At 35.2% G+C, this 121,896-nt stretch overlaps 7 protein-coding genes across 15 annotated transcripts in view; 4 read left to right on the top strand and 3 right to left on the bottom strand.

Annotated features, from left to right (window-relative positions):
* Window positions 1-1,020: 1,020 nt before the first annotated feature.
* Window positions 1,021-16,011, top strand: LOC128227202 (UDP-N-acetylglucosamine--peptide N-acetylglucosaminyltransferase 110 kDa subunit-like). Of its 2 annotated transcripts, XM_052937502.1 has the most exons (21): window positions 1,021-1,128; window positions 2,553-2,603; window positions 3,036-3,186; window positions 3,347-3,590; window positions 3,868-3,936; window positions 6,307-6,423; window positions 6,724-6,803; window positions 6,922-7,011; window positions 7,544-7,891; window positions 8,167-8,320; window positions 8,584-8,685; window positions 9,159-9,338; window positions 9,486-9,644; window positions 9,925-10,014; window positions 10,200-10,325; window positions 10,521-10,631; window positions 10,940-11,104; window positions 12,354-12,536; window positions 12,750-13,037; window positions 13,626-13,867; window positions 15,161-16,011. In XM_052937502.1, the coding sequence occupies exons 1-21, from the start codon at window positions 1,107-1,109 to the stop codon at window positions 15,315-15,317; spliced, it is 3,129 nt and encodes a 1,042-aa protein (XP_052793462.1). In that variant the 5' UTR covers window positions 1,021-1,106; the 3' UTR covers window positions 15,318-16,011. The 2 variants fall into 2 exon arrangements, with proteins under 2 accessions (XP_052793462.1, XP_052793463.1); XM_052937503.1 differs by lacking the exon at window positions 2,553-2,603 and having other exon boundaries at window positions 1,026-1,128.
* Window positions 16,012-18,668: 2,657 nt separating this feature from the next.
* Window positions 18,669-20,746, top strand: LOC128226208 (uncharacterized). Its single transcript, XM_052936101.1, has 3 exons — window positions 18,669-19,013; window positions 19,364-19,504; window positions 20,412-20,746. Exons 1-3 carry the CDS (start codon window positions 18,764-18,766, stop codon window positions 20,744-20,746), a joined length of 726 nt encoding a protein of 241 aa, XP_052792061.1. The 5' UTR covers window positions 18,669-18,763.
* A 1,058-nt stretch (window positions 20,747-21,804) lies between these two features.
* Window positions 21,805-41,086, bottom strand: LOC128227122 (UDP-N-acetylglucosamine--peptide N-acetylglucosaminyltransferase 110 kDa subunit-like). Of its 2 annotated transcripts, none has more exons than XM_052937345.1 (19): window positions 40,977-41,086; window positions 37,339-37,489; window positions 36,485-36,728; window positions 36,147-36,215; window positions 33,233-33,349; window positions 32,909-32,988; window positions 32,623-32,712; window positions 31,834-32,181; window positions 31,309-31,462; window positions 30,457-30,558; window positions 27,537-27,716; window positions 27,112-27,270; window positions 26,847-26,936; window positions 26,597-26,722; window positions 25,975-26,250; window positions 25,524-25,706; window positions 25,097-25,384; window positions 24,414-24,655; window positions 21,805-23,783 (listed from the first exon to the last, which is right to left on the bottom strand). In XM_052937345.1, the coding sequence occupies exons 1-19, from the start codon at window positions 41,029-41,031 to the stop codon at window positions 23,627-23,629; spliced, it is 3,111 nt and encodes a 1,036-aa protein (XP_052793305.1). In that variant the 5' UTR covers window positions 41,032-41,086; the 3' UTR covers window positions 21,805-23,626. The 2 variants fall into 2 exon arrangements, with proteins under 2 accessions (XP_052793305.1, XP_052793306.1); XM_052937346.1 differs by lacking the exon at window positions 40,977-41,086 and adding an exon at window positions 40,818-40,954.
* A 1,393-nt stretch (window positions 41,087-42,479) lies between these two features.
* On the top strand, window positions 42,480-59,520 carry LOC128228048 (putative polypeptide N-acetylgalactosaminyltransferase 10). Of its 2 annotated transcripts, none has more exons than XM_052939090.1 (12): window positions 42,480-42,537; window positions 46,444-46,617; window positions 47,728-47,945; window positions 48,739-48,905; window positions 49,210-49,401; window positions 49,702-49,879; window positions 50,129-50,246; window positions 50,876-50,986; window positions 51,218-51,439; window positions 53,019-53,126; window positions 54,099-54,242; window positions 55,144-59,520. In XM_052939090.1, the coding sequence occupies exons 2-12, from the start codon at window positions 46,450-46,452 to the stop codon at window positions 55,306-55,308; spliced, it is 1,791 nt and encodes a 596-aa protein (XP_052795050.1). In that variant the 5' UTR covers window positions 42,480-42,537; window positions 46,444-46,449; the 3' UTR covers window positions 55,309-59,520. The 2 variants fall into 2 exon arrangements, with proteins under 2 accessions (XP_052795050.1, XP_052795051.1); XM_052939091.1 differs by lacking the exon at window positions 53,019-53,126 and adding an exon at window positions 52,195-52,302.
* Window positions 59,521-60,681: 1,161 nt separating this feature from the next.
* Window positions 60,682-87,205, bottom strand: LOC128227767 (exocyst complex component 1-like). 6 transcript variants are annotated; one of them, XM_052938594.1, is made up of 27 exons: window positions 87,150-87,205; window positions 86,644-86,801; window positions 84,627-84,763; window positions 83,949-84,044; window positions 83,662-83,725; window positions 83,282-83,478; window positions 82,927-83,052; window positions 82,585-82,686; window positions 75,054-75,186; window positions 74,341-74,450; window positions 74,017-74,166; window positions 73,209-73,311; window positions 72,530-72,672; window positions 71,970-72,077; window positions 71,170-71,240; window positions 70,626-70,652; window positions 69,306-69,365; window positions 65,958-65,981; window positions 65,742-65,822; window positions 65,145-65,271; window positions 64,794-64,877; window positions 64,436-64,589; window positions 64,094-64,114; window positions 63,719-63,843; window positions 63,329-63,451; window positions 61,525-61,596; window positions 60,682-61,189 (listed from the first exon to the last, which is right to left on the bottom strand). In XM_052938594.1, the coding sequence occupies exons 2-27, from the start codon at window positions 86,774-86,776 to the stop codon at window positions 61,037-61,039; spliced, it is 2,724 nt and encodes a 907-aa protein (XP_052794554.1). In that variant the 5' UTR covers window positions 86,777-86,801; window positions 87,150-87,205; the 3' UTR covers window positions 60,682-61,036. The 6 variants fall into 6 exon arrangements, with proteins under 6 accessions (XP_052794554.1, XP_052794556.1, XP_052794555.1 ...); XM_052938596.1 differs by lacking the exon at window positions 87,150-87,205 and adding an exon at window positions 87,121-87,143; XM_052938595.1 differs by lacking the exon at window positions 87,150-87,205 and adding an exon at window positions 87,101-87,120.
* A 2,696-nt stretch (window positions 87,206-89,901) lies between these two features.
* On the top strand, window positions 89,902-98,357 carry LOC128226585 (uncharacterized). Its single transcript, XM_052936537.1, has 7 exons — window positions 89,902-90,310; window positions 92,141-92,220; window positions 92,432-92,538; window positions 92,965-93,040; window positions 93,346-93,410; window positions 95,883-95,982; window positions 96,227-98,357. The coding sequence occupies exons 1-7, from the start codon at window positions 90,018-90,020 to the stop codon at window positions 96,439-96,441; spliced, it is 936 nt and encodes a 311-aa protein (XP_052792497.1). The 5' UTR covers window positions 89,902-90,017; the 3' UTR covers window positions 96,442-98,357.
* A 5,000-nt stretch (window positions 98,358-103,357) lies between these two features.
* Window positions 103,358-121,896, bottom strand: part of LOC128226724 (sushi domain-containing protein 2-like) — a 20,407-nt gene continuing 1,868 nt past the window's right edge. The window contains exons 2-21 of the mRNA XM_052936721.1: window positions 121,192-121,319; window positions 120,651-121,019; window positions 120,243-120,341; window positions 119,563-119,731; window positions 119,200-119,309; window positions 118,662-118,803; window positions 118,154-118,335; window positions 116,982-117,145; window positions 116,097-116,214; window positions 114,163-114,332; window positions 113,600-113,868; window positions 113,251-113,391; window positions 112,682-112,870; window positions 112,323-112,459; window positions 111,477-111,591; window positions 110,997-111,150; window positions 110,731-110,813; window positions 110,392-110,577; window positions 107,722-107,836; window positions 103,358-105,859 (exon numbers count right to left, since the gene is read on the bottom strand). Coding sequence (XP_052792681.1) covers window positions 105,793-105,859; window positions 107,722-107,836; window positions 110,392-110,577; window positions 110,731-110,813; window positions 110,997-111,150; window positions 111,477-111,591; window positions 112,323-112,459; window positions 112,682-112,870; window positions 113,251-113,391; window positions 113,600-113,868; window positions 114,163-114,332; window positions 116,097-116,214; window positions 116,982-117,145; window positions 118,154-118,335; window positions 118,662-118,803; window positions 119,200-119,309; window positions 119,563-119,731; window positions 120,243-120,341; window positions 120,651-121,019; window positions 121,192-121,319 — 3,107 coding nt within the window. The 3' untranslated portion in view covers window positions 103,358-105,792. The remainder of the gene's footprint in view (window positions 105,860-107,721; window positions 107,837-110,391; window positions 110,578-110,730; window positions 110,814-110,996; window positions 111,151-111,476; window positions 111,592-112,322; window positions 112,460-112,681; window positions 112,871-113,250; window positions 113,392-113,599; window positions 113,869-114,162; window positions 114,333-116,096; window positions 116,215-116,981; window positions 117,146-118,153; window positions 118,336-118,661; window positions 118,804-119,199; window positions 119,310-119,562; window positions 119,732-120,242; window positions 120,342-120,650; window positions 121,020-121,191; window positions 121,320-121,896) is intronic.

Below are 121,896 nucleotides of genomic sequence, written 5' to 3'. Positions count from 1 at the left end.
TAATTCAATTACGATTGATTGCGCGGAAAATTAACGATACTAAGATTTCTCGTGGGACATGGAACCGGTCTCAAGAACATACTTGGCTCCCAAGTTCGGTGACAGTTTTGTAATTCGTATACATAACACTGTCACAGTATGAGCAATTAAACTTGCTACACAGCTTCGACCATATTTTGTAGCATTATTTAGAGTTTGAAAATATAGCGTCTCGCTGTTTGCATTTTAGGTTAAAACATCGTATGCAGGTTCTAGAAAGCACTATTTAAAATGAGACTTCTCGTGTTTCGGATTTTTATATATATATATATATATATATATATTGTGATATCGTTGTAAAATGAGCTAACGTAATTTAATTGAGCATTATTTTAACGAGGCATTGACAACCATTTTCTTCTACGTTGGCATAGACCGTGCCGTTGGTTGCGTATCGTCTTTGAATAGTCAGTCATTTTAGAAACAACCTTCAATTAAAAAGAGAACCGTTAACAAGTAGTTTTTGTTTCTCCGTATGACAGAAATAAAGGCGGATACTGTTTAACCATATTTTCCCTATATAACTCTATGGGCACTTTCGCCTCAGCGGATTTCTCCAAAGTTGGCAATGGGTAGTATATTTACTAGTACGTTCATCCACATGCCAAAACATAAACAGATCATAACTCACTTAAATTTAACGCATGTTAAAAAAAACGGCATCATGATTTATAAACTGACGTGATACGGCAGCTAATGAATGTCAGTTTTAAAATGTGAAAGCTATTTCATAGATAGCCTGCAATTTACCAAGAAATTAGTCAGGTTTAAATACACTAAATATAGTATACACGTGGCAATGCAAAATGCAGTAGCTAAAATGTTAACCATGTAGTATGGCTACTATGAACTTGATTTCAGACCTTAAAAATAAAATAATACATGAGTCATTATAGAAATAAACACGTTTGACAACTGTGCTTGCGTTCCTGCTCTGTGTTCAGAAGATCATTGCATTGACGTCATCAGTCACGTGGATTGTCGACAGTGTTTTTCTATGCTTGATCCGGGGCCGCAACAAACAAGGAATTGGGGCAATAATTTTGTCAAAAAGCAGACAATACAACATGAGCAACGGTTTCATGAGAGGTAAATACAAGACATCAAACCATACAGAAGCATAATTACGTAAATGGTGTTTGGTTTTTCGTCATCATTTGTCAGAATTTACTGTTCTCCTCTCGTGGCTTTATTTCGTACCCACAATGTTTCGTACGAAATTAACACTTCGCTCCCACTCCTAGATTGGCATGAGTGCAAAGAGAATAATAAGTTATTGTTGATACAGTTGATGCATGTTTATGTTATATTCCTCTTAAGATGTTTAATATGTTAAACTGATATAAATTTACAGGTGATCCAGCTTTCAAGAAGAACAGAATGCTTTCAACATGTATTTTCTTTATTGGCTTGTCTAATTTCCAGGAATTAATTATGATTATGATGATATTGAACTACTCATATTTAATTTCTCTTAAGATTGAAAAACAGTTAATGTTCCCACAGTTTTTCAGGATAATTAGATATTCATTAGTCCAAATTAACTAAAAAGTGAGTCCAAATAGGCTAAAAATCATTCCGGATCAATTATGCCCAGTTACCATTTCAGCCATCTTTTGTGTTATGGACAGTAGTATTAATGTTGATGATTGGTATGAACAAGTTTGATGTATAAAATATTGATTTTTTGTGTGGCAATATTTAAGACAAACGTGCTAAATAAAAGTAAGCTCTAGTTATTATTTTATCATACGATCAGATGCTGATACTGACTTAGTCAACACTAAGGATGCCTTTTATTATTGGAAGATCAACATATTTTCCCTGGAATATTAATTATGAATGTTTGTCTTAATATACTTGACACTGTTCATATTTCCTTAAAAAAATGCCATATTACCCAAACCTGAGTAACAGGCATCTAAAGACCAGAAGCTTGATATTGGTGCCTGATCTAGCTGTTGGAAAAACTTGACATGTTCATCCTTCCTGACTTTGATGTTTGTTTTCATTAGTGCTCAGTAGTTAATTATTTCCAAATTCTTTTAAAAACCTTGAAACAGTAGATTTATCCAGTCCAAGAACTGTAGAATCAGACATCCTGATTTTTAATCATTCTATTTTTATGATTTACAAAATAAAATTGCCTTTTGTCTTCTGTCATTTTCTATACACACCCATATTTCAAAGGCAAAATTTAAATGTAAACACACTATAGAAGTTGACATAATTTTGTTAAAAAATGATAACAGTAAGCTTCAAGTTCACTGTGTGATTTCACTTGAATATACAAGATACAGGAAGTCATTGAAAAAATTCACTCACTGTTGGCACAGCGCTGTAGTCATAACTTTTACTTCTCATTTGTTGAAGAGAACTAAGTTTATACCCTCACTTTGTAATTAAGCCATAAGTTCTTATATATAGTTAGCAGTAATATAAGTAATTTAACCTGGAAATTTGACAAGTTAAATTTGCTTAAACTTACACCTTCCAATCTTCTGACCATGCAGACAAAGATGTAGTTGCTGTTTCCACAGCAGAAGGGGTCGTAGTTATCACAGGTAATTGTCTCAAATCATGCTATTGGTGTTTAGAAATGTAGTAAGAAACATTTTCTGGCTGTTTTCTGTATTTCAAATTTAGTTTGACTCAAACTTAATAGAAACAACTGACATATGACTTTTTTCATGTGTTTTTATCACTTATACGTAAGAACTTAAAATTTATCATTTACAAGATGATGAAAACAGCCAGGGAACCAAGTTTCTTCTTGTACTGAACTAGACCCACCATAAAGAAATGGGTGACTTGATAACAGTTAACTCAAGTGTGCTATTGTAAAGGAAACATCAGGTAACAGAGTAATCGTGTACAAGTTGATATATATATATATATATATATTTATATCTTAACTGTATTACAACGCTTGTTGGACATTAACATATCCATTATTGACTATGGACAGATGTTTTATATATTTGTGACTGTTGCAGGCCTAGCAGAGCTTGCCCACGCTGAGTACCAGGCTGGAGACTATGAGTCCGCAGAGCAGCACTGCATGCAGCTATGGAGACAGGAGCCAGACAACACGGGTGTCCTGCTATTGCTCAGCTCCATACACTTCCAACAGAGGAAACTGGAAAGGTTGGCACAGTTTCAATAACATTTAATAGCACATGAAACTTTCAGTGATATTATTGTTGCTTTTGGTTTTACATTTCAAAATTATCTGTGGGGATACTTGGTGCTGATTAATTTCAGAATAGCAATTATTTTAGATGACATATTATCTTTATTCTTGCAGGTCAGCATACTTCAGTCAGCTAGCCATCAAACAGAGTCCAACTCTGGCGGAGGCCTATTCCAATCTAGGAAATGTGTATAAAGAGAGAGGTCAGCTTCAAGAAGCATTAGAGAACTACAGATATGCAGTGAGATTAAAACCTGACTTCATAGATGGTTACATCAACCTGGCAGCAGCTCTGGTCGCTGCTGGAGACATGGAACAGGCGGTGCAGGCATACGTTACAGCCCTGCAGTATAATCCTGTAAGTTTGTGAATGCTTCATTATTTTCATGACTTTATTCAGTGTAGGTGTACGTAACAGCCCTGCCTCATAAGCTTGAAAGTTGGTAGATTTTCGTCTTAATATTTTATCATGTTGTTATGTTATAATCATACAAACTCACTAATAAAATGAGGCATGAAAATTACATGGCAAGTAACCAAATCTGGAGATCATTAATGAATCAAATTCTATCAAAACATGCGGTTATGTTGTATGTGTTGGAAAGCTGATTGTTGACGTATGTTGATGGTTTCAGGACTTGTACTGTGTGCGGAGCGACTTGGGGAACCTTCTGAAGGCTCTTGGCAGGCTGGACGAGGCTAAGGTAGGGGAGGTTACTCAGGCACACACTAATGACATATTTGCTTTATCATGATAATCACAATAAGTGACAATATTGAAAGATTAAGTGTTCATGTTTTAAGATAAAAACTCGAGTTTAATGTTAATATGCTAACCTAAACAACCTGAAGCCAAGTTGTATAAAATATTTTTTTTATTTTATAAGTAAGTCTCCAGCATGTTTATTGATTGGTCATTATCCAATAATTACTATAAACCAATGAAATGATCTAAAACTGTAGACTGGCTGTAAGATAACCAGTGGACAACTTGTCGATGTTTTGTACAATTGGCTACAGACCACTAAACAGTAACTAGAATTTTTTGTTTTAATTTTTAGGATGCTGCTTTTGTTATATTGTGTTGTTGCATTTTAAATAGATAAAACAGACCTGTTATACTAAAACCAGTTCAAAGTTCCTTATGTGTGTCTGTTTTTGGGAGGTGGTGGGAATGATTGAGTACTGTTGAAAAAAAATAAAATGTGATCAATGTTGCCAATAATAAATCTATGATTCTATCATCCCCAAGTTCCTGTATATTATAAAAAAATATGCACTGAATAACATTTCTAATATTTAAGCTGGCATTTTACTAAAATGCTTAACATTCATTGTGTGTATTCAAGGTTTGTTCTGTCGTTCAGGAATTTACGGATTTATGCAGTTGGTAGTTCTTTCATACCACCTAATTTTAGGCATTATAATGGGTTTCTTTTATTTCAATTTTATTATTGATCAACAGAAACAATCAAAATAGATATTTCCAATGGTTGATATGGCTTTGACCGATTTCAATTCCTGGTCTGTTTTATTTATTATGTTTGATTTGTAAGCTGTTTTGGGATATGGTCAACATTTTAGTTACATGTAAATTGAAAAGAAGTCTTTGTTATAAAGAAATCATGACTCTTTGACCATATTTCAAAACACTTATAAGATAAAATATGTATAACAATCCTTTTGGTATGTAAATTATGTGTTAAAAAATTCAGAATGCAATCAACCCAGCCACATTGCAGGTCTATGTTTGTCACGAAAGGATTGTTGCTTGTTTGTTGAGTGACCTTTGTTTTTTATTGACTGCGAACAACAAAAAGCAAGGGTTTGATGTTATTCAGTGGAATATGTATTGAATTCAGATAGCATCATTAATGTGCCATTTTTTATTTCTTTTTAATCACAAGGTTCTTCCTCAGTGTTATTATGTGTGGGAAACTGAGAGCTGAACGCCCTTCTGGACCGGGGACTGGTAATATATAAGTACTCGACCAGAGTATGCTTCAAGGAATAAGACTTTCGTCAAAGTCACCTACACTACGGCAATATAAGAAAGCCCTGCCGTTGAAGTTTGTAGGTATTGAATCAAGTCAGTCAGAAAGTTTCCTTTCTGTTAAGTCTGTCTTTAAAACACAGTTTGGCCTATTCTTTGGAAGGGAAAATACACAAGGATCATTTCATAGACTGACACAATTTTTAAAATGAGTGGATACTTTGGTTACCAAATAAAGCATATTAAATTTTTGATAGACTTTTTCATTTCAAAAATTATTATGCTTTCTCTGCGGCTGCTCGGCATAGGATGCGGCTTGCCCAGCAAATAAGTGCAGACATTTTTAATGAGAGTCATTTAAAAAAGTACTGAAGAAAGGTACGCAAGTGTTCTTCAAGCAGCGCTTTTGTGAGAAGAACACGCATCTTTTAAGACTTTACGATTTTAATTTTTATATCATACCCGAGTTACCTTACCTGAACAGATGAATATTTTGAGGGGGGGGGGGGGGGGGGGAGAGGTCTTACAGGCATATTTTCATTCAAAATGTCTGGGCTTTTGGAATATGGCAGAAACAGATTTGTCAGAACATAACTGTGGTGTGTGTATTGTATAGACAATTAAGTTGCTCTGTGTTGAATGCAATAACTGAGTGGTTGTCACCTTTTGAAATACATTTTAAATGATTCTGAAAAATGGAAAATGGCTTATGTACAAGTTTGTAAACAAAACGAAATAATTTGGTCTATACAAAAACATTAAACTGTACCATGAATTGAAATTCTCATAGCTTGAATTTTGATTCTGTAATGCAATTTATATCGGGTGCCTCCATTTGATCAAAACATTTTGGACAGTTGCAGTATTCATAAAATGATATTTGATGTAAAACATTAAGGCAGAATTGCTTGGTTTTCATTCATGGCACAGTGGTTCTCAGTCATGTTGTCTCAAGTCTAGCCATACTCCAAATATCGCATGCTCTGCGTAGGTCATTAATACTGGAACTTTGCAAACAGCCTGCGCAAAAAAGTAAGCTTTCAGCCTTTTAAATATTCTCAATTGTATTTCTTTTTTCTAGGCCTGTTACCTAAAGGCAATAGAGACACAGCCCAACTTTGCTGTTGCGTGGAGCAACCTTGGGTGTGTGTTCAATGCTCAAGGAGAGATATGGTTGGCAATCCACCACTTTGAGAAGGTGAGCATCTTTAGAATGAAACTTGTTGGTATTTGCTGCACAACAATATGCAGCGCACACTAAATAAATGTCTAGATAATCACATCGATAAATAAAACAGAAATCCAACCTCCATATGATTTTTTTCATTCTATCATCATTTTGGCCTTCATCAGGTTGTATGCAATACAGGAAATCACATGTAATTTGACTATGTGTTGTCTCAGATTTCCAGTACACCTGATTACATATTTTAAAGTAACCCTAACTTTATACCTAATGGCCATTATGAAAATGTATACTATGAAGTGGTTCTTTCAGGCTGTTGCACTTGATGCCCATTTCCTGGATGCCTACATCAACCTGGGGAATGTTCTCAAAGAGGCTAGAATATTTGACAGGTACAAAATACTTTATTTGTAAGATAACAGGTTGATAATTGATGTTAATGTATACATAAAAGGCGCTTTAGTTAGTATGATAATCAAGCAAACATTATGAAAGGCATTTTTATTGCAGAGCTGTGGCCTCCTATCTTCGAGCGCTTAACCTCAGTCAAAACCATGCAGTGGTCCATGGGAACTTGGCCTGTGTCTACTATGAACAAGGGTAAGTAACTAGCTTTGTTCTGTAACAATTTAGGATTTATCACATTATTCACATGTTCATGATATATAAATGCAGGAGGGCAGGCAAGCAAGTTCCATGAAATGTGATAGAGCTTCTTGGGAGATCAGCAAGCGTGCCATCCTGTATTCATACAGCATGAATACACTCAAAAATGTCCTTAAATTTTAAATAATTATTCAATCCTCTACAATTAAATATTCATGTTAAAGAAGTGTTACTGACACTCTATATGTTTGTACTCTAATCCAATCAATATGAACATCAAGTTTCTCAATGCAAACAAAATAGGGGAATGTAAGTATGTGTTAGTGAAGCTGAGTAATTCATATCAATAGGATTAGATTCCTCTGTGTATCAAGTTTGTCTGTAAAATGTTACTTTCTAGTGCAGAGAATTAATAAGAAAACAAGTCTACATTAAATGTAGAAGACTTAAGTTACTGATTTATGAACTATTCTTGTATGGATATTATGTTAATCAGTAATGAGATATAATATTCCTTCATTCCCAGCTTGATTGATCTGGCTATTGATACATACAAGCGAGCCATAGAGCTCCAGCCAAACTTCCCCGATGCTTACTGCAACCTAGCGAACGCTCTTAAGGAGAAGGGTAAGGTCCAGGAGGCTGAGGAATGCTACAACACAGCCCTTACACTTGCTCCGAACCACTCGGACTCTCTGAATAACTTGGCCAACATCAAACGTGAGCAGGGTAACACTGAGGATGCCGTGAGTCTGTACCTGAAGGCCCTTGAGGTTTTCCCAGAGTTTGCTGTGGCCCACTCCAACCTTGCCTCCGTCTTACAGCAGCAGGGGAAATTACATGAGGCACTTCTTCACTATAAGGAAGCCATTAGGTAACTAATCCTAGTTGAGGTCACATCACTTTTACTTTAGTGCATTATTTTGCCTTGTCATCATAAGAAGTATTTCGTTGATTTTGTGATTCATTGATTTTGTGAAAATTGCTGTTTTCTTTTAATTCATAATGTTTAACTTAAATTTAAGCTAAATTAAAAAAAGCTTATGGTTGAAACAACTTTCTTTTTCAATTCAATGCATCATTTATCGCTACATACTTGAACAAAACTCAAAATAAAAGTTAATATGTAATTTATTATTTTCTTGTCAGAATCAACCCCACATTTGCTGACGCTTACTCCAACATGGGCAACACACTGAAGGAGATGCAGGATGTGCAGGGAGCTCTACAGTGTTACACCCGTGCCATTCAGATCAACCCCGCATTTGCCGATGCACACAGTAACCTCGCCTCTGTACACAAGGTACGCCATTTTATGACTGCTACATTTTCCTAGCTTAGTAGTTTACATCCTTAGAGATCAAGCTTTTTCTTTTTCTTTTTCATTGTCCAGGGACACAAATATCAGTAAACCTTTTTTGTCTTCATCACACATACTAGTTACTTACTGTTTACAACATTTAAAGTACTAGTACATCTATTAAAAATTTACTATTTTAGTCTTTTAATTGGAAACACTGCCACAAGATGCCTTCCCTTCATAAGCACTTGACTGTTTGATTGCAGGATTCAGGGAACATCCCTGAAGCCATTCAGTCCTATAGGACAGCCCTCAAGTTGAAGCCGGAGTTCCCAGATGCCTACTGTAATCTAGCTCACTGTCTACAGGTAGTCAAATTGAATCTTAAGTTATACTGGTATAAGCCTATTTTAATTTATATATAGCTATTAATCCCTTATATCTGCATAATCACAAATGCTAGTAAAGAATAACAATGCATTGCAAAAGCCAAATGACCCCAGTATTCATATATCAGGGATGTGAATTGTCTGCAGATTTCTGCGGATCTAGGGACCAGTTATAAATATTTTTAACTGAGTAAAACTTGGTCGCTTTTGGTTGATACTTCATTCGTTGTTAGTATAAACAATTCAGTTTTGCTTCTGCGATTGTGTGCTTTACACTCTTAGACCCACCATGGGGTGCTAAGTGCCCTCAGAACCCACCACAAATTGTTTCAGCCTTACGCTGCAAGGTCAATCACAATCCTCTATATTGATTATGTTCTAATTCTCAAGGGATGAACATGTGTGTGCTATATTGTCCTTCATAAGCTCAATTCCTTTCTCTTGTCCGCCAGATTGTGTGTGACTGGAGTGATTATGGTGAGCGTATGAAGAAACTTGTACAGATTGTGGACGACCAGTTAGAGAAGAACAGGCTGCCCTCCGTCCACCCTCACCACAGCATGCTGTACCCTCTACGACATGATATGAGAAGGGACATAGCAGCCAAGCACGCCAACCTTTGCCTTGAGAAGGTGCCATATTTTCTCAACTCCTTTTGCCATGCTAATGTGATGAGCATTTTTTATGTCTATGCATGTCTTGTGAAGTGTGATTTTCTGAAACAAGATTTTCTCTGTAAGAAAAATGGTTAAATGTATGGGTTTTTTATACATCTGCAGATCAACATTCTACACAAGCCCTCATATGAGCACCCTAAGGACCTTACAGCCAGTGGGGGTAGACTCAGGATTGGCTATGTGAGCTCAGACTTTGGCAACCACCCGACCTCTCATCTCATGCAGAGTGTACCTGGCCTGCATGACAAGGACTCCGTGGAGGTAATGATATAAGAATAAAGTTAATCAAATTTTAGTATGAGGGCCATTAAAAAAAAGTTATTTGGATTTTGGTGTTTTCTCATGATGTTTGGTAAGAGTATAAATATACTAGGGTATTATTTTGAAGAAACTGCAAAAATGAGTAAAATGCATCAACTTGTTTGTGTTTTGATTGTTGTTTTTTTAGCAATAAAACACATGGTATAAAATGGTTAGATGTAAATGTTAGTGATTAAACATAATATATACATGCAAATATGTCAATGGTGTCTGTTTACAGATATTCTGCTATTCATTGAGTCCCGATGATGGAACCTCATTCAGAGCGAAGGTGTCAAAAGAATCGGAACACTTCCTAGATTTATCACAGGTAACATTTGAGCTTTCATGGTGATGAATAGCATATACTGGTTAATCTCTGATTACACGTTATATTGACACATAATTGATTAAGAGTAAGAGTTCATGAAATGGCAAAGTATTTTTTTTATGACGCACATGTTGTATTTAATACTATCAAGGTTTCAAACTTATTAAAAATTCCTATTTCATTAGATTCCCTGTAACGGGAAGGCTGCGGACCGAATCAGCGCTGATGGAATCCATGTTTTGGTGAACATGAATGGCTACACGAAAGGAGCCCGCAATGAGCTGTTTGCCCTCAAACCTGCTCCTGTTCAGGTACAATATGACATCAGTAGAATGTTGTTTTAATGATAAACTTGTAAAGATAATGTGGGCAACAAGAAAACAAACGGGTGGTCTTGAATTAGTTATCATTAAAACTGACAATCTTTTACTTGTAAAACTTCCATATTGTTCCATGTGCAATGTTTAAAAAGGTTTATATTTTGACGAGACTTTTTTATCATCTAGGTGATGTGGCTGGGCTACCCAGGCACGAGTGGTGCTCCATTTATGGACTACATAGTTACAGATTCATTCACTTCACCTATAGAACTGGAAAACCAATACACTGAAAAATTGGTAAGCTCTCTTCATTCATGTTAGGGTTTAGTTGTAGTTGTTAACGATGAAAGTATAGGCTTCACTTTCAAAAAAAAAAATATCTCTGCATTCATAGAGAAAATTTTTGGACAAAAATAATAAGCCTGATATATTGGCTCAGGATAAAATGAGATACCTAAGGAGTAATTGAAGACATATTTATTCAAAGAAACCTGAACACAACTGAAACCTTGATTCTAAGATTAACCTTTTACATGTATTTCCATAGTAAGACATTCATGCTGGACACATTTTTTGCAAGATTAAAATCCTATTTCTTTATAAAGGCGTACATGCCGGACACATTTTTCATCGGTGATCACCGCCATATGTTCCCACACATGCTTGAGAAAATAATGGTACGCGGAGAAGAGGGTGATGAATTCTCTGACAACAACATCGTCCTCAATGGCATTGACCTAGTAGACATCAAGTCTCACACCTCTGTCAAGGTGAGTTTTGTGCAGTTGGAAAAAAGAGATGATTCTCTTTAAAATAGTAGGAGAGAGGTTCAATTAATTGAAACTGAATGAGAGTGCATATATATCATGCACAGTTAAAATAACGGGCTTTGCAATTTACTAGGGGCGGCAACGAGTAGTCAAATTGGTACTCAAGGACTCGGACATTTCCGATCGAGTACTCGGGTACTCGATTACTAGGATAACTTTAATTGGTTTTCGGGAAAGAAAAGTTTGTGTATACATGTATGGGTTATGTACATTGTGTGTTGGTCGTAATATTGGCCATTTCATCTTTAAATAAGACTGTCATTATGTACCTTGACAGAGAAATCAATAAAAGGAAAACAAATATTGTTTCATGCTTTTAAGTTGTCATTTTCATTTCATTTTACACGTATATATGTAGTACTAAAATATGAATGGAAAGTAAAACTGAGATCATGTTCGAGCGTCGAGATGATTGAGACTACACTCAATTATGAACAACATACAGAATTACAATAAACGAAAAAATTATTTATAAAGTGTCAAGTTGTTTACTCTACGAAAAACTATTTAAAATGACTGTTCTTCATACTAAAATATTGTTGCTTTCCTCATTAATATTCATTTTTCCATGATTATGATATCCACCAATCAATTGTGACAATCATTGCAAAAAATATGCCCATTCAGAAAACATTGCATGTATCGCTCGTCAGCGTCCATTGTTTGGTGAAAACACACTAATTGGTAAATAAAACAATTCTGTAGGAGATGTTTTGCTATCAAAACTTCGCTAATTGATATCAGTGCTATTTGCAAATTAGGGCCCTTTCTTGACAGTTTGCAACTATCACAACAACTGTCAAATAATTTATTAGTATCAATTGTGTACACAGTGGGGATAAGAGGGGCCGTAAATTGTCGACTAGCTTGGAAACACGAAAGATCTTTTACATACGTCTGTTAATTGTGAATCTGGTGAATTTTATATAACTCGAGTACTCGAGTAGTGATTTGATACTCGGGTACTCTGATGATTGATGGAGTACTCGAGTTCTCTGGTACTTGTTGCCACCCCTACAATTTACAATAACAATTACAAGAACAATAAAATGCATGGTTGCACCAAGTATATGGAAATAGTAATTTCATGAAGTTTAACCCTGGCATGCCATAAACTGAATATAGATTAATTATTTTAGCCAAATGGAAACCTCTAATTCTCATTCACAAGTGTAATGTTCTTTTACAGAAGGTGACAGTAGAGTGTGCCCCTGGGCAGACAGTTGACGAGGGAGATGGACAGCCAGGCCGAGTGACGTACGAGAGTATTTGTCTGCCTGTGCGAACAGTCCTTGCACAGATGAACCAGACAGGTCTCGCCCACGCCTCCATCTCCAACATCACAATACAGAACGGCGTCACCACAACACAGGTGAGGGTGACAGAACTGATACTGAAGTGGTGGGGATAGTAGTAAAAAAGATGTTTATTCTCTGAGAGATGTTCTTTTTGCTTTGGATAGTTACGCTCTTTTGTAAATGGAATGAATGTATTAAATTCTTTTTGCTCATGAAGTCATGTTGAAAACAAAAGGAATTTTAATATGGTTTTCAAGTTATTTAAAAATAAATTCTGTCCACTCCAGACAAACAACAAGTGCGCTACTGGTGAGGAAATCCAGAAGCATGTCATAATCAGTGCACGCTGCCACTACGGCCTCCCAGAGGATGCAGTTGTATACTGCAACTTCAACCAGCTGTACAAGATTGACCCGGACACCCTAGAGATGTGGTTTGATGTGCTCAAGAACGTGCCCAACAGCGTTCTCTGGCTGCTCCGCTTTCCAGCCGTTGGGGAGCCCAATGTGCTGCAGAGCGCCAAGAATGCCGGCCTAGACAGCAGCAGGGTTGTATTCTCTCCAGTGGCTCCAAAGGTGGGTGGAACTTACAGCGAGTTTCCAAATAGTGTTTAAGGAATACCTTTGAAAAATAAATCTCTAAAAAGCTGGGTCGTATTCTCTCCTGTGGCCCAAAAGGTTGTTGGAAGTTTTAGCTAATACATGCTCTTAAATAGGGTTTAATAAGTATCTCCCTTATAATTGGAAAAATCATTCTCTAAAAAGCTGGGTCGTATTCTCCAAAGGTGTTTGGGATTTGGTATTTTTACTTGTGATATAGGTTGAGAAATTGAATCCCTCCCAAATTATTCAACAGTCTCATTCTAGCAGCTGCAAGGTTGTATTATCACATGATACCCAAGGAGTGAGTGATGTTTAGAATATTTTAAAAGAATTAATACCTGAAAGTTTCTCATCAAATATCTGAAATGTTTCTCCTCAGATTTTGTCTAAAATATGTGATAAAACAGAAAACCACTCCTGTAGATAATGTTTCCAAATCTTGAAAAGAACATGTGCATGTACAAATATGTGAATCTAAGACTATCCAGAAATGTTCTTTTGTATATGTTTGACCATATAACTGTATACCGATAACAATCTAACTTGACATCTTTTATGCAGGAGGAGCATGTACGTCGTGGTCAGCTGGCTGACGTTTGTCTGGACACGCCCCTCTGTAATGGCCACACCACTGGAATGGACGTCCTTTGGGCAGGAACCCCAATGGTCACTTACCCGGAGGAAACACTTGCTTCCCGCGTAGCTTCCTCTCAGCTGAAGGCCCTGGGCTGCCCGGAGCTGATTGCCAAGGACAGGGAGGATTATGTTAGGATTGCTGTAAAACTTGGGACTGACAAAAGCTAGTGAGTGTTTAGATTTCACTTACATATAAAAAAATAAATCTAAAATACCTAGGTGTAAAAGTGTAGTAAAGGATTTCAAGTGTGCTTTGAATGATACGTATGTTAATGGACATGAGTATGTATGTATGTATGTATTTTTAACCAGGTTTTCAACGAAAACCGGGTTATTATAATGAGGTTGTCGTTTTTTCGGGCGTCAAACATTGGTTTCTGTTCAATAACTTTAGTTAGCATTGATAGATATTGATGAAACTTGGTGTGTAGGTAGCTTATGTGAAGAGCTAGCTTGGGATTGCTATTGAGGGGGGAGGGGCTACGGTCAAGGTCACTGTTACTTAAAATAGAAAAATGGTTTCTGCCCAATAACTTTAGTTAGCATTGACCGATATTGATGAAACTTAGTGTGTAAGTTGCTTATGTGAAGAGCTAGCTTGGGATTGCTTTTGAGTGGGGAGGGGCTAAGGTAAAGGTCACTATTACTTAAAATAGAAAAATGGTCAAGGTCACTGTTACTTAAAATAGAAAAATGGTTTCTGCCCAATAATTTTAGTTAGCATTGACAGATATTGATGAAACTTGGTGTGTAGGTAGCTTATGTGAAGAGCTAGCTTGGGATTGCTTTTGAGTGGGGAGGTGCTAAGGTCAAGGTCACTATTACTAAAAATAGAAAAATGTTTTTTGCCCAATAACTTGAGTTAGGATTAACAGATATTGATGAAACTTGGTGTGTAGGTAGCATGTGAAGAGCTAGCTTGGGATTGCTTTTGAGTGGGGAGGGGCTACGGTCAATGTCACTGTTACTTGAAATAGAAAAATGTTTTTTGCCAAATAACTTTTGATAGCATTGATAGATATTGATTAAACTTGGTGTGTAGGTAGCTTATGTAAAGAGCTAGCTTGGGATTGCTTTTGAGGGGGGGGGGGGGGGGGGGGGGGGGGGGGGGGCGTCTCTTTTTTATAAAAGTAAAGATAAAGTCATACAACAAATTAATTGGCTATAATTTCTGATTGCCCATAACCAAAACCTGGTTTCGTCACATTGCGGTTTTAGTTTACCCTTTCTTTTACTGATAAGCATAATTTACTTCCCTATAGTACGGGCATGGATGTGCTTTTTTACTGTTAAAGTTCTATGATAAGGGGAGTAGCAAGGAGCAGCTGATGTGGCCACTTGTTTATGAAGGAAAGGGTTAGATCAGGTTATGGTCAGGATCTTGTATTTATTATAAAAAGTGAGCAAATGTTTTGTACCTTTAATATACTCTTTAACAAGCTTTTTCTGCTTTATTTCAGTTTGAGTGCCATGCGTGCAAAAGTGTGGAAGGCCAGACTAACAAGCCCATTGTTCAACTGCAAGACATACGCACGAAACCTTGAGCGTCTCTTCTGGCAGATGTACAAGGTCTACTCGCAGGGAAGTCCGCCACAACATGTTACACAGCTAGAGTAGAGATATGCAGTAGTGATCTTACTCTCCAATTGTATATTCTTGGGTTTTCATAGGAGTTACCTGTACCTATTTGTAATAGATATTACAAGAGTGATTGTAAATGTCAAACTTTGTTATAATACAGAGTTTCAACCCCTTTGAAACAAAAATGTGCTTCACCTGATTCCCCTCACATTAAAGTACTTTGTTTGGTCTTCATCTTCAGTATGCATGTCTTCTTTCTTTAAGTATGTTGATTATTATCTGTATGTTAATATAAAACCATGTTTTTATTGCACAGAAAATCCAGATATGTGAAAGAAAATACAATGGATTATTTGTCTGATAACATTTGTTATGTTTAATATACATGTTCTTGGCAATTGTTTGACAATTGTTACCCAGTGCATATTTCTATTTTGACCTGTGAATGTCGTTTGACCTGTAAATGTCGTTTGACCTGTAAATGTCGTTTCATCACTGACACTAAACTAAATGTATACTATTTATTCATATATGAATATCTGTATTTATTTCTTTAAGTGAACTTGAGATAAATGGAATTGCTATCTGTTATAGAAAGTATGTTCAAATTTTATGTCTTGTTAATGAATAATGTATTTATTTCAATTGTAATCTTTTACAACACTGTTTTAATCATGTAGCTTGTATATATAATTGTTGGGAGTCTATTGTAAATAAACTTTTAAGTCGCTTCGCCTTTTCCATTTGCATTTATAAAAGTATACATGACAAACTATGACAGAAGAAACTATGCCGGTCCGTCCGTCTGTCCGCACATTACCAAAACCTTATGACATATTTTCATGGAATGGACGTCATAGAAATGCACAATTTCTGATGGTTGAACACACTTATTGTTGACCTTGGCAAGTTAATCATTGAACGTGTTAGTATTGGATGCTTCTTACGTACAGTGGGCTCGAACTTCTTGTTTGACGTGGAATTTCTATAGGAATGGAAGTATGATGCAGTAGCTGTGCAAGACATATTTCGTTGACCTCGACCATGGCGTCCTGGAGATATTCATAATACATGTATCGATCCTAAATATGTTGGATACGATGTTCCGTATGTCAGTGATCGTTGACCATGACAAATTGCTAACGTAATATTGTCTGAATGACTTGTATGTTAAATTAACACTCGATGTGTTGCAAATGTAGCTGCACTCCCGTGAGGAGTCGGAGTTTATTTTCTCATCCTAAAAAAGGTATGCATTATGCATTCAAATGGGAATATTTCCTAACAAAAAACTACATGGAACATGTTCACAAAGCTAAGTTAATGTGCACCATGTGTGTAAAAGAGGCAGGTCCCTTCTGAGACAATTGCCCAACAGCCAATAGCATAAAACTGGATCGCTCTTTCGTTTGGTCAAAATAAGCCGAAATGTTCATTGATTGGTCAATATACTAGTATATCGAATATTTGCTACCGACCACTCAAATAATTGAAATGTGCAAGCTAGGCAAAAGATAACCAATGGACAAGGTTTTATATAATTGTAAATACAGTTAAAACAAAAATTATGATATTTAGTAAGGCAGGGAGATGAGAAATGATTTAGAGTTTTATTACAGTAACGAAGAATTAGGAATCGCAAATAGGTTTTCATATCTTGGTGTGGTGTTAAGTAAAGGAGGATCCTTTTCGGATTCCCAAACTAAAATAGCAGGTCAAGCGCTTAAAGCCATTTTTCAAATGAATAAATACCTTTTTAAGTTCACTTGTCTATCAGTAAAGCATAGACTTGATCAATTCGAAAAACTTATTGCCCCAATTTTAAATTATGTAGGAGGAGTTTGGGGGTTTATCCAAGGTAATGCAGTTGAAAGAGTTCATCTACAATTCTGCAAACGTCTACTCAGTGTCAAAAAGACAACACAGAATGACTTTATTTACGGAGAATTAGGAAGATTACGTTTTAAGACAATTAGATATATGAACATATTTAAATACTGGGTACAACTATTGTATACAGTTAATAACAAGTACATAAAAAAACGTTTATATTATGCTTAAAAATGACATGGAACGAAATGCAAACAAGCCAAATTGGTGTTCACTTACTAAAGACCTTCTTTGTAGTCTAGGTTTATTTGATGCATGGTTTTATCAAGGAATAGATAATGTTGAATATTTTTTTTCATTAGTGAAACAGCGGCTGAACGATAATTTCATCCAGGATTGGCACGGTAGACTTAATGCATCGAGTAGAGCTAGATTTTATATTAATGTATCAAGTTTTAGACTTCAGCCACACCTCAAAAATGTTAAATGTTACCAAGTTCCGTAAGTCTATGTCTATGTCGATTGCGGCTGTCCTCACACAGATTAAGCATTGAAACAGGCAGAATCAGATAGATGGAATAGACCGCAATCAAAACCATTAAACGAACGTATATGTACCATTTGCAATTAATTAGAAGACGAGTATCATTTTGTTTTAGAGTGCACATTGTATACTGAACTCCGAGCTAGATATCTACCTAGGTATTAATGACAACGTCCCAGTATGCATAAATTAATGGAACTTTTTAATATCGAAAATGAAGCTATTTTGAAAATGTAAAAGTGTACATTTTAAAGGCATTAAGAAACACTACGTTATATTCCATGTAAATTGTATAGGTTTGTTGTAATTCTTATCTATTTGTTTGTTAAGAAGTACACAGTAACTGAATCAAGTACTCTTATGAAGACAAAGATAAATATTAACTATTAGTGCACCTCTCTATATCTGCATAATTATGTAATTATCATTATAATTTATTTCATTCTTTTTCATAAATTGTGTTTATTGTGTTATTGCTGCTTTTCTCGCCATTGTATATGTACATGACCTTCTTGGAATAAATGTTCTGTTCTGTTTTATATTCATTGTAACTGGCTGCTGTTTAGCATACTAGTATGTTTGGCTTACATCCCAGGAACAGTTTTGATGTTATCAGGGGCGGATCCAGGATTTGACGTTAGAGGGGCGTAACTAATAGCCTAAGTTTTTGACATGCTACCCTCCCTGATAACCGAAATTTATATGGTTTAAAGTATTGGCAGGGAGCTTTGGGGAAAGGGGGGCGGAGGACTCCATGGTACTCTCTAGTCCGAAATGGCGCATTTTAGGCGTATGTTACATGGTCACATGAGTGGATTGTTGGTTACCGATTAAAATGGAGAGAAAAATGTGTTGTGTGTTTCTGGCTTCCTGCTTTTCTTGCTTCACGTCAGTCCACACATTCGAATATGACAAACCAAGTATGACCGTCTAAAACAATAGAACACATTCGATTATTGTGAAATTTGACTCCACGGTTCTGTTAATGCAAGTCAGTCGTTCAGATTGCGAAATTGGCTTTAAAGTAGTTTTAGATATCAAATAAAAATGTGAAAAAGGAGATTGAACAAAGAAATCCACTATCAATGTGAAACTTTTTTTTTTCAAAATGGGATTTTCAGAAAACATCCGTGCAACCCACACAAGCTCTAAAGTTGGGACGGTTCTAATATTGGTCGTGGCGGTATTCTATGGTTTGGCCACCACAACGGTGGGCTGGGCTTTTGACCAGGATAGTTCCGTCACCATGCTGTACGGTTTATGGACGAACTGTAGTTGTGATGGTCTCCAGTTTGTAACGGTGACCTTTACAGGGTCGTGCGTATGTCAAAAATTGGAGATAAATGACGACATAACAGGTACGTCAAAATGTTCGATCATTTTGAAGCTTCGCCTATTGAAGAAATAATCTTAGAACGTTTATGTTTCTTATTTTTACTAATATTGAGTCTGTAAAGTGAGTTTAAGCCGTTTGTCATATATAAAGTATCCTTGTCATTGTCAGACTCGGGGTATAATACACACGTTACCAGTAGCGTTACGCATATTTTGAGCAAAGTTCATATCTATGGCATGAATATTGTCAAATTATCATCCTTGATCGACTGGGAAAAAAACGGACCAACGTTTGTATGCGATTTACTTGTTAAAGACATTCACATTACGTTTGAATTGATACATGTACTTGAAATGTCCTTTAACTCTGCAGGTTGGTACCGAGCGTTAACCAACATTGCATTGGTCGCCGGCGGTCTGTTGTTTGTCGCCTTTATTTCTTCATTAGCCGGAATATGCTGCACCATGAGCAACCGGATACTGGCAGCCACCAGTATGATTGTGGGGTTAGCAGGTACCACACGGCAATGGGCCGATTTTTCAGAAATTTGTTGAAGTTGACCACGTGATTAACGACATCGTTGTTAACTTTTAAACGTGAATAACTGTTTTGCTCATGTATTTAAATAAAACAATTGTGGCTGCACAATTGGCCCTAATTTTTTAAGTGTATCAATTAAACTTCAAGAGCGGTAAAGATCTGAAAGTTAACAACGATGACGTTAAACAATTGTTAACAAAGTTTTGAACAACAGACCAAAAATAGCAAACGATATAGTTCGAGTTTTGCTTCCGGTTTACATAAGTCAAGGCCACCTTTAAGAGTGAACAATCAGACAGCCTTTTTACGTCCCTGTTCCACATACTCATATTTTAGCTTATGTAGCTTATGGACTATGTTGAAATAATGAAGCACAAAAATATGAACACTACCCACTTTGTTAGACGACCTTTCAGCCATCCTAGAAAAGGTTGAGGTCACACTGATCGCTTCTTTAACAAGCATTCTAACATGGTGTCATGAAACTTGGCGCACTTATAAAACGAAGTACTGTCGGCTTCGTTTCTTGGTCGTGCTGGATGTCAGGCAGCAATAGTTAATTGCTGCAGTATGTGTTTTCTGGGATGAGATTTAAAAACAAATGAAATTCCCGTACAACATCAAGAACGTTTAGTTTAAACTTAAAAAGTGGTCTTGTGTTGTGGGGAAAACCGGATTACCCGGAGGAAACCAACTTTTCCGGCTTGGTGACCACAAACCTAACTCACATGCGCCCAAAACGTCAGAAACGTCAAACCAATGTGTTAGATAAAGAGTATGGACATGTATTGGCAGACAATATTAAAGACGCATATGTAGTTCGATTAGTTTTATAGCATTTGAAAACTATGGTACAATTCTGCATGACATGCTTTTACAGGGTTGGGTATGGCGACAGTCGCGGTCCTCTTTCCCCAGTACAAGCTTGACCCTTCCGACGGATACACATACTTCTACTCCTGGTACGCCTGTCTTCTGGCCGCCTCGGTGTGTCTGTTCGTCATTACACCCCTGCATTTCTACGGCTACCCGAGAAAGTTTGAATCTGTGGCGCCTCTCCGCGGCCTCCGACGCTTGGGGCGGCCGACGGCGCGTAGGCGAAACAAAATTGATGTTGAACAACCAGAAGGTGGTCAGAACAGGAAGTTAAATATTCAAAAGAAGGTTGCGCCTCATCCTTTGGACATATTTGAACAAAGGATGAAAGAGAGTTGATGACCTACACAAATGAAAAATACATATATCTTGAGTATTGACTGTTATTATTTTTTCCCACAGTTTGTTGCCACTTATTCCATTTACATGTACATTGTTATGTTATCAACACTTCGTAGTCCTAAGTAACGATTTCCTACAGAAGACGGAGTGATCAGTTTACGATCGAGCTAGGTCTGCTTAAGGGACATATCCACGACAAATTTAAACTTTCAAACAGTAATGCCCCTTCCTGATCATGTATAATCTTGATTCCCTGAGCTTTAAGCTGATGCCGTCAACTCCATGTGCCCGTAGGTATGCTAAGCACTTCGTGCACTCCGATCTTATACCTTGTACATATTAACCAAGGTGAAGTACGGTTTGCCACAATTGTATGAAAACCTTGCCACACAAGCAGACATTTGCAAACGGTTATTTACGATCACTCACGTTTGTAATAATATAAGACTATATAGAACTACAGATTACGCAGAAATAGTCTAGTCGTGACCAATCACAGGCAATTCTAATAAATCGTAGAGGCGTAGGGAGTGCGTAAAAACGTACAGTACGTAACAGAGCGTACACCATTTCGGCTAGTCGTACTGTATCTGTATAGAAAAGAGCGACGATCATCAACGTTTGTTGTACTCTTATTCTAACACACAACACACTTCTTGAACGGACATGGCGGATAATCGACCTTAGTCTGTACCGCATTACCCGGCATGTTAAACCACTCATTCAAATTTACTTGGTATAATCACAAGTTCCGACAGAATACTATTGGATATAGAGCGTTTGGCCTGGAACATGCAAGTTTTTCTAGTATATGACCTAGTGAGCAAGCACAGAAATCGTCATACATTTTGACCAAGTTCCATAAAGCATTTGTCACGTTCGGACTGCCATGCAGATGTGATCGTGAAGCGGTAATGAATCTGCATAAGATCACGTTATGACAGCTAACATGAGTGCTTACGTTGTAATCCAATAGTGATGCATCGAGCTCAGCTGCTATCAAGGTGTATTTGTTGTCTGTTGTTCTACAGTTTATAGATAACAAATGAAACACATTGAACAGAAGTTAATGTTTATTTAGCAAGTGAAAGAAGCACAAAGCCCAACTTAATTCAAAGGAAGGAAACATACATTCTATCATAACAACACATTCATACAAGTATATGCATGTGATCATTTAAACTCGCTCACTTTTACTGTTTCATAGAAACTTTTAATTAAACTAGTAATACAGTCTATTAGAAAACTGATGAGAACAATTATCAACAACATTTGTACATGATTTGATCACAACTGAATAGGTTTTTAAAACTTGACATATACTTAGATTTAAAACACCTATAGCAACATCCTGCAAAGAAATCATTTACGGTACATATAAACTAGGGTTTTTATAAGCATTCTTAACAGTATAAATAACATATTAAACACACTGTACATTCACAAAGCAACGAAATATCTGCTGTTTGCAAATGAGCCTAGCAAACAATGCTTGTCAATTAGCTAAACAAAGCAGGTTCACATCAGAATTAGACGGACATGTAGTACTGTCCACTGTACTGTCTTTAGCAGTCACACGCAATATGTTAGCAATTCAAGAGTTGCTGAAATGTTGGGATTCAAGAATCATTGCCATGTTGGTATTCACAGCACTGCTTGTTCAGGCTGGCAACCATAAGTGGCGAACATAAATGCATTAAATAATTTAATTTCCGAGCAATCTGGCATCTCAAATTTAACATTTTTGTCAGTGATACTTCAACATCCTTACTGGAATTTTATTTATGTCTGTTCCAAAAACTTGGAACAGTTTGATTGAGGGATGTTAAAACTGCCACTTATCATTGCTTCAAAATCTTTAAGTGTTCATACCATTTGCTAACAGTAGCTACCTCGGCGTATGTTTCTAATATAGATACACACCTACAATAACATTTACATATTTACACAAATAATAATTCACAAAGGGCACTCGCTGAGCAAGAATTCCAACACAAACAAACATAAAAAGCTGAAACAGTTTTACAGATGTCAAGTACTTATATGTTAACAGTTTACAATACACAGTCACATTTACTATGATTAAATAGACACCTGCGGCAATTGTATGAAGCAGGTAATTTTTCATTTTTGTTTAAGTAGGTCAAGACGTTAACTGATTGGTCAATATTAATCCAATGATAACAGTTAACTTTTTAATGAGCTAACTAGACAAAAAAATAACCTACAGAAAACGTATACAAATATTATACAATTTGCTGCATGTATACATAGAAGTCAAGTAATACCTAAATGTAGTACTTCATATAGATTAAAGACATTACCCACAAAATGTCGTGATAAAAAATAAATGCGTGAAAATGTTCAACATACCGGTAACCTCAATTTCAAGGCTGCTGGTGATCAATATTTACAAATAAAACAAATACCCTACTGCCAATCATATGTCCTTGCCTCTTCAGTACTACCTAGTACTATTCCTTTAGTTGACCAGATATTTCACCAGATATTTGGACAATGTACACTAGCATCTTCCACACACAAATACAAGATACATCTCATAAAGTATTCTATTTATAAGTTTATTGTTCATAGTAATTTGTCTGTTTATTAGATACTAGTTAATCAGGGGTTGCTAGCATTACCATCAACAAACAACATACATCTGAAAACACATTTTCATAATGGTAAAAACAGTTATTGTCTAGTATGGTATACCATTAATATCCAGCAAGTTAACCAAGTTTTAACAATAAATCTAACTTGTCTGGCTTCAGTCTGTCCGTGACTGCTTATTGCTTTAAGCAAGACTAACTTGTAAACAGGCATGTAGTTAAAGTATAGCACTTATACACCATTTAAACCTAAGATTTCTATTTAGTCCAGCTCTGTGATATGGTCAGTGGGATGTCCGGTGGAGTAGAGTTTCCACATCTTCCAGAACAGGCGTTCCATGTTGCCCACATATGTCTTACAGTTGAACAGAGGGCTTGTCATCCGGGCCTTCCATACTTTGGCTCGAATGGAACGCAGGCTGGAAGATAATTACATGCCACATAAATTTAAAAGGATTATTTATTAAAACAGAAACATGGAAGCAGCATTGAATTTCTCTATCCTAAGGCATGGGTATTTATAATTAAGTTTGTCAAAGCATTTCAGTCACTGTAAAAACACCTTTGAAGATATTGACTATTCATGCCATACTTATTAGGGATTGGAAAGCGGTTTAATGTCAAAATAAAATATCTGAAATGATCGATCAAGCCATTTTGATCTATTTTCAATTATTTAATCAAAATCATGAGTTCATTAAAAAATGTTAAAACATTTGGTATTAAACAAAACATATATATATTTCAATGTTAATATATGTAGTTAATGATGAATGGACATGCAATGCAAATAAATGACATTATTATGTTACAATTTTGCTTTTGAGAAGTTACTTTCAATGATAAGTTTGAGGATTTAAACTAAATACAAATAACATTAACTCTTGTTCTACCATTTATTTCTATTATTAGAGAATACAGCAACATAGAAATAACAGTGAGATTCCAAGAACATGCAAAAAGATTTTCACTGACTTCCATCATAAATGATCATTTTTTTACAATACTTTTTTGTTTCATAAACACAAGCAGTACAATCATGTACTTACTAATGTTCCTCATTGCCCAACTTGGATGCAATCCTGACAAACTCGTCTCTGCTGTTGGCTATCAGCTCAGGACAGCCGAGTGCTTTCAACTGCGACGAAGCTACCCTGGAAGCCAAGGTCTCCTGTGGCAGACAGACCATGGGGGTGCCAGCCCAGAGGACGTCCATTCCAGTGGTGTGGCCATTACAGAGGGGTGTGTCCAGACAAACGTCTGCCAGCTGACCACGACGTACATGCTCCTCCTGCATAATTTAAAGACCATTGGGTAAAAAGTGATCAGTTTGCATAGGTAATTGATGAAAAGGACAGCTTTAAACATTAAAATTAACACACATTACATAAAATATTTGTTACCACATTAACTCAGTTATCAAAATAAGACTTCTGTATGAATAAGTCTGAATCTGTATACTAGTGCTTGCCTCTTCATATTTAAGCAAGCCTTGATATAAATAAAAAAATATGAGCAAGCCCCAAGTTATTTTCCAGTTCCAGGCTTGTGCTAATTTCCACCACTGTAAAATAAACTTATCTGGAACAATGGAAGTCAATCTATTTTATTCTGCAAAAGATTGTTCAATTATTTTCAGTAGCAAGGGTCAACTGCTCAGAATATTAGTTTTCCAATCATATGGGAGATATTCCTTAAACACTTCCAAGTATTGGCTATCAGTTCCACCCACCTTTGGAGCCACAGGAGAGAATACGACCCTGCTGCTGTCCAGGCCAGCATTCTTGGCGCTCTGCAGCACATTGGGCTCCCCTACAGCTGGAAAGCGAAGCAGCCATAGAACGCTGTTGGGCACTTTCTTGAGAACATCAAACCACATGTCTAGGGTATCTGGGTCAATCTTGTACAGCTGATTGAAGTTGCAATAGACAACTGCATCCTCTGGCAGTCCATATTGGCAGCGTGCGCTGATAATAATGTTCTGTGGAATTTCTTCGCCGGAGGCCGATTTGTTGTTAGTCTGAAAGATTTATAGCTATGAAGCTTACAATGACACTTTAGTGTCATATTCTTATTGTAGGCTTAGTGTTAAACAGGAAAAATAACTTACTTAGTATGCTCATTTCATGCCTCAACTCAAACTAGATTTTTGACTTTACCAGTTGCGTGGTGACTCCACTTTGTACAAGGACATCACCCATGGAGGCGTGAGAGAGGCCAGACTGGATCATCTGTTGTAGAACAGGCCCGACCTGCATCGTCACCATTTCATATGTCACTGAGCCCGGGGACCCATCCTCCTCATCTGTTGTGCTACCAGGGGCACACTGGACTCTTATAGTCTGTGGGTGAAAACATGGTTTTGCTCTCCTTTAATTTCAATGAAAGATTTTTAATTTCTGAAGACCACAGCCAAAAATGCTTTTTTAGAGACCACTTTTTTATTCAAATTAACTTAGCCATGATCTGGATTGTGCAATGTATTCAGATATTGAACAAGCTTGTTACGATCATTCCAGTGTGTAATTTCAGATCTACATTTCAGCATAGAGAATCATGCAAACACTAAGCCAAATGTAGCCAAGTGATGATATGGGAAAAACCACATACCTTTATTTCAGTTGTGTCTCTAATAGGCTTCAGGTTAACTCCATTCAGGACAATGCTGTTTTCCCGGAACTCATCACTATCCTGTAGCTTAATGACAATCTTGTCCATCATGTGAGGGAACATGTTCATGTGATCACCAACAAAGAATGTGTCTGGCATGCAGGCAAGCTTTTCTGTGTACTGCTGCTCATACTCAATTGGGGAGGTGAACTCATCAGTGATGATATAGTCCATGTAGGTGGCCCCACTTGTGCCAGGGTAGCCTAGCCACATCACCTGCAGGAGAGAAATGCTTAGAAAATCCTTTTAAAATTGTCATTTTATTGGGTTTTCAAAACAATTAGTGACTTGCCAGTGCAAGGTTGAAAGTCGATACTTTGATTGCAAGTTCTCCATGAGGGTAATGGAGAAATGTGTTGAATTAACATACAATAACTAAGTAAAACAGACATAATATAAAGTGTGGAGTAGAGTTTTAATTTATTTCATAATTCATTATTTTATAGACCTATAAAACATAGAGCTTCTAGACCTATAAAACATAGAGCTTCTATCAAATGTGTTGATGTCAAGGAGGAATAGTTACTTGTGACTGTTTAGATGAAGTAAGAACAATTTATACCTGAACAGCAGCAGGTTTGAGGGCAAACAGCTCATTGCGAGCTCCCTTCGTGTAGCCATTCATGTTCACAAGGATATGGATACCATCAGCATTGATACGGTCCGCAGCTTTCCCATTACAGGGTATCTGAAAAGCATAAGGTAACATTTAAATTTGCAAGTAGCTATAACACTGATGCCTAACATATTATCAAAGCTATTTCATTGCCAAAATTATTGTTTTTGTTAAAATACAGGATGGACTTGAATACCTGTGATAGATCAATGAAGTGTTCAGTTTCCCTTGAGACTTTAGCCCTGAAGCTTGTCCCATCATCGGCTGTTAAGGAATAGCAGAAAATCTGAAATTAAGACAAGAGCTATGATAGATCTGTAATTGTTTGAATTTATCAAAAAATAGCTCCCATGACCCTCAAGGTTTATCTTCCCACCTTACACATCATGGAAACCGTAATAAATTTATCATTGTTATAAACACAGCTAAATATGTTAATTTAGAAGGTTGCATTACAATACCTCTACTGAGTCCTTGTCGTGCAGGCCGGGTACACTCTGCATTAGATGAGAGGTTGGGTGGTTGCCAAAGTCTGAGCTCACATAGCCAATCCTGAGTCTACCCCCACTGGCTGTAAGGTCCTTGGGGTGCTCATACGGGGGCTTGTGTAGGATGTTGATCTAGAATTAAGAGACGAGCATGTAAATGATTTTATCTACATTCATTGTTTATTGTGTTGCTTATCTGTCATTATAAATATAAAACAATTAATATCGCCCCTTAAAAATTCGAATAAAAAATGATATTTAAAGGTCAATTGAGTCTTTGATTTATACCTCTTAAACAATTCAATTTTTCATGGCCATGGTTTGAACTGATCTCGAAAAAAATGCCAATCTACATGACCATTTAGTTGGGCATACAAAAAACAAATTGAAAGCCTTACCTTTTCCAGACAAAGATTTGCATGTTTGGCTGCTATTCCCTTCCTCTGGTCATGGGTGAGTGGATAGAGCATTGTGTGGTGAGGGTGGACGGAGGGCAGCCTGTTCTTCTCCAACTGGTCGTCCACGATCTGTACAAGTTTCTTCATACGCTCGCCATAGTCGCTCCAGTCACACACAAACTATGAAGGGGATTGACAACTCAGCATTAAATATCACTTATATACTTCAGCAGCTAATAAATATAAAATATAAAATTAATAAATATTCATAAGAACCAGATGTAATTTTTTGGTTATATCCCTGGTTTGGACCATTTATCTGGAAACAGTTTGAAAATAGTTTTCAACCAACATGTGATTCAGCTTCCTTTTTGACAAAATTATAACTGACATCAGGGGTGTAACTCACTTAGGGCTGTTCCAGGAAAAAAGGCCTGGGGGGGTCGGAACGAAACCGAATTAAAATTCAGTGGGTGGGGGGTGCAACTAGTGTTGAAATTGTCTTGTAGGTGGGTAAATTTCAAATTCCAATTCCGTTGTTTGGGGAGCAAATTCGTATTTTAATTGTGTTGTTGGTGGGTCTTTTCTTCGTAAGAGCCCAAAAATGAGGTATAAATTTGTTTTAAAATGACATTTTATGCGTACTTTGCGCGATCGAAAACGGCATTTTGGTACGAAATAAACGAGTCCGAATGGGGTCGGTGGAATTACCGAAAATCCGAAAATCCCCGTAAATACCGAAAATCCCTTCCATTCTCTGAGGTATCGTTTTCTTTAATACGCCCGGATTTACTACTTTATTGTGTTCGAATGTTGTATGCCGTAATTGTTGGAGGTTGGAGAGGGGTGGGGAAGCCTGATAAACTGATAACTAATTATAAGCAATATCAATAAAAAAGCTATTAAACAATCAATGTACGACATATTAAAAATCAGAAAATCAATAAAAAAATATAATGTGATATCAATTGAATTACTAGTTTGAAGTTAACACATTAAATATCAATATCTACGATAACAAAATAACTCCAGCCCATGTAAAGTACACAACTTCTGTGTATCTTTATTACCGTCTGCTGTCTTATCAGATCGCACATTTAAGTGTCTTGCTGTGCGGTGTCATCCAATACAGTACAATTTTCATAAACGAAACTGAATGAATAAATCTTGTTATCATACTTAGTTGGTTTTGATTACGTTTAAGTCACCCCAACACCCCTCCACCGACTCCCCTTCCCCTCTCTACAACCAACTATGGCATACAAGCGATGACACTAATAATAGGTAATTACTCCCGGCGTACAAACCACCTCGCACACTCGATGTAAAATGAAAGGGGGTCCCGGGTTTTAGTCACCACGACCCCCACCCCCACCCTCCCCAGGCTTCCCCACCCCTCTCCAACCTCCAACAATTACGGCATACAACATTCGAACACAATAATGTAGTAAATCCGGGCGTATTAAAGAAAACGCTATATACCTCAGAGAATGGAAGGGATTTTCGGTATTTACGGGGATTTTCGGATTTTCGGTAATTCCACCGACCGGTCCGAATGCTAATCTCACGACGCGGCTATTCTTACGGTAACAGCATGGAGGCTATGAGTGTTTCAAACTCCGCGCAGGGTTACTTCCCTTTGTAAACAGTACAGTAACACTGCCACCACAAGATTTTCATCCAAAATTGGATGAAAACTTTTAATGGCATTTTTTTTAATCATATATATTTATTCTTATATCCTTTCTTAAATAATTACTTTACGCCAGTTGATAGGCATAATATGTTTTATAAAAAAATAACAATTAAAAAAAACATTCGGAAATGTTCGGTCTTTTTTCAAATTGAAAGTAGGATTTACAAATTACAATATCAACATGGATGTGTTGTTAGCTATTCAGACATGTATCGAACGTTTTGCATTTTTTCCTTTTATGGAATAAAATCGTTTATTTTCTAAACAAATGAAACATGTTGCTGGAATTTCTTTTAAAGGTGTTCCGTCCATTTTGTAAATTGCAATCACGTGCCGTTTCTATCATCACGTGATATTTGTGAAGGCAGTGAGTACTGTACTGCAAGGGAAGTAACACTGCGCGGAGTTTGTGAGTGTTTCAGACGTGCGCCAGTTTTTGATGGAGCGTAACCTAAGCCACTTGTGAATAAAGCAGCTATTAATATTCTCATATGAAGTTTGTCTCTGCATTTCAAATAAGAAGGTAAACCAGTGCACTGTAACAAGTAAAATAAAAAAGAAGACTTGAGAGTTTTACTGAATGACATGAACAAATACTAATTTCAATTGTGTTGTAGGGTGGTGTTGAGTTTAATCTAAATGTGGTGCTGGTGGGTCTATTACCTATTTTAATTCTGTTGGTGGGGGGTGTAAAAGCAGTTAAAATTGTGTTGGTGGTGCCCCATTTTTGGACTGTCGTTCTTGCCCCCCCAGGCCTTTTTTCCTGGAACAGCCCTTATTGAAAACAAAGATGACAGATCTGGCATAAACATGCACTCAATTCTACACTTATTTTGATGATTTTACAAATAAAATGTACACTGTTTTTTACAACAAAATCTTACACAATTCACAGTACTGGGTCAAACTTAACAATTGCTTGCAGGTCCCTCCCTTACTGTGTATAAACATACCCTATTTTGTTTCATTAGCACATATTTAGAATCACAATTTACCAATTATTGATTGGGAATAATTTTGAAAGCCATAGTTTTTTGTTAGTATGTTAAAATATACAATCCATCCTGCGGATTTTATCCAAAACCAACATGCTCTTGGTTAACTTGAGAAATTCATGACAAAGAATACCTATTTAAATGCATTCTGCATATGACCAATCGCATGTTCCAAATGCTGGAACTGCTATATGACCAATCACATGTACATAATGCATGAACTGCTCACCTGTAGACAGTGTGCTAGATTACAATAGGCATCTGGGAATTCAGGTTTGAGCTTCAGAGCTGTCCTGTAGGACTGTACTGCCTCAGGAATGTTACCAGAATCCTGAAAATGGAAAATTGTTTGGTCCTGCAAAAAATGGTCCAGTCCTCTAATGTAGACTGTATTACAGGACCTTGTGTCCTGCAATGTGGTACTGACTCACGTACAGACTGAATGTAAAAAGGTATACATGTATTCACATGAAATAAACATGGTGGCGGTATACATAAATATTACTTGAAAGTTTATAACTATGTAGATGACTATCAGGTTAGTGATTTGAAATTGTATCTTCTATGTTTGTTTATTCAACATCACACGCTCTTTCGTTTGCAAAAATGCTTAATCGACATTCAATGGCTTACTACTTTATATCCTTGGTGAAGGTGCATCTTCATTTATGACCCTTAATTTACCAAGCAATAAATGACATGGGTATTTGTGCTAATTAGCATATTGTTCCACTCTAGCAAGTGTAATTATCTCCATGACGTAGATAACAGAGAGCACCAGAACATTGTGTTGGGATATTGCAGACAGTTTAGGATAGCACTTCCAAAAATTTATAATATAGACAAAGAAGAAAATTCACAAATTTAACTACTAACGAAATTGTCTTTTTCGAAAAAAAAAGAAATTTCATGTCAAGGAATATTAATTATTTCATAGAACAAAAATCAAACATTTTCAACTAGATACCATTTAAAACTGTCACGCAAAAATTGAGGAGTTGTTAAAATTGTATTCTTTTTACATGGAATAACCTCAATCATTTACATATATGTATTTGGCTAATATTAAATGCTTGCCAACCTTGTGAATGGAAGCAAGGTTGCTGTGGGCATCAGCGAATGCAGGCTTGATCTGTATGGCGCGCTGGTAACACTGCATGGCCCCCTGTATATCCTGCATCTCTTTCAACAGGTTCCCCATGTTGGAGTATGCATCGGCAAATGAAGGAGATATCCTGGAATACATACCAATACCATAGCAATGTGGTTTTAATGTTTCCAGTCACCTTCCTAAACTCTGGTTATAATCAAGTTTTTGAGATATGTTCAAAATAATTGATGTGCCAAAAAACATTAACCAAACTTTTTAAGTCAATCAGAGCCCATTATTTGCATTAAAGTCCATAAAATTATAAAGTTGTTTAACTCAATTCTCTGATGACTAAATTACTGTGTGAAGTATTCAGTAATGAATGAATGGTTTATGAGGTATGAATAAAATTCCCCAAATTGTCAAACATTTTTAATTGGATGGTGGGTCAAGTAGAAAATCCCTCAATATTCGGATAGTTGAGCTAATAAACAATACAAGATGCAATGGTCATACCTTATAGCCTCCTTATAGTGTACAAGGGCCTCATGTAGTTTCCCCTGCTGCTGTAAGACGGAGGCAAGGTTGGAGTGGGCCACAGCAAACTCTGGGAAAACCTCAAGGGCCTTCAAGTACAGACTCACAGCCTCCTCAGTGTTACCCTGCTCACGTTTGATGTTTGCCAAGTTATTCAGAGAGTCTGAGTGATTCGGGGCAAGTGTGAGGGCTGTGTTGTAGCATTCCTCAGCCTCCTGGACTTTGCCCTTCTCCTTGAGAGCGTTCGCTAGGTTGCAGTAAGCATCAGGGAAGTTAGACTGAAGCTCAATGGCCTTTTTGTATGTGTCTATGGCAAGGTCTATTAACCTGTAAAACACAAAACAGTTCAGAGTTAAAAATAACACATACATCAACAAAAAGACACCTTACAGTTTACATACAGTTTAAGTTTGTTATATCAGCAGCTTCTGATAATAAATTTTTGTGATTCTGAACACATTTTAAGATTAAAATTAGGAATGGGGGGGTCCCCCAAGAAAAAATTAGCTACGGCACTTATAGTCTGAAGTGGTGCATTCCGGTGAGATTTATGCTTCTTTTTATAGACATTGACATGTTCCTTGAAAAGAAGTGTGAAACTTTTACACTGTTTTAGGAATTTTCACAAAGCCTAAAAAAGAGAGCATATCTTAGGGCCACTTGAAAGCCTGTTACAGTAGACATACAGAGAAAAATAAAGCTAAATTAACCTAATGACAAGACAAAGCTTTTTTCAGCATATTAAAATAATTATAATAAAGATCTTACCCCTGTTCATAGTAGACACAGGCCAGATTTCCGTGGACCACAGCATGGTTTGGATTGAGAGTTAGTGCCCGTAAGTATGCTGTCACAGCTCTGCCGAACAGATTAACGACATTCTTTACATGATTCTCTACATGAACAACATGGTTTATTTAATAATCTTCAGCAAAATTAAAGACAGGCTTCTGGAGTTTAAATCATGGACACCATTGACTTTATATGTATATGTTACTATTTTATGGTTTTTTGAAATGGTATTATTAGGTTATTATTTGAACAAATATTTTACCTGTCAAATATTCTAGCTTCCTTCAGTACATTTCCCAAGTTGATGTATGCATCCATGAAGTTGGCATCAAGGGCCACAGCCTGCAGATAATTACCTTCTATTGACACATGTTTTAAACAGATCTGAACATATCTGTATGATTGTTTTGAGCAGTATCTAAAGAAAACATATCTGTATGATGTTTTGAGCAGTATCTAAAGAAAACATATCTGTATGATGTTTTGAGCAGTATCTAAAGAAACATACATATTTATTTATTCATTTTCAATGATCTTAGCCATCTCTATCATAAGAAATAAAACCTAAACAAAAACAGGACGATACCTTTTCAAAATGATGGATAGCCAACCATATTTCTCCCTGGGCATGAAACACACAGCCCAGGTTGCTCCAGGCCACAGCGAAGTTGGACTGAGTCTCAATGGCCTTAAGGTAGCAAGCCTGCAAGGGAGGAAAGGATGATGATGAAGCAATCAACCTCTGTCCAAACCACTGCTACCTATCTACAGCCAGCCAGTGGACATCTAAAGACGCAGCGCAATGTTCGCATGCATGCTCGCTTGTTTTCTGCGCATTGTTTGCTTGCCTGTGCAAGAATTCTCTCTGATGAAAGCCTATGACATTAATTTTTCTTTTTGAAAACTAAGATAAAAGAAATTTTCTGATAAAACTCTTGACATATCATGTGGCAATTATGCCTGTACAGCAGTCAAATATTGAGTACAGAGAGAATGCTTTTTATGCTTGCTTGCATGACAGGAGCTGATATAAGACAGAACCTCATCATATTTTGGTACTTGTAAAGCGGGCCCTCAGTTTAAAAAAGTTATACAATCATGAATATTTGCAATAAAAATACAACAATAATTCATACCTGCCATATACGAAACCATTTGTTTAATACATGTTTGTGTTTAAAAATTCAGTAATTTACCATGGTTTGTCTTCTTTACAGATGCCTGCAAAGAACACAAAGTATCACTATTTAACAGAGGGTAAAATTTTGCAATATCGATGAAAAGCTTGTTCATGGCATGTATGAGGTTGGGAGTGGGGTTGATTAATGAAGGTCCATCTTATATCAGAACTCGTCTCATAGTACAGCAGAAAAACACTCATTATTGTCTCCTATCTACAATCGAAATGGAGTTTTTCCCTCCATAACAATTGGTACAAATCCCAAGAACTGAAACAATTTTATCTCACATATAAGAAATTGCTTTTGTCTGCAAGCGGCATACAAAAGCAATATTCCAGACATTCATTTCCATTCATGATTGTAGATATTGGTTACATCATTTTAAGAATGAGTGTTTTTGTTGCTGAGAACCTGCGCAATGCATGTTTTCTTGCCTGCGCACGTTAGCTTTCATATCGCTGCGCAAAAAACGCTTGCCGCTCAATATTGCGTCCTGTTGAAATTGCAGATGAGCCAAAATGAATAATTATAGATCATCAGCAGTAAGTTACCTTATAATTGACAGTCATTCAGATGTTCTCCATTTTTAAAAAAAAAAAAAAAAAAATATTAATCCACCGAATTCTTCATAAAAAAAATCCCAAATGATTTTTTTGTTCTAATTTTAATTTAGCAATTTAGAATGCCCTCCCAAAAATGTCTCCATTCAGTTTTTGCTCTGTTTTTATGCTGACTGATGAAATACTACCTGTTACCCTGGCTGTAAATTTCACCAGTTTATGGTTATATTTCCCTACCAGTCACCTTGAATGTCCGGTAGTGGAGGTCCAAGTCAGCATTATCCTGCACTTATACTGACGGTAGACACCTTTATTATCAAATAGAAATAAAATATAGGGATTAATTGTAGTGGCAAACAACAACATGTTTCTGAAGAATAAACTGATTTAAGTTATCAGATATTTATAGGGGAAACCGTGAAAGGGTTCACAAATCACTCAATACATGTCATTTTTTTTACTTACATATGCGTTTGAACTCCAAATGTCAATATATAATGTATTTCAATTGTACAAACAGAACACTAAAGCAATATGAAGCATACATTGTGTCTTTCCCACTGACAAAATGAAAAGCAAAGATCATTTCAGTACTAATTCCAGATTTGGTGCATTCTTGAAAATAAAATTACCATGCCAAAAGAGAACTCACTATGTATGTTGGTACTATTCTTGACAAAACAAATCCTGATTAAGCTTTCATTCATACACACCCTAGAGTAAGTTAATAGTTCCCCACTTATGTAATTCATTGTAAAAGTAAAATAGTACAAACATACTTTAACATAAATATATATTAAAAAAATAATAAATTTGAAAAAATCTATCGTAAAAAAAATCCATCTGGAATTGGTACATTGAATTTCATTTTTCCGACTGTCACTGAAAAAACTCCATTTGCAAGAACTAGGCTAATGGTTTTTAGTGGCTTCATCTCAAGCACTTGTTACAAAAAGTATGTACTTAAAGACCCCATCTTATCAACAAATTTATCATACTACTGTGTTTCAAATAAAAACTTTTTGGGCATAGATGATAATAAATCAGTTTCTATAGCAGAAGTTTTATAGATCAGTTCAGACAAAGTTTATTTGATTTAGGAATTAAGATGTCCAATTTACTTTGTGTTAGAGATACATGATACTCGTCCAAAAATCTTGATCTTATGTTTTTTCTTACATTTGCTGATAAGATGAACCCAAAGGCCATGGCCAAAATGATCCCATAAACAAATATTGAATAATATTTTTAAACCAAAATTACATTAATACCTTTATGGGGTAGAGGTAAGAGTAGGGTAAATTTGAATGCTCTCAAAACCACTGTCACAAAAGCCTTTCTCTTTAAAGGTCACTGAAAACTGAGATCTTATTTTAACATTTAAACAAGCAATTTGATATTTATATGATTTTCTACAATACTTTTTCTGGAACAACTGCATTCAAGAGAAAAGTGATGCATCACAAACTTCTCTTTGTTTTGTTCCAAAGCATTGTAGAACTCCATTTTCACATTAACATTTAACAATCCTGTAGATTTGTCAATGTTTCCAGTGGGAAAAACAAATGTAGTAGCTTCCATACTGATACATTCCTAAACCTTAAATTGGAGTAAGGACAATGTCAAGTTATAAATTCAGAATGCTCTCAAAAGTTTGGTTTCAAGAAAATGAATTTCAATAAGGAGCAAGTGATAGGGTAGCACACAGCTCATTTGTCGATCAGTTGACGCCCCTGAACGCCCGAGTAACCTCCCCTACCTTAGCCTCGTCCAGCCTGCCAAGAGCCTTCAGAAGGTTCCCCAAGTCGCTCCGCACACAGTACAAGTCCTGAAACCATCAACATACATCAACAATCAGCTTTCCAACACATACAACATAACTGAATGTTTTGATATAATTTGATTTATAAATTATCTCCAGATTTCATTAATTGCCATGTAATTGTCATGCCTTATTTAATTAGTGAATTTGTATGATTATAACATAACAACATGATAAAATATTAAGACGAAGATCTACCGGTTTATGCTACAGGGCTGTTACGTACACCTACACTGAATAAAATCATGAGAATGATGAAGCATTCACAAACTTACAGGATTATACTGCAAGGCTGTAACGTATGCCTGCACCGCCTGTTCCATGTCTCCAGCAGCGACCAAGGCTGCTGCCAGGTTGATGTAACCATCTATGAAGTCTGGTTTTAATCTCACTGCATATCTGTAGTTCTGAAGAGATTCTCTAAGTTGACCGCATTCCTTGTACACATTTCCAAGGTTTGAATATGCCTCAGCCAACATGGGATTTTGCTTGATTGCTAGCTGACTAAAATATGCTGACCTGTAAATGAAATTAAAAAGCATTCGTCAAACATAAAAAATCAATAATAACTAGACAGTGAATCTTGTCATCAAAAACACATGGTTGTTTCATTCGGTTCCAAAATATTTGACATTGGGATATAAAGGAAAAAATGTGTATGGAAAAGCTTATAACAGATCAGCAGGACATAAACAAAAAGTAACTAGTTTGCCGACACTATATCTGAATAAAATGCTTGAGACTTGATAGACTGTATCTTCATGTCATGGTAGTATGTTAAAGAGATGCACTTAATGTTATATGTATATTAAAAGCTGAGTTTGAAATGGGACTGACTGATAGCTGTATTTACCATTTATGAGTTTATTTGTCTGCTGTACACTACTATATTCTGTTTGCTATTGTATCATTTAAATTGTGATGGATCCTCAACTAGGGACACCTGGCCTAGACACTGTCCTTAATATTTACAAATGTTATGACATGAAAACTGTAAAAGATTGGTACTACTCCATACTGAACAACTTCAGTCATTGACTTGCACCAATGTGACATGGTCATTGCGACTTGTCTAAATCAGGTCAGAATGACCAAGAAGTATCTTTCTAGTTTCAAAGATGTCCCATACCTATCTAGCTTCCTCTGTTGAAAGTGTATGGAGCTGAGCAATAGCAGGACGCCCGTGTTGTCTGGCTCCTGTCTCCATAGCTGCATGCAGTGTTGCTCCGCAGCCTCGTAGTCTCCAGCCTGATAATCAGAATGGGCAAGCTCTGCTAGGCCTGAAACAGTATGTTGCTTCATAGAATTTAAGTTTGCAAGTCACTAAGAAGATGTGTTAAAAATAATAATTTTAAGACCAAAATGATTGGAACATGTAAAGCGTGTAAATAACTCAGTTTTCAACCGATTTTCTCCAAATACCGGGTAACTTGCATTCCCCTCAGAACATAACAAAGTTTCAGATAATGTACAAAACATTCCCATCAACAAAATGGACACTTTAAGTCCAAAGTCAGAGAAGCCTAACTTAAGGTAGGCAATTCATAATTTAATGCCTTCTAACGGCTATTTCCCCTTGCAAAACAAGTGTTCACTTTCCCCAAACTTTCATAATATTTTCCCAATTTGAAAAATACAGATTCCCTTAGTGAATAAAAAAGCAGTGTATTTCTTGAACAAATAAACAAAATCTTCACAAGACTAGCCCATTTACAGCAGACTAAATGCATGAAAAGGCAAACACGTGTATTCTAATGTATTGCTATTTTGACATGGTAGTGTAATTTCCCTAAATTAGAATTTGCCGAATTGAAAGGCACAGGCCTGGAAAAATATCACTGGGGTGCTGGGGAACAAAAGGACACATTGTATTGGGCAGTAAATGCTTAAAGCATTATGAATTTCATAGAAAATGTTAGAAATTGTGCTTTCTTGAAGTAGTTTTATGTTTCAAATATGTAGTTTGTATGAAATAATCATATTTCAAGATCTATATCTGTTCCGTGTACAGGGCTTTTACTGTCCATTTTAGAAAAAAGACCCTTGACATTTTGGGAAAAATTTGCGTAGCGAATAGGCCAAACTTGGGAAATTGGGAGTTACAAGAACAAGCTTTATAGTCTCCTTCGAATGAGGAAATTATTAAATGATAGTTTTTCCTTTTTAAAATACACAAAATGGCTGATATATCAATCCTTCATGGATAAATATCTAAATATATTGCAATAAATCATGACAAGTGATATCCCGGAACAACCTGTTTTCGACCGACTAAGGATTATTTACATTTCAATCATAAATACGTGATAATGAAAGTTAATGTTTGTGTGTACCATTTAAAGCAATCATTCATCTTTGAAAAAAAATAAATCTGTTTCAAACATCTGTTGTTTACCTTTTGCATCCAAAATGGCGGCTGTCACATGTTGTATTTGACCTAAATACAACCTGTTTTCGACCATGACCTTTAACTATACTTCACAACAAAAGTTTGTGCACAATATTTTTCATTTTACTTCGTTTAACTTGTTTTAACTGTGTTAAAGTATTTTATTTATTAAAAAAATAATTTAATGTTACTTATCACCACAATAGGGGCAATGGAAAGCATCATCCCTTCTAATGGCTTTCACATGGGTATTAACTGATAAATTCACCCATCATGAACCTGGTATCACTGGCCCAACTCTGCATGAGCCTCATATGACCTGCCTAGGCTTCAATATGTATAATTACAGAGAGCCCAATTATAATTCAATATAGTTACCTGTAGATAAATTTCATTAATTTTAGAATAAGCAATGTACCATATTTCGATGCACTTTTATGTTGTGCACTATACTTAGAAAAAAACGATATTGCATAGGTTTTAGGCTCTGGTAGATATGTAAAATCAGGCAAACAAAAACAACACAATTTTAAGAAGTATTTTACATGTGAAACCATTCTAAGTGAAGGATGTGAAGGGTTTAATTTGGCATTAATTGAAAATGACTAATTGGTATTGTTTTAAGTAACAAGAGCTGTCACAGAGACAGTGCGCTTGACTATTCCGCTGCTTTTCAGTGTATGGATTGAAAAGTTTTGGCGAAACATGCATGGATCACTGTTAGATTAGATTTTAATGCAATACATGATGTGCTGAGATATTTACATAAATTGAATGGAAAATATTTGAGGTGGTACGCAAACTTTAACATAAATTCTAAGTATAAAAAGGGGCATAATTCTGTCAAACTGCTTGATAGAGTTACCTCCTCCTGTGTACAGGTTGGGGGTATGATGGTAAACAAGTGTGCAAAGTTTCAAAGCCAGATGTCAATGGACTTTGAAAATATTTGAGGTGGTACGCAAACTTTAACGTAAATTCTAAGTTGAAAAGGGGCATAATTTCGTCCAAATGCTTGATCGAGTTACCTCCTCCTGCGTACAGGTTGGGGGCATGATGGTGAACAAGTGTGCAAGTTTCAAAGCCAGATGTCAATGGACTTTGAAAATATTTGAGGTGGTACTCAAACTTTAACACAAATTCTAAGTTGACAAAAGGGGCATGATGGTGAACAAGTTGGTTCAAATAATTGTACGTTGACAGATTTTTTTTTAGATTTTTGATATGGCAAATCCTTCACGTACAAATTGTTTAGTATCAAAAGTGGGTAGTTGTTCTGATCAGGTTCTGATTCCGGGTTAAAGCATATAGCGTCCATAAAATATCATAAAAACAAGAAATATTACCAGATAATGTTATTTTATATTAGTTCTGACGCACACAAAAAATATCAAACTTATAATTATGAGTTTGATGGCTTTTCTTCATTTCATTCTGTCAAAACATAACGATATATATATACATGAAGGGCACCTGCAAAGCTTCAGGGCACAGTTTTAAATCGCTCGGAACATTTCGGCCATGGCCGAGTTGTTACGATTGCATAACAAGGTCTATCTCTAAGCTTTGTCGGAGGAGGCCGAGTTATTACGATTGTATCGAGTTGTTCCCCTTCGCATAATTGTTATCTGTGTCAGTCAACTTTCATTTTATTGGAAAGGTAAACAACTTGTTTTAATGCATTAAATGCTTGTTGAGTGCAAAATAACATTTCACTTACGTGGTAAAATATGAATTTAACTCTTTATGATCAATTTCAACCATAAAATACTTCACTTATAACAATTTCAATATTTTTAAAACACCCGTTTTTTGCACATTCCCGTTTAGACGTTAGGGATTGGAAGAATCCCGTATAACACGTCTATTATTTAGACTAGTGAACAAGTGTGCAAAGTTTCAAAGCCATATGTATGTCAATATTTGAGGTGGTACACAATAATCGAGCTAAAAATGAAGTTTTTTTAACACTAGCATTCCCACTCTTTTTCAAATGAAGTTTTCTGACAGTTCTACTGAAAATTAAAAATGACGCAAAATATAAGTGTTTTACCTATTTTCAGGGGGCAGTCAAAAATAGGTTGTGGTCGAAAATAGGTTGTGTCAGGATCCTTGTCTCGGAATTCAATTAACCCAAACCTTAACATCACATAATTTATTAGGATGTTGAGTGAACCAGTGCCGGTCAAAAGACTCTTTTTTTTTTTTGGTGCACTCACCCATGACCCTCTACGGCTCTAGTTAAAATCCAGCCCCAGGCCGTATTGTTGAATCACATTTAACCTTTTAACTTAAGATATCGATAGTTTTCACAGGAACAGAAACGGCGTAAAATTTAATATGATGTTACATCTACTTCTAATGCAGTGATATTCTACCTGTAGAATCGGCTATGTGTGACATTGTTGTTGCGATTATTGAACTTTCAGTCATTTGCCAGTTTATGGCGGATACGGTATTAAGAAAATGCACATGCGCACTCGGAGGAACGCGCGACATAGGAAAAATCAATGAGCCACGGAGCAATACAACGGAGCACGCCTAACACAAAGCGCGTGGGCTTCTATGAATGGGGAGGTATTTTCTTATAATAAAAACAAAACAAACAACAACACACGTTTAAAAGCCGACTGATAATAAAATTTATGTAAGTGTAACAGATTCCACAAAATTCTATTAAGTTTATGACATATTCCCAAATAAGGCACTGTTCTTTACATGTAAATAATAGTTAACGGGCGTTGTGCGCCTAAAGCTTCTAAATTTTTGCTTGGATCTAAAAAGACCGTATTAAGCTCAGCGAACTTACTAGTGTGCATAATGATGGTGATAAAATATTATATATAAAAATTAAAATTACTGTGGTGTTAAATTGTCAACATGTTTGGTGTTTATGATGGCGCCATGAGGAGAAACATGGAAGTCCTCCAGGGCAGTCGCCGATGTGACCTTGGACGGTAGGTGATTCTAGTCTTTCAACGTTTTTTTGGTGGAGGTGCGCAGGAAGACGTGTTCGTGTGGCCACGGTGCTCCTGGAAGAACCAGTTTCCTTCCTCTCACGCGGTGATCCGGCTGTACCCATGATAAATGGTAGGTATAGCTATTATATCCATTAGCTCGTGTGTAGCAGTTGTAGCCTGTTGTGATTTGGACGACTTTCAAGCGTTTCTGGCTAGAGGTCATTTTCTTGACAAACTAAGGGCCCTTGATGATAAAGTCGTTGACTACAAATCTGAACTTGCTCAAGGTCTTTGATGGTGGACTTTGAAGTAGGGTCCCGGATTGTTGACCGTGCATACACAAATGTAGGGCGTGCAATGGTCGTGTGGCAGTAGCCTTGGTTGTTGGTGTCCAGCCTCTATTGTTGATAGGTCCAAGGTACTGATGAGCCATACTAGTACTGTGATTGCGATTAATAACATTACTTTCCACAATCAACTTTTTTAACAACCTATAAATAATTATCACATTCTTGAAATATAACTTTGTTTGATTTTTTTTCACTAATTTCACTTAAATCATGTACCAGTACTAGTATCATATATGACACATATCACATAGAAGTTTTTTTTTGACAATATATCTTATAAATAGTACATTACTTAATTTAAAAAAAAATATTTGGTTTTAAATATGTCTTCCTTTCTTATTAAAAGTATGCTCAATCCCCTAGCATATTTAATAAAGCAAATATATTCAGCTTATCTCACCGCTTTTTAATAATAAAATAAGGTAAACGTAATTGTAAAGAACCTAGACTGGTACCCTACGTTACTTTTTAGTAAAAATCTTTGAAGAAAAGAGAATGAGGGTACTAGTCTAAACGAACCCGTGAATTTCTTTAACCGATGTTGAGCGGACCGTTTTACCTAGTTCCAGATCTTTTCGGGACGTCATCTTGTAACGAGCCCTACCCCACTCACAATCCAACTCTACGTGGTAAGATATGAACTTCTATTAACTTTTCTCAACATGTATGTGAAATTAAGTACTTTTGGAAACTAGGTATTATTCTTTAAGCTTCACCGTTTAAGTATGTGCTTGATTCTCCATCCGTTATTAACTAAGATACAGTAGTGGAGTAGTAAATCGGACAGTTGTAATATGTATACTGACTCTCACTATCTCTTTTTTGTGTACATTTGTGCTGTAGCTTTGATCTACTTATCAATTTTGACATATATCATGGTGGAATATTTTTATCTTTTATTTTTCCCTGATTGATCAATGCAATGATGCTTGTTTGCATTTTTGAAAATAATACACAGGGATTTGAGACAAGTGAAGGAAACCATTAATCAGCATTAAAGCTGTTGTTTATGCTTATAAAAATTTGGATAAATATTTAAGGTGTGCTTAAAAAAAGTGGTGTGATAACGGACAAATATCTAAGCACCTGGGTTAACTGAAACTAACATTAGTTGGAGAGTTTTTATGGCTACTTAAAAAGTTTTCTTAGGCAACAAAATAATTGCTACAAAATTAACATATTACATCAGTGCTCAAATTAAGCACTCGCAATACACATGTGAAAATCCGAAAATGCCTGTTGCTTTTAAAGTTAATTGCAAATTTTGCCAGGTTAATAGTGACTCAATATCTGTTGGTAAGCAAGGGCTGTCTTCCCTTAGTACAAGTATGTGGCCGGGTCTTTCCAAATGGTAATATTTAATGCATACAGTATTATTTATTCATATGATTAAACAGATCATTGTATTGCTCATTTGTTGTGCCTTATATAATATAGACTCACATTCAAACAACTTGATTCTGTCATGAGACAGCATAGTGCAAAAGAAAAATTCATATTTTTTGTATTTTTTTCTTCATCAAATAGAAGGAAAATCTTATCATAACAATTATAATTTGTTCGAGGTTGAATTTTCTTTTGGATGTTTTCATACTGTTTCTAGGGAACATAACAAAAAATAATTTAGAACATTTTGGTTAGGTGGACCTGGGTTTGATTCTTAACCTTACCATGTCATACCAACTAGAATTAAGAAAGATACAGACTTTAAGAGCAGTCTTGTGGAAAGGTGTCTGCCTCTTGCCCGGTTGGTTTGGAACCCTTAACATTTTCATTAGTACTGGTTTAGTTTGTCTGAAACAGGGACAAGTTAAAATTGAGAAAGGCATGGGCAATTCTAGACAGCTTGATTGTACAGTACACTCCACGCGGAACTACCACTTTCCGTTTTCCTCGGCGGATTTTAGTCATCGCGGACACGACATCCAATTGATCATAATCCTCTTTCCTCGGCGTTTTGACTCGTTCACCCACCGAGGCTGATCAGTGGACCGTATAATTACAATCGCCGCGTTACTCGGAGGTAAAAACACCGCGAAACTCGGAGGAAAACCGATAAGAATCTCCCACTGTATCAAATTTTGTTTAATTTATTTGATAATTTTTGCTACACCCGTAATTATTTATAAAAATAATTTATTTCGCGTACCTAATTTTCGGACACCCAAAGGACATCAATCGTTACTTTAACACTTACCAAGTTTCACAGACGGAAGATGATGGATTTTTATCTTTTATCCTGGCTAGATTACCTAACCGTATACACCACTGTGACAAGTTAATTAGTAAATACCCATCCTAAACGATGTATTGCATGTAGAAAGAGGAAGTGTGGAATATTTATTGAAGGATTAAATAAACAACAAGGGCAATCAAGGGATTAAGAAAACAAAGACATGACATTTTTGTAAAACGATCTGCCAATAAAACTTTAAAACTTGTACCACACTTGTTGACTGTAAGAAGCAATTATGTACAGTTATACTTATTGAGTCATTAATAAAAGTCAACACATTCAATGATATAGGTAACTAATTAATGTGATGAATTAAAGTTGGATATGCAATACTTAAGTTACATTCGAAAACACCACTCAGACACATTAATCCTGCATAACAACATACATGCTCTCAATGAGATCCTCGTGGGTAAAACTGTGAGTTATGTGACATCACACAGTGTGACTGTTTGATCTGAAGCCGATAGAATGTGTTATTAATTTCAATGCATGTATAAAATGGTGTTTAATGGGATTTTAATTAACTTGATGAAGGATTTACACTTATATGCGTAATAAATAAGTTTAGAACCATTGATAACTACGGATTAATTAATAAGTGGTAAAATGCAAATTAAGAAATAATGACCGAAAAATATTCACACTTACAAAGTTCTCAACACCTTCATTATGAAAATTGATATGTAAATTTTCGATAATTGTTTTTAAAAAGAAACTTACTTACTTTGAAAAATTAATTATCTAATTATTTAATACTGTTTTAACAGAAGCAATGTACTGTAGTAGCTATGCACAAAACGCGGGGTTCCGCGATTAGGTCAATAAATCGATACGATCACTGGCGCTACCGGCAATAAAATTCTCCATAGAAAACGATTAACTCGGTGCAACTCAGCGAAATAAAGCGAGGAAAAAGGTTGTGTACTCTGCGGAAATCCGCGATAAATTAAAAACGCCACCGAGGAAAGTGGTAGTTCCGCATGGAGTGTACTGTATAACTTCTGTCTTACAACATTTTGTTTTATTTATCAGTGAATGATTTTTAGGTTCTTTTTACATGATTTTATCACAATCACATCAGGCTACAAAAGATTATGTAAAAAAAAAAAACAGGGGTGGGATTCCCTGACAGATTCTGATTGAACCATTTAAAAGTGGTAATAACGACAACCAAAGTTCAAGTTAGTCATTACTTGGTTTAAAATATGCACATATATTTACAGCGATACTTTATTATTTAATTTTGCTTTACTAAACAAATAAGTCGGGATGAACAGGGAGAAAAAATGAGCAATATAAAACTTACCTTTACTTGAGAGTGAATCATATCACTTTACTTGAGAGTGAATCATATCAGCCTACATCCATCTTCATTATCAAGCTAAAATAAATTTGTATCAACTAAGAACAATTCAATTTTTATGTTGTGATATGTAGTAAACCACTTTGGAATATTATGTATCTGCTCATTAAACATACATTCACCAAGAGATAGATTTAATTACAAGGCTATTGCACCCAGATAAGCTAGTATCTCAATCTGTTCTTTTTACTGCTTTTTCACCAACAACTTAAAAAAGACTTTATTCAAAAGAGATGCAATTCATTAGTCCTTGTTATCTGACTATTTTTGTCTTTTAATAACTTGAGTAATATTTACTTTGAGTTTTTATACTTAAAGTGACACTCTTATTCAAAATCAATACATACACATGTATAACAAACATCAATTTTGATTGATAAACCTTTAACTACTTACTAAATAATGCATTTATGGAAAATATTAATTAGTAATAACAAGATTATAACCGTGTTTTTAAAAGCAGAAAGCGATTTTTTTTTAAATGATTGGTGAATGCTAAAGATTAACTGTGGTCTACTATAGTCTCATAAGGTAGAAATACCGTGTTTTATGCTCATTTCTTTCAAATTAAACTCTGTATTCTTCATAAGAACCATTGTTTTCGACATTTATTAATCGTTTTTGGAATATTAAAACAATATTATTAAAAGTAGTAAATCTTCTCTGGGAGTAAGATTGCATCTTTAAGATAGGAATAACCTTTATGATAATCACAATAAACCATTTTTATAAATCAAAATCCAATTAAAGCATGTATTTTGACTTATTGAAATAAGCTACTTTTAGCCTGTTAAGCTTAAGAAGTTTCAAGAACTTGTGGCCTGTAGATCAAATGATCTTTGACCAATCATCACTCTTTTTTAATGCAGTGATATTCTACGATTTTGTCTATTGCCTTAATCATAGTTAATAGTTTTGGTTTGCTTCTTCCAGGGGAAAATGAGGAGGAATTCGGTGACCCTGCTCAAGCTGGTTGTCGCTGCTGTTATATTTCTAGCAGCAGGCCCTCTTGCAATGAAGTTTCTGTTTGGTTCTCGGCGTACAGATCAATATGTGGATACCGGTCTCCCAAAGGCACCTGTAGAGAGAAGAGATGTTGTACCGGACGTAAGTAGTACTAGTAATGAATACATTCACTTTTCTGGGTTTTGAAATATGCTTGCAGTTTGATATGTAATGACATGCAATATTGTAATTTTGACACCATATTTAATAAAAAATGGTAATATATACAAATCAATAGTAGACACCATCTTAAGCAGTTTTATTACAAGTTCCTTTTGAGAGTAACAACAAATACATGACCTTTTTTAGTTCAAACTTGTTGACTGTAGATTATGTACATTCTGCCATCCAGGTGTTGAATCCATAGAACAATTATATTGGGAGTGCTATGAAACACTTCAGTTGAGGAACAAATTAAATACCGGTAGTTTAATTACTTCAACAACAAATTAACATCATAATCAATAAATGTGAGGCTTTATTGGGAATAGCATGTAAGAACAGAAACAGAAATATTTGCAACTTCCTTGTTGTTTTTATGTATTTTTATATTAACTCAACCAAGTGTTATAATAGAAATCTATCCTTTAAAGTTTAATGCGTGTATGATGTAACGAAAACTAAGTATTAAAACAGAAGAGCAAATAGTGTTAAAAAATGATCGTAATAAAAAAACGAAAACACTGAAATTAATGTTATCAACTATTTTAAGACACAAGTGGCAATAACATTTTTTTAATTTATATAAATATATATATATTTTTTTTTTTATTCTGTAACAAAAATTTAATCTATATTGTAGGTTATCTCTATGAATATTTAAGTTTAGGGGACATCACTGTAGTCTGTGAGTGTTTGTGTGTTTGCGAAATATGTGCATTCATGTGCGTGATAGTTGTGTGTGTGCTTGCTTTAACCATACTGATATAAACAGCATAGAAATGTTACATTATTAAAAGATGAACATGTTTGTGTTTATTTGTACTCTATCTAAAAAATAAATGAAATACGACTTTATGATCAACAAAAATTGTAACATTTCTGCTAAGTAAAATTTTGATTTTGAACTAGCCTTGCAATCACTCTACTGGTGCAGGGCTTAAGGGCTTGTGCTTATATTGACCTCTGATTATTGCGACAAAAGCCTTGTTTGGACATTTTCAAATGATTGAATTTCAATACACACTAACACAGTCTCTTGTCACACCATAGAAAAGTTCTGGTGAACTAAAGAAGATAGACTGGCATGACTACAAACAGATATCAGCAGATACAGCGAGGGTTGGACCAGGGGAGCAGGGGTCTGCTGTTATTCTCACTGCTGCCGAAGAGAAACTGAAAAATGACCTTTACAAAGTTAATGGCTTTAATGCTTTTGCTAGTGATAAAATTTCCTTACAACGTTCCTTGAAGGATATAAGGCATCCAGAGTAAGTACCTTTTACAATTAATATGACATCTGTTGTTTAGGTATATAGGTATTGGCAAAGATTGGTATCATCCTATATATCAATCCTCTTCAATATATTTAAATGAAAAATGAAAAAAATGGGTTTATCCTATTTTATTTGCCAACTGTTTTTGCTTCATGCTCTTTAGGGCAAATCAGTTTTATCACAATAACAGATGTGATTGAGTTAATTTTATATATCGATAGTTCTCTTGAACCAATGAGTCTGTATTCCTTGTAAAAACAATGAAGATTGCCTGTAACAGTTCACCAGCCATAATTGGGTGTTTACAAGGCAGGTCATTAGAAGAAGCTAAGGATAACAATATATAATAAAAGTTCTGTTGACTGATATTTTGTCAATCAATTATTGTGCATACCAAGTTCACAAGTACATAGATGTGTTACAAAACAAGATAGTGAGTGACATAGACCAATGCAATCACGAGGGCTAGCATTTACCTAACAAATGCAAACTGTTTTGTTTTGTATCCCTGTTGCATACACTGCTAGCAGGGAACTAAACATGTTTACTGAACGCAGGTGTTTCATGTTTCCTTTGGCAGACAGTACAGGTAGTTTGTAATAATATTGAATCATGGAAAAGTAGGTTATCTTTATATTATTGATTTTGATCCATGACTTTAAAGTTTGTACATGTATTTAAACTGAAGTTAAATAGGTCAACTGACCGTGCCTCAAGAAGAAAAGATAAAGATGATTGAAAAGAAGAGTTAAACTTAAATACTCAAAATTTGTTATTTGTTTTTCAGTTGTAAAACCAAGAAGTATTGGAACAAATTACCCAACTGCAGTATAGTTGTCCCATTCCATAATGAACACTGGACAACCCTGCTACGACTCACTTACAGTGTGATCGACAGAGCCCCTGAAAACCTCTTACATGAAGTTATTCTTGTTGATGATTTTAGCACTAAAAGTAAGATTAATACAAAAATCATTATCAACATCTTGTGCTTTAGACGTTTCATCTGCTTTTGCGAGCAACAAATATTATCTTGTTGTGTTTATTTATGACATGAATGCAATATATGGCGGTCTGGGATTATATATTATAAATATATATTATTAATCCTATGAATGGAAAAAACATTAACAGTCCCTGTCATGAATAGTGTCTCATTTATTCACCTATGTATATGGTCTATTCCATCCCCTGAGATGTGAGATTGTTACAACTATTAAAGGAACATATATTCATTATTAATTTGTATATTTTTCAGAATTTTTAAAAGATGAGTTAGATGAATATGTGGCTAAACAATGGCATGGCCGGGTGAAAGTTGTTCATGCAGAGAGGAGAGAGGGGTTGATTAGGACCCGCATCCTGGGGGCCAAACATGCCACAGGAGATGTCATCTTATTCTTAGATGCTCACGTAGAGGCTAATATCAACTATTTACCACCATTGTTAGGTTGGTTATTTGCTGTGAAAGTCATTGTTAACTGGTATAAAGATTGGTCAAGGTTTTCAAATTATCAGGGAGAATGTAAAACAAACTCATATGATGGTTCATGATGACAAAAAGGATATGTATATAGTATATAGTTAAGAAGGAACAACCTTCCTTTGACTTAGAAATGAATACATCAATTATATTTAATCATATTGTCTACTAAGATAAAAGTAACGGCAGCAGCTACTGCAAAAATATAACGTTCTTTATTGTTTTCGTAAGGTGATCATTTCATGTACATGTATTGTGTTATTATAGATCCTATAGCTGAGGATTATAGAACAGTGGTATGCCCATTCATTGATGTGATAGACTACGAGAACTTCAACTATCGAGCCCAGGATGAGGGGGCCAGAGGGGCGTTTGACTGGGAGTTCTTCTATAAACGTCTACCTCTCTTGCCTGAAGACTTGAAACATCCAGCTGAGCCATTCAAGTATGAGAAAACAATGCCTACTTTACTTTAAATACTTGTTTTTAACAAAATTCAAGTTTGGTTTTCTTGTAAGAAAAAGTGATAATGCAGTTGACAATTTTTGCTGTACCAGAGTATGTTTGTGTGAATAATCTATCAGCTGTTGTTGTTAAATTTCCAATGTTTTGTTTGTTGTAAATATCAATTTTATTTCCACGATGACCATATTTATTATAAACATAATAATTATCTTTGCCCTATTTTTTTCAGTTCTCCAGTAATGGCAGGCGGATTGTTTGCCATAAGCAGGAAGTGGTTCTGGGAGCTTGGCGGCTATGACCCCGGGCTCGACATCTGGGGCGGGGAACAGTATGAACTCTCATTTAAGGTAGGAATTACTACTTTGGCTGAAATAGCGAAGACAATGAATGCATGATATCTTTTTAATATTTTTTAACAAACTTTGAGTGTTAACTTCATAAGGTCATTAAATATGCAATAAACAGTTGAGTACAACTTTAAAATCTCCAGTAATTACCCAAAAATATTTCATGCTCTAAAAAAACTGTTCAATTTTTTTATTGCAAATCTTGATCAGTTTGATCTATTTGAGAAAATTATTCAAGCATAGTAAACACATTTAATATTTTAGTAATTGAGTAATTACTAAAGAATTTGGAGTATAAGTTAACATAATTTGAAGATGGTGTATTAGTTGTGTTTGTCCCTGAGATGTTTATTTTCCAAAACCTGCATGAACTGGATGATGCTTTATCTTTATAAACAACTTTTATTAATGCATGTTATTATTTTGTTATTATATAGAATAATGCTATTGAAAGAATGATTTGTGAGATTTACTTAACTTTTTTATTTCTGTTAATACTGGCACCAAATTGACCAAAGGTCTATTATACTGTATTGTGTCACAAGTTACAAGTTCTTAATACAAATATATTGTTTTATGAATCTACTGGAATCTGAAGTAGGTTACAATACTGTATTGTGCATTGTCAGCTCTGGCAGTGTGGAGGGAAGATGGTGGATGTTCCATGCTCCAGGATAGGCCACATCTACAGAAAGTTTGCCCCCTTCCCCAACCCTGGGGTCGGTGACTTTGTAGGAAGGGTAAGTAATTTTTGCCGTAAATTTTTGGACTATAAAACAACCTATTTTTTAATAGTACTTAGACTGAATGTGGTATACAAATGAATTTGTAGACTTGTAAATGCTTCTATCCGTTTGTTTTCTCTTTAATTACCAGTTTCAAGTTAATTTTAAACAAAAAATAACCTTCAAAGCCTTATGAATGTAAACCGTATAGCATAATAAATAATTATGTTGTTTTCACGATTCCAGAACTACCGTCGTGTTGCAGAGGTGTGGATGGACGAGTATGCTGAGTTCTTGTACAAACGTCGACCCCACTACCGCAATATTGAGACTGGAGACCTAACAGACCAGCTGGAGGTTCGAAAACGTCTGAAGTGCAAGCCCTTCAAGTGGTTTATGGAAGAGGTGGCCTTTGACCTTGTGAAGATTTACCCACCAGTTGAACCCCCTCCCATTGCCAGCGGAGAGGTAAGATGATCAAAATTTGCTGTTAATATTAGGATGGTAAATTGTCAAGTTTAAACATAATTTCTGAAGGTTTATTGAACTATTGTATATAATATGAAAAGAGCCCTAAAATATCATTTAACTCTGCATAATTTCAAGTACATTTAGAGGATTATGTGTTGTCTCACTCTAAATCACAGTTCTCCACTCTTTCTGATATCTGGTTAAGAAATCTAAGTCAATATTGCATATCCCTTAACTGACTTGACTTTTAAAATTATAAAACATGTATGTTTGGTTTAGAGAAAAAATGTTTGAATGCAAATAAATATGCATGACTGTGATTGTCTTAACACGCTATAAAGGTCTTTTCATTGTTTTAATTGTAATGAATATTTAAATGAAAATGGCTTGGCCTCAGGTCATATGATAAAATCTAATGCCTTAGTACTGTAAACTGGTGATAAACTGGAAGATCCGAGGACTGACTTACTCAAAGTTTTGAGTTTCCCCAAGGTTTGTTTTCAGTCATGTATACAAATCCTTGTTTTCATAAGTCCAGTGTCATAACATTCTTATTTAGTTTTTAAAACTTTGAATTAACATACCAATTCACATTCATATAGTGCTTTTTTTCGGAACCTTGGCAAGTTGCCATGTCCTCAACCAAGTTTGGTTTTCCGGCTTAAGCCTGTTAAAAATCTACCATTTGCTGTATTTTACACTCTAATTACATTTTTATCTGAGAGGATTTGTAATGAAAATTGCATTGGCAGTTTAAGAACAAGGAGGCAGGGCTGTGTGTAGACACGAGGTACAATAGTGACGGCAGTAACCTCCACCTGGAGAGCTGCCTGTCCGAGAAGAATGGCGGTGGAGAGCAGGTGACCTTGACCTCCCCACCCCTCCAGAAGCCTGGTGATAGGGGCTATACCCACCCTGGTGTCACATGTGTATCTTCTGTGATATGGGAAAATAGAGGCCTTATTGAATGTAATTAAATGTGTTGGGTAAAAAAATACAAAAAATATAGAATCGCTTCTCTGACTGTTTAAACGCACATGGATATAAATAAAAAAATCTGCCTGGTAAAATATGCTCTATGAAACTATTTAAAAATAATAATCCAGCTGAAGTTTTGAGTACACAATTTCTCTGTGATAGGGCCTCTACAGCTTTATAGTTTTTTACTTACAGGAAAGAATTGCTTATGGTGAATCAGCTACCACATGCTTTTTGTTGGCCAGAATGACTGCTGTCCAGTCTGCTTGCTAGTTGTTAAATATGTTTTAGGTGTTTGAAGAATGAGAAAACAAAGAATTGTTGTATCAATCATTCGATATTTTAATTAGCATGATTTTGTAAGAATTATGATTTCTCAAACTCCACTGATGAATATCAACCATTAGTTCTAAAAGAAAATCTATAATATGTTCAAATCAAGACCTTGTCACAAAATGCCTCTGTCTATAACTCCTTGTTTTCTCAATCATTTGCTAGAAAATGTGATATGTGGATTGTCCCACTTCTCCCATATAGTCATGATAGTGTTGGTTGAAAGGCACTTTCTGTAGACCCGGTGTACATGTATGTGTTACAGTTTAGAAGCAAGGCTGCCCCTCTGTGTATAGATACAAAGTTCCGGGGAGGTGAAGAGAACTTCAAGCTCGAAGATTGTATAAAGGATGGTAAAGGTGGCGGGGAGCAGGTACGCTAGTATGGTGTTTATTGTAGATGGCTTATATTTCGCCATGGTTGAATTACAGATTTTTTGTTAAATCTTTTGGGACTTGAATATAAAATCTAAAAAATAATCATTTTACTGATGATTTCCATTTATTAAATATTTGCCTGACAATTTTTTAACCTTGCTTAATTGGCAAAAATTTAGAAATTGCAAACAGGACCTCACGAAAATGAAATGACAGTTTGTGTCATATTTTTTTGTTTGGCTGTCTATTTGTAGACAACAAAAGGAATTATCTCTTTTATCAGGGGCGGTATTCATAAAGAATCTTAATCAACAAATTTAACCTACAAGATAGTTTAGACTATATATATTTAATATTTATATAATTGTGTTAAGTTTTCTTTAAGTTCAGCTTAGAAAAAAGGCAATTTTCTACTAAGTTATAAATTCAACATCAAGTTGCTTTATGAATAGGGCCGTGATGCTTAACTTTCACATAATGTCTTTCAAACTTTTATTTTCACATTATTCCACATTATCTTTCCATAGAAGCTTTTGTACTGAAATAATTAAGTTTGAAATATTGAAAAAGTTTTATAATGTTTTGAAAGATTTAGTTAGCTGTAATATTTACAGTAATGTAATAATTATATCAGACATAAGTTTACAAATTATCATAACAGGCCTTAAATTTAAAGTCTTTCATTGTATTGTATGAATTGCAGGTAAAATAGTTTTCCAAAGAAGTCAAAAGCAACTACTCAATGAAATGAAATACAATTATTTCAATGTAATAAATTTTTGACTACCTTTATCTACAAACAGAGCAAATTAGGCAAGATACAACAAAATGTTGTGAATATTATGATCTCTAAATAATGCAAACTTTTACAGATCTCTTTTCTTTGTTTAACTATAAAAGTTATAATGTCCTGTTTTGTTTGCATGAGTTAGTTAACGTTATGTAAATTGTTTGCTGCAATTTGATAGGAATTGGAGTTGACATGGCATAAGGATATTCGACCAAAGAAAAGGACAGTATGCTTTGATGCGTCCACATCAGTGAAGAAGGCACCAGTGATATTGTTTAACTGCCATGGCATGGGTGGAAACCAGCGCTTCAAATACAATGTTGTAAGTATCTGATATTAAGCAAATTGTATGTGGGCCTAAGGCCATGTAATTAAAACAACATAAACAATCATTAAACTTCATCACCCTCAAGGTTAACAATTATTAAACTTCATCACCCTCAAGGTTAACAATTATTAAAACTTCATCACCCTCAAGGTTTACAATTATTAAACTTCATCACCCTCAAGGTTTACATTTATTAAACTTCATCACCCTGAAGGTTTACATTTATTAAACTTCATCACCCTCAAGGTTTACAATTATTAAACTTCATCACCCTCAAGGTTTACATTTATTAAACTTCATCACCCTCAAGGTTTACATTTATTAAACTTCATCACCCTCAAGGTTTACATTTATTAAACTTCATCACCCTCAAGGTTTACAATTATTAAACTTCATCACCCTCAAGGTTTACAATTATTAAACTTCTTCACCCTCAGGGTTTACAATTAATAAACTTCTTCACCCTCAGGGTTTACAATTATTAAACTTCATCACCCTGATGGTTTACAATTATTAAACTTCATCACTCTCAAAGTTTACAATTATTAAACTTCATCATCCTGATGTTTTACAACTAATAAACTTCATCACCCTGAAGGTTTACAATTATTAAACTTTTTCACCCTCAAGGTTTACAATTATTAAACTTCTTCACCCTCAGGGTTTACAATTATTAAACTTCATCACCCTGAAGGTTTACAATTATTCAACTTCTTCACCCTCAAGGTTTACATTTCTTATATCTAGTGCTTTAAAATCCGTACAGTAATAATTTTCTCACTTTCTTCTAATTTAACAGTTGGTTTGTTGTCAATATCTTGGCTCGTGTCAATTAAATCTCCTCAAAATCCTTTTCCTTACATCAATGTATAGAGAATATTTTCCTTGTCACCAGGACGACCAGCAAGTGTTCCATCCAATCAGTGGCCAGTGTCTGGACTGTGATACGGGTAGTCGCGAGGTCTTCATGAACCCATGCGACAAGAACTCAAACACCCAAAAATGGCTCATCAGTAATGTTAACATTACGGCTGTCAGAAAAGATTGGAATGAACCATAGAGGTGGCCCCAAGAGATTGAGAGTATAGAAATTATGTTTTTACTTTTTGTGAGGGTTTAATATTCACAATAATTTTAAAAGTCCACTTATGTTACAAGTTTAGAATGTTATGAAATTATGTTTTACAGAATGTTTCTTTTCAAAGTTCAAATAAACCTTACTAAATAAGACCAAACTGTAATAAAAGGACCCCACAAAATTAACACAAGCTACAGAAATTATCACATATATGGAAGGTGTGTTCTGATATTAGTGATGATTCATAACAAGTTCTATTACACGGCCAGGGTTTTCATGGTTTTTAAGAGAACTCTGACATAGCAATAAAATATTTGAATTTCATACGTAATGATCACATATTTTAGCCAAGAATTAAATTGGAATGGTTTCTTATCTTGATTAAAATGATGATTTTACTGCTTTATGAATTTTAATGGTGTTTTTAAATGTAAATATGTTGACATATCATTCTTTAAATTTTATGTGTATAAAACACACATTCTACCTTCATTTATGTTTTCTGATAACTTAATGTACACTATGAAATTTAAATAGCTGATTGCACCATTTTTGTTGAAGGCCAATGCATTTGCTGTATTTGTGTGTAACAATTTTTATTCAAATATATTTTAATGATTTTAAATATGGTTTTCTTAATTATACACATAATCTTTATTGTCCCACTTTTGTACCTGCTTTTAACTGAACCATAGAGTTAGGTGTTGACATTTTAAGTTCTTTTATATATGTACCTGTTGGTACAATAAATCTGTGATATCCACTTTGGATGGTATCTTACATGATCTTAAAGCTTACTTTTATCTAATTATAATACTAATTCTTTATAGATGGAGCTTTATATGAGCATATTATTGTGATTGTATTGTTCAAATGTCTAGTCTCTAGAGTAATTTATGGTCTATATTATGTTGTGTATATTGTCGTGTTTCTGTGTGGTTAATACCAGACAATATCTATTTAAACTAGAATATGTAGAAATTATTTTTTGTATTTAAATTTCTCCTTTGAACATTCCACTGTAAATAATGCATCGAAAAGTATCACCACATAGTTTAATAATGTACAAATTCTTCCAGTGTTTTCTGTGTCTTTATTACCATACAAATAATGTATATCTTGTAATCTGTAAGTGTCAAAACAAACTTACCAATTAAAAACCCATACAAGTTTATTACTGCTGACACATTTATCTGATGGATTTTTACTCTGATACAGCGTATGTATTCCCTCCAGGGATTCAGATTGCGGGTATCTTGTACCTGTTACACATTGTTATATTGTTCATGAATCAAATATTAATAAAACGTTTCATGTAACAGTTCATTAATTCATCAAAGCATTTTCATACACATTCTCATACATTATTACATTGGTCATTAAATCTTAGAAATCCAAATTTGACCATATAAACTCAGTGTCCATTTCATCTGTATTTAACGCATGAGCTGCATTGCGTGATTTAGGCATTTGGGCATAATTATTACTATTGATAAAATCATAAATAAAAAAAATACTAAAAATAATGAATTTTTGATGTGTTTAAATTTCATCCAATTTCATTGTTATTAGTGCTTCATTTTCTTGACAATTTATGAAGATTACTCATTTTTCCAAAGCAAACACGGCTTTTGTTCCAACATTCGAAGTGTCTAATTCAAATAGCCTGATCGTCAAATATACGATAATGAATCATCAAACTCTTCTTAATTTAGCTTTCTTATAATGCATGTTATTTCAATAATGGACTTTCAATATGACATCACTTGTTTGAGGTCAATTTAAGAATTTAAAATGGGCAATGCATGGTTCACTTTTAAAACTGATATCTTTATCAAATTAGAGATTTCATCATGCTATTTTCACTATTGCTTCATAATAAAAGTTATTTAATTGAAATACCAAACAAAACCATGTGGAATAATAAACAGGTAAGCCCGAAGGTCCAAAATGGCACGATGTTGTTCATTTATTTATAGACTCTAAAAGGATCTTCAGGGATAAATGCCAAGAGGGTTTTAAGTGGTATTTAAGTAAAAGATCTATGTATATTTCCACTTTTTTCCATTTTCCCTCAATTTACATATACACTTATGCAATTTTGTTAGGTGTTAGCAATTTAATGATTGTATGATAATTGAAGATATTTTATTCTGACATGTTTATTTCATCCTATTTATTATAAGTGTATGACAAATGATCAGCCAGTTGCTTTTTAAACCATAAATAATGATGATAACCTGATTCTAAAATGAGATTTATGATAGAAGATTGAAAATGAAAGTCTAAATATAATTTTGTTATCATGATGATATCTCTAAAATTTTGTGAGATATGGGTTTCACAAGTAAGACCATGCATTGAGCATTTTGTACCTGTAAGTTTGTTTCAGGTTGATCAAGTAACTTAACCTTATTTAATTGGTTGTTTGCAATTTGTAGTACCCTCATTGATAAGAGGAGGGGGGTGGTAAGCTTATTTAGTCAATCTTTGGGTAAAACCTGCGAGCATCTCCTTGATAAGAGATTATGGGTTAAGCATCTGTCTGAAGGGTTATGTTATGAAGGTTTGAGGCAAGTTTGCACCCCTGCCCTTACTAATGAGACATCAAATAAAAATATATCATACATTGTGTAATGCTTATAGTATGCTTTATTTCTTATACCATGACCCTTTCCTACTCTGTGATTCTTTTTCATCCCTGTGTATATTTTTCCCTGTGTATATTTTTGTTTGCATCCATGTAAAGTATATTTATTATGTTGAGTTTTAGTAAGATTTTTAAAGATGTAGTGTTGGAAACCGGTATATGAAAATCATAATTAACTGTAAATGTTGTTTTAGAAAACCATAGTAATGGTGTTATTCTCCGTACAATCATGTAGTGTGCCATTTAAAAGTATTATGTGTATGATTGATATTAACCTGTGCATCATAATACAAACTAGATCCTATTATAAACTACTATAGTTAATCATTGGTTTGAAGGTATTTTTATGCCCAGACTTATGGGGGGGGATAGAGTTTTTTCTCAGCAACAAACTTGATTGGAAACTCGACTTGAAAAGACCACACAACTTTGGTCAGTGTTGTGATATAGGGATTTTGTAGCAATATTTAGTGCCTCGGTCACATTTCTTTTTACGTATCTGACTTGACCATTTGCTAACTTGACCTCGATGTGACTGCTCTTTTCTGTCAAATGACAAGGCCCACTTGTGTCTAGTTCTCCGGGTTCCTTTGACAGCCCCAGTTCAACGAACAGTTTCAAGTTAAAATTTGTTCTACATTCTCTCAACATGATATATACTGTACATCCATTATGACATGTACCGAGTACACCCATATGTAATATTGAGCTTTGTAAAGATGTTTTTCATATGAATAAACATTCTTTGTAATTAAAAATTTACCACCTCCCTACAGAGGCAAATTTACCCTTTCAGAGTCCAAATAAGCCAAAAAAGACACCCACCCATATACTATTTAAATAATTGCCTTCTTCCCTGTGGGTTATGTTTTACTGGAATAGCTCTTAGAGGCAGGATATGTAACAATAGATTATTAATTGATATACGACCTTCATTTCCTATCATACATGTATACCAAAGATAAAATCACCACCAACATTCGATTTTGTATATATTTTGAATGGCAACTTGGATATCTTTTTTATTTTTAATATGCCAGAAATTGAAGGAAGAAATGTGCAGAATGTCAATTAGAAAGACATTTTTTTTTCATCAGGGGTTATGTTATTATATTTTAAGTTATGCCGAGGATAGAGTCTCTTTACATAAACAGGAGAAATGTATTATAAAAACTTTCAAAACAATTTATAATCTGCATTAACAGTGCACCATATATACAATTTCAGTTTTCGAGGCAGATATCCATTCATGATTATTATTGCTTAGTAAGCATTCAATGCTTGGACAGTTATAGGTGTATTGCTCATTTTCAAGGCATTTGGCGCTTAAAACTTTATTCATTTTCAGACATATTTTATATTTGTTGATATGTGTATGAGGTATAGTGTAAAATACCCAGTAGCCCGTACTGTACATTGCTTGTTTTAGACAATTTAAATTTTAGAATTGTTCGTATTTATATACATTTGTTGAAATATGCAATACTGTGTTGCTAGATAATACAATGATGTTTAGGGATCCAAAATAAAGGATGAAAAATAAATGTTTTTGTTTCATGATTACAGCATTTGAATATTTTGGAAGGATGGAAAAGCACAGAATAGAAAATAATACTGTGAGGCTTTGGTTGAAACTTGTTTGTCCTCATCACATCATTGCAATGACGTAAGAGTTATCTGTTATGGAGCAGACACTTAAAATGACTGTCTCAGATAATCATAGTGCCCAAAACACATATTGCAATTCATATTGTGAAAATTTGTAACAGTTATTTAAAATAAATCATGATGAGTTATAAGGTAAAGAGCCAAACCAGCAATTGACATACTGTTAAATTTTACATTGACCTTAAATTGGGTTGACTTTATGCACTTGAGCGAGTGGTTTTAGTGCTTACTCGCAAAATAAAACAAAACATTGACAACATTTATGTGATACATGACATTAAATATCATTTCCATACATAGGCTGCAGCTTCATTTTAATGCATGCATCCATAAGGAGATAAAGGTCCTTGAGTTGGCTTTTTTGTCTGTTCCCACTCAGTGTAACCACCAATGAGTTTATCAAGTTTTTAAAAGACAACACAAAATGATTATACATCCAATAACATTGTCTGCAACTTATGTTATCATTTACTGTATCACGGGTTGATGATGTTCAGGTGTGAATAATGGTCTAAAATGAACCTCTAGAAATGTACAGTATTTTTTGGATAACCCAATACACGCGATTGTCAGACTGAAGCACTCCCATCAGCCACAAAGCGGAACTATCACGACCTGTCCATTACCACCGCACTTGCATCCATAACCAGTGAACTCGCATCCATAACCAGTGAGTGCACAACCAATACAATGTATATTAATGTAATAGCCTATTTTAACAATCAAGTGCTCTACTTTTGATCTAAACTCGCAGAGTTGATCATACTGGTGCAAAGTATTAAAATTTCACTTGCATTTTGCTACTTTGCATGCCCAAAGTCGAACCCTGGATTGTACCCATTTATTTCTGAAAAACAATTGGAACATTGTGGAGGAAAGCAAACCAAGTGTAATCAACAGAGTGTTAGAAAGTAACATTAGCTTTGCTTTTGGTAAGCTGCCTCAAAGTCTTACAGTATGACTGTATAGAATAGCTGTTTCTAACGCCAAGATTTCGATTCAATTTTGTCTGCAAGTCAGTAAAAACGCAGCCAAAAATATGTTGTTTATTTATTACATGTATTTCAATTATACTTAAATACAGAAAACATATTGCACATATATCTGACTATCTCTCATCAAACCTGAACTGCGCTGTCTGTAAGTCCAAGAGTATTAAGTATGTGTATGTTGGCACATTTACCACACAGTTTGAAACACAACAGTCCCAATACTCCATGGCATCCATTTTCACAGGTTAATGTAGAGATACATGGGGCTTAGCACTACTGTTATAGAACTAATACGAATGCCCATCATTCCAATTTAATAGAGAATCCACTTGAATAAAAAAAACATATTCCAATTTTCAGTAGAGTTTCAATGTTGATCAGGTCTGTGATTCTATATTTATCAGTGTGACTGGGCTATGTTGGAAAAGAACTCTAGGACGTTATCAACGGTGAACTCCAGGTTAATGTTGGAGTCAGGGTAGCACAGGTTGATCAGGTCTGTGTAGGTGTTATACTGCTTCATGAACTCATTCTGCATTGACAACCATACTACCTGAAACACAAACCCACATCATTTTGTACATGTATATGAGTCACTATTCCATTAACAAGAGTGCACACCTACAGTTCTTATAACTTCAGAAAAAACATTAAGCTGTGATGCTACATTTTTTCTTTTCTTTTTATTACAATGCATTAACAGAAGACCCATATTGTAGCAAAACTAGAAATTAGGATCAACAGAAATTTTGAATTAGGTAGTAATCTAAACATGTCAATTAGTAGTAATGCCCTAGTTAAATATTTATCGAGTTGTACCTGATACAGGTATAGAATATTTATGGAGTTGTACCTGTTACAGGTATAGAATATTTATACGAGTTCTACCTGGTACAGGTTCTCTTCTTCACTCAGATGTTTCTCCAGCTTTTTGTACATGTGGTCCAGGGACTTCTTAACCTTTAATACAGAGAATGAACATACACAAAATTTGTCATGTAAAAATACTGTAAAGAGGCAGTATAACAACACTTTCTATCAAACTAGTAACACATTCAAAACCTTCAGCCACAGTAATAACCAACGAATTAGATCAAATAAAAAACAGTCTCCCCCTATGGTTGTCTCATTCTGTTCCATGAAATTTCACATTAGGGAAAAAATTGTGGGTATTTATCTTAAAATACTTCAAGAGGTTCATGAGATATGGAATGGACATGAAATGTAGTAAAATTATAGTCATATGCCCTTTGACCACTAACTGTGACCTTGACTTTGAACCAAGCTGGGTTTTTTAAAATCCTTCAAGTGACTCAACGATATGGAGTGGACAAGATTTGTGACGAACAGAAGGATGGACAGACAACTTGAGCAAAAACATGTATAGGAGAGAAATAATAACCTAAGCCTATTCTAAACACCCTTTAACTCACCTCCTTGCCTGAGTAGTCCCTGATCACCAACAGAGCTTGATCTTACTGAAAGCAAGCTGAAAATCCGCCTTCAACTCACCTCCTTGCCTGAGTAGTCCCTGATCACCAACAGAGCTTGATCTTACTGAAAGCAAGCTGAAATCCCCCTTCAACTCACCTCCTTGCCTGAGTAGGCCTTGACCACCTACAGAGCTTGATCTTACTAAAAGCAAACTGAAAATCCCCCTTCAACTCACCTCCTTGTCTGAGTAGTCACTGATCACCTACAGAGCTTGATCTTACTGAAAGCAAGCTGAAAATCCCCCTTCAACTCACCTCCTTGCCTGAGTAGTCCCTGATCACCCACAGAGCTTGATCTTACTGAAAGCAAGCTGAAAATCCCCCTTCAACTCACCTCCTTGCCTGGGGAGTCCCTGATCACCCACATAGCTTGATCTAACTGAAAGCAAGCTGAAAATCCCCCTTCAACTCACCTTGCCTGAGTAGTCCTTGATCACATACAGAGCTTGACCTTACTGAAAGCAAGCTGAAAATCCCCCTTCAACTCACCTCCTTGCCTGAGTATCCATGATCACCTACAGAGCTTGACCTTACTGAAAGCAAGCTGAAAATCCCCCTTCAACTCACCTCCTTGCCTGAGTAGTCCTTGATCACCTACAGAGCTTGATCTTACTGAAAGCAAGCTGAAAATCCCCCTTCAACTCACCTCCTTGCCTGAGTAGTCCTTGATCACCTACAGATCTTGATCTTACTAAAAGCAAACTGAAAATCCCCCTTCAACTCACCTCCTTGCCTGAGTAGTCCCTGATCACCTACAGATCTTGATCTTACTGAAAGCAAGCTGAAAATCCCCCTTCAACTCACCTCCTTGCCTGAGTAGTCCCTGATCACCCACAGAGCTTGATCTTACTGAAAGCAAGCTGAAAATCCCCCTTCAACTCACCTCCTTGCCTGGGTAGTCCCTGATCACCTACAGAGCTTGATCTTACTGAAAGCAAGCTGAAAATCCCCCTTCAACTCACCTCCTTGCCTGAGTAGTCCTTGATCACCTACAGAGCTTGATCTTACTGAAAGCAAGCTGAAAATCCCCCTTCAACTCACCTCCTTGCCTGAGTAGTCCTTGATCACCTACAGAGCTTGATCTTACTGAAAGCAAGCTGAAAATCCCCCTTCAACTCACTTCCTTGACTGAGTAGTCCTTGATCACCCACAGAGCTTGATCTTACTGAAAGCAAGCTGAAAATCCCCCTTCAACTCACCTCCTTGCCTGTGTAGTCCTTAATGACCTTACGTAACTCGGTCTTGCTGAAGGCCAGCTGGAAACCAACCTCTTCTGCCTTCACTCCTTGGGCCATCTTTGACTTTACACCCTCAACAAATGTCTGCAACAAATAAGGTGTGGACTAACAAGGTAATTCTAATTAAAAACATTTATTTTTAAAAAACATATCCTATGACAATATCCTTTCCCCATCAAACAGGACAGACATACCGTAATAAATTCCATTGACACCATTCAAGTTCAAAGTGGAAATTGCAGACACAATATTTGTTTGAATATGTAATGTTCAGCATAATCTAGTTTAAAGAATGTTTCAGGAGGGACTTTTTAAGAGATGAAATAACACAATTTTTATTGCATAACGTACATGAAGTTTCTCCAGGGGTCGCCCCAGCCTCTCTTTGGTGTAGGCGTTGAGGTTCTCCACATACTTGGCCCTTGCTTCCTTCCTGTCTGCCTCCAGGCATGTGATCTTCAGCTGTGACAGGATTGCTGCACACAGAAAGTGCAGATGATTACATGAAACACACACACTCCCACTGAGCTACTAGTATATGGTAGACATACATACTATTAGTTAGGTCTATTCAAATTTTTATCAGCTCTAAATAAACTACAATGTATTTCCATGGCCATGGAAGATATTCCAGATTTTATAATAGACACTGTAGCCAGTACACAAAAAATTATGGAAAATCTTAAATACCATTTTAACAATCAGTTTTTTACATAGAGTACTTACAAAACATGTGATGGAAGTTTTCTGAAAAATAAGATGTACATGTGCTTAATTGACAATGCATTTATTTCATATCATTAGACACTTATTTCAGCAGTTCTAACTCACCCATATTCACTAAAATTAAATTACACTACATTAACATTCAGTTGTAAATATGTTATGTACATGTGAATAAAAAACATTTAAAATTCTGAGGTGATGATAAGCAATACTAATCATAGATGAAGCGCTGAGAATGGATCGAACCACCAGCCCCGTGATCCCTAGTCCAATACACTGACCATTCAGCCATCGCCACTTCATAAGAATTTAGTATTGAAAAGAAGCAAATCTACCACATACCCATCATAATGACCTCCCTTGGAGTTTTGGGGTGTTCGGCAGCAATACGGTTTATTGTGTCGAATATGGCCCTGACAAGGCGCTGATAAGCCTTGTCCAAGTCCGTGTGGCGCTCAGAACCACGGAATATGTTCTCTGCCTGGTTGGCAAAATCCTGTAGGGAAAAGTATTGTAAACATTTTGAAATATGAATTAAAACTGTGTTCATTTTAGCAAGTTTCGGGATATTTTTAATGCTAGATTCAAGTGGTTACTACATCATGACATCTTTTTCAAACCACCTTCCTACTTGGTCCTTTATAACTATTAGTTCATTTATGCACAATAATGCATTATTTCATGCTTGAATGGAACTTGCCTCAAAATTGTGTACAAAGCTGATGATTCCACATTTTGCTTTCTTGGACACTTTGTTTTCTTCGATGGCTCTGATTTGTAATTGCTGAAATAGACAAATTATGATTAAGGGGTAATGTAATATTAAATATCAGGAAAGGCAAAACCACCCACATGTTTTCAAATATTTCTAGTTAATCTGAAAAATATTAGATGTATTGGATACATGGCGGGGTATCTGAGATACATTCACTTTGTAATTATGAAATATCATAAAAGTACAGTCACCCCAATATCAAACATTCTGAGATTTATAGTCACAAAGATTCTGTAATAAAACAATTTCACCATTAAATAACAACAAAATCTTTACCACAAACTTGTCAAAGTTGCGTTTGATCTTGACAAGGGAGCTGGCGAAGGTGACACTCAGGAAGGAGCCGGTGTCCTGGGTGTTGGTCACATGTTCACTCATACGTACCAACATGTACATCGAGTAACTATAGAGAAGAAACATGTGCACTTTTTCGGGAATTATCTGATTTGATAACCAAGATCAAAATATCAAGCATTCTAATTCAGCAAGCAAATTCTCTTACATTTTTTTTACCTCTATTTCTCCGGACTGGTCAAAAGCATAACAAGTAGATGAAATTGCACCTTTCATTTTACCTAATTGGTAAAGGTATATAAATCAACATTCTTTTAGACTGAGTTATGACACTTGCAACTTGTATGGTCATTCTCATTGTTAAAACCTGTTATGTCAGTTTGTGCAAAGATTTTGCAAAGATTTTGCAAGATCCAACCACTGCTGACCACTGCTGCCGACATCAAAGCTGACTATACCTCAACTTTTATTTGAAAAACAGACCATTGAGCATATACTCTCATGCTCTTATTTGTAACATTACAAACAATGTCAGATCTTTGAAAAGGTCTAGAGTTAAACTAAAGTACAATTACATACAAGCCATCCATTTTGTCTCCGAATGTGATGAATGCCTCCAGGTCCTCCTCCAGCATGGGGAACAGCTCATTCATCATACCCCTGAATTGTAACCTTGGCAATAAATTTGGCATTCTTTTCTGAATCAATGGAAGAAAGATGAAGTTTTAAGGACTTTATAAATTCCTGAATTTGAATTATCATGTATTTCAACACAAAACACAAAGTGCTCTTTACCTTAATTCTTCATTAATCTGCCTCCTACAAAATAAAGGGAATAGTTAGAAATAAGCAAAGATTTCAAAACTGTCTTGTCAATCTTTTAACAAGAAGACATATATTAATAAATTGAACTTTAATAATCGCATAATCAAACTTTAAAAAAGACATTTATTTACAACCAATAAATGTCATTGTTTAAAACTTAGTTTTTAAACGTATTGAAGACAATTAACATGATTACATTATTTAATCTGAACATGGAGCACAAAAGCAAATTAATTTTGTCATAGAATGGAACTATATTCTTAGAACATGTATGAGAATTTATTGTCTGACATATAATATCAATTAAATAACAGATTTATATTGCTAAAATAAATTGTGACCAAAGCAAAGAGAAGAATAAAGCGATCTGTGCATTTTAGATGATTATCCTTTTGAAATGAATCACATATTTATCTTACAAATAGCTGGAAATAAAGAAGCATGTTAATATTTCAACATAGCATGCAGCTAACAATCCATACAAAAAATGTTTTTTTCAAACTGAAAACTTTTCAGATTTACCACAACAGCATATCATTGAATCATTTTATAACATAGGCCTCACACAAGTTCACAACGTTTCACCTGACAACAATGAACTGTAGACTAGGAAGTACACACTTAATTACAACAAACTCTGGCAGGATAGGGGTAACATAGCGCTTCTGACTAGACACTGTAGCACAGATGGGTTTAGCTACACTGGGTCCCTTTTCCTTGAAGACATGAACTTCAACATACGAATCACAAATAAAAAACCCACAGAGTAAGAAATTAAGCAATACCGGTATACCATTGTTTTCTTTCACCATGTAAACAAGAGATGTTTGTCAAACATTATGCCCCCCCTGAGCGCCATGTTGTCAGGATTATATGGACAATTGAATGAAATATGCATGGACCGAAATGACAGCTGATTTGTCGCTAACATTGTTTGCCGTTGAGGCAGTTTTAAGATTATGACCATTCAAAGTTTGAGGATAGAGTGTGTTATGACCATGACCTTTGACTCTATGACCTCAAAATCCATCATAGTCATCAGCTGGTCACCAAAAATCTAAATGTTAAGTTTGAGGGCCATGGGTGCAGGCATTGACAAGTTATCACACAGACAAGCATTTTTCGTTCAAGGTCACTGTAACCTTGACCTTTGATCCAATGACCCCTTAAATCATAAGGGGTCATCTACAGGTCAGACACAACTCCAAGTCAAGTTTGAGGGCCATGGGTGCAGGCATTGTCCAATTATCACTTGAAACATTTTCGCATTCAAGGTCACTGTGAACCTGACCTTTGACCCAATGACTCCTAAAATCAGTAAGGGTCATCTCCTGGTCAGGCCCAACTTAAATGTCAAGTTTGATGATCATAGATTCAGGCATTGTTGAGATATCACTGGGAGAAGATTTGTGAACTTTTTTGCATTAAAGGTTACTGTGACCTTGACCTTGGCCTGATGACCCCTAAGTCAAGAGGGGTCATCTACTGGTCAGGCCCAACCTTCATGTCAAGTTTGATGACCATAGGTCCAGGAATTGTCGAGTTTGCTTTCAAGGTCACTGTGACCTTGACCTCTGACCCCTTAAATCAATAGGGGTCATCTACTGGTCAGGCCCAACCTCCAAGTCAAGTTTGAGGGCCATGGGCACAGGCATTGTTGAGTTATCACTCGGGCAACCTTTTATCGTTCAAAGTCACTGTTACCTTGACCTTTGGCCCAATGACCCCTAAAATCAATAGGAGCCATCTACTGGTCAGGCCCAACCTCCAATTCAAGTTTGATGGCCGTGGGTGCAGGCATTGTGGAGTTATCACTCAGACAACCTTTTACCATTCAAGGGCACTGTGACCTTGACCTTTGGCCCGATTACCCCCAAAAACAATAGGGGTCATCTACTGGTCAGGCCCAACCTCCAAGTCAAGTTTGAGGGCCATAGGTGCAGGCATTGTCGAGTAATGACACGGAAAACCTTTTACCATTCAAGGTCACTGTGATCTGACCTTTGGCCCGATGACCCCCCCAAAACTTTAGGGGTCATCTACTGGTCAGGCCCAACCTCCAAGTCAAGTTTGAGGGCCATGGGTGTAGGCATTGTCGAGTTATCACATGGACAACCTTTTACCATTCAAGGTCACTGTGACCTTGACCTTTGGCCCGATGACCCCCAAAAACAATAGGGGTCATCTACTGGTCAGGCCCAACCTCCAAGTCAAGTTTGAGGGCCATAGGTGCAGGCATTGTCGAGTTATGACACGGAAAACCTTTTACCATTCAAGGTCACTGTGATCTGACCTTTGGCCCGATGACCCCCCAAAACAATAGGGGTCATCTACTGGTCAGGCCCAACCTCCACGTCAAGTTTGAGGGCCATGGGTGTAGGCATTGTCGAGTTATCACATGGACAACCTTTTACCATTCAAGGTCACTGTGACCTTGACCTTTGGCCCTATGACCCCCAAAAACAATAGGGTTCATCTACTGGTCAGGCCCAACCTCCAGGTTAATTATGAGGGCCATGGGTGCAGGCGTTGTTGAGTTATCACTCGCACAACCTTTTACCATTCAATGTCACTATTACCTTGATCTTTGACCCGATGGACCCCAAAAACAATAGGGGTCAGCTACTGGTCAGGCCCAACTTCCAAGTCAAGAATGAGGGCCAAGGATGCAGGCATTGTCGAGTTATCACTCGGACATCTTTTTACCATTCAAAGTCACTGTGACCTTGACCTTTCGCCCGATGACCCCCCAAAACAATAGGGGTCATCTAATGGTCAGGCCCAACTTCCATATCAAGTTTGATGACCATAGGTCTAGGCATTGTTGAGTTATCACTCGGACAAGCTTTAAAATTATTTTACCATTAAAGGTCACTGTGACCTTGACCTTTGACCGATGAGCCCTAAAATCAATAGGGGACATCTACTTGTCAGGCCCAACCTTCATGTCAAGTTTGATGACCATACATCCAGGAATTGTTGAGTTATCACTCGGACAAGCTTTGGTCTACCGACGGACCGACCGACATGCCTGTGCAAAGCAATATACCCCTCTTCTTCGAAGGGGGGCATAATTAAGCATTTCCAGTGCTAGGTAAATGTCAGATAATTAAAAAAATGCCAAAACACTCACCTGCTGAAAGCTTTTATCTACACTTTGTAGACTTTTTTTTTTTAAATAATTGAAATATTTATTAATCCCAAAAAGACATGAAAGTCAACTGTGAGTAAGAAATCTTCAAGGAAACATTGATAGAAGCCAGTGTGCATTGAGAGCCCAGGCGGGGGTTGGTGTGAGGGGGGTGGGGACCAACTTACAGCTGTGAGGTGGGGATCCGAGACTGGAGCCCCTCCCCAAGGTTCTCAACGATATACTCCCTGATACATGATCAACATAACGTGAACATATGGTGCGACACATTTGTTAAACTTATTGAAGGTAAAAACAGTGACAGTGAAAACTTGAAGGTTAGGTAATATTGTTAGAAAATTTACTAAGAAAATCATATTTATAACAAAACATCTGATTTGATCATCTACCAAAAAATATACAATACAGTCAAAACTCGTTGGCTTGATAACCCTTGGCTCGATATCCTCTTGGCTGGAACCTGATTAAAAGGACTGTTGTTTTTTTTTTACTGTATGTTCATATAAAATTTGATCGGATGTCTTAATATCTTGAGGGTCAATATTTCTCCATGTCAGAAAACAATACTTTCTTTAACGTATCAGTAAGCAATCCCAACTTGGCTCAATATTCTGGAGGCTCAAAGTATTTTGGAATATCGAGTTAACGGGTTTTGACAGTCGTTTGTATTCTCAAACTCATGAGTAAAATTTATATATTGTGATTACTACTGATGGTTTTGAATTAACAGTGAAATTGAAAAATCATAAAGCCATTGAAAATGATTACAATTGTAAGTGGCATTGAACATGGTTTAAAAATAGTTGCACATACATATAATAAACTGGCAAAATTCGAAGGGAAGTAAAAACTCATCATGTGCACATTTTCAGATTTTGTATATTAATGAAAAAGTAAACGATATGGCTGATGTCCCAGTAGTATTTTTTATAATGTATTTACTGCAGTTATTCATAGTATTTAAATATCCCTGCTGTAAATAGATAATCGTTTCGATACAATCTTTTGCTAATATAGAATCAAGCTATCAAGCTTCTAGTTTGGGTAAGAAACTAAAACACAAAGACAACAATAACAACAACTGAATGATGACCCAGCTGACAAGTTTTAATCTCAATACTACAAGACCTTAGTGATTTTCAAGATACCATGTAAATTTGTATTGAATTGAAAGACTATGAATAAAGTCAACTACAAAGTCTTAGTTTTGATGATTGAACTTTTCATAATCTTACCATTTGTACAAACTAAATAAATAATAACTGAAAACTACATAGAATCAACATTCATGTATTGGTATACCCAGTATCAATAAATATGAATATTTGGCAGCTCCAAACAAGATATTATCGCTTCATGTGAGAAGGAAAAGAAGAGATCTCCGCACTAATTTATATTGATTATTCATGAGAGAAACATACTGAAAGAAGACTATTATATAAAGTAATGCTATGATAAATAGTCAGCTGAATCAGAGTTTGGTATACCTGGGGAAGGAATCATCACCTACACACCTGTACAAAATGTCCAATATATATTAAAAGATATAAGTGGTAAATTATAATGATCAATTATAAAAGGTTGACATTATTTCTTTAGCTCAATTTTGAAGACGGATGATAGCTTATAGAATCACTCTCTAGTCTGTTTCCTTGGTAGAAACCAGTACTTGTGTCCGTTTGAGATGTCATGAGACAAACTGGCAACCTCTAGGGTGAGAGGTGGACACCTATACCATTATACCATTCATGATTCTCACCCTTACCCATACAGCTCCCCAAACATGTGATGTGTGCACATTGTAAACTGCAACCTTGTAAACAGTGATAAACATCCTGAAGATCACTCTGATGATTTTACAAACATACATTTTTGAAGTTTCGATTAAGACCCATTATCACAGTGACAGTGACCTAAACATTTTCATTAACACACACCTACACCATGATCAATTTAACCGATACTACATGATTAGTTTTAACATGAAGTACACCCCCTGGATGATGGTGTAACGTGTATTGGAAGACTTACTGGACAGTGATTCTGGGTTTCTGTTTCATCCAGATGTCTCCGGTGTCCTCCGACTCATCCACCTCCTCCGACTGGAAAGGAGAACGAGAGCAGCTCTACTATTTATGTGTAATCTTACAGAATCACACTAGAATCCATTCCTGGGTGGAAATGATTTCCGGGGCAGTATTCGATATTATTCTTATCCTTATTCTTAGATTTGCTTCAGGGATTCCATTCAGTTTTTCAGCCAGTGATTTTTACAGTCCAATCAAGACACTAAATTATACTCTTAAAGTTAAGTTAGTTCTAAAGAGGTTATTAGATACACAGCCCCTCAAGTTATCAAACTTAAAAGCATGTTGTGCATATCTTTGATGAATTGTCTTTATAATGACTTCTGTGAATAATGATATCTTAACCTAGAAAATCCATTTTTACTGATATAAGAATGATCTTTTAGATGAAAAGGTGATCTCTTAAAGGGACTTGTTCAAGTCTTATAAGGTCAGACATTGAAAACAATAATTTTGTGTAAAACGTTAATAAAATGCTTGTTTCAATGATAAAACTAAAGCAAAAGATGAAAATAGAGCTCGTGTGATAACAAGTACCGATATTTAAAATTTGTGAGAAAAAAGCGTTTTGCAAAAAAAAGCGTTACCATAGTAACTCTTTTGAGAATTGAATAATGCTTTTATTAAAGTGAAATAACTCAATTTGAATAAATAAAGAAATAATTCTGTGAATAATTCCCTTTAAACAGCATTTCTTGGTTCATTTAACAAATCCGTTTTAACCAGAAGTGACCATACACTTACCTGCACAGACTGTGGCTGTACACCTGAGAGTAGATGGAAGAACTTGCAGCAGAAGTCCTGCTCCGCCAGACACACCGGCTCCAGTTCCGACAAGACCTTGTCAAACACCTGGAACACACACATGCACACATTGGGGTACGGTTAGGAGAAAAAACAACAATGCAAGTGAAAGCTAACACTCACCCATTTTTCACATTTAGGCATGGGGCATAACATGGCTATTATTTTAGCAAGAATATTGAGCCTTGCAATACATTTTTACTTGTGTAGTGTTGTTAATTGTAGCATGTCTACTAATGTTCATGTGAACTTGTGTAATAACTGGATGCATTTTTTTACATGACTTTGCACCAATTTCTTATGACACCAGCAATACTTTCACTATACCTTGACAATCTATTCTTTAAAATCTTGATCGATTTTCATCAAGAAATTTCAAATGACATTTTTTAGATTATTGAAAGCTTATAGAACCTTTTCTGCAAAACTAAAGCATTGATAGCTGTTTACCTTAAAGGTTTAGCAAAGTCATTTACCATAAAACAAGGATTTTTCATTACCTGGTCAAAGAGATGCCTCATTGCAATGTCAGCATCCATCCCCTGTACAGCGGAGTCTATACTGTGTATAGAGCCCGCCCTTTTGTTGTCGAGGGGAGCACCCAGGCTAGCCGAGGATCCAGACAGACGCATTCCACTCACATCTGGGTGATATAAGCATGTTTTATAGTACTTTTGATGACCTTGGTACATGTCATTTTTACGACTAGGTAAGACTTGTTCAGGTTCTTTAATGAGAGAAATAATTAGATTTTAACAAATACAGTTTCTCTAAATATCTATCATGAAATGTGCATTTAAATATGTATACAGTTGGTTCAAACTCGCAATCAGTTGTTTGTTACTATATTTCAACATAACCTAGTACTTTTACAATAAGGAAGTATAATAAGGAAGTATAAAATCCAATGTAAGTATAAAATCTAATATTTGTTTCTTCATGTCAAATAAAACCACTTGAATTTTTCACTCACTTCCCTTATCAGCCAAAAGGAAAGTTGAACTGTAAATTGTTTCTATATTTCAACATACCACCATACTATTACAATTAAGAAGTTTAAAATACTATATTTGTTTTTTCACATCATATAAAGCCACTCTAATTTTTCACTCATTTTCCCCATTCAGGCAAATAGTAAAGTTGAACAGTAAATTGTTACTTATCCACAAGTGCACATACTAAGCCTTGACTTGTCTCCCTTGCCCATGGCAGCCATGCGGGAATTTTCCAGAAAATCCTGTATCTCTTTTGTGTACAGCTTAGACAAGCTCCCTGTGTATACCTGCGCATAAAATATAAAAGTCTTATGACGGATACCTTAGCATACATTAACATATGTGGCTCTTTGTTTTAATGCATACAACTTAAAGAGTTAGCATGCAGCATTTTAGATGAAATATCTAGCAAACATCCAATTCACAGTCATTAATTCTACTGCCAAAAAGAAATATTTGTAAAACATGTACTCTCCCCTAACAGCAGTAATTTTGCAATAACTGTCTGTGGGGTAATTTAAGGTTATTACGGTAACTTATTACCAAGATTGCTTTCAAGTTTGAGGATAGTAGGTATAGTTATTGACCAGTTCTAAATGTTGTTACAGGAGTTGTTGAGTTGTGAGTTATAACTTCCAGTTAGACATGTATCAGTGAGTATATACTATATACCATGTGATAAATAATGGCATAAATGCTACGTGGGAAGGCAACATTTTGCTTCAAATAGGGACTTTAAACAAAGTTGACTTTACTATTTATTCATCATATTTAATGAAACATGGCAAAGTCTACGCTGCTAATATAACCCTTCCTTCAGTCTTTTACTAGAATTTAATTGAGAGTTTAATTTGTTAAACACTTCAACAAACCTTTTCACAAACTGCTGCCTGGTGCATACAAGTATGTGGTTAATTATTGTTTAGAATATCTGTCATTCTTTGAAGCCTTCAGATCTTTCTAATTAATATAAAAAGTAAGTATTTCAATACTTTGGTGAGTTGCCTGAATGAAGACCGATCAGACTGCTTCAGCCATGCCATGAGCTCAGTGTACGGGGTGAGGTCCCGGTGGCTGGAGTGGTGAGGGGGCAGTCGTAGCTCAGTGGAATGTCGGCTCAGGGTCTCACCTATCTCATTACCCTGGAAGTGACTCAGATCATGTGGATAGAGCAAATATTAATGGGCTGAATTTCTCTGAAAATGTCAGTTGAAGGGGCTTTCTCACAGAAATTAATAAACTTCAAATGCAAATTGTTATGGTTTTGATTGTATGATTAGTAAAAGAACACTGAGACATGGTAATGTTAACTGTACTTGGTGAATAAAGAGGTTGTTGAGGTGATGGGCCAGTCTCTTGGAGAACTCCTGGACAAGCTGGTTAAACTTCTTCATCTGTTCCTCCACAGCAGACATCTTCATCAGGGCTGAAACAGAAACATATTGACATAATCTACAGCTATCTTAAGTCTGTTAGAGAACTCCTCGTTGAGATGGTTAAACTTCTTCATCTGTTCCCCTACAGCAGACATCTTCATCAGGGCTGAAATTGTTGTCTAGAAGTGAGCAGACATACAGTTCAGCTGATACTATATCTGTACACCAAAATGCAGACTTGCTCAGTATGGAAATGACTGTATTTCACAGTTTCCATTTCAGAGAACATAACTGCAAGTTGATAAAATAGAGATTTTGCACATAATTTCTGTCATGAATGCCCACAATAAGAGCAAAGTAGAAGTACTACCTTTTGCAACAAATGTCAAACTTATTTAGAAAACTTAAACTACAAGGGCACGTGCACATGCATGAAGCAAAGCGATAAAATTGCCCAATTCCACTAAACATTATAAAGTGTCGCTATGTGCAGTTTACACATATGAATAAAAGCTTTTTTTAAATGTTAAATTTCTGCAAATTGGTCACATAACACCATAATTAAGTGTTTAAGGGGAACTTATCAATATTATCATAACCCTACAACCCTTTAAAGTTAAGATTTATTGCAACAGATGATAGTAAATAGCTACCTGGATGTATGGTGGCTTGTCTGCAGCGCTGTAACTGCTGGGCCGCGGCTGTACAGTCCAGGATTCCATTGGGAGTGGAGAGGTCACCTTTATTCAGGGACGCTATGTACTTCCCATCGAGATCAAGCTGATGCTGTTTATGTAATATTAAACTATTGTTACTCAGAAATCAAGGCAATTACATCAGTTTTATTATGTAGAGCACAAAAATTGAATGGGAATTTTATTAAAAATATACCAGTGGCAAAGGCAAAATTATGAGCATGATGTGAACAGACGTTGTCACAACATGATAAACTAAATAAACTTTATTTGATACATTGAGGATTCAAACACTTTAACTGCAGTATCTGATACCGGAGCTTTCTCATTTTGCCAAAATATTTTATTAATTTACAATGTTAACGTCAATGCTAGGAAGGTCTTCAGTTCACTTTTAAGTTTCACAATGTACCTGATTTTCTGTAAGATAACTATAAACACAATATTCCTACAAACCAAGATTTAAAAAAAAATCAACATGCTTAATGTTGATGATACCGTAATAACTCTGAATGTCAAGAATGTAAATCAATCAGAGTGACAGAGATTCATGCTTTACAACTGTCTTGAGTACTGTGTTTTGCATTTTACAAAAAAATATATGGATTTTTAATTTCCCAAACAAAATGCAATGATCAATACATTTCTTGACTAAACATAGATAAATAGTGTACAACATGTTGCTCTACATTTATTGGACCAATATTGGAACAAACAAAAACCAATCAATCCAGTATTCAATACAAGAAGAATCCAGTAAATGACACGAGTCTGAACTCTTCTAGCCCATCGACAACAGCATTTGTATCATAGTGTACTTGCACCCAGACCGATTCTCCTGCATGTAGGTGCACAACTGCACTGTTAGAAGGCTGACTACTGACTAGATTCACGTCACTTTCCATGGCACTGGAGTGAGCAACAACGGCAATAATGTTTTGCCCATCTTTCACAAGCCTGACATTTAACTGAGTTCTGAACACATGTACGGTGAACGTGAAGTAGTAAGTCCCAGTTGCGACTGCTGTGAATACACCAGTGTTTTTGTTGTATGCATTGCCATCATTAATGAGAACCTGATTGAAGATTATTGTCTGACCAACACCCATATGGCTAACAGTATGGTCTAAATATGCAGTAAAGGCTATTTGTGCATCTGGGTTGGAAAGACGTCCTGATCTTTGGATATATTTTAGAGCTGCTTCATCAGTATTTGCGCTGTCCTTTTTGTTTCCATATGTGTGATTTAAATATCCAGCATCGATTGCAGATATTTGATCTGTTATCAACATGTAAGATTTCTGACATTCCTTCACCATTACACCTTGAGTATCTTGAGTTTGTTTAAGTACATGGACATTTTCTTTGAGGATGTTTATTTCATGTGTTTGTTTTTCATTAAGGTTTCTAAGTAAACCATTCTCAAGCTCAAGCCTTTTCAACTTTTTATCCTGAGCAGCCAGCTTGTTATCCTGTGCATGTATGGCATTTTCAAAACCTTGCAATGTCTTCTTCAGTTTAACCACATCTAAGTCTTCTGCATCATTGGTGAGGTCAATAATTCCAGCAAAGTCTTCATCTTCTTGCAAAGTAACCACAATTTCAGATCCATAATTTAACTTCAAAACAGTGAATATGATTAACAAAAAATGAACATAATCCATTTTTAAAGATGTTTGTAGCTTGTCTTTTTTTGTGAAATAAAATATCCCTCTTAGCCAAGTGAATTTGTTATCTGAACTATGAGAAACTCAGACATAACTCCAAGAAAAAAGGGAATGCACAATTGATAAGGCATGAGGTCACTAGTCTGTATAGATACTTATATAGTACATTATTTCTGCAGTATCCAGGCTTTTGATACAACAGTGTAATGTGATATATCAAAGTGATTTGTTCCAGATTGGGGGTTAGCAAGCTTTAAATGATGTCATGTGAAAAACGAAATGAAATATGTGATGTCAGACTAAGACGTCAGTTTACCAAAAAGATGGAAACTTCTATAAAAGAAGCGTTCAACAGAGTGCATTTGTCTTTGTATGGATGGCAATGTTGAAATTATTAATCGTCAACTCAACCTAAAGGGTGGTTAATTTGTTACAAAATCTGTAACCAGTTCTTCAATAAGTGATAAAGCTTTGGAGTTTTAGGTCAGGTAAAGTTTACAAGAGCACCAAAAGGGGATGCGTATGCACATCTGTTGTTGTTTTTTTGTTATTGATAAGGCCAAACTAAATTTATGTTTCGCTATACCCATTTACCGCATCTATTTTTCAGAAATTACCAAAACAAAACAAGAGGGCCATGATGGCCCTAAATCGCTCACCTGAGTAAAAGAGTTTAACCTTTGTTATCAATATAGCTTGTTTCTCAAAGAATATTGAACAAGAGCTGTCACAGTATGTGACGAATGCCCCCGAATGTGACATTGACCTATGAACAAGTACATAAAAAGTTGATCTTGCCAAATCGTGTCAAATACATATTGCAAGTTATTTTAAATTGCCTCTGAGCATAGAAAAAATACCAACCATACTTGACAGCCAACACACTTATGTCCACATATTCAGCATTTCATTGTGAATAAACACTTAGTGTATCTTTTACCTTAGAGGTAGGGACATGGGTCTTGCACACGACACATCGTCTTGGTATGTCGAAAACATGAGGCAAGTCATTTTAAAATCTGTCAATACAAGAGAAAGTTACAGCCCAGACACGACAGCCTATACTATATGTACTTATCTGTAGCATTCTATTGTAAATAAACACTAATTGTGACCTTGACCTTAAAAGTAGGGACACAGGTCTTGCAGGCGACATGTCGTCTTGGTATGTGGAAAACATGTGGCAAGTTATTTTAAAATCTGTCCATACAAGAGAAATTTATATCCCGAACACGACAACCTATACTCTATGTCCTTAGATATGCAGCATTCCATTGTGAATATCACTTAGTGTGACCTTGACCTTAGAGGTAGGGACACAAGTCTTGCACGCTACACATCGTCTTGATATGTCAAACACAGGTGGTAAGTCATTTTAAATTATGTCCATACAAGAGAAAGTTACACCCCGGACACGACAACCTATACTCTATGTCCTTAAATGCAGCATTCCATTGTGAATAAACACCTAAGTGTGACCTTGACCTTAGAGGGAGGGACACAGGTATTGCACGCAACACATCGTCTTAGTATGTCAAACACACTTGGCAAGTCAATTCAAAATCAGTCCATACAAGAGAAAGTTACAGCCCGGACATGATAACTTATACTCTATGTACTTATATGCAGCCTTCCATTGTGAATACCGGTAAACACTAAGTGTGACCTTGACCTTAGAGGTAAGGACACAGGTCTTACACATGACACGTCGTCTTGGTATGTCGAACACATGTGGCAAGTTATATTAATATCTGTCTATACAAGAGAAAGTTACAGCATGGACACAAGTTATTGAGCCAGACACAGGACAGACGGACGGACGGACGGACGGTGCGATTTTAATATGCCCACCTCAAGTTCCTCCGGGGGCATAAAAAATACTGGTCAAACATGTTGCCTGGATAATCACTGACAGGACTTGTCACAGTTGCCTGCACACTGACAGGACTTGTCACAGTTTCCTGCACACTGACAGGACTTGTCGATTAACTTCACACTGACAGGATTTTGTTCAGTTGCCTGCACACTGACAGGACTTGATGATTGACTGCACACTGACAGAATTTGATTCTTACCTGCAACCTGACAGGACTTTGTTCAGTTCTCGGCGCACCACACTGACAGGACTTGATAATTGACTGCACACTGACAGCACTTGGTACACATACCTGCACACTCACAGGACTTTTTCAGTTGCCTGCACACTGACAGGACTTTGTTCAATTGCCTGCACATTGACAAAACTATGTCAAATTGCTTGCACACTGAAAGAATTTTTAGTATAGATACACAAATAACAAACAGTGCACACCCCAATAAAATCAATAAAATGCCTTAAGCTCTAAAAAAAAAATCAAAAAAAATCAAGTTATTAGTGAATAAAACTATCCACACAGAAGATAAGATTATAGCACCTGCATGAACAATAATCTACATGAAGTTCCATGGAACAGTCTGTTTATTAAATTTATTATTAAGTAAAAATGAAATTTCTTCTAATAACTAAAGTGTATAATAATTATTTGAATCTATGAACCTAAAAAACAACAATTATTACTTCAGAAGTGACTATGTTGAAGACTTAATAAAATTTAAAATATATTCCCTTGTAACTAAAAAGAGAAAGTAGTGGAATCTCCAACAAAAAGGCAGACCATATAGCAATACTTGCTGCCCTTGCTTCAAGAAAAAACTTTACGTAACTATCAGATTTTAACAAAGTGTATTTATAATGAACTTGTAGCCCACAGGCTGAGGCCAATTTTTCTCCAGGGGCATAATTTGAATAAACATGATAGATAACCAATCGACAATTTCACACACCAAATATTTAAGCACTAGGCTTCATAGTATTTGCCAAAAAAGTTTGGTATTTTTTCCTTCAGGTTGCCATGGCAACCAGAGTTCTGCTTGGAATTAATTTCTTTGAACAATTTTGGAAAAGCACCAACCAAGTATCATCCCTATGAAGTTTCATCCAAATTGTCAAAGCGGTTTAGGAGAAGATGATGATAATAACCAATTGTTGACGCCGGACGCTGGACGACAGACGCCAAACATAGACCGATCACAAAAGCTCACCTTGAGCACTTTGTGTATGTGAAGCTATTGCATAAAACAAAGCTAAAATATGTAATATAATGTCTGTGACAATTTCCAAAGAACTGGAACATTTAAAGTGAATATTTCTTGAGGTATGTTTTACACTTGCAAAGGTGAATAATATTATAATTTTCATGGTCTTTTTCTTAAAATTGATTGTATAGAAAAAACTGTTTCTCTTTTGCTCACTTCTATTTTTAAACCAAATTGTTTACTTTACCCGTTTGCTTCAATTTTCTCAGCCAAAGTCCAAGACCAAAAACTTATATTGGTGTGCCCTGGTGTGGGGTACAAAATGATACAAAATACACAACTTGAGTTTGACCCTCTGTAACTAACATGTATCATTCCAGTTCAAACAGTTCTAATATCAACTATATGTTTCAATGTTAAGGATCTCAGACAAATATCGATACATTCACGGCACCTGATGCTGAACTTTCTTTTGTAAAAAAAGGCTTTGTGGGATTTGAAAAAAATCACCTGCCAAATTATTAATATCATAAGATTATAAAGACAAAATGTGGTTACAAATTAGCCATTATTTGTAAAGCTATCTTCACAATTCCCATATAGGATATCCTACAGGACACAGAAACACCATAGAGCCATATAATTTGGAAAAGATAATATTCCTGGTTGTCCAAAACCTTCAGGAAGATCTATGCTACCAACCTCTAGTAAATATATGAAACTGCAAGCAGGATTGCATGTTTTTATTCAAAATAACCCGAAAACTTGTTTATTTTTTTTTAATATAAGAAAAATCCAGAAAAAGTGACAAGTCGGTAGTCAGATAGTCCATCAATCACAGCATCTAAGTCATTATATTCCTGCACCCAGACCGACTCGCCGGCATCAAGGTGTACAACTGCACTGTTGGAGGGCTGAGCACTGACTTCATTGGCTTCACTTGAAACAGCACTGGAGTGTGCAACAACTCCAACAACATTTTGTCCATTTTTCACAAGTTTTGCATTTAGCTTCGTTCTGAACACATGTATGGTTAATGTAAAGAAGTATGTTCCAGTAGCAGGTGCAGTGAAAACACCAGTGTAATTATTGTAACCATTGCCATCGTTGATGAGAATCTGGTTGAAAACTATGGTCTGACCAATACCAAGGTGGTTTACAATGTGGTCCAAATATGCTGTAAAGGCTATATTTAATTCAGGATTAGAAATCCGCCTCAATGCCCGGTGATTCTTTTGACTGAAATTTCCTAGATTTGGTTTCACATGACTTGAGTTGAATGAGTGACCATGTGCATGGTCTGGATTTGGAGGATATTTTTCTGACTTTTCATTACTTGCAAGAGTTAACACAGCCTCTTGCATTTGCTTGATTTCAGTGTCATGTCTATCTTGCATCTTTTTCAGGAGTTGAATTTCAATTTCTTGCTTTTCATTCAGTTTCCTTAAGAGACTGTTCTCCTCTTCTAGCTGTTTATTCTTTTCCTCTTGTTTGGCAAGCCTTTCATCAAGGATATGTATGGCATTTTCAAAGCCTTCCATTTTTGTCACCAGTTCACTGACATCTAAGCCTAATGTTTCTAGGTAAGAACCAACCATGTGATGTATTTCTTGTACAGTTTCCTTGGTAATCACAACGTCAGCAACACAAGTCCATCCAAAAACTGTTAGTGCAATATGTAAATGCAAAGCTTCCATTTTAACTATGAATTTGTAACAAAATACCAGTAAGTCTTACTCTAGATTAGGCTAGACACACTCAAAACAAGGAGAAGTGCCATGCAAATTAAGTCAGGAGGGTCACTGTTATCTTGTTTCTAAAAACAGCATTTCAGCAACATTAAGTATAAATGAATTGCCATAAATGATAACTTATGAAGATGAATCCATGGAAAAATCTTATTTCTTTGCATTGATTTCATTAGAGACTTCAATTTTTACTTCATGTAAACAGACACAAGAGAGTAGTTCAATACAAAATCATCTGTCTGTTGTATTCAGTGTACCGCTAAAAGGCCTTAAAACCATTCATAGTCTAAAATCTTGAGTTAACATTTCATTTTTTCATTCATGCTTCTCATCTCATTCACAGTAGCATAATATCCCAGAAACTTATAGACTGTGGTTATGTTCATAATTTGCTCTGTCAAAACAAGATAATTTGTGCAAATTATAAATGGAAACTCGGACAATTATAAATGGTAACTCAGACAATCTGCATGACCTGACAGCAATTACAGATAAGAAACACAATGTAATTATGTGCAACTAAATTCACAGAATATAATTATGTACATGTAACTGAAGGTTAAATAATAAAATGTGACTGACACAATTGGTCAGACACAATGACTGTATCAAATAAAACTTAATATCAGACAAATTCTGTGCAATTTCAGACAACTCTGACCATCATGAGTAGAAAGTAGCTTACCAAACATTCTGTCCTGTGATCATAACACAGCAAGAACATTATAGTTATCATAATGTTTTCTTACTTTATGACAAGTTCTAATGGACAGAAAGCAACACATTCATAATGCATCTTGTAGTAGGCATATCAAACCCATTATTCACCATGCAGTTTCCCAAGTGAATATCTATCATAAAGGAGTGGAATACTAACAAAGCCATAAGATACCATGTTTTCCAGCTCTTCAGGTAGTTTCTGCTGTTTGGTATTGCGGTCAAACACCAGCATGTCAAGTTTCTTTTCATAACTAAGACTACAACAAGCCTAGTACATACCACAACATTTTCTAACTCTTCCAGAAGTTTCTGGTGGTTGGCATTGCGGACAGAAAGCAGCATGTCCTTGTCCTTCATCAATTCCATCTGCTCCTTAACACCCTGTAAGCAAAATTTTAGAGTAATATGAAAATATAAAGTGTTGTTAAAGGTATAACCCACACACAATTGTGTATGTTACAGCTGAGACACTAAAGAAACACACGACCAGTTGGATTAATGGATGAACAGTGACACTTCTAAATGGAGGCATAACAATAATATTTTATCTAAAAACATAATAAAACCATCTTAAAACTCCATTAACACATCACTCAAGGCCATTTAACCACTCTAGAATACCTGGAGTATTTGGTCGTAGGAGTCTAGCTTGCTCTCGATGATCTCTGCCTGCTGTATGCCATCATCCAGTAGTCTCATCAGGTTGAATACCTGGTCCTCACTCCCCATTATCACATGCATGTTTGCCTGAAAACCAGTCAAGCAAGCCACGATAAGATGGACAGTCATCATACATGTACTTGTTTTAGGAATTTGCTCACATTTTATTGTAAACATGGTAAATATATATATCATGCATTGGACAATAAACATTCAAACATAGGATCAAAATTGACAGCATAAATATTAACAGGGTTGGAGGGGAAAACTTCTCTTCCAGAGTACTGGAAGTTTCTGACGATGTCCTTAGCCTTACCCCATCTAGTATGGACAGCTGTTTGGACAATTGTTCAGCAAAGTTCTCTGCATTGCTGATGGCAGCAGAGCACTTTGACATGAGAGTCTCCAAGTCCTCTTCCTCCTGATTGGAAAGTGCCTGGTATTCCTCTAACTCTGGCACTGAGCTGGCCCCCTCCACAGGAGCCTGGCCCTGGCTCACAGGTCGGATAATCTCTGGGAATGAGAATTGGCATGTTACAAGACTAGTGGTAATCAGAACCTACCTGAGTCTAGAACTGTGTAGGAAGGTTTTACAGCCAACCTGAGCTTAGATTAATTCAACTCTAAGTTGATGCAGTCTAAACACTATAAATCTATTTCCATGAACGATTACTGGATAATAATTCAACTGCTTACCTTCAAGCAGATGTTCTGGTACATTTTCAAACTTGGGTTTGTGAGTAAGATGTCTCTGAGCATGCTGAAACATAAAACAGCTTGTAGCTAGTAAATATGAAATCTATTACATAGACTAATAACGCCTAAAAAATAGTTAATATTTAATGAACTTGCCATCTTGTAATTACCATATTCTGATCAGCTTTCAACATTTTAATTCACATTCAAAAAAGTGCAATTTCTTACCACTTTTCTTAGCATCATGAATAAGAAAGTAAAATTCTCAAAAGACACAAGCAACTTACCTTCCATAAACATGAAATAAAAGCATCCCTCTCTCCGGAACTGCTGGCTGTCCACTTGAAGGCTTTTTCAAAGTGCAGGTCAAAGTCTGCTGTATCCTTCAAGTATAAAGCCTTAAGATGCACTATTACCCCCAAATAAGATTAACCATATTTAGTACTATTGTTTTAATTTACCAAAAAGGATTAATAAATGTCGAAAACAATGGTTCTTAAGAAGGATACTGTGTTTAATTTGAAAGAAAGGTGCAGAAAACACGGTATTTCTACCTTATGAAACAATAGTAGATCACAGTAAATCTTTTAGCATTCACCAATCATTTAATATTTTTGCGTTTTCAGCTATTGAATACACGGTTTTAATCATGTAATCAGTAATCAATATTTTTCATAAATACATAATTTAGTAAGAAGTTGAAGGTTTATCACTCAAAATTTATGTTTGTTATACATGTGCATGTATTGATTTTGAATAAGAGTGTCACTTTAAGTATTTCCAACTAACAGTCATCAATAAATCTCAAAATTCTGACTTGAATTGGTACTAGATGTATTGTCAGGCATATAGATGTACATGGTATTAAAAGTTGTTTTTTTATAAAGACCTCCTTACTCAAAATTAATTTGTTTTTCAATGTTATTTTTCATTCTAAAATCAGCAGCTATCTCAGTTAAACTAACTTTCTTTGCATCTTTTCCATCAACCACTTTGAGATCTTTTAGTGGCCAGTTGATCTTTTTCTTGTATGTCTCCCCCTTGTCAGACTTCTTCACCTGGTAGACATTCACCTGCGTTGTACCTTCCACTGAAGTACTCACTGAAAGATTCATGCATAATATTCAATAGCAAAAGATCACTTTGAAATGAGAAAAAACTTTCAAACATACAAGTGAACTGGTAAATTGCATCAAAACTTTAATATGTGCTTTTATAATACATTTCATTAATTATGTATGAATTTATTACTTGATCAGTTTTGAAGCATAACCAATTATTCAAGTAAATGGAAAGTTTTACATAAGTATTCACATAGGTAGGCAACCATTTAATTTCACCTGATTCACTAACAACATTACGGGGCAGTTGCCTAATTCGGATCAATTTTGAAGTTTTCTTAAAATATTGTTGAAATTACTGAACATAAGTGCATGAAATTTTGATAGAAAAATGTTGGGTCCTATATTTACCAGAATGGAAAAAGAATTAAAAAAAGCAACAATTAATTATGATATAATATTCAGTACGAAATGAGGACATGAATGACTTCCGAAAACATGCATTCAGAGCCTAAATATTCAGATTTTTTCAAAGAACAAAGTTAACAGCATCAAGTCAATATACAAATATCTAAATGTTATTTAACTGAAAATCGTGTATATAATATTAAACCTTTACATACATGTGAACTCTACCGTTGGTAGGTAAAATATACTTTTGAGACTCTTCTAACGCCCTACCGTTTTCCCGTCGAAATCTACCGTTATTAAAAGCTCTTCTTAAAAATCCCAAAATTATATCAAATTGGCCTTAAATTTTATTTTAAAAACCTCAAAATAAAATCAACCATGCTAAAATACCATATAAATCTGTCACTTTAAAGAACATGGTGCAATAAGCAACTTGCCAAAGCACTTTACACTTCGGCCGAGATCGTTGCTTAGTTACTGGTACGGTACAAAAGACCACTAATCAGCATTCTTTGTTAATTGGCATCATACTAACCAGCATTTTTGTAAATATCAAAGACATTATAAAACTGTCAAAACATCAAAGAAAACAACATTACCAAGGTGTTATTAATTATCTAGTGTAAAAAAATTTATGACATTTTGGCAAGAAATTTGACATATACAGTTCTGTAGTTGTCTGCACTTACACTCCGACCTGTTTTGGCAGTCTGATTTGAATTTTTAGCAGCTTTCCTGAATATAAACTTGTTTTTACAAGTCAGAGGTAATACTTCTTCTGTTTCTCAATCAAAAACACTGACACTTGACAAGTTTCAACCATGACGTATTTTATGCGTAATTTCCAAAAATCTAAAAATAGTAACAAATATCAAGCTATAGTTTACATTGTTTCCATCATTGTTTTTGTCTGAAAATTTAAGAAATTAGATATTCTACCGCTTTGGAACACAAACCACCGCTTTTGAGACCTAAATCTACCTCTCTGTCATTGCCAAAGGTTCACATGTCTGCCTTTAAATAAATTTTATCCGTTCCCAAAGTATTTCTATATATATTAACGGCCTATCCAAACTACTAATTTGTCTGAATTTGCAAAATTTTGAAAGTTCAAATCTGCTTCATTTTTGCTTCATGTTCATATCAAATGCTGCACAGCACAAACACGATGGTATCAGCAGTTTAGTGACTTTAAAAGTAGTCTTGTATTGTGTTTGGTGACTGTCAATATGTCATAAACTTCCTATAGTAGTGCCAGTATTTAAAGATACCCCTGCGGAATCTAAACATAAAAGCTCATGCCGTATGACGTCATCCCCCACGCGACTAAATATTGACATTTGGAAAAGCGACATTTTAGAGGTATTTATTTTGTGAGTAAACGCGCAAAGCTGCACTGTTGCATTGTTATTTTAGCTATAGAGCCCAGTATACCTAAAGTTTACAGCCAATAAAAACAAAACGATAAAAAGCGTCAATATTTATATATTATATATAGTGTAATGCTTACATGCTGCACAGAGAAAGCTATGCTTGCTGCTCTTCTTCTTTTTTCCAGCCTGAGTGACATTGACCAACCCCACCAAACGTTCATCATTGGGAAGAAAAACCTCCTTTTGCAAGATATGCTTTATCGTGGTCATTTTGTCAGTGATTTATGTCAAACATCTAGAAAATATTCAACTTGTATAACTACATGTTTTATAACGCTAGTGTACGAAAATGAAGAATTGGTTCATCAAATTTCTTTTAAATCAATAGGGTTGTTTGTGTACATTAAAATGTTAAAAAAGAACAAGGGGGACTATTCTTTATTTGACATAGGGTATTAAAGTGAACTGTCAAACTGATTGTTGACTATTTATTAAAGTTCTTCAGCTTAATATGCAGGTATAACAACTTGACAACACATTCAACATTATCTTAACATTAAAGGTGAATAAAATTAACTCGAATAACAATTTTACTGTTTTAAAAATTGGTTTACAAGAATCAACTCGTCAATACAAACATCACCTATTTTTTTATTTTTTTTGGATGCAGACATTTTGTTCCGGTTTGACACGCATGCGCAATAGATCGTATTAAAATTGGTTGGTAGTAAATCCCGGTACCCGGTATCGTAAAAAATAACGAAATCTCTTTTTTGTTGTATAGTTATATTCCAATAATACAGGAAAGGATCAGGAAGATTATTATTACAAAATAAGATATACTATCAACTATCTTGATATTGATTCGAGGGATTCCGACAATAATTTCATGACTTGCAGACATGCTTCTTGAAGGATATGAACACTGGAAAAGCGGTGAGCGGTGAGAAAATCATCTAAACCGGAAGAAAATGACAAATGGGAGCTCATTCTCGGCTTAACCTTGACCTATAGCTCCGTGGCTTAACATACTTAAAACCTTTTTTATTAATTTACTTGCCTTACCGAACGTTTCGTCCGAAAACAACAAGAACAGTCATTTTAAGTTATTGGTGGATTCATCCGGTTTCCACTGACTGGAAGTATACGGATTATACGTTACGTTGTATTTCTCTAAGATAAGATAAGATAAATTTTATTTTAAGTCGGCAAGTCAGAAATAACAATATAACATAAGCGACAAGCGCTTTTGAACCGACTATAACAATAGTATACATGTTGAACCACAATATCATGGTAATAAAGCTGTAAAATAATTTTGAGCATTGTTAAATAAGCACATATCACATAGCAAAGCAAATAAAAGAGGTTAAACCTGTGAAAGATCTGCTGCTCTAGACCAGAGGCCTAAGAGACACTTAAGAAAAAGAGTAATAAAAAACTGATAGTCAAAATAGTTGCAAAAAGCAGATTAAAAGTAGTCTAAACGAAAATATCACCACAGATCAGATCTGGGATGACCTGAGCAGCAATTCCTTCACAGCAGCACATACACGAGCACAATCAATAATAAAGCATGGTATGACAATGACGATAGCATATACAAAGAGAGTTTTATTAACAAGCTACTGCATAGCAAGTACTAATAAGCAAAATTAAGCAGTAAAAGCAAATCAAGTAACGTGCAACTATACAAAAAGAGCAGAGCATGCAGCTAGAACACTTGAACAAGCTAAGGCAAGCAGAAACACATAACACAAAATAAACTCAAAAGACACAACACAAGCAAGATATAAATTAAGATAAATATTGAACAAAAAGACAAAGATGATGTCCGGCCCTGTAGAACAAGCAACTAATTTGATTTGCACATTGAACACCTGCAGTCCCGTCCATTCCAATGTGCAATCAAGCTTTTGAATTGATTGTAGTTTGTTGTATTTCTAAAAGCTTCTGGGAGCGAGTTCCACAGGACCGGAGCAGCATTCTTAAAACTGTTTTTCCATACCTAGTTGTTGTTACTCTGGGAACTTCTAATAAGTTTGTATACCTAAAATTATAGCCGGCATCATGCACTTTAATTAAATCATTTAATACAGGTGGGACAATATTATTCAAGATTTTAAAAGTTTCTATAGCCATTGCTCTAGTTCTTCTTATATACAAGCTAGGAAGTTTTGCTCTATTTAGAAGTTGTTCATATGTACTGGAGTAGTCGTAATAAACAAAACGAAGGGCTCTTTCTTGTATTTTTTTAATCTTGTTCTTGTCTCTTTTGAAAGAGTGTTTAAATAAAGCGTATGTTCTTAATTTTGATGAATTATGGATGCCTGCGTACCAGCTTTGATAATATGTATCGAATATTCTCACTTTCATTATCTCCAACGTTAAAATTATCGATAGCTTCTGTAAACCAAATATCCGAGAAACCATGGTCGTTTAAAATAGTTTTGTCTTGACTTACCCACCTTTTATTTCTATATTTTTTTATCATTTGAATCGTCTGCTCTTAATATTTGATAGGTCATTTTGATTGGACCTTTGTCTTTTGAAGTCACTATCTTTTTCCAGTACTTAACAAGATTGATTTATATGTGTTAACATTGATACTCTCCCAAGTTCACCATACAGAGCATTTAGGTTTGTCGAGTTTTTAATCAGAGATGATTTGAGATTTCAATCAAGTCAAAGTCATGTCAACAACGTTTTCTCTGCGGAACAACTCTACTAAAATTATGGCTAATACTAAAATCGTCTAAAACTAAAAAAAAATCATCGCAACGTATAATATAAAGATTATTCAACTTTATGGCCCTCATAAATTCTGTTTTTCTTATCTGCTTTAATCTAGCCATGTTTCCAATAGATTAATAATTGCTAAACTAGCCTACGCTGACGCTTCTATTGCACTGAAAGGAGAAATCGATAGAGATCGCCGTTAGCCTGATAAGCACATAAGTTGGCAACTTAGCTGAGTATATACTGGAAATTGAGACAAGAACATCTAGTAGTTTAGCTGCTTTTATTGGACTTGTAGTTGATTTCAATCTTAAGTTGTGTTCTGTATTCCTGTTTTATCAGGCACCGCAAAATTGTGGCTTTGAATCGTACAATGTGTAGTTCCCCAGTTTGAGTCCGTCCCCGTGTATGTGGCTACATCCCTAACCTTTTCGCCAAATAAAAAAACAAATATGCAATAAATTTGCATGAATTTGAATGCCCGATAGGGCCGATCTGTTAGCTATGTACAAAACTTACAGTTCTATGTTTGAAAAAATGCAGTGCTGCAAAACAGCCACAGGGCCATTGTGAAAGCCAGAATCGAAAATGACGAGATGACTGAATGAGAAATTTCAATGCGGTGGAGTTTTATCGATAATCAAGCACCTGTTTCCGGTGTCTTGTTGCTGAGGTAAACAACACTTTATCTGATAGAAAGATTTACTATTTAAATTTTCTAAAATATGTGAAATACTACATCGAATAGCAATTTCTAATTATTTTCCAAGCAATGGCGACCGGTCACATCCTTCCGGGTTATGGAAACCCTGTAACCAGATTGAAAAGAGCTCAAACTGCTTATCCACTGGATAAAACAAAACTGAGAGAAATTGCAGAGAGAAATGTGGGAACCTTAGAAAAAAGAGACTTGGAAAGTATAAGACAAAATGCAAGGAATATGTGGCTTGCGCCAAATTATGAGCCTACAACATATAATTCAGTTCACCATCATTTGACGCTGGATGAACCAACAGCATCACGGCCAAGCTCACCTTCAAGACGCCACAAACCCCACCCTAAACCGTATGTGTAATTTCAGTAAAGAAATTTGCAACACCCATGTAGGATTTTTTTGTTTTTTGAAATGCTATAAACTCTTGCAAAGTTAATCAATAGTTTATCCAATATATACCTTATGTTCTCTGTTCTTACCAAACTGACTTATAAATAAATGTTGAGCTTTAACTTTTAGATGTTATAAATGATTTTAGCAGACATCAATGTGTTTCTTTTCTTTAATTTTGCCTTTGTTATTTATATTGTAATGTCTACAGTATATTGTGGAATCCATTGAAAAAACAGGCTCTGACTAAACTGAAGTAGTAATAGTTCATTACTAAAGCAATATCATTTTGGGTGAGTGACTGTCTAGAATACCACTTAAAAGTCTTGAAACTATCCCATTATTATTTTAATGAGTTTTTCTTACATTTTTCAACTAACTCTGGCTCTTATTAGAACAGGACAAAACATAATTTATCACTCGTAAACTTTACATTTTTATGTTACATTTAGATATAAATATACCAATATTACAAGTATACTACTCAGTTAATGTTATTGACATACATGTACATGTATGAGCCGCTCACAGTTTTTTGTCTTCAGACATAATACAAATGAAATAATCATAAATAAAAAGTGCCAAAGGCAATGATTTTTTCTATGTATATAAATTTCTTCCAAACTCCTTTCTTTTAAAGGATTGTCATTTTCTTGATGATTTATGAGTTTACTCATGTTTCAATAACAACACCTGATTTTGTCCCAATTTAATTCAACTGCATTCATTGACTGTTTAAAACGGCTTAATGGATTAAAAATACAAAAAAAGGAATCATCAATTTTATTTCTTTATTAATTTTTTAAGAAAGATTCTGTGTTTGGAAAACAAATAAAATATAAACTTATAATATTAATATATATGTTAATATTGCACATCATTTCAATAATGTACTTTGGTAATAACGTCATGTGCGTGTTGTCATATTTAGCATTCAAAATATGTGATACATGGTCCCACTTATGTATATTACGCAATATAAATGATACCATGACGAAAATTTCAATATTACTTCCGAAAATGTCATTTAATTTAAATACCCAATAAAATGATATAACAAATTATCTGATGTTTCCATCTAGGTAAAAAAACTGCAGTATAGTAGTGCACTGTAGTATAAACAATGTACTGTTTAATTTTCACTCCATAATAAAGCATGTATTCAGTAGTTGACAATTTTTTTTTGTTCAGTAAGAAGATAATTATTTGCCCTTATCAGTTTTAGTCCCTATTTTACACTTGATATGTATGTATTGATGCCTAATATACAAGTGCTAAATATTTATTCAATATTAAGTTTGAAATTGATTCTAAGACTGGCTGTTGCAAAAAAGTAATTATTACATTCTGTGATCCTGCTTTCAAATATTAAGGTAAATATTGATTTTCTATTGAATTGCTGTGAACTTTTTGTACGTGGTGAAAGCAAGAAACCAATTCATAGGATTGTTAAAGACATTATTAATTGCAACCTTGGGCCTTATTGAAAGTAATACAATATTCTGGGATATTGAGACAAAATCTGAATAGAGTTCTGATGTATAGAATATTTTGTCTTTTATAAGTGTAGCTCTGATAGGATGACAGTTTGCAATCTTTTACTGTCTACAAAAGTGAGCTTGCACCGTACCATTCATTTTTCTTTATCTTTGTTCAAATTAATTGCTTAAAAATGAATCATTCACTCTTTTCTATAATTGTGGAATCACTATCGCTGTTGCATGTGAAATATGAACACCAAGCTTACCATTCACTGCATATGCTGCATGTATATTGTGGTTGTGTTACAGTGTGTTCCTTATCAATCGTCTTCACTATGTTCCCGGCTACCACAACCCCGACACAACTGTCGGCAGGGATCCGTACATAGGTATGAACTGCTATTTGTCTTGTTGATGTAATGTCATCACACACTGTGACAGAAACTTCTTTTAGCAATGGTCAAATAGTTGGCATGAAAATTTTATCGCTTGCTCAGTTCTTTACAAGTCTCCTTGCAGGGTTTTAATCTGAAATTTTATATTTATCCAAAAAATAATGTCATCTTATTTTGTTTTAAAACTTCATTTGGCAATATACAGTTGATGACAGTTATCCTGAAGAGGAGCGCCAACTGCGACGTCACCAAAGGGAGAAATTCATTGCACGCCCAAGGACAGCTGCTGTCAACCAGTACAATGAACCCTATGTATGAACTATGTTAGGTCACTAGAATGTCATTGATTTTATTCACTTTGAAAGTTCTAATAATGTCAGTCTGTTGACATTGTCCTTCCAAACTTTGGTAATTTTAAAATGCACTTTTAACCAACTAGTACTCTGCATGTCCATACATTGTCCCTGAACCATTGTTTTGTTTACAACCTTGTATGATTTCCACAAAAAATTATTGAACACAATCCAATGTCATGTTTGTCTTGTACTATGGAAATTTTAGAAATAAGTCTAATTAAATTTTTGACATCTTACGTTCTTTATATCTGTATTTTTTGAGAATATGAAAGATGACTTTTAAGGTTTGTACATAGATTTTATTGTTGTTTAAAATTACCATTTGCTTGAGCCATAATTATTAAGAAAACAAGCCTTACCTGAACATTTTGTGTGTTTGCAGGCACCACTGACCGAATCTGTGGGGCCAGTAGAAGCATGGGGAGCCCAAGCCTGGCTGAAAACAGCTGATGACAACTGTACGTCTTAGGACTTCCAGCTTCAGACATTTTGAACTTTAAACATTACAATCAAGCTGTGTTGTTAGAACAGAATAAAGCATATGCTCTGCTTTCAATAATTTCTGGAAAAAATCCAAATGGCCAAGTTTGTCAACAAGGTGACACCATGGAGATATACTTTTGTAAAAATGTATTGTTTCAAAGGATATATACAGGATATTACTTGAGTTGTCAGTCAATATGCAATTTATTAAAGAAGAAAAAATGATATGAACATGCTGTGGCTTATACAATGAATAATCAATGAACTTTTTTCATTTTAGACCAACATGAGGTTGTGAATGCCATCCAAGATTACAGGGACCAAGAATTGTTTAATGTGTCAAAGGTATACTTCAACTTTAATATACTAATATACATTTGGGTATGTTCTTCAAAAGTTGAGAGCTTTTTGATGGTATAACGCTTATTTCAGTGGCTCTACGACTAAAGCCACTGATATCGATATCAAAATAGTACTGTTAACTTTAGTCATCTTTTTTTCATTAGGGTATTTCCTTTTAAGTTCAACCATGTATTCAGTCATTTTTTCTTCGTGGTTTTGAATAATATTACTAAAACATAGTGTACAGTCTGCCCATGATATTCAAAAACACTTATTGGATTTGTCTAGAATTAAAATTAAAGTAAATGTTAGGATGGCAAAAGTACTGCAGGCTTTACCTTGTCACCCATTTATCATTCACACCATTTTTTTCACTTTTCATGTTATCTCGGGCAAATTGTAACAGTGCTGTTGACGAAATAGTAAACAAACTAATACAGGTTTTCATGTAACATAATTTAATAAGCACTCACATGCAAGTCTTCCTCAAAGATATTCTAACTGAGCATCATTCCATTTCTTACTTATATCAAACCAGGAGTATATAAGTGAGACATATAGCACTGATTGTTGTGAAGCACACACTGGGCTGGCTAACATAGACCTTTTTGCTTTTAACAATTATCTGCAGCAGCAAGGGTTTGCACAGTCAGGTGGAAAGACAGCCAGTTCAAACAAACTTGGAGCTGCTTGTCAGGAACCATTGAGTGAAAAGAAAGACTCTGATTCGACTCCAAATGATGAAACTGATTCTTGTAATAAACTTGACAAGCCATCTAAGCCTACCTTTGATGAAAAGGTTGTGAAAGAACATAGACAGCACTTTGAGAAATGTAAGAGAGATTTGGAAAGAAAAGCGGAAGACAAATGGAAGAAATGGCAGTTAAATTATGAAAAAGAAATTCAGAACCATGTCAAGGAAACAACATGGAAAGATAAGGTTAGTGAACTACATGAAACACATATGGATGATCTTAGGAAGAAAAATGATAGACAGCCTAAGGAACAGACTGATTATGTAATCAACAAAATTGTAAATGATGGCCAGCAGTCACAGAGTAAGAAAAACAGTTCTAACCAAACATATACCCATCCCAAAATTGCTTATGATTCAAGAAAAAATGCCAGACCTCAAACTGCCACCAATAAACAGATATTTCAAGAAACTTTTAGGAAGATGGAACCTGAAAACAACACAGCCATAGCAAAAAGCCGACTCAAAAGTGCAAGTTTGGTTCAAAAGACAACAGGTGAAACAGTGAAATCCCAAAAGAAAACTGACATGAAGAACACTGACACATCCAGGCATGTTGTGAATAGGATAACAGATCAGAGAAATCATGTACCTTTAGGTATGAGGCAAGTCAATGCCAGAGAAGAAGTGACAGGTCAAACACAGGCAGCAAGAAATGAAACATTGAGAAATAAAGGCATTTTTTCACAGATTGTCAAGAAATCTGGTATGAAACAGGGCAGTGTGAATGGAAATGAACCAAACAGCAAAGATGAACATAAAGTTGAATATAGAAACAAAAAAGGTAGAAGTCAAGACAATCCATCTGATGCAGCTGTTAACTTTCATGTGAAAGATGGCAGTTCTGCAGATAGCAAATACCATGAAGAATCAACTGAAGGAACAACTAAGATTATCACTGAAGCAGAGGACAGAGGTAGAGTGGCTACAGAGGCAGAGCTGATGAGAGGGATAATTGACCACTTTGTAGCAGCCAACTGCAGTGAGGGGGAGTGGTTGCACTGGCTACATGATGACACAGATTTCACACAGGTGACACAGTTAGCACTAGGAATGTGTGGACAGTAGATGGTGCAAGTCAAAGGCTCCAACATGAAATGTAGGCATTTGAATAGGAGTTTGCTACTACATATGCATTCTTGGTGTGGAAAACATAGATATAGAGCATCATTGTTTGTTTCACCATAAGATAGCACTGTATTTCCAGCACTTGCATTTGCATTCATTTTCTGACAGTGAAACTGGATAAACTGATAGAAACAGTGAAAATTATTTTCAATAAAGTCACTGTTTCAAATGATGAGTTTATCAGCATTAAAGCCACCATTGTTTTTCCATAAACCACTGAAAAGCATGAAATAAAGTGTTTTGTTGAGTGTATTAGCTTTGAAGTGATTTGCTTCTGTGTTATAGAGCTCATCTATCTAAATAGAAGGATTTTGTATTGTATCTTTGTATGTATTTATTGAGGCATATGTTATTTTTAGTTTGTTTGTTGTTGCTTAAGAACAGATGTTTAGTATTGAAAAAGCTGAGGTATTGATGTTAGCATCCCATGGCCATTGGTAAACTAATAAAACAACTAATCATATAGACTACAGCTCTGATTCCATTGAAGAATTTCACATTTAACTTGGTACAACTGTTTACGAGGTCAAGGTAAAAACGCATATGTGAAGCATATCCCATCTCTCTAACTAAAGTATATTTTTTTAATTTAGTCCCCAGTGCCTGCCCTACCCCAAGCAATGGACGCCACACCAAGGCCTTACACTGCCATACCATCCATGACCAGGTGGATGAAACAGGCTGGGGTCAGAGGTTAGAAATTGTAACAGTTTGCGGCCTTTCTATACTATGCATATTTGGCAGTGAATTTATTACTACTCATGTTTGTACATGATTCAGTGTTGCATTATAATGATTTTATTATTTCATGTACACAGATTATTAAAAATGTTTTTCAATATGATTTTATCAAATTAAACGTATAAACTCTTGACAACATAGAATGGAAATCATTTTAATGGGCCTTTATCTGATGGTCCCTTTACGTGTTTCACAGAAGCCCAGGATGTTCGCAAGATTCTCTATGGTGGCTACCCTCCCAGCACCATCCAACCCCTTGGCAGCCTAGGAACACCACCCACCCTCTCCCAACGACGCCAGCAGGTGATGGACAACGTGCGCAAGGCGAGATATGTGCACAAACCGACACGTGGGGACTTTCTTATACATCCAGAGTGGCCCCCAAGTTTCCCACATCATAAGATTGACTGAGATAGGGTGGGGCAGGGAAAACTGTTTATGTGTGAATATTTATATTGTTCATGTAATTGATATGTTTATACAAAAGTTGTATAACTGACTTACTGTTCAGTAGGGTGTGATATTTTTGATAAACCAATTTATTTGATACCTGTTAAATTTACATCTAAAATATTGTATTATTTAATCATTACATATGGAAACCAGAAAAAAAACTCAATTACACATTGTGTTTTCTGATTCCGTATCACATAGTAGCCTAGTGCGCATGGGCAAATCTACTTCCTCAATACTATGGGGAAGAAACTGGATGTTTGTTGCCAATTTTAAGTGCTTTTGTAAAGAAAAGTATTACACATTTTATTTAGAAAAATACTGAGATAACAGGAATCTGTGGAATTGTATCACTTGTTGTATTTTTGTTAAGGTACATCTCATATGACCTTCTTGTGTGATATGGACTTAACCCAAGCAACTCAAAGTCATACAACTCTACCAATCAAGCGACTTAAATAATATTTCCTGTGTATTATGATATGGAGCAAGTGATATCAATGTTGCTTTAGTATGATTATGGTATAATGGCTCATCCCTGTGAATGCATTTTAAAAAACCGTGATAGCTTTAATCATTGCCCCTTATTTATTATTGTGATATACTGCGATTTTGCAAAATTTCCATCCCTACTGTTCAGCAAATATTGGTCAATATTGATGAATTGAAATGTATCAAATAACCATTTTAATATCTTTTTCTTTCCAAAATAAATATCATTAACTTACATTTGAACTAATGTTTTATTCAGCTTAATTAATGTGAGTTGGATTCAATGTTTCAGATTTTTTCAGTCGGTGATGCTTTATAATTTAATTGTACTTTAACCAAATACTGAACATTAACAAACATGTTATCTCTATGTACATTTAAGGCATTTTATCATTATTAAGTGTATCCATATACAACCAATGTGCTAGAATAGTAATTTTAAGGAAATAATGTATTTAGTAGGTAGAAGTAAATGCTTTCGAAATAAAACCAGAAAACAAATCTTTAATTTAATGAACAATTCACCCAAGATATCAGTCCAAGGTCTTCCAAACTGAACAGATTTTGTTTGCCCAGCAAGAGCACAGTTTTCATTTATCCCATTTTAACTTCAACTTGTGCAATATGCATATCTTGAATGGACATGTTCAACAATTCTTTTTTACACATTTTTATCTATACATAAGTCAGAAGTTTCACCTATACTGGAAAGCACTGCACTATATATATTTATATGTGATTTATACTCTGTATCAGATTTGAATTTGTGGATGGTGTTTATAGACAGAATTTGATGTGCTTACCGTAGTGGGTTATGATGCTCACATAATACTCTTGTATCAGTTATGTATCAGAATATATTGCATTTATTGTGTAAAAACAACTTTCATAAGGGCTTGGTTATATTATACACCAGATAATATGTAATTATTAACCAAAATGCATAGAAGTCACAGGATTCAAACACTAACCAAATAAGAATATGTTTTCCATTAATAATCCATTTATTAGTAATATGGTTAAAAAACACACTAACTTTCTATGGCTGTTTCTGGTACACTACAATATACAATATTACATCCCATAGTGTGTACTATGCTTTCGATAAAGTTCAACAAATAATAAAACTTGTATACTTTTCAATTTTATAATCATTAACCCTTTACTTCATGTAAACCTAAGCCATTTCAGGCTGCCAGTGTATGGCTTATCAGTTCATATCAGTACCCCTACTTCATAGGAGATTATTGATATTATTGTAATTTTAACCCTCATGTATTACAAACCTATTTTCTTAGTATTTCTTTTGGTTAAATCAATAAGTCATCAATGAAAAGTTTATAGAGAATTAAATTTCCAATCCAGTCATATAAATTTTATTTTGTTATCTAAATTATTTACGCATGATCTTCATAAATAAACAGAAAAATATGTCAAATTTGATGAAAATTAATTTTTATTACACTTTTGTTTATCAAACATAACACAAAATAGTATATAAACAACATATTTTTATAATTCATTTAATGCAACCTGAATTGAAACAAAGATGGACAGAATTAAAATATAATTCATAACAAAGAAGAACGGTATATTTATATATATGAAACAGAAGAAAAAAAAAGTTGATCGACAGTCACAGTACGTATAACTTTCGGTTATTAAACAATACAATGAACCAATAAAGTTATTATTCAACTACTAAATGAGGCCTGCATGTTGTTGTTTTCTAAATTTATATCGTTTATTGCATGTCCAGGTATTGTCATTTGGGTTTGATTTTAAAAATCCTCATTTCTCGTATCCTTGTGTGCGTGACGCCGAGGTCCGAATTCGCCATCTCGACGTCGTACTCAAACTAATTTTAATCGAAGCCAGAATGTTCCGATTCGTCAGACAAACACTGAAATATAAATGACATTATTCAGGAATGTTGATTTAAACTGAAGTTAACAAGGGCAGAAATTAGCTCTACATTGCATTCTTGTGTATTCGAAAACACGTGTTTCAACAGCTGATCGATGTTAAATTGGGTCATGTCAAAGTTTAACAATAGGGATAGTCATTATTTTATAACACATTTGTACTTACTTTCAATTTGTAGAAGCAGATGCGCATTTTTATGACCGGATTAGCGAAACAGAAGTGACACATATGTCCCATATAATGATTTATGGCCTTTGTTTATACAAGCCAGATGATTTTTTGTTTATCCAACACGACCGACATTTTGACACGTTTTCGAACCATTACCTGTGACGTCAGGCGCGTGATCAATAAAATATAGTTGTATTATTGGTAGTTAATTATAACTTGCAGTATTGTGTAAATTTCCACGAGGAAAACGAGAAAGGAATGCCCACAAACCTGCGCAGTCAACGTTTTACGCATCTTTGATACCAGTGACCTTATTTCGCGATTTTCCGAAATTCTTTAAATAGTAACATAGTGGTTTTTTTAGTGCATTGTATTTATCAATGTTTATACTTCATGAATATGAATTTATAGTGAATAAACAAGCATTAGGTACGAAAATAAATGCCCCTACATTACGAATACGTAGGATTACGTATCTATGCAGCTATGGATAAAACGTTAAGATCTGTATCTATGAAGCTATGGATAGATAAGTAAAATTGCGTATCTATGAAGTAAAGGGTTAAGTATGATTTTTGATTCCGATGTACCGGTAAGCTGTTTTCGATCAGAATAGTAAATTTTCAATCCCAATTATCAATCATATATTTGATGTGAATTGATCAGTTTTCAAAGCACTTGTCATATTCATATGGAATTGCAAAAGCTGGAATTCAGATTGTATTTGTTGTCTGCCAATATGCCTAGTTAGCATTGCCAAAATGTATGTTGCTTATGTTCTGTAGTCACTTATGATTGCCAGTTTGTAGAAACTTATAATTGCCAGTTTGGCAAGTTGTCATTTTTTTTTACCACTCATGGTTCAAACAACTAATTCACCAGTATTATTAGGATTATTTAGATGCACCTCATAATTTATAATTGGAAAATCTGTCTGGCCCTCATTAAATTGTTGTAAACATTCTGATGGTCCAGTGACTTTTTTGCAAGAGACATGAAACGAAAATGCTGAAAATAAATTTTCAGGCTAGTAAAAGCTGGCAGTTTTTGCTTTCTTGTAAAACGTTGTTATAAAAACATTCCTACACCTATGAATTATTGAATGTAATCATTCCACTGTAGCTTTGTTTTCGCATTTGAAAATTGTAATTTTTCTTTGATGGAGCATTTTCACTGTTATAAATCTTCACGCCTTGCAGATAGAAACTATATCTTAATGTTCCAATTGGTGTTACATGTTCTTAGGTAGTTTTAGCTGAATTTTGCTTGGATTCAATCTTGTGTGCATTTTTTTTTACTGTTTTAAATGATGTTATCTCTGTTATGTTACTGTTGAAATCGTGTATATCAAAAGTTTGTTATTTTGTTTAAATTAGAAACCCATGATATTTTTCAATAGAAGCCAAATAAAATATTGATTTCATAAGTCTTGTCTTAACAACATTCTTAGTTTGATGGCTCAGCTAATTGATCGCATTTTATGCAAATGATTGTGCTTTCCAGCATGTCTGCTGTTGTTTTTTTTAGAAAATATGCACATATGTATCAAGTCCCTTAACTCTAGCTTACAGAGTTGTTGAGTTATGACCCTTGATTGACTGAAAACAATTGGAGAAAATTACCATCCACTTACGGTGATCTTGTCCAGCGAAGAAATTATTTAGCTTTTGATGTTATGCATGTAAGACATTCATGCCATACTTTTGGAAAATTCCTAGGGAAAAGGGATTTGTTCAGAAAACCAGGAGTTTTGACATAAGCCCAGGGCATTTTTAATGCTGCTAAAAAACACATCATAATATCTCATACATGCCATGATTCTGGAAGGTTTCCCATGGATATTTTGCTCAGGAAACTGTCACACCACCCTAAGGTAGATTGATATCGTTTATAAATGCTTCAGCGTATACATCATTTGTTTATCTAAACTCACTAAAAAGCACTATAATTTGTATATTTACAATTACCATTGCCATTTTAACAATCCAATATATTTCGTCAGTCAAAACAAACATGGTGGCTACTGATTTTGACACTGCGTCCAATCTATGGTATTATTTTTTATCCGATTCTTCTCCGGCTTTTGCCTGTGTCCTTCCTATCCTAGCATCCGATACAAAGTATAATACAGAACAATGGGCAAAATGGTTAAATTCACATGACTCAATGGAAGAGCGGCAAGGCTTGTTATTGACAACTCTTGTACTGTTTATCAACTTAATACAATACTAGCATCTTGCAAATATAGAGTAATACAACTGTTAAAGTTCAAGACTCCGTGACAAAGACAACGACAGGTGTTGAAAATATTCTTTAGGTTCATTTTAAATCATACATATATATTCAGCTAATTTAAACAAAAACATATTTATAAGGTGGTTTACCTGTAAATCCTACTCACGTCAGATTTTCTGGGAAGAAATTTTCCATTTTGAGGCCACATGAAAGTTTTGGCTGAGAGGCAGAAATCTCACCCTTTCAAGCAATAAGAACATTGTGTGAACTCAAATTATGGGTCAATTCTAAATCTGGAACATACTTTAGCATGCCCATCCTAAAAAGAATATAAATTGAGGAGTAGTGTGGGGTCATTTTCAGCTATTGCATGCAAATAAAATAATATTAGCCATATATCTACAAATTTTAGCAATATTACCATGAAACTTGGTAGACATGTCTACATTGAAAGTGGGCACAGAAGAAGCCAGTTAATCCTGCTTTAATTTTCAAAAACCTGAGAAAAGTTGACAACTTGCAGAGAACTCGTTATCCTATAAGCTTAGAGCTTATATATTGTTGGGGTCTGGTATTCATATTGAATCTGGATAATATTCGTTCTAGAATATCAAAACATACCAATATCTACACATGAATTACATTTTATTCATACTAGAAAATGATTACACAAAGATAGACTGACAAAGCAAAAGTGTTATGCATGATACATACATGTAATAAGAAATGGCACAAATTTAATATGTAGTTACCTTACACATGGAAATTATTGAGAAAATTCACTTTATAATGTCATGTTCAAATGAACACCTATGATGACATTCAGTCTCAAACAAAAAAGAAAATGAAACCACAAAAACATGTTTATATAATACTGAATGATATAGGGCTCTGGAACAACAAAGTATGTATGTGAGGAGAACTGGCAGCAATATAACATGCACACAGTGAGGCTGTGCCATCTTAAAATGCACACAGTGGGAAGGCGGCATCTTAACATGCACACTGCGTGGGGCCGTGCCTTATTAACATGCACACTGGGTGGGGCTGCGCCATTTTAACATGCACACTGAGTGGGGCCGCGCCATATTAACATGCACACTGAGTGGGGCTGCGGCCATCTTAACATGCACACTGAGTGGGGCCGCGCCATGTTAACATGCACACTGCATGGGGCCGCGCCATGTTAACATGCGCACTGCATGGGGCCGGGCCATATTAACATGCACACTGAGTGGGGCCGCGCCATGTTAACATGCACAATGCGTGGGGCCGCGCCATGTTAACATGCACACTGAGTGGGGCCGGCCCATGTTAACATGCACATTGCCATGTTAACATGCACACTGAGTGGGGCCGGGCCATGTTAACATGCACACTGCGTGGGGCCGGGCCATATTAACATGCACACTGCATGGGGCCGCGCCATGTTAACATGCACACTGCGTGGGGCTGGGCCATGTTAACATGCACACTGCATGGGGCCGGGCCATGTTAACATGCACACTGAGTGGGGCCGGGCCATGTTAACATGCACACTCATGGGGCCAGGCCATATTAACATGCACACTGATTGGGGTGGCGCCATCTTAACAAAAGGACAAAATATTGTAAGAACAAGAATTGAAGCTTAAAAAATACTCTTTGAGCGTGACCAATAAAATTTTAATTTTAACTTGCAAAATCAAATAAACTTGGCGTTAAAAACTGGCCACTAAATTCTAAGCTTTAGAAAAAGATAATTTATCTACTCATTAATTTACTCAGAAACGAATGTATGATACAAAAGTTCAGGTATTAAAGATGGCACCAATATACATAATGAATATATGAAAAATGTAACTCATTGTCAATGGAGACACACTGTCAATAAAAACAATATGAAATACGGTGGCTGAAATACAATAAAAAGGAATTTCAAATAGATTTGATAACATTCTTCTGCAATCATAATATATAAATGACAATATTAGTCTCTCTGAGCTTAATCTTATCTATTTAAGGCGTTATCTAAAATTGAAATTATATGAAAACATTGGCCAACCTCTTTTTCATTGTTTTAATGTGTTGCAACATGTTTTATCATTTGAAAATATCAATAAACACTTAAATCTAAAAAAGCAAAACTTGCAATGAAAGTTGGTATATGAAAAAAGCGTATGAAAATATATGAAAAATGTCATGGATAAATATCAATTCCGTATCGTTTGCTTACAAGAAATGCATTCTACAAAAAATAAATGGTAAAGATTAGGAACTTTATTAAATATGCTCAGTCCTTAAATCTATTTAAAGATGATGAACATCAAATCCAATTTCCTTGTCAATTTGAATAGCAAAAAAAGCTAAATAATTTTCTTTTTGTTCTATCATAATTTCAATAAGATCGTAACATTTCACCTTGAGAATTATCTATTTGAACCTTTTGTATGTTACACCACATCCTGTTTTTATTTCTTTTTATGATAATCTAAGTTATGACCAGCACACCAGCACATATGCGAATAGGAACTCCACAATATGACAAAATCCAATCAGAGTGTTGCACAATTTAAAAAAGTAATGAATTGAAAAGAGAAACTCATAAAAATTATATGCTTTCCTGAGTTAAAACATGAGCACCTTAGTGCAAACTTAAGCACTTGTCTATTTTTTTTACCAAAGATCTGAAATCCTATTTTTTTTTACCAAAGACCCCAGAGTGTGACTCTGACCAAATTTACAGAGTATAGCTGGTGATACAAAGTATTTTCATGGTGAAAATGGGGGTATTTTGAATTCCCTTAATGCATGACCATGTTACAGTCTTGACGTGAAAAGTAAATGACATGAGACATTTTGATGCACTGTCTTGTCATGGAGAACATTTGTGCTAAGTTGTTTAAAATCCTTCTATGCATGGCAAAGTGAATTATTGGCGCCACCTACCTGTCCCAACGCCAACATACCCCAAATTTAATAACACTATCAGACCAAAAAATGACAAGTTGGGCCGGGTTACTTTGAGTGATGTTGCCATGGAGATTGCCTTCTACTCATTAACTGATGACTATGAGTTTTGTTGCATTGAAAATACCCTATATTCTGATCTACATATCATAAAAGATTCAGTGCGCTTTGTTTATATTTGAGGAAAGGAGAGGACCTATCCATGTTTTTTTAACACCCCTCTTATATGGCACAAAACATGAAGGAAACTGAAGTCCTTGGACCAACATGGGCTGGGAATGAAATGGCAGGAGATTTGGAGTAACTTTTAAAACAAATTGTAACATGACATACAAGTCTATATGAAATAATTGGCTGGTGTACCATAGCCTTGCTCTGGTGTATTGTCCATTTCAGTGTGGTATTTTTCACTCTTGTTTGTTAAAGCTCTACAATGAAGCATGGTCAGCTCTGGTTACGATTTGTCTGAGTATTTTTCTAAATATAGAGGTGATTTTAGGTATTTTTTTTAACTTTGTCAAATGATAAAACTCCAAATACCATTATAAAGCTATGCAAATTCCTTTTAAAATAAATGTTTTAAAATAGAGTTCTAAATTTGCAACAACGTATTGATGATTAACATGAATTTGAGTTGTTGCATATATCATTATACAAGGACTTCAAAGATTATACAACATATAGAAAAATACTTAGTACACAAAAATATATATATATATTAAAATTGTACCATTTACATACAGTGAGAAAATTTGGTTCAAAATGCTATCTCATCAGGCCAATCAAACTACCAGTATATATGTGTTTCAAAATACTTTGTCAGATTTGTTAGTTTCCCTAAAAGTCTTAACAATCTACTGGTATTGGTACTGTATATACCAAAATGCATTTAAAAATGGTGGCAGCAACAGATCCTTAAGATGAGTGGACAAAATTATATTATAGCAGTATATGATAGTAAAAAAAGTTTATGACATTAAAGTTGTGTTCACTAGTTTTTTTACTAAGACATTTTGATTTTTTTACAATACTGATTGATATACCAGTAACTCCTTTATTCCTGAGCAGATATAGCACTGGATTTCAACTTTTACATGCAATATTCTTTTAAACAGTCCTACAGGCTAACATGTAAAATTTGGGCAACAAACCCAACTCAATTAAACCTTTTTATATAAACATAAAACACTATTAAGTATTTAATACAATTCAATAATGATGATTTCATAAGATGCAAAACACTGTGGCCATGTTATGAATTATGCATTTTCTTACATCAACTTTTAAATGCATTAACTCAGTCCAAGGATAAAACTCAAAGATTTTATGAAAAGTGCAAAAGTTCGAAAAAACTGTTATGAGTTATTAATTTGATAACAACATTATTAAAGATTAATAAATTCAAAATGCTGCCTTAATACACTAAACTCCATCAAACAACATTTTATAAAAAAACAACAATAAACATTTTAAGGTCCATTTTAATCTTCAAAACTTCAAATTTTATTCTGAAGTATTCCTTATGTCTGTTTGTTTCTAGACGGTTGTTTTCATCGTTTCACTTTCTTCTGGCTCGTGTTTCTCCGCCGACCTCTTCCACTTTCTACAATTATATACCATACTGTCTTCTTATAACCACTTTACAATCCCATTCAACAAATAAGACACACATACTGGTATGAAAATTAACAAGATAAAGTTTCTAGAAAAGTAACAAGGGGTCATTTGTCCCCATACCAGTCAAAGTTTTATTCCATCCATTAGTAAGTCCTTTAGTTTAAAATTAAGTTTAATTTATTTCTTATATACAAAGAAACAAATTTCAAACTATTTGGAATCGGTATTAAAATTCTCATCCAATATGCTTGTTATTATGGAATAGTAATTTAAAAACAGCCATGTCAAGCACAACATTGACATTCACATCGTTGAGTTTTAATGTTGTCGTGATGATACGATGTTCATGGGTATTGAAATTTACATAAAGTAACACCAGGGAAACCTGGCAAACACCTTTTTAAACTACTTGCTCAATTAAGCAGCTACATAAATATTTATTTTGAAATGAAGTCACCAACAACAGCTGAATCATTTACTGTGTTTCCAGCACAACCCACCATGAAGTGTTTCTGCCCCTTTCAAATTATTTATGAGATATGAAAATTCTCCAATTAGCCAATTTTGCATTTCATTTCATTTATTCTTTCAGTAAGTGAAATCAAATCTTTATTCTATAATTGGGCATGTGTATGCCACCAGAAATTTGACATAAAAAAATTGTGTGTATTTGGATTCAGACCCTAAAATTGCAAATACTAGGTGGAAATGAAATTCAAAATTTATGTCCAGTTATAAAAATAACGTCACCTTAACAACAGGTGATTTCCCCTAGTATTTTTAGTACGATTAAATGCAATATAATAAAAGAACAACCATGTATATTTCTGTAAAAAATGATGTTTTTTTGACATTCTTCACAGGCTATCTTATATCCCCTTTCAATTAGCCATAAAATCAGTTTAATTGTGAATATTTCAATGCTGGTACGTCAGTATGTACACTGAACACTAATTATCAACAAATTTAATGAAATAGAGCAATGTATTCAAAATATATAAGAAATGTCCACATGTTTTGTTGTCAACTCTTGTAAATATGCTTTTTTGTTGAAGAAAACATTAAAATCTACATTTGGCTAGGCTATCAAATAAGATTTAGAATGGGGAAAACATTCTTTTTAAATGATCTTTTAGCCTTTGCTTTATGTTAACAAGAATAGGTTTTGTTTCATTATAACATTTGTATATGTAATTTTAGTTAAGTTGATAAAACAGTCCAAATCTTATCTAACAGCTCTAGTTTTTCAAATGATTTTTTTTATCATATATAGCCTGAATAATAAGATGTCATGACTGTGCATGGAACTGTTTGACAAAAAATGATAAAATAGTGCCAATTTTTAGAGAGCAGACACCGTAAAGACAATTTTTGCCTATTCAAGGGCCATAATTCTGGAGTGACTGAGGGGACATGGCTGGTTATCAAACCCGACAAAGACATTTTGCTCATACACATTGTGATCAAATTTGGTCAGGACTGGAAAAAGTTTTTTATGAAATTGATCGGGCATGAACAATTTTAGATAATTTATATATAATTAATAAGCAATTACTCTTGAGTGACTCAGCGAAATGGCTGGTTATCAATCTTGTGCATACAAGATTCTGACCAAATTTGGTGATAATTGGACAAAGTCTTCTAATTTTATAAAGCGGATTAGACCCATTTTCAGGTAATTTCTTTATTTAAAGGGCATTAAGTTCTGAACGACTACAGCAATATATATATATACAACTTTCACATTTTTTATTATTCATTTTTTCTAATAATAAAAATATTACAGGCAGAGAAACAAAAAACATTTCTAATTAACTAATATTTTTTTGTGAACAAAACTTTACTTACTGACTGCGTCTCTTTTTTATGGCAACAACAGCAACAACGATGGCTATGACCAATACCACCAACACAGCAACAATAACACCCACTATCAATCCGATATCAGCGTCTTCAACTGATACTGAAATATGGGCATCATGCAGAGTACAAGGAAAGGCAAAATTGTATTGAAGATTTAATATTTTGTACAGTCTTGAAAAAGAGAGATATATATATGCTATTTCATTTCATTTTGAATATAAATGTTATATTTCTGTTCATGTTTGATAAACAAGATTGTGATTCATAACATGCATGACTGGTATATGTACATGTGTTATACCTATCACCAGAAAAGCATTTTTGTGACTGTCAGTGAGCAAACATGTTACATGAGAGAGATTAATTTTGCAAGCAACTTCAAAGCCTAACTGCAACTTTATTCGCGCAGGGTGTTACACATACCAATACACATACCCAGTACACAAGTTTCGCAACTTGTCCATTTTTTGAAAGATACAGCTTGTACAAAAACTATAAGAGTAGCATGTATTACCCCAACCCATTCATCTACATGAAATAAACATTTGGCAACCCTAAATTCCTTCTTCCTCATGAAACAAACACTTGACAACCCCAAAACCCTTCTTACACATGAAATAAACATTTGACAACCCCCCAACCCCTTCTACTACATGAAATAAACATTTGACACCCCCCAACCCCTTCTACTACATGAAATAAACATTTGACAATCCCCCAACACCTTCTACAACATGAAATAAACATTTGACAACCCACAACCCCTTCTACAACATGAAATAAACATTTGACAACCCTCAACCCCTTCTACAACATGAAATAAACATTTGACAACCCCTACCCCTTCTACTACATGAAATAAACATTTGACAACCCCCCAACACCTACTACATGAAATAAACATTTGACAACCCCCAACACCTTCTACTACATGAAATAAACATTTGACAACCCCCATCCCCTTCTACTACATGAAATAAACATTTGACAACCCCCAACACCTTCTTCAACATGAAATAACCATTTGACACCCCCAAAATCCTTCTACAACATAAAATAAACATTTGACAACCCCCAACCCCTTCTACTACATGAAATAAATACTTGACACCACCAACCCATTCTACTACATGAAATATCCATTTGACAACCCTCAAAACCTTATACTACATGAAATAAACTTTTGACAACCCCCAACACCTTCTACTACATGAAATAAACATTTGACAACCCCCAACACCTTCTACTACATGAAATAAACATTTGACAACCCACAACCCCTTCTACTACATGAAATAACCATTTGACAACCCCCAACACCTTCTACTACATAAAATAAACATTTGACAACCCCCAACACATTCTACTACATGAAATAAACATTTGACAACCCACAACACCTTCTACAACATGAAATAAACATTTGACAACCCCCAACACCTTCTACAACATGAAATAAACATTTGACAACCCCCAAAACCCTTCTACAACATAAAATAAACATTTGAAAATCCCCTAACCCCTCTTACAACATGAAATAAATACTTGACACCACCAACCCATTCTTCCTCATGAAATAAACATTAGACAACCCCCAACCCCAAGAAAACAACATGAAACAAAAAGGTTTGGAACAAATAACATTGAAAAAGAGAGGCAAACACATGTATAGAAGGACACTGTTAAACTTTGACATCTTTATTTTTTATGTACAAGAAACTGCCTTAATTGATTCATCCTACAATACCAGGCACATTTGGTGTTGCTGATGGTATAGATGTCCCTGTAAAATACAATGTGGACGATAGTTTGACAGTCACAAAAATGCATTAAACTTGTTTTAACATTTCTTTGTGTTTGTCTGTACGAAAATGACAACACACCCTTTCACATACACAGATATTATTTGGTGTATATGACTTAACATATATCAATGTGTATCAGGGCTATATTAGGCTATAGCATTTGGAAGTTTCCATTTTTATCACAATGTCTTATAATAAAGCTTGATTTAAGCAGTAAACACAGTAAAACACTTTTTCATCCAAGCTAATGTTATTATCAAGGGGACTAGACACCAGATGGTGCCAAAATCAGCAAATCAGTATTCCCTCAAATCAACCCTAGAATGTCAATGCAAGCTAGCAGGAGGCTGATAATACTTCATTTTACGTGATTAAAAGAATAAACAGGACAATCATGTTGCAGTCTCATATGTGTTTCCCCATTTACAATTAGCGCATAATGGTTCCCAGTATAAATCATATCTGTTTATGAGTACAGATATATATACCAACGCTATTTTAAAAGTTACTGGGATTTACGTAGTAGACAGCCCTTGTAAGTTTCAAATTGGAAAATGGGCAAAAACTGCAAAAGATACATGTGTCATAAGCAATGTGATACATCAGATAGAAAGATTTATTGTGTTGTTCACAACAATGTCAATTTTATGTAAGTTTTTGACAATTTTCCTTTTTTTCTTGCAAATGTATCATCTGGTGTCTAATTCCTTTAAATAACAAAATGACTTATGATAGGAACGAATTGCTAATGAACCCCCCCTTATGACCTATGTTTGATGGTACATGTATACAAAGGACCATACAAGAATTTCTTAATTTGAAACGCCAGAAATAATTCCTAGACACTTACTAGAACAGACAGCTTCAACAGTGGGTGTCCACTGCTGCGTTGTGTTGGAGGTCGCAGTGCACGTGTATGTGCTGGTTCCCTGTAGCTCCCCGACCCTGCAGCCAGTTATGGTTGTTGTGGTTCCCACCGTATAGCCGTAGTTGCTCTTCTTGGACCGGGGTACGTCCAACAGACCACATGAACTCACTGGAGTAGGAATGATAAATATAACCGTTATGAATGTGAATAACTAGAATTAGTTGTCTGAAGAACAATATACCTATCCTTATTATCAGTGCTCTAAATTTTAAAGCTATTGAACAACCAACAAATAATCCACATCTAAAAAAGTCTACTTACCAGGTTGTAGGTTCTGGTAGAGACCGTCAAATCTCGCTGCAGCATCTCGAGTACTCTGAGCAATGGCCCTTGATCCAGTCATCCTGAAATGCAATTTTGACGCCTTGTTAATGCAAAGAACTGAAACAACTGCATGGTTTTCTTTAACCTTCTTCAGGGGTGGGATTTACACAAAATATTGCCTACAATCCCTGAATGAGCCTGCTGATTTGTTAAATATAAAATAAATATGAGCGTTAAATATTTTAAGATACACATTAACTCACTTGTAGTCAAAAGCACACTCCTTATCCTGTTCGCAGAAGTATCCTGAGCCGATATTTGGCAGCGGTGTGGGGGAGAGGACAACCGGCCCTAGGAGGGAGTGGTTGGCTTGCAGGAAAGTCTCGAACAGGCTTGACCTCTCATCATTCACTGACCCTGTGCAAGAAAACAATCTTAATTATCATTATCATACATGAATGTCAATATAAAGATTGTTAAAAAGAAAAGAAGATGAAGAGGATTATTGACATCTATTGTTTTTTAAAACTGGCACATTTTAAATCTATGAGTTATTTACTGTGACATAGCATTTGAGCTTGATACACAATATGACATTCAAATATCAATGAAATGTTCATGAAAAACATGGAAAAAAGCATCATTTGACTTTCAAACTTATACTTGTATTGCCACACTGGATGATGGTTACGCAATACTTAAATATTGGAAAAAACATAACTGAGACAAGGTTATATACATACAAGCCACTTGGAATGTGTGTAGTTCCTGGGGTGACATCATCATCACATCTGTCACTGACCCGTTTGGCATGAACATGCTTGTATTTAGGCCACCAAACAGCCCAGAGACATTGGCCTGTATTGACATGTGAAATGATATTTCAAAACAAATTACTGTTTGATGAAAATGTGTTCCGTAAAAAAATGAGTGTGTTGAAAATGCTTCTGTAACATTAAGCATATAATAATTTGCATTTTTTTCTTTCAATCTACAGATAAAAACATAATATATATGTCATAATAGTGGGGTTCATAGATCTTTTTGTTTCATAGATCTGTTTGTTACATCTGGTCTGGTTATTTAAATAACTAGACAACCAATATTCCAAGCATACAGTCCTTTGTTTAATCCCCGGTCTGCCATATACTTTTTTGGGCATGTAAAAGCAGATGTTAAATTTATTTCAAACAATGAGTATAGTACCTTAAAATACATAATCAGGCTCTAACAGCTGTTGGAGGCCACTAACAAGGGCATGTGGTAATGTAGGTCAAGGTCAAATACAAAGGAATGAGGTACATGTAGGTCAAGGTCACTTATACAGGTATGTGGAACATGCAGGTCAATATCAGTTACAAAGGTATGTGGTACATGTAGGTCAAGGTCACTTACAAAGGAATGGGGTACAAGTAGGTCAAGGCCACTTATACAGGTGTGAACTGCACTTAAGGCAATTTCACTAACAAAGGTACAAAGTACATGTACATGTACAAATGTAGGTCAAGGTTACTTACTAAGGTATGAGGTTCATAAATGTCAAAGTCACTTACAGGGGTAAGGGTTACCTGTTTGTCTATGCCACTTACAAAGGTATGAGGTACAGAGATCAAAAGCTGGAGTGTGTTGGAAGCCTCAGCCACCTGGAACCCAATTCCATTAGTCAGCAAGACAGTGTAGTTGGACTGGAGATTACGGGTGTGGTCAGAGTTCACAACAGCAAGACCTGCACAGGGAAGCATTTTGTAATAATTCAATACAATAACCATCAATTTATCCAAATTTGCCAGCAAGCAGTTTTTAATAAATACTATTTATTAAATAGGTACATATGTTATATTTTCTACAAAAAGGTCAAAATAAATACAAAGTGTGAGTATGACACCATGGCTTAATGCTTTTTTTAAAAGACAGAGGACTAAAAATGATGATAAACCTGTAAAAATACCTTTGAAGTCTTGCCAGAACATGGGGCCACTATCAAACCAGACATTGTCTCCGTTCACACGCACATTCAGCCGCTTCTGGGAGCGGTTGTACTCGGGGCCACACAGTTGGATCTCCACACGGTCGGATGTGCCCACATCCTGGACGGCCACCGAAGTTAAAGTGACTGTCGTGTTTATTTTCTGATCATCTGGGAGACAGAAACATTTTTTTTTCTTTAACCATGCTTGTATGTATGTAAGTTTTGATAAATGAGCATTCCAACCTTACAATATTTTTAAAATTTGAACAAATAATTTTTGGTTTAATGCTCAAGTTTAAAAATATGTTACAATGATACTTATCAACAGTCTTAGTTCATGTATACAATAAAAAGCAAACTTACAATGAAACACATTCTTAGAACCTTTCCACAGAGAAATTATAAAACCTACTTTTAAGTAATGATATCATTTTTCAATACCTAAAACAGATTTTCTTCAAAAGAAATTCTACTTCTTTAATGGAATAACATTTGGGTAAAGAAGTAACAAATTAGAAAGAATTCAAGGTCAAAATAAAAGATTTTACTCTCAGTAGGGTAAGGGTTCCTCTCGAATCGTCCCTGGATGATGGTGTTTCCGGCTTGCATCAGAATATAGTCTCCTGGCCCTAACATCCGATGCTTCAAACCACTGAATGTACCAATGTGGCCCTGACCATAGGCACTTACTGGGGAATATAGTTAATTAAATGAGACATTTTAAAAACATAAAAAAAATGTTAAAGTTAAAATTATTTGAAGTATTCAATATCAGTACAAACATAAATATGCTAATACACACATTTTGTGAAAAGTAGGGCCCTATGTTGAAGAGTTTACTCAAAACTACAACTAAAATAGTAGTAAAATGTATCAACTTTTGCCAAGGCTGTTTACCAGGTATTGGTGGGTTGTATCCTGCACAATCCTTTGTGGGCCTCTGATCCATGTAATAGTCGCACGAGTTATAGCCCGTCCACAGGCAGCAGTAGTAGAATGTGACGACGTCTTCAAGCCAATGTGACAAGGAGGGGACATGCCCTGGAGTGCGGTAGGGGGCTGCACCCCAGTCATGGCCCCGGTCAGGGGTGCTCCCTTGGAAGGTGTCAGCGGCATAAATCAACAGGCCAGTACTGCTGTAGCAGCACTGATTACCCGCACCATTCCTGGGTAAAAATATTATGTCACATTAAAACCCTAGTTATTGTAAGTACTTATCCCAAATTATGGAACAGTATGTTTTTAAGACATACTACTTCATAAACAGATCATCTATGGGCCAATGGCTTTCATAAGTGTTGTAATTGAAAATAATAAAATGAAAATTGTGAATTAAACATGGGTTTTTTAATTTCAAACAATTTTAATTAATGCTTATAAATTAAAATACCAATAAAACAGTTTCCATGCAAATGTAAGTGTACGTTTTTTCAAAAAATAGTATCTGAATGGATCCCTACACAGGCTGTACAGCGCGGACACAGTGGACAGCTGTTCCGTGGTAGAAACAGTTGTTGGGCGAGCGAGAGTTGAGGTTACACCCGACATCAGGCTGCCAGCGCCCAAAGTCTGAGAGGGCTTGAGATAGCGAGCACGGGCAGTGGAGCAGGTTGTCCAGCCAGCTCATGTCCTGGGGAAGGGGAAAATGTGTTATTTTTTTTATATAATTCAATAGTGTACATGTTGTATCAATCAATTCTACTGAGAAATTATCTTCAAATTATTTTTGCATTCCCCTTTTTGCAAAGAAAATTTTATTGTATCTTACGCACATTATTCTTGAAAGAAAATTTTATTTTTTTTATTGATTTTACTACATGTTTAATAAAACTAATCTAACCATGTTAGAATGTTTGTAAGTTAACAAAATGGACTTCTCTCTCTGGTTATTATGTTTTATGCACCTGAACATGTTAATATGTAAAAACTAAGCAATATTATTCACTAATAATTGCAAAATATATTATAGGTTAGAAACTACAAAAATATAACAATTCAATTGTATTACAAATGGACACTATTCAGCATTATCATAGGAACAGAATGATGACATTCTGTTTATATATTGTATCAAATAATTTTTATTCCATCATAATAATATGGCATTTCTTTCTAGGCCGACTCTTCTTAATAGCCAGAGGCCTTTGGAGCGATGTTGTCATTTATTTTATTTTTTATTGCATCAAAATAATATGGCATTTCTTTCTACCCTGACTCTTCTTAATAGCTGGAGGCCTTTGGAGCAATGTTGTCATTTATACAAACATCATTTGAGTCAAAAGCTCAACATTTCACAGGACATTAACTTCTGCAATTTGAGATGTGGATCTGGGGTGGTATTCAATATGAAACTTAAATCAACCTTATGGCCATTGACCATTGACTTCATTCACTCTATTGGTCAGTTATGAACAACCAGTAACTGGTTACATCATTCTTAGATCCAAAAAAGACCAGTGATAGTAACTCAATATAAAAGCTGGATACCAATAGCATGCTTTTGTTCATATTAAAGTAATATTTAAGAAATGTGTGTAATATTGCATCAACCTACTTTTTTATCATAATTATTCAAATCATAATTATCATCCTTATCATCATCATCATCTTTGTGATGATCATCATAATTTTCATACAGCCAATCACGTTCATAGAATTGGTCCAAGTCGTCTGGTTCTCGATACATGTTATACTTATCATGCTGTGTGGCATTCAGCAATCTCCCCTTGAACATGCATAACCAATGATTTAAAGAAAATGCCAGAAATTGTTAGTATGAGGTTAGGTACAAGGAACAAGCAGACATTTAAAGTAAACCAATGACACAGGCCTCAATTTTTTTAAACTTCCTAAGTCCTTTATATCAAGACTTGGCTGAGATGACTTTTTTGGTTTTTCAATAATTTTCATTGTATTAACTTCTTTAAGAGACTTTAAAAAGGAAACATCTTTATGATAATCACATTATGATAATCACATTTATCAATTTTTCATTTAACAAAATCAAATTTGAATATATACATTTTTGCTAATTGAAATAAGCTAAGGCTTAACAAGTTTCAAGAAATTGGGGCCAGATCATTTGAATGCATACTTACATTGACTGCCATAAATAAAAGCAAATAACTTTATATACAAATACTTTACAATGTAACATTAACATTTATTTTATGCCTTTGCTGTCATAAATATTGCAACATTTAAACATAGAATATCACCACCTAATCAGACTTTCTGTATTGCACCCAGTGATTTCTGAATCACATAGTAGCCTAGTGAGAATTATTCTCAAATCAACCTAACATCACCCCAACACCCCTCTATTTCTTAATGGTTTATGTTTTAGCTGTCTGCTTTTGTTGCCCCACCCCCATCTTTTTACCACTTGTCTCACCTGTCTGTCCTGATTGTACCAGTTAACACACATGTCCGTGGGCCAGCTGTTCCCATGGATTTGTTGCATTGAGTTCTGTACATACCAACCTAGAGGCATAACCTTGCTTGGCATGGACCTGTCATTATCAGATATGCATTAATACAAGCATTTGTAAGGGTAAGGGTTAGAGCACTGTGGGCAGATGCAAACATTGTCCCATATTTTTAGCTGATCAAGAGGTATAACTCAACCTGTAATCTAGTAATCTAAGGCAGAATTGTGGGCCTTGCTACGCATTTATATATGTGTTATGTTGTTTGGAAATTATAACTATCTTATATTGCAATATCTTCCACAGGGTTTAAAAATAGATTCAAAGGTTTAAAAAATGTATGACTTTGCAACCAATGCCAATCTATGACAATTTCTTGAGCTTTTTCTTGAAAAGCCAACAACCTAGTGGTGAAAGTACCTAAATGATCTCTGTTTGGTATATATTTTGTTTGGGCTATATAGTACAACATGAGCCCCATGTAGCAAAAGCCAATGCTCAGCTGGTGTTTTTCAGTGAAAAAGAGGCAAAACCCAACAAACATTAAAGCCACAGTTATGTGCATTGCTATACATGTCTTTGGCAACATGTCTACCAAGTTTCATTTCAATATCTAGATTGTTTTTTTAATAATAACCAAGGTTAAAGTTTTTGCACAGTGATACTGCTAACATCAAAGCTAAGACAATACAAACTAAGAACTGTTTCCTTTCTATAATAACAGATGGGGTAAAATAAAATGCAATCATCTTACATATCACTTTACAAAAAAACCAATGTATATATACCAGAATCACAATTTTTGTTCATACTTATGATTAAACAGGACATTATATTTAGCATGTACTTACTGGTACGTCGCGGGGACAGCATTGCCCTTCAGTTTGACCTCTAAAAACCCGATCTCATACTGACATAAGTTCCCCACACACTGGTGATCTTGGGGGTTAATGGTGTAGGTCCCCTGGCTGGCTTGAATGTCTGTCCCAAGAGTGGTCAAAAAGCTGTACATGCCCTGAAACATGATAACAACAAGTATATATGTAAGCTTGTAAGGTGTTATACTGACACGCAATCCTAACAAACTGGTCATCTTGGGGGCTTAGTTAAGAATGCTACTTATCTAGCGGAATTATCTGTCTTAAGGCTGGTTAACTGACCTTGAAAATGGGTATATTTTGGGATATGTTAGATCTCATAGTTACATAAACTCCCCAAACACCTGTTTTCCTTGGGTATTAAGGGTTTATGTTCATTGCTTTGAAGGAATGTCTGTCCCCAGACCGGTTAACAATCTGTATGTGCCCTATATGTACCCTGTGTGAGCCCTGATACATATGTGGAAATGACACAAAATGTACATAAAAAGTGAAAATTAACTATTTTCAAACCAGCACAAATAAAATAACACAGTTATCATTGGAAATTATGTATGCTTGTATGCTTGCTAACAGGTTACAAATTCAGAAGAAGCACAAAATGCAAATATCTAATTCAAGGAGTTTTTGTTAAATTGACAGTTACACAAGGCAAACTAGAGCTATCACTGGATGTGATAATACTCCCACTACATCTCTTTGGTGTTATAAGAAGCATCACTGAGAGTTGTGTATGCTCCTTAAATGCCCTGCATCAGTGTAAAGGCATCAATTAAGGTAATTGACCTACTATATAGAAATAATGACTAAAACATCAGAGAAATAACGCATAATTTGCTTGTTTTTGCTGACCAAACACAACATAATGTTTGTTTTTCAGATAAGTTAATTAGTAATAACATATCAAGTTATGGAGGGCAATAACTCAAATACCATACACAAAATAATGTGATTCCTGTATAGTCCCCACCACCACCACATGGTGAGGGCATAATTAAAGGAGTTGGTGGTAGAGAGAGAAATCAACATTTCAGTTGAAGAGAAAGACGAATTGTGTCTAAACATTTAAAAATAATTCATTACATTCGCAGAATAAAAGAGCAGACACAATTTGGAAGGAAAATACATAAAATTTCTGAACCCACCGTGCCACCCTCCTCCTTATAACCAATCAGGTTCACATCCACCCTGTCGTATGAGTTGTTACTGAGCATCTCCGGGTGCCAGGTGAGAGTGAGGCTGGAGGGGCTTGAGTCATACCACGCCATGTCTGTCTTGCTGGCAGGCGTCTCAATATGCTCATTGCTGGGGATACGACCAGGGAAAACTGCAATAGGACATGTAAGCATAACGTTGATGATAAATTGAAATAAATAATGACAAAAATGGTGTGTTGGGAGAGCGACAATGGATTGTTATAACTGACTCAGGTCTGTAAAAGAATATGGCAAGAAATGATTGTTTAAATAACAATAATGACAAAGATAATCGGTTCTACATTGTATGCATGGATATGCAAAATCTAATATTACAGTGTGCAAACTACAATCAAAGAGAATATGTTAGTATAATCAACACTGAAAATGATTCCTAAACATAATTCAAAGCAAGATTTCAGAATGAAATGTTAAAAAAATGTGATTCATTTCTCACCAATAGTGATGGTTGTACTGTAAGATCCAGAAGATGATTGAAGTGTGAGTGTGATTCTGCCCCTTTGGTACAGTTTAGGAATGGGACATCGAACCTTGGTTTGGCTGACGTACGTCGCATCACTGTATATGTCATCCCCGATCTATACAATCATGGTAGATTAATAATTTGAATTATGGTTTTTCTAATATCACATTAAACTCTTCACACTTTTAATTGGTAGCAGAAATGGTTCAACTGAACAAACATGCCTAATGTAGAGGCAAATGTATACATTTTCAAGATCTACAGTCAAACCCATGTTGGTTCTAACTCACATGGCTGGAAATCCTCTTTGGCTTGAACTAGATGTAAAGGACCAAACTTTTATACTGAAGGTAAACAATCCCACTTGGCTCAACTTTTTAGAGGCTTGAGGTATTTTCGCTGGGCCCTGTGAGTTCGAGCCAACTGGTTTTGAATGTAAGCTGAAAATATTCTATTTTGTAAGGACAATTTTTATCACAACATATCAATAGTTCTTATGACAAGTGTGTACCTCTCCGAAGTAGCACCTATATCTCTGGTTGGCCTGGAAACACGGGCCGGATACATCAATCATCTTCCCCCCAAACATGCCGCCAAACTGGGGGTAGATGCTCAAACCACCTGTAATACACACAACAAAGTTGCAGCTTAAATTTTTGTCAGTGTATGAAAATTAAACCATATTCATTAACACATTGAAAGTAAGGCCTCAGAATTTTTCATTTCAATGAATTATTTATTGCCAAATCAATAACCATCCAAAACTTAAATAGTGAGATAGGAATTCTAATGAACATGTAGTTTTTAAACAGATCTGATTTTTCTTTTACGTTTAATCTTTCCAAAACAAATACATAACAATTAGGCTCCATACTATATGTGTTCTCAGTTGAGCATCCAGCACGCATAATATTCCCGGCAGAGATTCTGAACACATATCTTCCCATTGTGTCACTGCTCTGGTAATGGGTCAAGTGAGTCAAGCCCACATTGCGAGATATAACATCCATCCAGCCCATGCCTGATCCACCATTAAACCCTGCCTGCAAACAATGGATACACAGATTCACAGAATGAACGGAACCATTACTAATATCTGTCTTTTTAAATAAAAGATATTCATCATTAGAGTCAGCATTTTTTTGTATTTTCCCTTTAACTACCCAACCTATACAATCGATATACAATTAAAAATACTATTTGGAGTAAAATTATCTACCTGTTTTTTAAAGCAATTGCTCAGCAATATATTTTGACTTTTTAACTCATCAATAAACAACATTGTGAGTTCATGTAAGAGGTTTGTTAAACAATATACAGTATGTATATTAGCTATATAGGTATCTGAGGCCCCTGGATGTCTCCAGTTAACAGCATTAAACCTATCAATATTCTCACTGTATAAGAGTTTTGAGACTTTAGCAGGATAATCACAATAAGCTTCTTTTTTAAGCCAAGTTGAAGTAATAAAAAATGCTAAATGAACTAAAATAATTCAGCATGTTACGATCAAGATTTTTTAAAGAATTGGCGCAAGATTAGCTAAACATTGACCTGTGAGTATCTTGATGGCTTCATCTCCATTTTATCATAGTTGAAAATGGCGTAAGACTGGGTACCATCTGTAAGCAAGACCAGTTGGAAAGTGTTCATCTGAAACATACACACAGATTAGATGACTCTCATATTTATTCCATGTGTTTAAAATAGATAAAACATAATAATTTCCTTAAACATGTGTTTAAAATAGATAAAACATAATAATTTCCTTAACTACATTTAAAAGGTCACAGGGTTGCATCACAGGATTTCGGCCCAAATTTGGAAGTCTCCATTCGGAAAAGCATTTACAACTATAAAAAGTAAAAAAGTCAATTCAATCCAAAATATTCGGATGTGATGAAACATATATATTTATATTACAATGTACAAATAAAGAATTTCCTGAATAAAGAGAGTTACCGGGCAAGGTTGTGAAAACGTTCCCTCGCATTTTGGTTTATTGCCATTGATTATGTCTGTGCTTGTGACGTTAACCCAGGTCACAATCATTCCCCAAGTGGGGACAAACTCACTGGTTCCAACCACCTGGCTATTACAATAATGACCCAGGGCTCGCAGTGTCTGATTTTGAGTGCCATACTGGAACTCATGGTACCGAATATGCCCCGTGTAGTTCGGAAGTATATGCACACTCTGTCCATTATGGTAGTATGGTGCGATGAATGGAATGTCGATATATGGTGAGACATTTGAATCGCTCCAGTCCTGATTCAAATAGTTCCCCTTTTGGACATCTTTGGTAAAGGCTACTAAGCCATTCTTGGTTATCTGCAATAAAAGTTCATACAAATTTTAGTAGATGAAAGATAAATATGTGTTCAGGGCATTGAGACCATCCTGTTTTTAATAAAAAAAATTGGCAATACCATGAGGGAGCTATGTACATATTATCATCAAAGATAAAACTGACTTTTGTTTTGGCTTAAAACTAACTACTTACAACTACTGAAGAAAATGATCTTCCCTGGTAGATGATGGGTGTAATAGTTGTGACTATGTGTTTACCCCCCTCTCCTGGGTTTATTTCGTTCACAATTGCGGAGTTGAAATTGTATAATGGTGATGCTCCTGAAATAAATATAATTTAATACATTAGTAAACAAGATTATTGTTGATGTGAGACATCGAAGACACTGCACAATGGGTTGTAATATCATCTTGTAACAAGATTAAGATGCTACTGAACACAAATATGTGAAGAAAATCTAACTCAGATCCTTTTGATTCGTATTTCATCAACAGACTGTCATATCCATCATCCATATATTTGCTATTTCTGTAAGTACTGGATCTGGATGTGTCAGTACTGCCTATTTGCTATTTCTGTAAGTACTGGATCTGGATGTGTCAGTACTGCCTATTTGCTATTTCTGTAAGTACTGGATCTGGATGTGTCAGTACTGCCTATTTGCTATTTCTGTAAGTACTGGATCTGGATGTGTCAGTACTGCCTATTTGCTATTTCTGTAAGTACTGGATCTGGATGTGTCAGTACTGCCTATTTGCTATTTCTGTAAGTACTGGATCTGGATGTGTCAGTACTGCCTATTTGCTATTTCTGTAAGTACTGGATCTGGATGTGTCGGTACTGATTTTACTTTGAGACCTTGGTCCTCAGTTTTATTGTAGTACTGTCTGATATTGT

This window comes from Mya arenaria, chromosome 3 (genome assembly GCF_026914265.1).
Source record: "Mya arenaria isolate MELC-2E11 chromosome 3, ASM2691426v1".
Lineage (NCBI taxonomy): Eukaryota > Metazoa > Mollusca > Bivalvia > Myida > Myidae > Mya > Mya arenaria.
This window is presented reverse-complemented; position numbering and strand designations above follow the sequence as displayed.

Coding starts and splice junctions, on each gene's coding strand:
- LOC128227202 (XM_052937502.1), top strand. CDS start 1,107: ATGAGCAACGGTTTCATGAGAG. Junction 7,892..8,166: donor CACTATAAGGAAGCCATTAG/GTAACTAATCCT, acceptor TTTTCTTGTCAG/AATCAACCCCACATTTGCTG. Junction 8,686..9,158: donor ATCTAGCTCACTGTCTACAG/GTAGTCAAATTG, acceptor CTTGTCCGCCAG/ATTGTGTGTGACTGGAGTGA.
- LOC128226208 (XM_052936101.1), top strand. CDS start 18,764: ATGGGATTTTCAGAAAACATCCGTGCAACCCACACAAGCTCTAAAGTT. Junction 19,014..19,363: donor GATAAATGACGACATAACAG/GTACGTCAAAAT, acceptor TTAACTCTGCAG/GTTGGTACCGAGCGTTAACC. Junction 19,505..20,411: donor TATGATTGTGGGGTTAGCAG/GTACCACACGGC, acceptor ATGCTTTTACAG/GGTTGGGTATGGCGACAGTC.
- LOC128227122 (XM_052937345.1), bottom strand. CDS start 41,031: ATGACTGAAAGTTCAATAATCGCAACAACAATGTCACACATAGCCGAT. Junction 32,713..32,908: donor GAAGCTAGAATATTTGACAG/GTAAAATATTTG, acceptor TCTGTTCGGCAG/AGCTGTGACAGCATACTTAC. Junction 26,723..26,846: donor ACTTCATTGATCTATCACAG/GTATTCAAGTCC, acceptor TATGCTTTTCAG/ATACCCTGTAATGGGAAAGC.
- LOC128228048 (XM_052939090.1), top strand. CDS start 46,450: ATGAGGAGGAATTCGGTGACCCTGCTCAAGCTGGTTGTCGCTGCTGTT. Junction 46,618..47,727: donor GAAGAGATGTTGTACCGGAC/GTAAGTAGTACT, acceptor GTCACACCATAG/AAAAGTTCTGGTGAACTAAA. Junction 54,243..55,143: donor AGCGCTTCAAATACAATGTT/GTAAGTATCTGA, acceptor CCTTGTCACCAG/GACGACCAGCAAGTGTTCCA.
- LOC128227767 (XM_052938594.1), bottom strand. CDS start 86,776: ATGACCACGATAAAGCATATCTTGCAAAAGGAGGTTTTTCTTCCCAAT. Junction 74,167..74,340: donor ACAACCTCTTTATTCACCAA/GTACAGTTAACA, acceptor AGTCACTTCCAG/GGTAATGAGATAGGTGAGAC. Junction 64,878..65,144: donor GCAACTTTGACAAGTTTGTG/GTAAAGATTTTG, acceptor TGTCTATTTCAG/CAATTACAAATCAGAGCCAT.
- LOC128226585 (XM_052936537.1), top strand. CDS start 90,018: ATGGCGACCGGTCACATCCTTCCGGGTTATGGAAACCCTGTAACCAGA. Junction 93,041..93,345: donor GAAAACAGCTGATGACAACT/GTACGTCTTAGG, acceptor TTTTCATTTTAG/ACCAACATGAGGTTGTGAAT. Junction 95,983..96,226: donor GAAACAGGCTGGGGTCAGAG/GTTAGAAATTGT, acceptor CGTGTTTCACAG/AAGCCCAGGATGTTCGCAAG.